This window comes from Oryctolagus cuniculus, chromosome 2, assembly GCF_964237555.1.
Source record: "Oryctolagus cuniculus chromosome 2, mOryCun1.1, whole genome shotgun sequence".
Classification (NCBI taxonomy): Eukaryota; Metazoa; Chordata; class Mammalia; order Lagomorpha; family Leporidae; genus Oryctolagus; species Oryctolagus cuniculus.
This window is the reverse complement of record NC_091433.1, coordinates 198,270,610-198,414,788: the sequence shown is the minus strand read 5'-3', so window position 1 is coordinate 198,414,788 and position 144,179 is coordinate 198,270,610. Positions and strand designations below refer to the sequence as shown.

At 51.8% G+C, this 144,179-nt stretch overlaps 1 long non-coding RNA gene across 3 annotated transcripts; it reads right to left on the bottom strand.

Moving 5' to 3' along the window:
- Window positions 1-41,451: 41,451 nt before the first annotated feature.
- LOC127487512 (uncharacterized) lies at window positions 41,452-130,057 on the bottom strand. Of its 3 annotated transcripts, none has more exons than XR_011386989.1 (3): window positions 128,683-129,579; window positions 121,093-121,236; window positions 41,452-43,595 (listed from the first exon to the last, which is right to left on the bottom strand). It is a non-coding gene; the product is annotated as an uncharacterized lncRNA (long non-coding RNA). The 3 variants fall into 3 exon arrangements; XR_011386990.1 differs by lacking the exon at window positions 41,452-43,595 and adding an exon at window positions 129,721-130,057 and having other exon boundaries at window positions 112,581-121,236; window positions 128,683-128,838; XR_007914376.2 differs by lacking the exon at window positions 41,452-43,595 and adding an exon at window positions 129,760-130,057 and having other exon boundaries at window positions 112,581-121,236; window positions 128,683-128,838.
- Between the last annotated feature and the right edge of the window lie 14,122 nt (window positions 130,058-144,179).

Genomic DNA, 144,179 nt, shown 5'->3' with positions numbered 1-144,179 from the left:
AGAGGCCACCAGGCGGCCCCGCGGACCGGGACAGGCCACGTGTTTCATGACACAAGTGCCACGGCGAGGGTGGGGAAGACGGCACCGAAGCTATAGCAACCCGGGAGCACACACCCCATCTTCCCCCACGCAGGGCTCCGGCGTGTGAAACCGGCTCCATACCCCGCGCTGCCTTCCACCCACCCGGCCACCTTCAGAACAGGATTCCGGGGTTCCCAGGAGGCTGGGATTCAAACCCGGGTCCTCGCCAGGCTCCGCCCTCCACACTTCCATGTCCTGATTCCTTCCGACTGAAGTTGCCATCTGCCGGCCCCATCTCCAGTCCCCGAGGGGATTTGCCTTCGCTCACAACAAGCCCGTCTGACCAACCACCCTTTCAAATAGCAAAAGCAGAGCTGCAGCCGGACGAGAGAACCCCGTTCTGTAAATGGCGCGCACGTCGCCGATGGCGGCTGCTTCTTCCCGGTCTTCCCTCTGAGGCTGTGGTTTGTGAGCTGTGCCGAAGAGCCACAGGTCTGCAGGCAGCAAGGAAAGTATCCGGACGCCCTGGAGTCAGGACGGCACTTGGCTCCGAGCAGGGAGGAGCCCCTGAAGCAGAGCCGCGTGCAGCCCGGCTGCCACGCTGCTCCCCCTCTGCCGCTGATTGCCATCAAGGCGAGAGGCACAGGTTGGCAGAAAACGCTTATCAGAGAGAATGTTCCCCAATCTGATCGTAATTGATGCAATGTGCTGTGTCAAATCACTTCCTGTTTCCTGATTGCGGATAAGAAAAATGTGATTTAATCAGGGCATTTGCAACAGCTCAGAGCCTGCGCCGCCCTGAACAGGTGCAGCTCCCCCCTGCGGCCTCCTGCACAGCCGGGCTGAACGCCACCGCGGGCCAGGGCTGATCTCGGCTCTCACGGCAGCAGAAGAGCCGTCTACCGCTTTGGGAAGAAATTACCAGTGACTAAGGCAAGCCAGCCTCCTCGCCAGAGCCAGCTCAGGAAATCAGCAGTTCCCAGGGGACACTGCAGGTGTCCTGTCACATGGGGACTGCTGAGCCGCAGGTTGAACACAGCACCAGTCCTCCTCCCCGATGGCCCCAGTCGTGTCCCATCCTCCTGACGCACACCCAAAGCCTCCCCGTGGGTAAAAACGTGGTGAAGCAGGCACTCGAACAGCTGCTTTGTCCGCATTTCCCACATGAGCAAAGAGAGACTCCGAAAGAATATGCAACGGGTGAAGCCTCAGGGCTGGCCCAGAAGCCCTCAGCCATCTGTCCCAGCGGTGGGCGCCGCCCGCCCCACGGTGACTTCCGGGCAACGTAAACACTAAGAAAATGGCCCTGCCTGACCCTGAAGGTCTCCGGCACGCTCCGTTGCTCCCAACATGTTCACCGTGTGCTGGCCTCGCCACGCGTGCGCGACACATAGGAGCATCCACAGAGCCCATCTCTGGCTCAGCCCTAGTGTGCTGAGCACTCAAATAGCATGAGTGGATTAATGGCCAACAGGTAGCTGAAGCAAGTGAGGTCGGGGAGAGCTGGACACTATGCCAGGGCGTGAGACAGAGAGGCCAGGTGCCGGGAGACACCCTCGACACCGGTGGGCAGGGCGGCCTTTCGGGTAGAGCCGGACAGTACCCCAGGGCGTGAGACAGAGAGGCCAGGTGCCGGGAGACCACCCTCGGCACCGGTAGGCAGGGCGGCCTTCCTCAGGAGTGACTGCGAGGAAGAGGGGCCGTGGGGATGTCCCGAGGGAGGAGCTCTAAGGCAACATAAGAGCACGTGCCAGCAGCCAGGGGCGGGGGGAGCTAAGCAGAGCTGAGGGAGGTCCATGGATGACTGGGGGTTCCCGGGGAACTGGGAGAGCTGAGGGAGCCCCGTGGATGGTGGGGGGTCTCAGGTCCTGGGGGAGCTGAGGGAGGCCTAGGGATGGCTGGAGGGGGGGGTCTCAGGTCCTGGGGGAGCTGAGGGAGGTCCGGGATGGCTGGAGGGGGGAGTCTCAGGTCCCGGGGGAGCTGAGGGAGGTCCGGGGATGGCTGGGGGGGGTTTCAGGTCCTGGGGGAGCTGAGGGAGGCCCGGGATGGCTGGCAGTCTTGGGTACAGGACCACAGGATAAGAACTACAAGCTTCCACCTAACGGGACTGGAAGAGCACCCAGGGTCAAATCAGGGACTTCGGTCCCGTAGGGTCCTGGGCTGGGAGCTACAAGGGCAGCAGAAGCCACGCCCAGCGCTCAGGTGGACCTGAGTAGAGCTGCACAGAGCAGGGGAAACTCAGGCTGCAGCATTTGTGCAGACGGAAGTGGGTGTCAGAGAGAAGTCCAAGGACACTCCAGGATTCTCGCCCCACGTACTGTGCAGATTCATGGGAGAGGGGCTGAGGGCCTCATGTCCAGTCTACACACGACGGCAGCTGACTCTCTTCCAGTAAAATCTTCCAACAGGGCTAAGTGCACTTCCTTGGGAAGCAAAGAGACGGAGTCGAGGGCTGAATGACCGACAGGCATCTAACACTTAGACAGCAAACATTTCAAACTCACCATGCAACACCTGGACACCATCATCTGTACATGACCCAAGCTCACGGACCAGCCGATCTCAGTATAATTTAGCAATAAAGGTTATGCAGGTTATGCGTTTCTACCAGTCATCAAAATCCTACTTATGACTCTTGTGTGCATATGATAACGTTGAAAGCCAGCCACCGAGATGGAGATACACGGTTCCGCGCAAGAGAAATGACGATCTTCAGCAGACGAGGGACGTCCACGCACAGCCTCTGGCCCCTCCCGGGCTCCCTGCACAGCTGTCTCCCTCCTGGGCCAGTGCGATGTCTAAGAGTCCCTTTTAATCCAGCCCACGTGACGCCACCAGATGTGGCTTCCCGGTGCCTCTTCCCTGACCCCCACTCGTGGCTCATTTCCTGTCGCCGTAAAACCCAGCAGACGGAGAAGCTGCTGGTTCTCTGGTTCCTGCCTCCTCCCTCAGACGTCACCTCCTTCCACAGGCTCCGCAGTGCTGCCCCAGGAGACTGCAACCCGTCCCCTCACACCGCGCATCTGCACGCTCCGCCGCCTCCCCTCTGCTCAAACACCCAGGCCCGGCGGGCCCTCCCTGCTCCTTGCTAAGCTCCTCCTCGTCCTCCACGATGCAGCCTCTGGGAAGCCTTCCAGGACGGAGCCGTCAGAGCTGGGCCCTCCCCTGCCCCACCAAGCTGCTCAGCGTGGTGATCACCCATGCCTTTGGCCCTGCCTCATCTGGAAGCTCCACTTCTCCCAGGCTCTGGCCAAGTGCAGCTGCCATTCAGCAGGGAAACGGGTGAAAGCAAACCCCAGCCGGGGCGTTGCCAGTGTCATACACGGGACTCCCGGGATTTCTAGGACATGGAAGCCGAGAATGTCTAAAACAAGACAGTAGGAGACAGGACGGCTGTGCTCCCATGAGTCATCACAAAACGTCTTCCAAATACAATTTGGCGGAGGGGTAGGTGAGGGCACCCGAACCCCTTTTCCAAAATGTCAACGACTGTGCCGATTTCATGCATTTAAAGAACCATGATGGACTCAGCTGTTCCTTCATCCTGATGCTCAGAACTTTGTCATGTGTGCCGTGCACCTGCCAACCCTTTACTAAGCCCTAAGCATGGAAGTACACAAGAGCCGCCCCCAGTTCCATGGGGCATTAGGTGCCGTGACAAGGGACAGGCACATCCCCAGCAACCAGCAGGAATCCTGACCTCGCGTGGCTTCCTAGCAAAGGCCACCTGTCACCTGGGCTGAGATCCCGCCTAAACCTAACAAGTGTCAACAAACGTAAATGCAGCTAAACCGAAGCTCAAATGCCTGCTTGTTGACGAGACTGGTCTCCTGTGCACCTGCCACGTGTTCGTGCTTGGTGTTCACGCTGTGCTGGGATGGCGACTGGCATTCTGCAGGCGAGAAAACTGAGGCTTCAGACAAGCCGAGTGACTACGCCAAGACCTCACAGGTGTCAGGTGGTGAGCCGGGACAGTCAGCTCTGGAAGACTCCTTGGAGATGAGCACATGCTGATAGCAAAGATGACCCAGTGACCCCAAATGACTGTGTGAAATGTTCAGCTGAGTGGGCTTGCACCAGCTGCCGAAAGGGTAATCGTAAAAATGGGAATAAAACCATGTCCACCAGCACCCCCGTACCACACGAGGAGACAAGCACACGAAATCCCCCTTGACACCAAGAACTTTTGTGTGGATACTGAAACGTATTCATGAAACCCGTGGACACTGAGAATCTCTTTCTAGTAACTCCACTTAATATCAGAGGTATTTTTTTTTTTGACAGGCAGAGTGGACAGTAAGAGAGAGAGACAGAGAGAAAGGTCTTCCTTTTCTGTTGGTTCACCCCCCAGTGGCTGATGCAGCCGGCGCACCGCGCTACCAGCCAGGAGCCAGGAGCCAGGAGCCAGGAGCCAGGAGCCAGGAGCCAGGTGCTGCTCCTAGTCTCCCATGCTGGTGTAGGGCCCATGCACTTGGGCCATCCTCCACTGCACTCCTGGGCCACAGCAGAGAGCTGGACTGGAAGAGGAGCAACCGGGACAGAATCTGGCACCCTAACCTGGACTATAACCCGGGGTGCTGGCACCGCAGGTGGAGGATTTGCCAAGTGAGCCGCGGCGCCAGCCAATATCAGAGGTATTTTAAGCCCTCTCTCCTGCAAACAACACAGAACAGGCAAGCAAACAGAAAACAGGACATTGCACCAGCCTCCGTGTCAGCCCAGCTGTTGGAGAACTCCCAGACTCCAAAGAGGGCGGAGACGGCGCACTTGTCACTCATGCATCCTGACCAGTCTTCACACAGGTGTGACAGCGTGGCCAAGCCATGGGATGTCTCCCTCAGTGTCAGGTGGATGAAAAGGAAAATATTTTCCATTGATCTCCCCCTCGCATTTTAGAGCTCCAATAATGATTAGGGTCTCTCCAGCCAAAGGCAAGCTTCGGAAGACGCTGAAGTGAGGAAGGGTGACCTTTGCGGCATTTCAGCTGACAAAGTGTCCTTGGCAGGCCAGTGGGAGAACCGAGCATCCCGGGGGTCTCTCCCAAAGCCTCTGAACAGGTGCAGGGGGAGCTTTCAAGTCAGGGAAGCCAAGTGCCAAACGCAAAGGCCACCCGCCCTGCAGCCACACAAAGCCAGGCTCGGGGGCTGGGCCGCACCTGCTTCCCCACCCCAAAGAGGGCGTGGGCAGGTGGGAAAGCTTTTGAGGTCGCATCCCTCTGTGTCAGTATTTTAATGCAGAAAATGTCAAGCATCACTCAGACCATCGCCAAGGACCAAGGACTGCCACGAGCCCAGCCAGGTGCCATCGCCAAACCCGCAGAAGTCCCGGTGAGGCTCTCGTCACCTCCATGCTACTCGGAATGACCTCGGGACGCAGTCTGCTCTCGGGGAACATGACTGAACACTTTCATACTGAATACTACTGTGCACAAAATGCTCTACAGATACGGGCTCCTTTGTTTAAATCTATGCTTGTGGCGTCATAATCTCTCTCTCTCTGCAGCTGTTCTGTTTGCATTCATACTTCAGTTACGTGAGGTCTGCACGTGTTGGTGCCAGCGACTAGGCGGCTGGCTGAGCGCTGTGTGTCCTGCACAAACACCTTTTCCTCTCCCTCCTGAGAAACACCCAGGCCACCCTGGGGGTCACAGATGCGACACCAGTCGGTGATAGGCACATTTGAACCCGTATTCCTGTATATAAGGATGTTGGTTTTGATAACCAGGAAGAAGCTATCGTTGAGTGGTTTTGAATTTCATTAGACATAAAATCCATTAAAATGATTAAAAATAGCTCCACCCCTACCAAAAAAGTACATCAAGTTATTTTCTGAGGTTAAACCATTTTTTTGTTGTGAAGATAAGTTTTATTACAGGATAATGTAGAACTATTTTGTATGTACTGTTTAATCCCTGTCATGGAATTTTAACATACACAAGTAGTGTGCTCCTCCATATTCACGAGTATGTTGGTATAAAAGGTTATCTTCCCGTGGATCTCTCCAGTCTATTATATAGTTTAGACTCACTTCATGATGTGATTTGCCTTCCTTCCTTTTCCTATTGCATGAGGCCATTTTTAAGTTTTCTAGAGAAATTTTATAGACATTTGCTACTTGAAGATGAAACTTTCTCAAACTAGAATGCCGGTTTCTTCAGTGAGGACTAACGTGCCCATTTCTCTGTTCTGTGGAAGCTGAGATGGCTAAACCTTCTTCCCTTCAACACGCGCCCACGAGGCCCCATTTGCAGTCACTGCCCCTTGATACGTTCTGCCTTTCTGGCCACATCTTTAGGGGCTTTCACAGGGGAACTCACCTCACCTCCCGTTGGAGGGCCAATGCTGCGTGTGGATGGAGGGAGTCCCTCTGCCTCTGGTTCTTCTTTCGCATGGCTTCCTGTGCTGCTTCTTCCTCTGTAGCAGGTAAATGCCTGAGCTGCACTGCAAACACAATTGGAGGAACGCCAGAATCATATGTACACTTTCATCTTTGTTGCCATGTTTGCTGCACACATCTCTCTCTGGTGTAGATGCACACACAGACACGCATGCCCTCCCTTTGGGTGGAAGATCTGAGCACAGCTGCACGGGTGATGGCCCTTTCATCCTAAAGCCTCATGTGCATCTACTCAGAGCAAGGACATGCTCTCCCATGAGCAAAGCAGCCTTACTGTGCTCAAGAAATTGAACACCGAGACAGACGTACGGCTTAGGACTCGGCTGATATCTGATGTTTCCGATTTCCTCAGGCAGGCCTGAGTGCCAGGTCTCTTCAGCCTGCTTCAACCCGGATGCTTCAACGGCTTTCTTTGTCTGCCTGCGCGCCAGTGCTGGAAGCGTGGCCCCGGTGCTCTGCAGAACACCTCGTCCGCCTTGGCTCACGGTTCACTCCAGGGGAACGACTGCGGCAGGAACACGACACAGGCGAGGCTTTCTTTCCCACACGCACCACTTCCGCAGTTCGTGAAGTCAGTTTGTTCCATCATCATACAGTTTCCATTTGGTTAAACAGATAACCATCTTGGGGCCGGTGCTGTGGTGCAGAGGGTTAAGCCACCACCTGCGACATCAGCATACCACTGGGGCACTGTTCTAGTCCCGGGCTGCTACGGTTCCAGTCTAGCCCCACACTAATGCACCTGGGAAAGCAGCAGAAGGTAGTGCAAGTGCCTGGACCCCCACACCCACGTGGGAGAGCCCAGATGGAGTTCCAGGCTCCCGGCTTCAGGCTGGCCCAGCCTGGCCTTTGCAGCCATTTGGGGAGTGAACCAGTACATAGAAAATCTCTCTGTGTCTCCCTCTCTGTAACTCTGTCTTTCAAATATGTAATTCACCTAACATCAGATTTCCTTCTCTGGATGTGGACCACGGCAATCCCCTGTTCCCCACTGATGATCCCGGTCTGGACTTGTTACCTTGTGGGGGCCCAAACAGGGAGTGCAGGTAACCAGCACACCTCCAGCAGCGAGAACAGGACAGGACAGCAGGTTGTAGGAGCAGCTCCCGCCCCCTGAGTGCCCACCAAGTGTCTCCACTCACACGACCCTCTGTATTATGTACCCTTGTTATCTCCATGTCACGGTGGAGGAGTGGAGCCTGGTCCAGGCAAATCGATGACAAAGTGAAACCTTTATCTGATGCAGTTCCAAGCGCTGTCATCGCCACCGTATCATGCTGCAAGTCACGTGACTTCTCTATCTCCAAGTGCTGGTGTTCAGGTTCTCTGCAGTAACAGAGCAGGTAACAATGACACCAACCCAGACACGGAGGCAAGGGACAGCAGGAGGGGCCCACTGGGACCCCACGGCGAATGCCCCTTGCCTCTCAGAGCTTCACGGAACAGCAGACAAGTCTCCAGCTTTGAAAGCACAGACGATCCTTCAACCAGAGCTGTGGGTGCTCTGGGGAAGGCAGCTGGAGAGCAAGAACACTGCAGAGCGGGGTGCCCGGCAGTCACCTTCACGCCTGAGCCACACAGCTCCCAGCCTGCCAGTTTCCCAGCAGGTGAGCCTGAGAGCTTCACCCAGGGGCCACACACTCCACACTGGAACACGCTCCAGCCTCCACTTGGGAAAGCACAGACCCCTCCTCTCAGACATGTGCAGGAGGGAGAGAGCCGGGACGGGACCACAGGTGCGCAGGAGGGAGAGAGCCAGGAGGGACGCACACGTGCGCAGGACGGAGAGAGCCAGGAGGGACGCATGCGCAGGAGGGAGAGAGCCGGGACGGGACGCACACGTGTGTAGGAGGGAGAGAGCCCCGATGGGACCCAGCCGAGGGCTCCAAGCTGGCCCCTCCCCTGCAGGGAGATGGAGCGGCCACGCGGGGCAGAAGTGCAGTGTCCAGTCGGAGGTCTTGGTACAGCTCGGAGCCCGTACCCCACAGACCTGGAGCTGGGGTCTGGAGTCAGGCAGGAGTACGCAGAACACGTAAGCAACTGCCGTTAATTAAAGACTGCAGTGTGGGCAGAAAGGCAGTGATGGGGATCGTCACGAAGCTAATCCGCGAGTTAGAACCATGAGGTGGGAGGAGATAAGGGGATTTGGGCCATGCGATGAAATCTAACAGAAGGCGACCTCAGCGCGCCAGCGCGGGAATCCCAGACGCAAACACACAACTCAGGCTGAGCCCAGCTGGGCCAAGGAAAGGTTCAGATCATAAGAAGGCCACCACACCACTCAGTCTCATGGGAGATCCATTTAAATCTCTCTCTCTCTCTCTCTCTCTCTCACACACACACACACACACATACACACACACACATTGAGAAATCCTTAAAAGGAAAACCATACTGCCAATACCAACAAGAGAACAGATGATCTACAAATGAAAAACTCAGGCTTGCATCATACATAACACACCTGAATAATCTTGAAACTTTCAAAAAAATTTTACCTAGGAAAGGTTGCATTCAATCTCAAAACTGAACAAAAAGATCTTAACAGGAAAAAAAGACATTATAGAAGTTAAATACTTTACTTGTAAAAAACTGCAAATGATCAACTGAGATTAGGGTTAAAAATTGCAGGATTAGGGGCCAGCACTGTGGCTTAGAGAGTTAAGCTGCTGCCTACAGTGCCAGCATCCCATAAGGGCGCCGGTTCAAGTCCTGGTTGCTCCACTTCCAGTCCAGCTCCCTGCTAAGGAACCTGAGAAAGCAGCAGCAGACGGTCCAAATGCTTGGGCTCTGCACCCTCGTGGGAGACTCGGATGAAGCTCCTGGCTTCAGCCTGGCCCAGCCCTGGCTGTCGCAACCATTTGGGGAATGAACCAGAAGATGGAAAATCTCCCTCTCTGTGTGTGTAATTCTTTCAAATAAACAAATAAGTATTTGAAAAACTGCAGGAGAGTGCCCAAAATGTTAAAAATAAAGGTGGGGGATGGATAAATAAAGCAGCAAGCACAAAAATGAGCCTAATTCAGAGAAGGCAGGAGACGTCATGTGATTACTAATGACTGACACTTGCATACCACAGGAACAGAGTTGGGGATGGCTGCTCACTGGCAGAATTATCAATCAGGATGGAAGGTTAAAAATCTCATCTTAAGGAAGGGGCGAAAAGACACTGTGGATACTGATGCCTCTTAAAATTAGACTCTCTCTCAAAAACAACATACGGAACACAGAGGACCATTACCATTTTATGGAAAGCACAACCCACGGTTGGGCCACGTGCTGTGCAGGCCACCACCGCGCTGCCTAACCCAGGGCTGCTGCTGAAGGAGCGAATGAGGGCGGGGTTGCAAAGACACTAAATCAGGCTCACGGTAAAGGCACGGAGCCAGACCACCACTGCAGGAAACCGCACGCGAGAACTCACAGAACAGCAAAGCCTGTCGTCAGGAGAAACCCACAGCCCTTTGCTGCTGCTGCCTTTCAAACAAAAACGAATAAACATTTTAATAAACTGGAAATAAAAAAACTGCAGGTCAGAGCAACAATCATGTGGTGTTTTCATCCTAGAATGGGTTAGATTACGTCCGCAATAATGAAGTTGGGACCGTGCAGGCGACAGTGATGTGACATTGATGAAATGAAGATGGGTAGAACTTTTCACTGAGGAGCCAAAGTCTTTAAACTGGAAGTTTCACTGGGCAGTAAAGAAACCGAAGTGCACAAACACAAATGCTCTTAGGACAGCTGCCCTGAATAGCTTCCCCGAGACCCCTGTCTTGCAGAGCGGAAGGGGGGCGGCTTTCGGCCTGCTGGGGAGCTGCTCCACTCTCTAATCCTCTCTGATGCACGTCAGTGACCTGCAGTCCTGCTGGCCGATGTTACTGAGCACAAACAGAACAGCCAGATGGAATGCGGCAGCTGTTCACACATTGCTCCGCCTTGCACCAGCCCGAGGAGGCACCCACAGGCGAGACCTGTGAGGGCTTGGCTGGGTCCAGGGCCGACTGCCCGCTCTGTGGAAGAGAGACGCGGACCTCAGGGAAGCCAGTGACGACGTGGCCAGGCTCACCCACAGGTTCTGAATCTCCCCCTCCTATGCAGCGCTGCCCCGGGAAGGGCTCTGCTGCAGGGTCACACAGCAGGAGGTGGGGCAGGTGCTGTGGTGCAGCAGGTAAAGCCGCCGCCCACAGTGCGGCATCCCACAGGGCCGCGGGTTCGTGTCCCAGCTGCTCCACTTCCAATCCAGCTCCCTGCTGATGGCCTGGCAGAGCAGCGGAAAATGGTCCAAGTCTTTGGGCCCCTGCACCCATGTGGGAGATCAGGAAGAAGCTCCTGGCTCCTGGCTTTGGGCTGGCCTAGCCCTGGCTGTTGTCGCCATTTGGGGAGTAAGTCAGTGGATAGAAGATCTCTCTCCCTCTCTCTGTGTCTCTCCCTCTTGTTAACTCCTTCAAATAAATCTTAAAACAAAACAAAGAAAACATAGTGGGAGAGAAACACCGGGAACTCTGGCCTTGGGCTCCCCTCCTGTCCGTGGCGCATGCAGTAGCCTGCGGCTTGTCCTGGGTTGTCTCCACAGATTACCCTCCAGGGGCAGCTGGCACCGGAGCCTGGAGGTGGGGTCTCCCGCTGCTTCCACAGTGAGTGCCGAGCGCCCGGCCCCTCGGTGCCTGGGTCTGCACAGCCACAGCAATGGCCTGTCTGACTCGGTGGAGGAGGGTAAATCCCACCCACGTGCTGGGGGGCAGCAGGCAGAACTCCACGCTATGCTCTGTGCCCGTCCCCCCTCGCCGGGTCTGAGCTGCTATGGAAAGAGGGGCCTTGGAGGACAGAAAGCAAGCGCTGTGCGCAGCTCTGACGGCGCGAGTCTCCATGGCGACCAAGGTCTGCTCCCGGGCCGAGGACACACAGGCTGCTGAACACCAGCAGGGAAGACAAAGCCCTTCACCAGAGGCCTGTGGGCGTTCCGCGGGCTCCAAGGCCAGGCCGAGCGCTGCTCCCGCCTCTCGGAAGGGAAGGGGACGGACGTGGCCCACGGAACACGAACGAGCGTTTCGGGTGAGAAACGTCTGAGCCCTCTCCCGGCAGCCAGCAAGGTCCTGGGAAGATCAAGGCGAGAGGCAGCGCACCAGGAGCTGTCAGCGGCAGCAAGATCAAAGGCCTCCATTCATTCAATATTTATTCAACAAATACACAGAATTGGGGCTCAAACTGAGAGCGGAGTTCAGTAACCTGGGGAGCTGTCTGAACAGGTCACCCAAATCAAACAGGACGCTGAGAAGCAGGTAGAACGCAAGCGTCCACAGCCAGGGAGGAGGGGTGGCCAGGCGGGCGGGGAGCACTTCCTGGTGGAGGCCCGCTCTTCACTTGCTCACTGTGTTGCTCCTAAGGCAGCCAGGGGCGCACCCAGCCCTGAGACCCGGGGAGTCCAGGCTCCCTCCCCGTCCCCGTCCGAGGAGAGCAGGGATGTGAGGACGAGGCCGCCCTGCATTTCACCCAGGGCGGAGGGCAGAAGGCGCGGGCGGTCATCGCTCCCCACCCCTCCTCCTCCTGCAGGTCTCTGGCAGGCACGCCTCCTGTGCCATGTGGACTCCTAGCCCAACCAAGCCCTCACCTGCCGCTCTGCCCATGGCCTGACCTGGCCCAGGGCACAGCAAGCCAAAATTCATCCCCGGCTCCCCACCTACCCCACAGCCCTCTCGCTCCGCCACGTTCATCCCAACCTAGCAGTTCTCCAATACGCGCCTGCCGCTTCCTGTGCCCGAAACCTAAGCCCCATTCCTCATGCTCCCGCCACCTGAGCAGGCCGCCTCCTGTGAGCCGCTTCTGCCTGAGCAGCCCCCAGTTGGGACGGACGCCTCCTGGGAGCCAGTGCGACCCCGCACGTGTGTCTTCCCTGCTGGCTGGGACCTCTGTGCACACTGCACTCCATGACCTGCGTTTCAGATCTGCGGCAGCCCTCACTGAACTGTGCCCTGAGGTGACCGCCATCGGCCTGACGTCCCTTGTCCCCGCGTGAGGATGCTTCAGCTCACCAGGCAGCCTCCCCCAGGCGGCCTTTCTGGACAGCCACTTCGCTCAGCTCCTGGGTGGCCTGGGAGCCTCAGGCAGACCAGAGGACCGAGACGCCCTTAATTTCAGAGCAGGCCAGCGCGTCCACTGCCGAGTGATCTCACCCATCAGCGCGTGTGCGTTGTCTCTGCTCAGCAAACAACGAATGACGGACGCGGTGAGCTCCCAGGCACCTCCAACCGGCAGCGGGAGGGGCCAGAAGTCGGAAGACCGAGGATCAGATGCAGCCGCGCCACCTCCGGCTCGGAGACCAGAGTGACAAATAGCACAGGCCACTTCCCAACTCCTGGTCCCTGCTTTCTCGTCCGAGACTGGGATACAAAGCCACCTTCCCTGGGGTTTTGTGTGACCTTCACCATGAGAGCGCAAACACGAAAAGTGAGCGCGAGCCCAGGGCCCGTCATCCATCCCAGACGTCTGAGGTGCCGGGTGCCAGGCTGCTCTGGGCACCAGGCAGCTACCCTCCTAAAGCCTCCCGGCACCTTGCCAATTTCCTGCTCGTCCGACAGTTGCCGAGGCATTAACGCATGCTTTTACTGCGAGTGCAGTTCCGCCACCAAAGCTTCTTTCCTGTCTGAAGTCACTCACTGACCGAACGTCCCCTGGCACCGACTCTCGGTGGCACACTCCCTGCTCTGAAGGACCCCACTGTCTACGGGGAGAGACGGCACGGAAACAGAGATCGATCGGAATGTGACAACCCCAGACACATCGTGCTAAGTCCTGGGTCGGGGAAGCCCCCTATGGAGACGGCACTTGGACAAAGAAGAGTTTTCCCAGCAGTGAGGGGCAGCCGGCCAGAACAGCGGCGTGAAGTCAGGAGCAGGAGAGAGGGACGCTGGCCAGCGAGGCTGGAGACCTGCCTGAGGACCGGGAACAAGACAGGGAGTGGCAGGGCCGGGCTCGGCCAGGGCTGTGGGCACCTAGGGGCTGGCGCTCGTCCGGCAGGCTCTGGGGCTGCTGGAGGTTCCCAACAAGGGCAAGGGCACCTCTAGTCTGCAGGTGGAAAGCACCTGGGGCGTCTCCGGCGTGGGCAGGAGAGGAGCCGTGTCCAGCAGCAGAGACAGCAGCAGGGAAGGGATCTGTAAAGGCCGATGCTGTCAGACGGACATGGGGGAGCTAAGCTCAGCTGCTCACCCTGCCTTCAGGAAAAATCCCTGGTCCACTGCCCCGCAACACCCTCAGCCCCAAGAGCTCAAACCATCCCTGAGCCAAAATACACACCGAGAATGCCCGGGACCCCCAAGTAGGCAGGAGGGGTGCAGCTTCTGCCGCTGGCTCTTTGGCCATGTAGTGCAGCTGGGACTCGGCCGGGCGGTGATACCTCGGCCATCCCCACCGGCGGTCCCGCCGACGCGGGTCTCTGGCTGTTACAATGTTCAAAGAGAATGCAAGTGCATTTGGGCTTGACAAGAAGGCACCCACCCCTCACCACGACCTCATCAGCCTGCATGGAAGAGGGTGGTAACCCTGGGGAGCTGGAAGCTTCCTCCCGTGGCCTGGAAGGCCCGCTGCCACCCCGGGGGAAACCAGGCCATGGTTCTCAACCTTGTCCCCGTGGAACACCCACGCTCTGAACCTGGACTGCACCAATGCACAGTGGGAGGAGCCGCAGGTCTGGAGTCAGAAGAACCCAGGGCTAGGAGTCTGGCTCCAGCTCTTTCTTTAAGGCGAATTCGTCAACGTCTCGGAGCCTCGGGTTTCTCATACCGGCAGCAACGGTGTGATTGCCGCTCAGGGGCAGAGAAGGGACTGTTCATAAGTCAGGCACCCAGCAGGGCCCTGGCAGCACAGGTGGACTCAAAACAACCCTTAAAACTTACAATGACATCTTTTATACAAGCAATGCAGCAGAACTGAATAAATGGAAAGTTTCTGATTTTATTTCTGGTCCATTTTCTTGACGTTTTTCAGTGCCTGCTACGGGTTCTCCGTGCTGGAAGTTGGTATGAGACAGGTCTGACTCTGCACAAACTTCCAGACACCGGTTGTTTCACACCTGCCATGTCACCACTTCCTGGTGGGGGGTGCCCCTCAACTCCACGGCCTCCACTTGCAGAACCTCAGGGAAAGCCACGAGGTCACACGGTTGACCTTGGGTCTCGGCAACAGGTTTATTCCAGAAGAACGGCGTTAGATGCGCTCATGCGGCTCCTGGAGACACACGGGGAATAGCGATCGCGACCCCAGCACTGGTGTTAGGTTGAAAGCTGGGGGACACCCGCACCCTGGCTCCCCACCCTCACCCAGAAACCTTGCTGTCCCTCCAGACTCAACCCTCCAGCCACCTCCGCACCCCACCACCTGCCCCCGTCACGTCTTCCGTCGACCAAGGAGCCAGTGAGCAGCCACCTGTCCCACGTGTGAGTCCCCGCCAGTGCCCGTGTGTGTCCTGTCCTGAGGATGTAGGCTTGCTCCACGCAACACCACCTGCAGCACATCATTTCTCAATTACTGGCGTGCAGGAAGAAGTGGTGTGGTCCAAATCCGGATGTACCCACTCAGGGAGGCAGGCCCGGGCCTGGGGAGCCGCCTTGCCCAGAGCTGAGAACACACAGCCTTGACTGGCTGGGCCTCTCCAAGGCGACCAGTCTGCCAGGCTCTGATGCTCTTAACAGCCCAGTGCCCCCATGAGGGCCTGGTCAGAGCCGCCGGGAGGCAAACCTCAGCTGAACCTCAGGCCTTTCTCCTAGACGCTCCCAACGTGCCTGTGGAAGACCTGGGAGCCGTGGGGACATGCTGCCAGGCCCCACCAGTCAGCCTTGAAGGTTGTCCAGGCACAACACAAAAATAGTGCTGCATCGAGGTCAGTGAGCCACACCGTGTGACGCCCCAGAAGCCAGAGCACTCCACCGTCATGGACCAGAGAAACGAGACCCCTCCCCCAAAGCCAAATCCTGTTCAAGGGACTTCACTAGGGGAGACACTGCCATGGTGGGGGCTCCAGCCTCACAGACACCCCCATGTGCCCTGGAAGCGCCCCGAACTTCCCAGGTTTCCCCTCGTTGCCCCTGCCCAGGGACTGTGGGAGCCGGCGTGCATCACAGACTCACACCTGGGAACACAGAGCTACGCCTCCTGCCAAGCCCAGCTGAGCCTGCGTCACTGGGAGGGGCTATCAGGACCACATGCGCCTGCGTCCCCTCGCGCCCCTTCCCCCACTGAGTGTCACCCTTGTGTGGCTGTGAACGGGGAGAGGGGACCCCCCCAAGAGAGGACAGATTCCAACTTCTGCCTTGAGTCTGCCTGGCTGACCAAAGACATGAAGGAGGTGTGCAGAATCTGAGTTCTCCGCAGAGCATCCCGTGGGAGTACTGCCTCCCGTGCACTGCCAGGTGAGCTGTGTCCCAGGGGAGCTGTGTCCCAGGTGAGCTCCCTCCCAGGGGGGCTGTGTCCCAGGGGGGCTGTGTCCCAGGGGAGCTGTGTCCCGGGGGAGCTGTGTCCCAGGGGGGCTGTGTCCCAGGGGAGCTGTGTCCCAGGGGGGCTGTGTCCCAGGTGAGCTGTGTCCCAGGTGAGCTGTGTCCCAGGGGGGCTGTGTCCCAGGTGAGCTGAGTCCCAGGGGGGCTGTGTCCCAGGGGAGCTGTGTCCCAGGGGAGCTGTGTCCCGGGGGGCTGTGTCCCGGGGGAGCTGTGTCCCGGGGGAGCTGTGTTCCGGGGGAGCTGTGTCCCAGGGGAGCTGTGTCCCAGGGGGGCTGTGTCCCAGGTGAGCTGTGTCCCAGGTGAGCTGTGTCCCAGGGGGGCTGTGTCCCAGGTGAGCTGAGTCCCAGGGGGGCTGTGTCCCAGGGGAGCTGTGTCCCAGGGGAGCTGTGTCCCGGGGGGCTGTGTCCCAGGGGAGCTGTGTCCCGGGGGAGCTGTGTCCCAGGGGAGCTGTGTCCCGGGGGGCTGTGTCCCAGGGGAGCTGTGTCCCGGGGGAGCTGTGTCCCGGAGGGCTCCCTCCCAGGGGGGCTGTGTCCCAGGTGAGCTGTGTCCCAGGTGAGCTGTGTCCCAGGGGGGCTGTGTCCCAGGGGGGCTGTGTCCCAGGTGAGCTGTGTCCCAGGTGAGCTGTGTCCCGGGGGGCTGTGTCCCAGGGGGGCTCCCTCCCAGGGGGGCTGTGTTCCAGGGGAGCTGTGTCCCGGGGGAGCTGTGTCCGGGGGGGCTGTGTCCCAGGGGGGCTGTGTCCCAGGTGAGCTGTGTCCCAGGGGGGCTGTGTCCCAGGGGGGCTGTGTCCCAGGGGGGCTGTGTCCCAGGTGAGCTGTGTCCCAGGTGAGCTGTGTCCCGGGGGGCTGTGTCCCAGGGGGGCTCCCTCCCAGGGGGGCTGTGTCCTAGGGGAGCTGTGTTCCCCGTGCACTGCCTCCCAGGGGAGCTGTGTTCCCCGTGCACTGCCTCCCAGGTGAGCTTCGTGGCAGATGGGCTCTGTTCTAGGTTTGCTTTCTTCCAGGGTACTGTGTTCCAGGTGACTCTGCTGTCCGGTGTTCCTGCAAAGTCCATCTGCTTGCTTTACTCTTCCGGCTGAGCAGTCTTTATTCTTTCGCCTGTGTCCAGCACATTTTTCTTTCGCTTTGCTTTTTTCTTCCTAAAACTTCGGTGCACGATAGCCAAGGCTTAATTTAGGCGTGGCTTCCTGGTGTGGCTGACTGCAGACTGGAGGGCAGTAATGCACTCAGAATAGTGTGAGCACAAGGATCATTTTCCCCTTCTTCCACCCAAGTAGACCCCAGCCCACGCTCCCTGGGCGGAGGCTGCCTGGAGTGATCACAGGAACCCCGGTCAGTGACCAGTGTCTGAGTGGCGGCTCGTGGGCTCAGAGAGGCAGCTGTTTCTGGCAGCCCTCACAGACGCGTTGGAGCTGCAGACACGCAGACTCCAGCCTCCAGATGAGGCTGTGCAGGGGACTACTCCGGGGCTGTTATTTTGATTACCACACCTCAGCCCCCCGAGAGCCACAGATTTGGTGGCCACGGGTAAAATAACAAGATAGGGAAACCACAGGCCTCCCACATTCAGTGACAGGCTCCTCGGTGCTCTCTGCACAGCTCTTTCCAAACAAGGGCGGGGAAGCCACAGCAGGTGGAGTGACGAGGGCAGGCTGGGGTGACGAGGGCAGGTGGTGTGACCAGGGCAGGTGGAGTGACCAGGGCAGGCTGGGGTGACCAGGGCAGGTGGTGTGACCAGGGCAGGCTGGGGTGACCAGGGCAGGTGGTGTGACCAGGGCAGGCTGGGGTGACCAGGGCAGGTGGTGTGACCAGGGCAGGTGGGGTTACCAGGGCAGGCTGGGGTGACCAGGGCAGGTGGTGTGACCAGGGCAGGTGGGGTTACCAGGGCAGGCGGTGTGACCAGGGCAGGCTGGGGTGACCAGGGCAGGCTGGGGTGACCAGGGCAGGTGGACTGACCAGGGCAGGCTGGGGTGACCAGGGCAGGCGGTGTGACCAGGGCAGGCTGGGGTGACCAGGACAGGTGGAGTGACCAGGGCAGGTCAGGGTGGGGTGACCAGGGCAGGTGGAGTGACCAGGGCAGGCGGTGTGACCAGGGCAGGTGGTATAACCAGAGCAGGTAGTGTGACCCGGGCAGGTGGGGTGACCAGGGCAGGTGGAGCGACCAGGGCAGGTGGTGTGACCAGGGCAGGTGGGACGACCAGGACAGGTACTGTGACCAGGACAGGTCAGAGTGGAGTGACCAGGGCAGGTGGAGTGACCAGGGCAGGCGGTGTGACCAGGACAGGTGGTGTGACCAGGACAGGTCAGGGTGGGGTGACCAGGGCAGGTGGGGTTACCAGGGCAGGCTGGGGTGACCAGGGCAGGCGGTGTGACCAGGGCAGGCGGTGTAACCAAGGCAGGTGGTGTGACCCGGGCAGGGTGGTATGACCAGGGCAGGGTGGAGCGACCAGGTCAGGGTGGGGTGACCAGGGCAGGCTGTGTGACCAGAGCAGGCTGTGTGACCAGGGCAGGTGGGACGACTAGGACAGGTAGTGTGACCAGGGTAGTTGGTGTTGGTGTGACCAGGACAAGTGATCTGATCAGGGCAGGTGGTGTGACCAGGGCAGGGCGAGCTGACCACAGCAGGGAGTGGCCATGGCAGGCATTGGCAGAAACACATCGCACAGCGGACTGCAGTCAGTGAGAACTTGACTCCCGCCCTCCGTCTACGTCACTGCCATCCAGCACTGCTCCAGGATGGGAGACGCTGGGAAACCCAGCACGCTCTCACCTCGCTGTGTTGTGGACATGCGGGCAAGGGACCCAAGGCCTCCTTCCAGAGAGCACTGCCCGGAGTGGTCTGGAGGAGTGGAGAGCCTCGGAGAGGCTTCCCTGTGCCAGGACTCGGAAGGGTGCTGCAGGAAGCCAAGAGTGGGGCAGAAGCAGGTTCCCGGGGCGGGGCCACAGGCAGAGGCACACCTGAAAGGTGGCGGAGGCCAGCCTGCGGGGAGTGGCAGCAGCCAGCCGCTGCCCAGGGCTCGGGCAGGAGCGTGAAATGATGGCGGCGAGTTCACGCACCCTCGTGGCGAGGTGCAGGATGGACTGAAGGCAGCACCCTCAGGGGTCTCTTACAAGACTGGAGGGTGAATGCTGGATCTCAGCCCCCGCAGTGGGGCCAAGGCCGTGCCTGTGCCCCGCTCCGCAGTCCAGGAGGCTGCCCCCGAGCCGTGTCACAGACGGGCACAGCGGGGACCCTCCAGGGCTCACGCCGTGCCCCACGCGTGTCAAAGATGGGGGAAAATATGCACCATCAGTTCTCGGCTGAGGCTTCTCCAGTCTCCTAAAGAACTAAAGAGAAGGGCAAAGTCTACAGGTAAGACACCGCCATCTGATAGGTGCTTAAAAGGAAGTGCAAGTGGGAAGTTCACGGCTCTACTTTTCATACGATGAATTGTTAGACCTGATCTGAGACGTCGTCTGAGGTTAGCCGTGCTGTCTCAGCTGCTTTTGTGCCCTCAGATCCTGGCCTTGCCCGGGACCTGCTAGGTGCAGAGGAACAGATGGAAATACTGCATGTCTAATTATATGCCACCAACAGCTGCCATTCATGGAGCACTGCCCATGTGTCGGGCGGTAATTGATTTCCATTCCTTGTGACAATCGAGCGGAGTGAACGGCACGCGGTTTTGCAGATGGGGAAAACGAGTCTCTGGGAATCAAGTCTTCCAGGACCACAGGGCGACGCAGCGAATGAGCTGAGACCACCACCAAATTCAGGACCGCGTTGCCAAGTTAGGCTGCCTCAGCACACTGGCGCAGGACACGAGTCCACGGCCAAAGTCCCACTGATGCATATATCAGTCTGTTGTGTTCCTGGTTTGTTTTTAGCTGTAACAAAGTAGCTGAGGCAGGCTACTTAATAAAGAAAGGAGGCTTCTATTGGCTCACGATTCCCATGATGCAAGGTGTAGGGGTCTCACCCGCTGAAGGTTTCTGGCTGACGGCGCTAGGGTCAGCATGGGGTGTCAGACAGCGAGAGACAGAGAACCCGTGCCTGCCTCTGTCTGTCTCTCCCTCTTCTTGAAAACCTACCAGGATTTGGGCCCGCGCTGTGGTGCCACGCTGCATCCTGTATTGGAGCGATGATTCAAATCCTGGCTGCTCCACTCCCAATCCATCTGCCTGCTAATGCACCCGGGAAAGCAGCAGCAGATGGCCCAAGTGCTTGCCCACCCGTGTGAGACCGGATGGAGCTCCAGGCTCCTGGCTTTGGCCTGGCCTAGCCCTGCCTCTCATGGCCATCCAGGGAGTGAACCAGCGGGTGGAAAAATCAATCTCTTTCTCTGTCCCCATCACTCTGCCTTTCAAATAAATACATAAATCTTAAAAATAAAAGGCAGCCACCAGGATTCAATCATAAGGCTTCACCCTCGGGACTTCATCAAACCCTACTCACCTCTGAAAGGTCCCCCCTCGCCCCTCACCAGGGGGTCTGCAGCCTAAGTCTGGGGGCCACTCAAGCCGCACACCACAGCTCCAGCCTGAGTGCAAAGCCGAGAAGCGACCAGAGTGCCACAGCCCACATGCCTGCTGTTCTCAAGAGCTCCCCAGCCCCTCACTAAGCAGACTGCCAGGCCCTCCTCCAGCCCCGGCCCACGGAGCCCGGCTGCGTCTGACTCTGTCCGTTCTCTGAGTGTCCTGCGGGGAGCTGCAGGCCAAGGCCAAGGCCAAGGTTGGATGTCCCCAGCTGCACCCAGCAGAACAGGCTCCCCACGGAGCATGCCTCCGGTGAGCCCTCAAGTGAAAGCCTGGGTCTTCCCTGGGCTGCTCCCCACCCAAACTCCCCCATCACACATTTCAATCCCCCTTTTAGGCATAATCATGAAAACAACGGATGGCATTGTCAGGGCATGCAAGTCCCAGCACCCTCACTGGCCTCCCCAGCTTCGAGGCCAGGGCCAGCAGGAACTGCTCAGGGCGGAGGTTTCACCGGCTTTCACAGGAGGGCGGACTACAGACACACCTGCACCCTCGCTCGCCAGGGTTCTGTCTCAGTGAGAAGAAACCACACTCACCGAGGGTCTAGGAGGAACCTTAATGCAAACGCTTTCTTCAGATCGTGTGTGAACGTGTGCATGTGTGTGAAGGTGTGTGCACGAGTGTGGCTGCAGGTGAGAGGGTGAGTCTCATGTGCGTGCATGTCAGAGCCAGTGAGTGTGCACGTGTGTCCGTGTGTGCGCCCCACAGCACCTCAGCAGAGACGGGCCCACCCCTCCCTGACGCCGAGTGCAGTGCGCATGGGAACCCCTTTTTCAAGGCCAGAACTCCGATCCTTCCCCGTGGACTGAGGGTCCCTGCACGTTCCTGGTGCCTGCTCCCCTCTGCAGCCTCAGCCAGGAGCCTTCTGGACATGCCGAGGGCAGCAGGTTGTTATGCAAACGAGACGAAGCCCTGGAGCCAGGGAGGGACACCTGGTCCCCTGGCCGCCAGCTGAGACGGAAAGATGACTGCAATGCCCGTCCCCCTCCGGCGTGTGCAACGAGAAACGAGCCGTCGCTGCACTGAGCACACCGGAGGAGCATGCAGGTCACCTGGAGGCAGGCACGGACGCGGGTCCCACACGAGACACCGCGGCCTTCATCTGTTGATTCCTGGGCCCGTCTCCTGTCACTAGTGGAGCGCTCACTGCTGCCTCCAGGCCCCGGCCTCTGCAGAGATCACCCCGGCCTCCCTGAGAGACAGGCAGCTAACAGGGCAGGTCAGTGTCTCCCCATCCCCAGGGGACCCACACTCCCAGCCAGCCCCTGCGGCTCTCGTGTCCTCACACGTGTGCCCCTGTGCTCTGCATCGTGCAAACCCCAACACAGAATCAACGTCCTCCTCCAGTGCTGGTCCACAGAGAAGAAACATTAGCAAGTGCGCAAACTTCCAAATACAACATTCTAAACCGCATATTTACCTGTATTTCTTTTATTAACAAAAGAATGCATCCTTGCTAATCTTATCATAGCCACATTCCATTTGTGAGATTTTTGGGGTTTTGTTTTTTGTAGTTTTTTTGTTTGGCTTTTTTAGCAGAGACAGAGCTCCTCCACCTGCTAGTTCACTCCCGAATGCCTACAATGGCCCAGGCTGGGCCAACCTGAACCAGGAGCCAGGAATCCCACCAGGTCTCCCTGACGGCAGTGGGAGCCCAAATGCTCAAGTCACCACCTGCTGCCTCTCAGGGTCTGCATTAGCAGGAAGCCGGGATTTGGAGCACAGCTGGGATTTGAACCAAGGTACTCCAGCGTGGGATGTCCCAGGAGGCATCCAGCTGCTATGGCAAATGTCCCCCCACCTTTGATATCTTAAAGAGAACCAGGAGTCACTTTAACATGTTTCTATGCCACCAAATGATTCTGCTTTGCGATCACCTTCAGTGAATTAAATGCACAAGTGCATTGTGGTTTGGTGGCAGTCATTGCTCCATTTTTAGTGTGAGAAAGTTATTAGCTAAGATGATTAAAAACTGTAAATGAGTCCTGTGCTCTGAGACATACAGAAACAGTGAGACTTAACAGAGAGTAGGAAGCAAAGTCTATGCTGGCTTTCGACCATGAAGTCTGGGCGTCAGCCGAGGCCATACAGCTGAACAGTTACTAAGGTTCCCTACTACAAAAACTGTGCCCAAGTGTTACGGGGACACGGCGGGGGGCTGCTTCCCCAGCCCCAGCACAGGGACCAGCTCCTGAGGAAATGATACCAGGGCAGGGCCAGGGGACCAAAGTGCCAGTGAGTGGGAGGAGCTGCCTGGAGAGGCGGTCTCTGCCCAGGTGCAGGCAAGAGGGGCCGCAAGAAGGGGGGCCTGCAGCTCAGCAGGTGTGGACAATGGGGTGCCGGGGCAGCCTGCAGCTCAGGTGTGGATGATGGGCTGTGGGCCTGCAACTCAGGTGTGGACAATGGTGTGTGGGGGGCCTACAGCTCAGGTGTGGACGATGGTGTGTGGGGGCCTGCAGCTCAGGTGTGGACGATGGACTGTGGGCCTGCAACTCAGGTGTGGACAATGGTGTGGGCGGCCTACAGCTCAGGTGTGGATGATGGGCTGTGGGCCTGCAGCTCAGGTGTGGACAATGGTGTGGGGGGCCTACAGCTCAGGTGTGGACGATGGACTGTGGGAGCCTGCAGCTCAGGTGTGGACGATGGACTGTGGGGGGCCTACAGCTCAGGTGTGGATGATGGGCTGTGGGCCTGCAACTCAGGTGTGGACGATGGTGTGTGGGGGCCTACAGCTCAAGTGTGGACGATGGACTGTGGGGCCCTGCAGCTCAGGTGTGGACGATGGTGTGTGGGGGCCTACAGCTCAGGTGTGGACGATGGACTGTGGGAGGCCTGCAGCTCAGGTGTGGATGATGGGCTGTGGGCCTGCAACTCAGGTGTGGACAATAGTGTGTGGGGGCCTACAGCTCAGGTGTGGACGATGGTGTGCGGGAGCCTGCAGCTCAGGTGTGGACGATGGTGTGGGGGGGCCAGCAGCTCAGGTGTGGACGATGGTGTGGGGGGGCCTGCAGCTCAGGTGTGGACAATGGTGTGGGGGGCCTGCAGCTCAGGTGTGGACGATGGTGTGTGGGGCCTGCAGCTCAGGTGTGGACGATGGTGTGTGGGGCCCTGCAGCTCAGGTGTGGATGATGGTGTGGGGGAGCCTACAGCTCAGTTGTGGATGATGGTGTGTGGGGGCCTGCAACTCAGGTGTGGATGATGGTGTGGGGGGGGGGCTTACAGCTCAGGTGTGGACGATGGTGTGTGGGGGCCTACAGCTCAGGTGTGGACGATGGTGTGTGGGGCCCTGCAGCTCAGGTGTGGACGATGGGCTGTAGGGGCCTGCAGCTCAGGTGTGGACGATGGACTGTGGGGCCCTGCAGCTCAGGTGTGGATGATGGTGTGTGGGGCCCTGCAACTCAGGTGTGGACGATGGTGTGGGGGGGCCTGTAGCTCAGGTGTGGACAATGGTGTGTGGGGCCCTGCAGCTCAGGTGTGGACGATGGACTGTTGGGCCCTGCAGCTCAGGTGTGGATGATGGTGTGGGGGGGGCCTGTAGGTCAGGTGTGGACGATGGACTGTGGGGCCCTGCAGCTCAGGTGTGGACGATGGTGTGGGGGGGCCTGTAGCTCAGGTGTGGACGATGGACTGTGGGGCCCTGCAGCTCAGGTGTGGACAATGGTGTGTGGGGGCCTGCAGCTCAGGTGTGGACAATGGTGTGGGGGAGCCTGCAGCTCAGGTGTGGACAATGGTGTGGGGGGGCCTGTAGCTCAGGTGTGGACAATGGGCTGTAGGGGCCTGCAGCTCAGCAGGTGTGGACCACGGGTGTGGAGACTGGGTTCAGGACAACACATCCGCAAGGAAACCAAGCGCCACTGCAGAGTGACCAAGGGCTGAGTTTTGTGCGGCCAATGGAGACTTTAAGGCAACGAGAACTGCATTTCCCTCCCCCATCCAAGGGCTCTGCATCCACTCCCTCACCCATGCAGATGGAAAGTATCAAAGAAAGCTGCGTCTGTGCTGAGTATGTTCAGCATCCCCCAAACAGAACAGTGTGATGATGACTCACACGGAATGTGTCCTGTAGGTCTGTAAGTCACCCAGAGCCGACTCACAGTGTGTAGAGACCTGCACAGGTTACCTGCAAGCTCTAGGAATGCTGGCCCATCTTACACCAGGGACCTGAGCATCCACAGATGTGTGTATCTGAGGGGTGTCACGGAACCACGGATGGCTGGGAACACTTCAGGGGGAAGTAATCAAGCACCGATTCCGGCGGGCTTTCTCGACTGCACCTGCCAGTCACCACGTTTGTCTCACAGGCTACGCGGCGCCATGCAGGCAGCAGCTTGTCTCCACTGGTTTCCACCAGCGAGCAGCAGGCGTCCCACCCACTGGCTGCTTCTCCACCCTGCACGCAGCTGCCATGAATGGGCCATGTGTATCCCTGCCTGCATCGCCTTCACAGCAGTGCAGACCCCGGGCCCTGCAGTTCTCCTTCCTAACCATCCCGCCCTGGACTGATCCCTTGTTTCTTTGATTCGCTCATTTGTTCACTCACAGGCTGCTTCAGACGTTCCCAGGGCTGGATTAGGAGCTGGGAAGTCAAATTTCTAAAGAGATGCGGTTGCTGTCTTCTTGCAGCTTACAGTGTGGCAGATAGGTGAGGACACGAGTAGATCTGCAGTTAGATGGAGTGAAATGAGAGGGGAACCATGTAATCAGAGCAGGGCTAATTAATCTGATGATAAATCATACGCTGAGCAGCGCCTGATAGGGTATTAGTTTGGACAAGTCTAATTCCACCTCCTCCACCACACTGTGGCTTCCTGAGGACAGGGAGTGTGCCCTACACCGTGCACTGTCTCACAGAACTGGGCTCAGTGCTTGGCCGCATACTTGCTAAGTGCATGTATGATGTATAAATCGGAGGTGTACTCACGGTCTGACAAGCAAACACAATGAAATCGTCACTGCCGTGGGTGAATTCACACGTCCGTCGCCTCCGGTGTGTGTGTGGTTGAGCCCCCAAGTGTACCCCCAGAGTGTTTCCGGTCTGCAGTACCTGGCGACCAACCAGGTGCTTGGCCCTCCGACAGCTTCTCCCATCCCCTCTGCCTCCCGCCCCCGGGACCACATTCTACTCTCCCCTCCGAGGGCCTGCATGTCAGCGAGGCCGCAACGTCTCTCTCATTCCACGTGGCAGAACGCTCCCTTCCCGTGTCGCTCATGGCCAGGACGCCCCAGTTTCTCCTGCATTCACCCGTGGGTGGGCATCGGGTCTCCTCCCGTGCGTCGGCTGTTGTGAACTGCGCTGGAGTGGAGAGAATACTTCATTTCTTCGGGGCCTGCACCCAACAAAGGGTTAGTCACGAGGAAATTGCACTCTTCCAATGTTTTGAGGACCCTCCGAGGGCTTTCCGTACTGGCTGCAGGGCGGTTTGCACTCCCGGTGTAAAAGGGTCCACCCTTTCAGGCTGGCGCCGCGGCTCACTAGGCTAATCCTCCGCCTTGTGGCGCCGGCACACCGGGTTCTAGTCCCGGTCGGGGCGCCGGATTCTGTCCCGGTTGCCCCTCTTCCAGGCCAGCTCTCTGCTGTGGCCAGGGAGTGCAGTGGAGGATGGCCCAGGTGCTTGGGCCCTGCACCCCATGGGAGACCAGGAGAAGCACCTGGCTCCTGCCATCAGATCAGCACGGTGCGCCGGCCGCAGCGCGCTGGCCATGGCGGCCATTGGAGGGTGAACCAACGGCAAAGGAAGACCTTTCTCTCTGTCTCTCTCTCTCACTGTCCACTCTGCCTGTCAAAAAAAAAAAAAAAAGTCCACCCTTTCAGGCCCGCGCTCTCGTGGGCACGTGCCCTCTTGCCTCCTTCACGGCGGCCGTGCGGACAGACGTGAGGCGATGCTGTGACCTGCATTTTCCTGATGACGAGTGACGCCTTTTCAGGGAAAATGTCTGTTCAAGCCCTTTCCACGTTTCAAGTCAGCTTATCTGTTGTTTGCTACTGAGTTGTATGAGTTTCTTTTTAAAAAAATATTTATTTATTTATTTGAAAGTCAGAGTTACACAGAGAGAGAAGGAGAGGCAGAGAAAGAGAGGGAGAGAAAGAGGTCTTCCATCTACTGGTTCACTCCGCAACTGGCCACAACAGCTGGAGCTGCACAGATCCAAAGCCAGGAGTCAGGAGCTTCCTCCAGGTCTTCCCACGTGAGTGCAGGGGCCCAAGGACTTGGGCCATCCTCCACTGCTTTCCCAGGTCATAGCAGAGAGCTGGATCGGAAGTGGAGCAGAGGGACTTGAACCGGCACCCGTACGGGATGCTGGCACTGCAGGTGGTGGCTTTACCCACTACACCACAGCGCTGGCCCCATGAGTGTCTTATAACTTCAAAATACACTATAAAGCTACAGCAGGGTAAACAATATGGTTCTGGCATAGAAATAGACGCAAATACCAGTGTGACAGACCCAGGACCCAGAAACAAACTCAAGAATATAGACTCGGGTATTTTGATACTGGCCCACCAGCAACACACAAAGAAGGACAGTCTCTTGGAGAAATGGTATTAGGAAAACTCAGTATCAATCCACGTATGAAAAATGACATTGCACTCTATCTGACACCATACACAAACCAGCAATTCCAGGGTGGGCGTTTGGCCAGCATTCGGGATGCCTGCCTCCCACACTGGAGAGACCGGGTCACGTCCCAGCCCCACTCCTGGTCAAGCGTCCTGCTGACGCCCACTCTGGGAGGCAGCACGTCATGGCTCAAGTATTTGGGTCCCCATCACCCACATGGGAGGTCTGGATGGATGGAGTCTCAGGCTCCTGGCTTTAGTCTGGCACAGCTGAGACTATTATGGGCATTCAGAGAGCAAACCAGCCAATGAAGGATCTCTCTCTGCCTTTCAGATAAAATGAAAATTAAAAAAAAATTAATTTTGACAGATGAAAGACCTAAATGTGAGACTTGAAACTTAAAGCTGCTACAGGGAAACACTCTTTACCGGCCTTGGCAGTAACATTTTCAGATGTCAGAGGCTCAGGCATCAGAAACAAACATTGAAAAGTGGGAGGCTATCCAGCTGAACATCCGTGCACAGCAAAAGACACGATCAGCCCAGTGAACAGGCAGCCCACAGACCGCAGGAAGTGCTCACTCGCCAAAGACAAGGTACCGCAAACCTGTGGGAAACGGAATTAAAACATAAGCTTATTTCGGTGCAAAAAAAAAAAAAAAAAAAAAAAAAAAACACTAAAATCCAAGCATACAAAGCGTTTTCAAAAAGCCTGTGGAAAAATATATTATGCAAAGACCACGCATGGGTTTACAAGTCCCCGTGCCGAATTAAACTTGGCTTTTCAGCTGTTTCCATGAAGTTTCTAAAGCCATCACATACCTAAGAAGGGGCCCAGATTTTACCGATGGCTTGCTGGGAGATTAGAGGATCGTGGGAGATTCAGAGCGGAAATACAGGGGCAGACAGGGACGCACCCCATGCGCCTCAGCCTTGGCCTCAAACGTCGACCTCGGTGAGGGCCACGCTCTGTAGACGGAAGTCTGTGAGGTCAGAGGTCGGAGGGCCAGGGCAGGGGTGCGGCCCAGCCAGAGTGGGCCGCTGACAAGCAACCTCACCCCGAGGGGGCGGCACCTTGGAACTGAACCCTCTCGCAGCTCCCAGGCTCCTCGCACACACCCCTGCATCGATGTTGTCAATTCCCGCCTTCCGGGTCCCTGCACGCAAGTGGAGCCGTGGGCATTCTATTTACGGCTTTTCTTTCCTTGGTTGTCACAACAGGGAAACAGACAGAAGAGCCAGCAACATTTGCCCACTGGTTTTTGTAAGCAGGAATCCTGGTCCAGCAGAACTTCTGGTCATCACCTACATGTACACACACACGCACACGCACACGCACTTGCACACGCGTGTTCTGATCTGGGTCTCAGACTCAGCCTCCAGGAACCGGGCTCACCCCGGCCCAGGCTCAGTCCATACCTAGAGCTCCTTGCTGGCTCTGGTCTCTCCTGCCGAGACGGCCGTGTGTCCCCGCCCCGTCCGTTCACTGATGGGACACCTTCACATTCTGTGTCTGAACAATGCCACAGCAAGGCACGCGCCTGTCCAGGAGCCACCTGGGACAGCCCTGCCTAAGTCCTGCCAGCATCAGCCTGACACAGAGCCAGTCCCATGAACGGGACACGCGGCGTGACTGGCAGCACGTCACTGCCACGCATTCTGTACCCGCAGCTCTTGACAGAGGTTTCACAGATTTCTTTACCTCAGGGTGCTCCCTGACTTACAAAGGACACAGCTTCCTTCCCTTTCACAAACTGGAGTTACTTCAAAGCATATTTTTATCTGTTATTAAGATCAAACAGATTTATCAAGATCATCGTGATAAATAGCTGCACGGCAGCAGTGCTCCTTCACACTCTGGAACCGAGGTTGTATGTCCTGACAACTCTGCTCACCCTTTATAATAATGATGGTATTGGTTATTGGTTTTTTAAGGACAGTCTCTCTTACTGGTCAGTAGCAGAAATCACCACACATGCAATGCTAGCATCCCATATGAACACTGGTTCGAGTCCCGGCTGCTCCACTTCCTATCCAGCTCCCTGCTAATATGCCTGGGAAAGCAGCAGAAGATGGCCCAAGTGCTTGGGCTCCTGCACCCATGTGGGGGACCTGGATGGAGTTCCTGGGTCCCAGGTTCAGCCTGGCCTGGCAGTGGTGGCATTTGGGAGTGAACCAGATGGAAGATCTTTCTCTAACTCTGTCTCTCTGCCCCTGTGTACCTGGCTTTCAGATAAATAGGTAAATGTTACTAGAGGGAGTAACTCCCCTCCCCCAGGAGCAAATCCAGGGTGGACAGTCCAGAGACTGGGGCTGTGGGACTTCAGACCGACAGCTCGTCCTCTCTCGGGTGAGAAGGTGACCAGGCTGGACGGCGCCTGTGAGTCCTCGCAGCCCTTCTGTGCGCCCAAGGCAGCCCACAGCGCTGGTCTCGTGCAGGCCGAGGAGCAAGGCTCCAGACAGTTGTTTTGTGGGGTGTGGGCAGCTCGAGGCTCCGCGTGCCAAGTGTCCCACAGCAGGTGGCAGCGGCGAGACAGAGACACGGAAAGGAACGAGAGGTCCCCTTGCCACCCTCTGGGAATCGTTTATGAAGGAGCCCATTCTGGGGGCATCTTGGAAGGAGGGCTGGGACATCACGGTGCTGGCAGTCACAGCCCCCGTCGGGGAGCGAGGAAAGCGGCAACAAAGGCCCACGTGGAGCTGAGAAGGAAGGCGCTTCCTGGGGAAGCACCAGCGGGCCGGGTTAGGACAACTCCGCTTATCAAGTCAGAAGCAATAAGCCAGGAAGATTCAGGCGAAAGAGATACCATCATTGGGGAGCTTAGGGAGAGTTGAAAATGCTGATTTAGGGGCTGGCGTTGTAGCTTAGCAGGTTAAGCCGCTGGCTGGGATGCCAGCATCCCATATGGGCACCCGTTTGAGCTCCTGCTGCTCTACTTCCGATCCAGCTCCCTGGGAAAGCAGTGGACCAAGTGCTTAGGCGGATGGAAGATTCCCTCACCCACCTCTCGCTTTCAAATACAATAAATACATCTTGAAAAAAACGGCAATTCACCCTGAGAGGCAAAGCACGGATCAACAGAACGTGCTTCTCTGTTTCTAACGGCCAGATGCGCTCCGTTTCTTTCAATAAGCATAGATTTACTGCCAGGCGCCAGGCAGGTGTTAGGGACACAGAGGTGCTCAGAGATGTGGAGTCGTGGGTTCCCGTGAGGGCCTGACTGGGGAGCGCCCGCAAGGCCTGCGGAGGATGGCTCTGCTTCATTCCAAAGGCACCGGGGGCCACCGCAGCTGTCGGAGCAAACGAGTCCCAGGAGCAAAGTCGTTAAGAAAATTAACCTGGCAGCTGTGTGCAGGGTGGGCTGGGAGTGGTGCAGAGACACAGGCAATAACTCAGAGAGGAGCGCATGCACAGGCATGGAGAGGAGGCGGGTGGAGTGCTGCTGTGGGCAGGGTTGTCCCCTGGAGCCTCCCCCGTGCGAGGTGCACTGGGCCCTGGGTGGCCTCTGGGCGGGGCACCCACAGCCCTGCCACCTCCACCTCCTTGCCGCCCCCGGAGGCGGAGTCTTCTCAGGGCGCCACGTTTGCCCTCCCGTTACCCTTCCTCCCAGCACAATGAGCCCTGTCTTCCCTGCTCCAAAGGCGGAGTGAGCGCACGTGAGCCAGCACCAGACTCCAAGCAGGAAAGGGCGCACCGCCAGAAGCAGCGGCGCCATGGCTCTTCCTGCTGGCGCTCGTCTCTTTCCAGACGGGGAGCCTGGGCATCTGCTTCTCAAAACCCTCGGCCCGAATTGGAGACCAGAGAGCAAACAGCCTCGGCAGCACCCCGGGCCTGCCACACTGCCACGGCCAGCGTGCGGCCACACCACACAGGAGACTGCGCCAACACCGAGGGCCGGGATACTCACCCTCTGCCTTCCCTCATCGCTCAGTTCATTAAGGAAAAAAGGAGCCACCCTTCGGGGGAGAGGGGGCGAGGGGAACCTAAAAGCCTCACTTGGGCCCTGCACAGAGCATTGTGCCTTTTCCTGGGTGAAGGAGCAGGTTTGATCTTTTCCCTTCATCTACAGGCAGAGGCTCCTCCCTGGGTGAGCGCTGGCCTCTTCCCAACGTCTGCTTCTGAGTGGTCGGCTCACTACACACTGCGTCCCCAAAAACACTCATGAAAACCCCCAGGCCCGGGAGGCAAGAAGGGGTGAGACCACGGTGACTGCAGGTTCACCCGGGACTGGTGAGCAAGGAGACCAGAAAATCCTACAAAAGCCAGCAAATAAAAGAAGAAAACGAGGTAGTGGCAGCGCATTTCGGTGAGGCTTCTTGTTGGGACTTTCCTTTGCTGGACTGCATGACGCCCGTGAGGCCTTGGCCACTGGCCACCCTGCGCGGCGGCACGGGGAGCATGCGGGTTCCCCGGCTCTCGGGTGCCATCAACTGTGCGATGCGCCGCCTGGTTATTAACAGCTTTTCACAAGAAGAAAGAGAGATGGTGTTAAAAGCACCCATCAATTACACGCTGCATTCAGCTTTCAGAACGCTCAAGGTGAAAAATATGCATGTGAGAATCAAGAAATACGGTCTTTTAATTCAAAGGTCACCATCAATTAATCAACTTAAAGGACATCAGCAAAATGAGTTCACCGGCACGGAGGGCGGTGCAAGCGAGCAGCGCAGGGCCACTGGGACGCGGAGGCGTAAGTGTGCCGGCGAGCCGAACGGGGATTCCAGGGAAGAAAGCTGCCAACACTGCCGGTCGCCCCTTACAGACCCTTCAGCACAGAGCTGACTTAAAAAAAAAAAAAAAAGACCTATTTATTTTACTTGAAAAATCAGAGTTACAGATAAAGAGGGAGATCGATCTTCCATCCACTGGTTCATTCCCCAGGACCTGCAATGGTCAGGGCTGGGCCAGACTAAAGCCAGAGGAGCCTGGATCTTCATCCAGGGCTCCCCTGTGGGGGCCAGGGGCGCAAGCACTTGGGCCATCTTCTGCTGCTTTCTCCAGCCATTAGCAGGGAGCTGGATCAGAAGTGGAGCAGCCGGGACTCAAACCAATGCACGTGCGGGATCCCGGCATCACAGGCTTGGTACACCACTACGCTGGCCCAGCAGAGCTGACTTCTAACACCCACGGTGGTACAACCTGAAAACGTACAGTAGGCACTCCACGAAGGAAAAACAAACAGCAGAGGACTGACAGTCTTACCCAAGCGTCCCAGGCAAGTGAGGCCATCGGGGAGTGGGGTGAGTGCGGGTGTATTTGTTGAGCCGATGACCAGGTCCAGGGCTGGAGTGGCCACCCAGCCTGGGCTTCCGTAGCCCACCTATGCTCTTCCTACCCAGTCAGGAGCTGCGGCATCTCAGCAGCATTGGCGCTCCCGCCCCTCGCGGCCCCCACCTTCCCCAGCCCAGCTCTGCTGCAGGGCCCCTGCTGCGTGGCCTCCAGGGTCATCTGAGACACAAACTGGAGGCATGGACATGGGGGGTTAAAGGTCACTACTGAACATCCCTGAATTCCCATCAGAGCAACCTGCAACCCTCAGACAGAATCTTCATCAACACTGGGAAGCACACAGGGGTGCCGAGCCCTCGCAGGCCCACACCAAGGGTTGTGCACAGGGAGAACGCACAGGGACACCTGCAGGCTGCAGCAGCTCTGGGAGGCCGTGCGGGGCTGGGCGCCCGGCCCGGAGCTCCAAGACTGGGCACCGAGGGGGCTTCTCAGAGCCAGACCCAGTGCTGGGGGTGGGGGGCACACAGGTCAGCGGAACCAGGGTTGACTCCCCATGAAGGAGAGGAAGCAAAGCGGGTGTCCTGGTCCCCCCACCCCCAAAGCAGCGGGTATGCAGGCAGGTCTGAGGTTGAACCTGGAGCCTGATGCTGTGGAGAGGTCACCGCCCACCGCGCACACCAGGTGTGATCCTGCTGTGGGGCCTCCGGGGAGGGAGCCCGTGGCAACCACGGGGCTGTGCAGGCTCTGGGGTGCCTGCAGGTTCACATTCCCCTCCTCCTGCCCTTGTTGGAAGCTTTGCAAACACAAGGTTGTAGAAGTCAATCAGGATTTTTTTTTTTTTGACAGGCAGAGTGGATAGTGAGAGAGAGAGAGACAGAGAGAAAGGTCTTCCTTTTGCCGTTGGTTCACCCTCCAATGGCCGCCACGGCTGGTGTGCTGCGGCCGGTGCACCGTGCTAATCCGAAGGCAGGAGCCAGGTACTTCTCCTGGTCTCCCATGGGGTGCAGGGCCCAAACACTTGGGCCATCCTCCACTGCACTCCCTGGCCACAGCAGAGAGCTGGCCTGGCCGGCGCCGCGGCTCAATAGGCTAATCCTCCACCTTGTGGCGCCGGCACACCGGGTTCTTGTCCCAGTCGGGGCGCCGGATTCCGTCCCTGTTGCCCCTCTTCCAGGTCAATCAGGGTTTTGGCCACATTGTTTGTCTGCTGAGAGCGCTTTGCTAACTCCCCAGTTCCCCAGATACACCTCAGGCAGGGCCACCACTAGTCTGTACTGCGGGGCTGGCTGTTGCCCCTGGGAAACTGTAACCATTTCACAGCACACTTTGCTTTTTAATAAGCAGAAGCAGCACATCCCGAAACAACAGTAAGAAGCACTGTAAACACGCAAACCACTGACAGTGCTTGGGGATCGTCAAGTGCTGGTGCTGTGCCTGTGTCCGACCCCAGTGGCTGAGCTGTGTGCTGTGTTGCGTCAACAGACTGCAGGACTCTTCCGTCCGCTGCAGTCTAGTGACTGAAATGTCACCACACCGGCCACCGCCCATGCTGCTCCCTCCCGCAGGAGCCCTTCCCCCAAACCTGGCTCAGACCGCTCTCTGCCAAAGAACTCCCCGAGCCTGGGTGGCCGCCCAGTCCCTCGTCCTCCTGTGCTCAGACGGCTTGTTCACCACAGGGGCAGCATAGGGCAGGGGCCTTCTCAGCTCGTTCCGGACCCTCTGCACGTGGTAGTGGTCTCCACCCACAGCTGCTCAGCCACCCTTGGCTGCAGTGAGAATCCAAGTGGAACCGTTCCACTCCTGAAAAGCCGACCACTCGGGGAGTGTGAGGCGGCAAAAACCAAAGGCGATGACGACACACATCAAAGGCCTCACCGTACTTATCCCTAAGCCCAGGTAATCCCACTGCTAGGAATGTATCCAGAGGAAACGATCAGAAATGTACAGGGAGATTTGCATACAAGGGTGTGAGGTATAAAGGCCTTCTCACCCTCACTCTACAAAGATCAGTCACACAATAGAGCATTAAGGAGGCTCAATACCTACGTCTCCACAGAGTATTTACTGACACGAGGAAATACACATTTATCAGACTTATCATACAGCAAAAGCATTAGACGGTGAATCAATACATTCACTAGCAACACAATTATTTAAAAATTTACCCTGAACAAATCTAACAAAATATTCAGTTTTATCCTGAGACTGTGAAACTGGAGGTATGTAAGCAAAACTCTTTACGTGAAGCGGTCTTGTGTCTACAGGAAAACTGACTGACTGTACTCACAGCCCCCTCCCTCCCGACCCCCAGTCTGTACGACGGCCGCAGCCACAGCGAGGCCCTTTCTTTCCAGGATAAGCCTCTGTGGATACATCAGCACTACCTGAAGCCTGGATTTTGCTCAGGATCCGTCCTGGTGCTGTCCGATTCCACGGACTTGCACCAAGGCATGCTGACCACATGGCATAGGACGGTTTCACTGCCCTAAACCGACCCCCGCCCCGTGCCCCTCCTCACACAAGCCCCTCACCCATCTCCTGACCCCTCATCACCGCTCTTCGGTGTCCACAGTTTGGCCTCCTCCCCGAGGCTGCTCAGCTGGACTCATGCCATTGCGGTCTTCGCATTCTCCGTTTACTGAGCAACACGCGCGTCACGTCCTCTGTGTCTTCGTGGTTGGCTGGCTCACTTTTTACCACTGAATGATACCACGTTACCTGCGAGTCCACGGTTTGTCGATTCCTCCCCTTCTGCTTTGTCTCCAATTTTCGACAGTTGTGAATAAAGCTGCGGTAAACACCGATGTGCTGGTTCTGATGTGATGCAAGTTTTCAACTCGTTCAGTGAACACCAAGCAGTGAACCTGCCGGGCACACAGAAGGAGCAGGGTTGCTTTTGGAAGAGGCTGCAGGCCTGTGCCACTGTGGATTCCCACCAGCAAACGTGGGGAGTCCTGCAGCTCCTTGCCCTCGCCAGCACGCAGCCTTCAGGGATTCACGTGCTTGACGTTTAGTGGACGTGCACCGTGGCAGCTTCTGGTTTCATGACGACTCCCTGAGGGCACCTGGCACTCAGCATCTGCTCCTAGATAAGTCTGTCATCTCTGATAAAGGGGATATTCAGATCATTCGCTCACTTTTTAAATTATTTTTTATCTAGTTGTGTGCGAGGGAGGGCGGGGTTGGAGAGAAGGGAGGGAGGGAACTCCCATCTACTGGTTCACTCCCCAGATGGCTGCAGGGACCAAAGCCAAGGGCTGGGAACTCATGGGTGTTGGCAGAAATCCAACTTGCACCATCACTGCTGCCTCCTGGGTGTGTTTTAGCAGGAAGCTGGAGTCAGGACCCAGAGCAGGAGCTGAACTCCAGCACTCTGAAGAACGACACAGGCATCCTGATGCTTCACTAAGCCAATGTCCAGCCTCTTGCCCATTTTTTAATTCACCTATTTTGAGTTTCAATAGTTCTACATATATTTCAGATACAAATCCAGAAAGGCACTATAGATACGTTGTATTTTCTGCTAGTCTGGCTTGTAATTGCATTCTCTTAACAGTGTCTTTCATGGAGCAGAAGTTTTAATTTTAATAAAACCAAATTTACTGTTTTTCTGTAATGGATGCTTTCAGAGTTGTATCCAAGACTCATCAGCAACCTAATCTCAAAGCCAGATTAGTTCTTGGCTCTGGCTTCATCCTGGCCCAGCCTTAGCTGTTGTGGGACTTTGGGAAGTGAAGAAGTGACCAGAAGATGAAAGTATATTCCTTTTCTCTCTCCTTCTCTCTCTCTCCCCCTCCGCACCATCAGTATCTGTCTCTCAAATAAAATTTTCAGACTGTATTGGCACACAATGGCCACCCATGAGCCAGGAAGAGCCTTCATCAGCTACCAAAGCTGCCAGTGCCTTGAACTTGAACTCCCTGTCTCCAGAAGCTAGAGAAATACATTTCTGCTGGTTGCAAGGCCCCCAGTCTACAGTAATTTACGACAGCATCCCCGGATGGACTACCATATTCACACAGTAACCTCGCACCCTGCCACCTTGCTGTCAGTGTTCTGTTTTTGTGGATTCTTCGGAATTTCCCATACAGGTATCACAGTCACCTGTCGGCTTTACTTCTTCCTTTCCTAGTGGTATGACTTTTGTTTCTTTTTCTTGTCCACCCCTTAGCTGTGACTTCAAGTGCAACGTCCAACAGGAGAGAAGGGGACGTTCTTCCTTGTTCTTGATCTTGGGCGCAAAGTATCTAACTTCCGGTAAGGATGACGTCAGCTCTACCTTTTTTAAGACGTTCTTTACCAGGCTGAGGACATCCTCCTCCTTGTGGACTGAACTGTGTCCCCTTAAAAACCATGTAGGAGTACTGACCTCCAGCATCTTAGAATACAGTTCTACTTGGAGACAAGCCCTTCAAGGTGGCAATTAAGTTAAAGTGAGGTCATCAACACAATGCCCAATCTAATATACGAAGACACAAACAGGCACAGAGGAACAGCAGGGTGAAGACAGGCAGAAGACAGCATCTCCAGAACAAGGAAAGAGGCCCCAGAAGAAACCAGCACTACCAACACCTCGACCTTGGAATTCTGGTCACTGTGGATTTGAGAAAATAAATGCTATGCTTTAAATCACCCGATCTGTATTACTTTGTCATGGTAGCAATAACAACAGGTCATATATCTCCAATTCTTAGTTTGCTAATGGTCTTTTATTAAGATTTATTTATTTATTTGAAAGGCAGAGTTACAGATAAGCAGAGGCAGAGAGAGAAGTCTTCCACCTGTTGGTTTACTCCCCCAATGACTGCAATGGGTCCTAAGCCAGGAGCCTGGAGCTTCTTCCAGGTCTCCTATGTGGGTGCTGGAGCCCAAGGACTTGGATGATCTCCTGCTGCTTTCCCAGGCACATTAGCAGGGAGCTGGATTGGAAAAGGAGCAGCCCGGGCTCAAACCAACGCCCATATGGGATGCTGGCACTGCAGGTGGCTGCTTTACTCACAACATCACAGTGCCAGCCCCAACTAAGAGTATTTTTTTAAAAAACAACGTAGGGGTGTTATATTTTGTCAAATGATTTTTTGTACTTATTGATATGATCATATGACTTTTTTATCCTGTCGATGTAATAAATTAATTTTTGAATGTTGAATCAGCCTTGCATACTTGAAGTAGATCTCACTTGGTAATGGTATATAATTATTTTCAAACATTGTTGGATTTGGTTTGCTAATATTTTGTTGGAGATTTTTACGTCACTGCTTGTGAGAGATGTTGATCTTCCTTTACTGTCAAGGCTTTGTCTGGCTTGGTCTTACACAGTAGGTCAGGAAGTACTCCCTCTGCTTTAATGCTGTAGATAATAGGCTTAAGTAATCCACTCGATGTTTGGCAGAACTCGCCAGTGAACCCATCTGGGCCTGGGGCTCTATGTTTTGAAAGCTGGATAAGTAATTACTGGTTCCATGTCTTCAACAGATACAGACTATCCGACTAGTTCTCCTCGTGTGGCTTTGGCACACTGTGCCCTTCAGGGAACTGGTCTGTTTCATTCAAGTCACCAAGTGCTCAGAGTAGACCTAGATTTAATGCCCACACTTCAATAATGACCCCACTTGCATTTCTCTTATCACGAAATTATGTCTTCTCTCTTATTCTTAGGCTGACTAGAGCTTCATCAGTTTTATTATCATTTTGCTTAGAAAATATTTATTTTCTTTATTTGAAAGACAGAATGACACAGAGAAAGGGGGGGGAGAGAGAGAGAGAGAGAGAGAGAGATCTTCCATCTGCTGTTCACGCCCCAGTGGCTGTGATGGTTGGGGCTGGGCCAGGCAGAAGCCAGGAGCTCCATCTGGGTCTCTCGCGTGGGCAGCAGGGGCCATCTTCCCCTGCCCTCGCAGGTGCACTAACAGGCAGCTACACTGGAAGTGGAGCAGCCAGGACTGGAATCAATGCTCCAACAGGGGATGCTGGCATTCACAGGCAGTGGATTGAACCCCTAAGCTACAACAGCCCCATTATCTTTGCAAAGAACATTTGGCTTCATTATCTCTACTGTTTTCCTGTTTTCAGTTTCACTGAGTCTCGCTCTAATCTTTATTTCGTTGCTCCTGTTTTCCTTAGTAGTTTTCTTTCTAGTTTAAGGCAGAGGCTCAGGTTATTGATTTTAAGTTTTCTTTTCCTTTTTAATATATACAAATACCTTCAGTGGTATAAATTTACCAGTAGGCAGCACTTTTACTGCCTTCCACACATTCTGACAAATTCTATTTCCACATTCATTTAGTTCAAAATATATTTTTAATTTGTGATTTATTCTACTCATTTCTTATTAAGAAGTGCACTTCTTTTTACATTTTCTTGAGAGACAGAGAGAAAGAGAGAGAGAGAGAGGAGACAGAGAGAGGTCCCATCCACTAGTTCATCCCCCAGATGCCCACAACATCAAGCGCTTGGCCAGGCCAAAGCCTGGCGCCTGTAACTCAGTCCTGGTTTCCCACTTGGTTGGCAGGGATCCAGTTACTTGAGGCATCACTGCTTCTTCCCAGAATCGGCATGAACAGAAGCTGGAAGCAGGAACCAGAGCCAGGAACCAGAGCCACTCAGCCTTCCATGGGATGTGACCACTGTAACCAGGGCCTTAGCCACTGGGCTAATACCCACCCCTAGAAGTATGTTTTCAGATGTACAAACATTTGGGGGTTTTTCACCTATCTCTGTTACTGATTCTGCCTTAATTCCACTGCAGTCTGAATGCCCTTTTGCATGGTTTGCATTCCTTTGTACTTACGAGGCCGTGCACTAGGGGACAGAGTGGGGTCTGGTGACTCCAGCACGTGAGCTTGGGAAGAGTGCGTATTCTGCTGCTGCTGGTGAAATGCTCCATGAGGGCCAGCCAGGTTCAGGGACTGGTGGCGGTGCTCAGGCACCGGCGTCCAGGCTGACCTTCTGCCTGCCAGAGCTTCTGCCTCTGACACAGGGGCTTGCGGCCTGCAGCTGTCCACCGCTAAGTTCCGTGCATTCTCCTCGCGTCGTCTGATGCTTGCTCAGGGGCACACACACCACTAACTGCTCAGTTTTCTCGCATTTTGGCAGGTTACCCCACGTCGTGTCCTTCTTGGTCCCTGACCACGCTCCTGGCGCCGCAGTCTACTTCAGTTGAAATTAGTGCAGCCCCGGCAACTTTCTTTTGATCACTGTTGCCGTGACGTATCTCCCACCACATGATTAACTCTGCCTTCAAAGTGGGCTTCTGGTATTCAGCACAGCTGAGACAGTCTCTGCCCTCTACCTAGTGCATTTACTCATTCATCTTTAAAGTGGTTAATGGTGAAGTCAGATTGATCCCCACCATATGTAGTGGTTTTCTATTTGCTACCCTGTTCCTTTTCTATTTTATGATTCCATTTTTCTCTACTATCAGTTAAATCCAAACTGCCTTGAGTTGGGGGGATACACGTACAGCCAATCTACTCCCACTTTTTATTTATTTATTTATTTGAAAATCAGAGTTACACAAACAGAGAAGGAGAGGCAGAGGCAAAGAGAGAGAGAGAGAGAGAGGTCTTCCACGCGCTGGTTCACTCCCCCAGATGACTGCGTGGCAGGAGCTGCGCTGATCCAAAGCCAAGAGCCAGGAGCTTCTTCCAGATCTCCCATGTGGGTGCAGGGGCCCCAGGACTCTGGCCGTCTTCTAATGCTTTCCCAGGCCATAGCAGAGAGCTGGATCAGAAGAGGAGCAGCCAGGTCTCACACCAGTGCCCATATGGGATGGTGGCACTGCAGGTGCTGGCTTTACCCGCTATGCCACAGCGCTGGCCCCTAAACCTACTTTCAGATAACACACCATCACTGCATGGGCCACGAAGTGTCTTGCAGCAGAGTAAGCCCGATTCCCCACACTCACCTTACCTTACTGCCCTGCTGTTTGCACATCCTGTTCCCTAAGCTACGATCACCGGATACATCGTTCCATTATCACCTTGAACCAACTGTTATCTTTTAGATGCATTAATAATTTTAAAACTAAAAGGTTCTATTTTATCTCCATTTACTCCCACTCTAAGACTCTCCTTGGGCTTACAGCTTTCCTCTACCACAGAACGTCTTTCAACATTTCTTACAAAGCTCCCTCAGTCCCACTCTTCTGAGGGACCTCGCTCCTCCCTCACGTTTGAAGGACGGCGTCACTGGACACAGACCCGAGCCTCTGCCCTCTCCGGGTGCTGTGAACGTGTCGCTCACCCGCCTCTGACTCGCACGGTCTCTGTCCTTGCTGACCACAGACGTCCTAGGCTCGTGCTCTGATGTCTGCTACTAATTCTTTAAAACGCTCACCTATCATCCCTCCAAATATTTCTTCAGTCTGTCCTCTCTTTCTTCTCCTGCTGGCATTCCCATCACGCGTATGTCACATCTTTCCTGACTGTCCCATGGTTTTCAGGTTTATGTTTTGGATGTTGGTGGTTGCTCCTTTTCCCTTTGCGTTTCAGTTTGACAGGGTTCTGTAGATTTTTCGCCTCTCTGCTCATATTTCCCAACACGTTATCTCATTCATTAAAACTATTAGCATATCGTGTATTGTATATTAGCATATTACATATAATATTAGTATATTATATTTATATATATATATATTTGTTTAAATTTCTAGCCTGCAAGGCTGGCATTGTGTCAAAGGGGATAAAACTGCTACCTGCAGCACCAGCTTCCCACATGGACACTGGTTCAAGACCCAGCTCCTCCACTTCTAATCCAGCTCCCTGCTAATGCATCTGGGAAAAGAGCAGCAGACGGCCCGAGTATTCGGCCCCTGCACCCACGTGGGAGATCCGGAGGAAGCTCCTGGCTTTTGGCTTCTGCCTGGCCGTTCTGGAAGTGAACAGTGGATTGAGGATGTCTCTGTGTGTGTGTGTGTGTGTGTGTGTCTTCCTCTGTGTAACTCTGACTTTAAGATAAATACATAAATCTTTTAAAAAAAATCTAGCCTGCTAATTGCAGAATCTCTAATGTATCTGAGTCTGGCTCACGTGGTGGATTTGCCTCTTTGCACTGCGACCTTTGCAGTCAGCACGCCTGGTCTTTTCTTCTGAGAAGTGGACCTGATGGAGGCAGCCAGGGCTCTGGTGCGAGGTTTACCTGTGCAGGGGCTGGTGCAAAGTTTACGTGTCCAGGGGCTGGTGGGTTTACCTGTCCAGGGGCGGGTGGGTGTACCTGTCCAGGGCGGGTGGGAGGTTTACCTGTGCAGGGGCTGGTGCGAAGTTTACCTGTCCAAGGGCTGGTGCGAAGTTTACCTGTCCAAGGGCTGGTGGGTTTACCTGTCTGGGGCGGGTGGGGTACCTGTCCAGGGGCGGGTGGGTTTACCTGTCTGGGGCGGGTGGGATAACTGTCTGGGGCGGTGGGTTTCCCTGTCCCAGGGAGCGGTGGTTTCACAGGCTGGGTTTTCCCCAAGTCGCTGCTGTGGTCTCTCCTGCTCCAGTGGGTTTTCAGAGACGCCTGGAACAGGACGTGAGGCCTGCAGCTCTGCCGCTGTGACTGCCTTGGTTTCGCAGGAGCCTGGCTGCTGTGTGAGGCTTGGGAGGGAAGGAAGCTCTCAGGCTCAGCACCTCCCGCCCGGGCTGCGGCCTCACCAATGCTTCTCAGCCCTCTCATCCGTTTTTACTTCCCACCGTTGAGACAGGAATGCAGCAGGCTGGGGTGGTCCTCAGCCCACAGTTCTGGAAGCACCCCCCCCCAGGCTAACACGCCTCCTCAGACCACGCACACTTCCCTCTGGGAGCCCCCCCAGGTTACCACGCCCTCTCAGACCACGCACACTTCCCTCAGAGGCTCTTCTCTAGGCTGCAGGGGACCACAGGCGCCGCCGTGGCAGGTGTGCCCAGCCGGTGGGCTCCAACACCGCCCCGCGGCAGGTTCCGCAGGGCTTCCCGTGACAGGGACGAGCAGTCCTGGGCTTCCACAAGGAACCGGACAGCTGGCGCAGCACAAACGCTGTCAGCAACCTGACATGTCTGTGGCACTCACGGTCTCACCAATGGGGTTGCAGCTGCATCCTGAGCATGGGGGCAGGTACGGCGCCAAGGGGATGTGACCCTACTGCTCCCGCCTGCCGCAGCCGCCAGCCCACAGGAACACACCTGCCCCTTCAACTACGTGCTCAGCTTGCCGTCCACTTAACCGTGTGGATCGTTCTGCCGGCCTTCCATTCCTCCGGTGCTGTAAACCGGCCAAGGTCTGAACAAGTGTTGTCTCCTAAGTTGCTATGAAGTTATGTAATAATAAATGTGATACTCATTCTTTCTCATTTCATTTACTTGAAAGGCAGAGTAACAGAGAGAGAGAAACAGAGAGAGAGACAGACATAGACAGACAGACACAGAGAGATCTTCTATCTGCCGGTTCCCTCCCCAAATGCCTGCAACAGCCAGAGACAGGAGTCTGGAACTCCATTTGAGTCCACAGGGTGCGGGCAGGGACCAAGTACCTGGGCCGTCATTTGCTGTGTCTGAGGAGGCACCAGCAGGAAGCCTGATGGGAATCAGAGCAGCAGGGACCTGAACCAGCACTCGGATTATGGGATGCAGGCATCACCATCACGGGCAGTGGCTCAACCAGCCGCACCAGACCCCGCGTGACGCTCCGCTCTTCATAAAGCGGTTCTGTGGTGTCATGTGACATGAGCCTCACAGCACTGAGCAGGACAGCCCTTAGTTTTGCAGACTGCAAGGCCTGACGGGGAGGATCCTACACTGGTCGGCAACAACTGGCCTGGATTCAGGGCTCCTGGACGCAGGCCCCCGCTGCACAAACCGTCTGGGGAGGAGCTGTGCACGGAGTAAGTTTGTTCACTTTGGGCTCTGCCAGGGCATTTCGCACGACAACAGCAGGTGGGCTCAGCCCGATGCTCGTCCTCCCCAGCACAGCACAGCGTGGGAGAGACAGCGGGGAACTGGGCAGTGTTTCTTCCTCCGTGATTCAGTTTTGGGGTCAAGAAGCACAGAAGTCACGCAGTGCCACCAAATAGCAGATGGCATTGTAGAAACAATCTCCAAGAGTTTCTGTTTTACACTTGGGCAAAACATCTTGGCAACGACAAGCATCAGTCCCGGCTGCAGAAAAGCTACTCACGCCTCGGTATATCAACACCACCCCTTTGTTGGTAAATTATTATTTTTATTACAGAAAACAGAGTCATCAAAAGGCACCTGCGCCTCACCACTTGTTCTGAGTTTGTATACCCAGGCCAGGCCAGGCCAGCCAGGGCCGACATCACCGGGCAGAGCAGCACAAGCCCTGGGCCACGATTCGTGAGAGTCAGATGTAAAAGCGAAGTCCGTGGTGAGACAAAGTCTTCTCTAGCCTTTCTGAGACATGCGACACCTTCTTGCTCTCTGAAATGACAAATGTGCAGGAGGAGGGTATGCCAATGACCCCAACTTGATGCCCACGTGGTGCATAGTGGTGTTGAAGCATCACATCGTGTCCAGTAACTTTTTATCTGTCAAGTATTTTAAGCCAAATTTTAGGCTGACGAAGGTTTTTTCTATGCCATGTGAATCTGTCCATCTTAGCACAGATGGCGTCAGAAAACACAACCCTGAGTGTCTTGGTCTCTACGGAAAGCTGTGCAGTGTCCCTGAGTTAGGCAGCCCGGGTCTTGACACCCCTGGGCTATCCTGGGATAACCCAAGACCTTCCGGAATCTCACGCTTCTGGGGGCGCACCCTTCTCATCCCAGTACTGCCCCATCCTCACACCCCAACGTGCAGCACACGGACAGGGGGTGCTGACCTGTTGCTGCACCCTAGTCCTGCCCTGCACCCCACGAGACCAGCCAAGCCCACCTCTCACTGAGTGACCCTGACTTGGGGTCGCATCATGGAAAGTGTTGTTGGGGGGGCAGCTCCTTGGGGAGGGAACCCCTGACTCGAGATGATCCCCTCCCAGTCCCCACAGAGCTCTCGCTGGGGACTTTGAAGCCCGCGCTCCTGGGCAGAGCCGCCTCCGGCGAGTGTGCAGGAGGTCGAGGCAAAGCTCCACTGCGGCTGCCCTGCTTCCCAGGGCTCCACACGCTCGGGCAATCACACCCACAGCAAAGAAACCAACAGAGTGTGGCCAGGGGGCCCCGTGACTCCCCTCCTCCCGCAGGTCCCTACTGCTCTGTACCAGGTTCCCCGTCTCCAGCACAGGAGCCCAGGCTCGCACCCGGACAGCTGCGTCACGCAGGCCCAAGTTCTGGAGTCAGGACCTTCAGTCTTTGTGTCACCTGGGTCCCGGAATCCCCCCACTTCCCACAGTACTCAGGAAACGTGGAACCAACAGGTGCACGGACGACAGCAAGGGTGGGTGCTACACACAGCACCAGGGAGGAAATGCGCGGCAGGGGTCTTACTGTTCTCACGGCAAGGCCTGGATGAATCTTACAACCAGGGAGTGTGGGGGCTGTGCTGGCCATGGACAGATCTGTCCTGCCATTGTCCCTGCTGGCAGAGACCACCAACCTTTGTCCTTTGTCCCAGGCCCTGAGGAGGAAGCTGGAGGATCTGTCTTCCGGCACACTCACCCTTCAACTGTTCCCAAGTCACCACCCCCAGGGCAGGCAGGGACGGCTCCGTGCGAACCACCTCAGAAGGAGCTGAATTAAATGCTGAAGCGGAGGGGACAGAGGCTTCACCAGGAGCTTCCATGTGCACACAGGTGAGGATCCCGTGTGTGCGCGCGTACATGTGCGTACACACAGGCATGCGTGTGCATGCACTGAACTAACTCCCACGGCAGCTCTACACGTCAGCACTGGCGCATGCTCCACCGCGGAGGAACACGGGACCTGCCACGGGAGCACCCGCCTTGCCCTGCGTTGTCTGCGTGTCCCTTGCCACACAGATCGCAGGGCTGGCTTGCTTGCTCAGGCCCTTCCTCTACACAAGGGTTAAAACTTTATGACTTCATTGTTGTGATGATAAATGTATTGATATTACAGGTTTAAATGTTTCACTCATCCTAAAAGGTCATTTTTAAACTTGACTTTGGAAATAAGCGTGTTAAAGAAAGTAAATCATCAGTTAAAAAAGACAGACAGACACCTGATCTAACAGAGCCAGAAAGTGGACCACTATCCATGTTTTAAACAAACTACGTCTCATCACACCAGCCTCACATGCGGCGTCCCTTCTGGGGATGAGACATCAGGCTGCAGCGTCCGTCGGGCCTTGAGCAGGGGGAGCTAGGGCCTCCGAGGGGCACTCAGCAAGTACCAAGGAGTGGGCGGCGGCTCTGTGACTCCTGGTTTCCCTCCTTGGCCTGGACTCTGGGTCTAGGAGGTGGTCAGCAGACAGGCACTGTGTGAGCAGGGTCAGGCGTGGGCTCAGCAGGGCGGTCTCTGTGTGAGCAGGGTCAGGCGTGGGCTCAGCAGGGCGGTCTCTGTGTGAGCAGGGTCAGGCATGGGCTCAGCAGAGGAGTCACTGTGTGACCAGGGTCAGGCGTGGGCTCAGCAGGGCGGTCACTGTGAGAGCAGGGTCAGGCGTGGGCTCAGCAGGGCGGTCACTGTGAGAGCAGGGTCAGGCGTGTGCTCAGCAGGGCGGCCACTGTGTGAGCAGGGTCAGGCGTGGGCTCATCAGAGCAGTCACTGTGTGAGCAGTCAGACTAACTTCTGGGACCTGGAGGCTCCAGGCCTCTGCCTTGTCTTTGGCCTGGTGATCTTAGCTAATGCTACCTGCTTCCCTCCCTCCCTCTCTCCCTCCCTCCCTCTCTCCCTCCCTTCTTTCCTTCATCTGAAAGGTAGAGTTACCAAGAAGCAGAAGCAGAGAGAGAGAGAAAGTTCTTCCATCTGCTGGTTCACTCCCCGATTGGTCGCTACAGCTGGAGTTTCACTGATCCAAAGCCAAGAGCCAGGAGCTTCTTCCAGGTCTTCCATGGGAGTGTAGGGGCACAAGGACTCTGGCCAGCTTCCACTGCTTTCTCGGGCCATAGCAGAGAGCTGGATTGGAAGTGGAGCAGCCAGGACTCGAACCAGTGCCCACGTGGGATGCCGGCACTGCAGGCGGTAGCTTTACCCGCTACAGCACAGCGCCAGCCCCTTCTCTTTCTGATTCTCTCCTTTTTCCCAGAAGTTTAAGTTGATGCTGGATTCAGGGCTCTACACAGATCGCTGAAATGAGCCATGCTGTCCCTACCCCGCGCAGTCCAAGGTAGAAGGACCCAGGAATTCCCTTCCCATCGAAGGAACAGACGCTGAGGCACCCACACCACACCAAGGCCCCACGAACCACCAGCCCCCTTGGAAGTTATTTTATAGAAACATAAAACAAGACAAGTGACAGCCAAGGTTCTTGGGCAGGACCGGGCATCCTGAGGCCTTGACCACCCACAAGCGTGCAGGAGGGTGGGCCAGCCAGGGCCAGCACTGTCAGTCCTTATGAAGGCCAGGGCCTGGGCAGAGCCAAGGGCCACTGGCATCCTACATCTCTGCTTGACGTCGTTTCTTTCTCACCCACAGTCACATGACAAAGCCATCTTCTCCCGGGTGACTGGCACCTCACACTGTGACCCCCACAATTCCAGTCACAGCCCTCCCAACCTGTCCCACGGGGGATGGGATCCCAGAGTCTGTCCTGAATGCCCCCCACCTCACTGGGTTCTCACCAGGTCATGGCCGCCCACCACGGCCTCTTGACCTTTCTCGTTGCTGCAGGAGTCAGCCTCCCCCTCCCCTGACTTCTGGGCTAGAACTCACGGCCTTTTTCCTTTGTCCATCTACACACCCCAACCCCTAACCGACCCTGAGCACCTGCGGGAACTGGCATGGTGCAGTGTTCCTGACAGAACTGAGGAAGGCTGCCCCAAAGCTAACGAGACCATCCCCGGTGGAGCAGCAGGAAATGTGACCAATGGAGCAGGGGATCTGACCAAGGAGCTGGAAACAGGAGGGGCTGAAATCTAAGGACGTCTTGCGGTTGGAGACCAGGCACCCATCCTCCAAGCAGCCTCTGCTCTCGTGTCCCAGGAAGGCCATGGCTCTTGCAGGCCCCTGTCCAACCCTGGGAAGAGGCCGACGGCCCCGATGTGTTCTGCTTGGATTCCACCCCCACCCCCAGTCCTACTGTGCAGAATGGCCTCTGAGGACAGGGCAGAGTGAGGACGGAGGCTCCTCAGCCATCACCATGCAAGGGGGAAGGCCCCACCCCACAGGCTGCCAGCCACCCTTCTGTAGTCCCTGCTGTCTGCCTGCCCTGCTCCCAGGCCCTGCTGGCCAGGCCGCCCAGACCCCACACCGGGAGCTTCCCATACTCCACCTGTCCCCTACTCTGCTCTTCTGGGCATGGAGGCTACAGGTCAGACTCTGCTGCCCCTGCCACAAGTCTGTCCCCTACAGTATCCCACACACAGATCTGTCCCCTACAGCATCCCACACAGAGGTCTGTCCCTAAGTATCCCCCACACCCAGGTCTGTCACCTACAGCATCCCACACACAGATCTGTCCCCTACAGCATCCCACACACAGGTCTGTCCCTTACAACATCCCACACACAGGTCTCTCCCCTACAGTACCCCACACAGGTCTGTCCCTACAGTATCCCACACACAGGTTTGTCCCCTACAGCATCCCACACACAGATCTGTCCCCTACAGCATCCCACACACAGGTTTGTCCCCTAAAGTACCACACACACAGGTCTGTCCCCTACAGTACCCCACACACAGGTCTGTCCCTTACAGCATCCCACACACAGGTCTCTCCCCTAGAGTACCCCACACACAGGTCTGTCCCCTACACCATCCCACACACAGGTCTGTCCCCTAAAGCATGCCACGCACAGGTCTGTCCACTACAGCATCCCACACACAGATCTGTCCGCTACAGTACTCAACACACAATAATGTCCCGTACAGCATCCCACACACCCAGGTCTGTCCCTATAGTACCCATCAAACAGATCTGTCCCCTACAGCATCCCACAGACAGATCTGTCCCCTACAGCATCCCACAGTCAGGTCTGTCCCCTACAGCATCCCACGCACAGGTCTGTCCCTCCAGTATCCCACACACAGGTCTGTCCCTATAGTACCCCAAACACAGGTCTGTCACCTACGGCATCCTAAACACAGGTCTGTGCCCTAGAGCATCCCACACACAGGTCTGTCCCTAAAGTACTCCACACATAAGTCTGTCCACTACAGCATCCCACACACCCAGGTCTGTCCACTACAGTATCCCATGCACAGGTCTGTCCCTATAGTACCCACACACAGGTCTGTCCCTACAGTACCCATCACAGAGGTCTGTCCCCTACAGCATCCCACAAACAGGTCTGTCCCTCCAGTATCCTACACACAGGTCTGTCCCCTACAGTACCCCACACACAGGTCTGTCCAATACAGTACCCCACACACAGAAATGTCCCCTACAGCATCCCACACACAGGTCTGTCCCCTGCAGCATCCCACACACAGGTCTGTCCCTAAAGTACCCCACACACAAGTCTGTCCACTACAGCATCTCACACACAGGTCTGTCCCCTGCAGCATCCCACAAACAGGTCTCTCCCCTACAGCATCCACGCACAGGTTTGTACCCTGCAGTACCCCATACACAGGTCTGTCCACTACAGTACCCCACACACAGAAATGTCCCCTACAGCATCCCACACACAGGTCTGTCCCCTGCAGCATCCCACACACAGGTCTGTCCCTACAGTATCCCAAACACAGGTCTGTCCCTATAGCATCTGACACACAGGTCTGTCCCCTACAGCATCCCACACACAGGTCTGTCCATATAGTACCCCACACAGGTCTGTCCCCTAAGTATCCCACACACAGGTCTGTCCCCTACAGCATCCCCCACACAGGTCTGTCCCCTAAAGCATCCCACACACAGGTCTGTCCCCTACAGCATCCCACACACAGGTCTGTCCATATAGTACCCCACACAGGTCTGTCCCCTAAGTATCCCACACACAGGTCTGTCCCCTACACCATCCCACACACAGGTCTGTCCTGTACAGCATCCCCCACACAGTTCTGTCCCCTAAAGAATCCCACACACAGGTCTGTCCATACAGTACCCCCCCACACAGGTTTGTGCCCTAAGCATCCCACACACAGGTCTGTCACCTAAAGTACCCACACACAAGTCTGTCCACTGCAGCATCCCACACACAGGTCTGTCCACTACAGTATCCCACACACAGGTCTGTCCCTACAGTACCCCACACACAGGTCTGTCCCCTACAGCATCCTAAACACAGTTCTGTCCCCTAGAGCATCCCACACAGAGGTCTGTCACTAAAGTACCCCACACACAAGTCTGTCCACTACAGCATCCCACACACCCAGGTCTGTCCACTACAGTATCCCATGCACAGGTCTGTCCCTATAGTACCCCACACAGGTCTATCCCTACAGTACCCATCACAGAGGTCTGTCCCCTGCAATATCCCACACACAGGTCTGTCCCCCACAGCATCCCACACACAGGTATGTCCCTACAGTTTCCCACATACTGGTCTGTCCCCTACAGCATTCCCACATAGGTCTGTCCCCTACAGCATCCCCCATACACAGGTCTGTCCCTACAGTATCCCACACACAGGTCTATCCCTACAGCCTCCCACACACAGGTCTGTCCCTACAGTCCCCCACACACAGGTATGCCCCCTACAGTATCCCACACACAGGTCTGTCCCTGCAGTATCCCCCACACAGGTGTGTCCCCTACAGCATCCCACACACAGGTCTGTCCCTACAGTACCCCACACGCAGGTCTGTCCCCTAGAGTACCCCACACACAGGTCTGTCCCCTAAAGCATCCCAACACAGGTCTGTCCCCTACAGCATCCCAACACAGGTCTGTCCCTACAGTACCACACACAGGTCTGTCCCCTAGAGCATCCCACACAGAGGTCTGTCCCCTACAGTACCCCACACACAAGTCTGTCCACTATAGCATCCCACACACAGATCTGTCCACTACAGCATCCCACACACAGGTCTGTCCCTACAGTACCCAACACACAGGTCTGTCCCCTACACATCCCACAAACAGGTCTGTCCCCTAAAGCATCCCAACACAGGTCTGTCCCTACAGTACCACACACAGGTCTGTCCCCTAGAGCATCCCACACACAGGTCTGTCCCTACAGTACCCCACACACACGTCTGTCCACTACAGCATCCCACACACAGATCTGACCGCTACAGTACCCCACACACAGAAATGTCCCCTACAGCATCCCACACACAGGTCTGTCCTTATAGTACCCATCTAACAGATCTGTCCCTACAGCATCCCACACACAGGTCCTCCCCTATAGCATCGCACGCACAGGTCTGTCCCCTACAGCATCCCACACACAGGTCTGTCCCTACAGCATCTCACAAGCAGTTCTCTCCCCTACAGCATCCCACACACAGGTCCTCCCCTGTGGGGAGCAATCCGGACTAGACTAAGTTACTCGAATTAGGACTTATTCTATGCATCTGCTCTCCCACAATATGGTGCTGGGAGAGAAGTAAACAGCTTCCGCACAGCTGCCTCCAGTTCAGCTAATAAACTGTAGGACTTGCTCCTGATTGGAGGAGAGCAGCGTACTCGGCATATGGGCAGCTGAGTTGGGATTGGCGGAGGAGGACTATAAAGGAGGAGAGAGACGGCATGCACCAGGAACATCTATGGGGAACATCTAGCTGAAGGAACACCCGTGCAGCCCCTGAGAAAGCCGGCCGGCGGTGTGCCGCTCCCCTGCGGAAGTGGGGAATGCGGCCAGGGGGAACTGCCCTTCCACGGAGGTGGAAGGGATAGTAGCCAACCCGGGAAGAACCAGCAGCAAACCCGGGGAGGGCCGAGCAGACGAAAGAACAGCGCAGGGTTCAGTGTTGCTCCTCCACGAAGAGGGGGAGCGACACTCCCCTATAGCATCCCACGCACAGGTCTGTCCCCTACAGCATCCCACACACAGAACTGTCCTCTACAGCATTCCACACACAGGTCTGTCCCCCACAGCATCACACACACAGGTCTGTCCCCTACAGCATCCTACATACAGGTCTGTCCCTACAGCATCTCACACACAGGTCTGTCCCCTACAGCATCCCACGCACAGGTCTGTCCCCTAGAGTACACCACACACTGGTCTGTCGTCTACAGCATCCCACAATCAGCTCTCTCCCCTACAGCATCTCACACACAGGTCTGTCCCCTGCAGTATGCCACACACAGGTCTCTCCCCTACAGCATCCCACGCACAGGTTTGTACCCTACAGTACCCCACACACACGTCTGTCCACTACAGCATCCCACACACAGATCTGACCGCTACAGTACCCCACACACAGAAATGTCCCCTACAGCATCCTACACACAGGTCTGTCCCTACAGCATCTCACACACAGGTCTGTCCCCTGCAGCATCCCACAAACAGGTCTGTCCCCTACAGCATCCTACATACAGGTCTGTCCCTACAGCATCTCACACACAGGTCTGTCCCCTACAGCATCCCACGCACAGGTCTGTCCCCTAGAGTACACCACACACAGGTCTGTCCCCTACAGCATCCCACAATCAGCTCTCTCCCCTACAGCATCTCACACACAGGTCTGTCCCCTGCAGTATGCCACACACAGGTCTCTCCCCTACAGCATCCCACGTACAGGTTTGTACCCTACAGTACCCCACACACACGTCTGTGCTCTACAGCATCCCACACACAGATCTGACCGCTACAGTACCCCACACACAGAAATGTCCCCTACAGCATCCCACACACAGGTCCTCCCCTATAGCATCCCACGCACAGGTCTGTCCCCTACAGCATCCTACACACAGGTCTGTCCCTACAGCATCTCACAAGCAGTTCTCTCCCCTACAGCATCCCACACACAGAACTGTCCTCTACAGCATTCCACAGACAGGTCTGTCCCCCACAGCATCACACACACAGGTCTGTCCCCTACAGCATCCTACACACAGGTCTGTCCCTACAGCATCTCACACACAGGTCTGTCCCCTGCAGCATCCCACAAACAGGTCTGTCCCCTACAGCATCCTACATACAGGTCTGTCCCTACAGCATCTCACACACAGGTCTGTCCCCTAGAGTACCCCACACACAGGTCTGTCGTCTACAGCATCCCACAATCAGCTCTCTCCCCTACAGCATTTCACACACAGGTCTGTCCCCTGCAGCATCCCACACACAGGTCTCTCCCCTACAGCATCCCACGCACAGGTTTGTACCCTACAGTACCCCCCACACACGTCTGTGCTCTACAGCATCCCACACACAGGTCTGTCCCTACAGTACCCCACACACAGGTCTGTCCCCTACAGCATCCCACAGTCAGGTCTGTGCCCTAGAGCATCCCACGCACTGGTCTGTCCCTACAGTATCCCACACACAGGTCTGTCCCCTACAGCATCCCACAGTCAGGTCTGTCCCTACAGTATCCCACACACAGGTCTGTCCCCTACAGCATCCCACACACAGGTCTGTCCCCTACAGCATCCCACAGTCAGGTCTGTCCCTACAGCATCCCACACACAGATCTGTCCCCTACAGCATCCCACAGACAGGTCTGTCCCCTACAGCATCCCATGCACAAATCTGTCCCCTACAGCATCCCACACACAGGTCTGTCCCCTACAGTACCCCACACACAGGTCTGTCCCCTACAGTATCCCACATACAGGTTTGTCCCCTACAGCATCCCACACACAGATCTGTCCCCTACAGCATCCCACACACAGGTCTGTCCCCTACAACATCCCACACACAGGTCTATCTCCTACAGTATCCCACACACAGGTTTGTCCCCTACAGCATCCCACACACAGATCTGTCCCCTAGAGCATCCCACAGACAGGTCTGTCCCCTACAGCATCCCACACACAGATCTGTCCCCTAAAGCATCCCACATACAGGTCTGTCCCCTACAGCATCCTAAACACAGGTCTGTCCCCTATAGTATCCCACACTCAGGTCTGTCCCCTACTGTACCCCACACAGAGTTCTGTCCCCTACAGTATCCCCCACACCCAGGTCTGTCCCCTCGGCATCCCACACACAGGTCTGTCCCTTACAATATCCCACACCCTGGTCTGTCCCCTACAGCATCCCACACACAGTTCTGTCCCCTAAAGAATCCCACACACAGGTCTGTCCCCAACACCATCCCACAAACAGGTCTGTCCCCTACAGCTTCCGCCACACAGGTCTGTCCCTACAGTACCCCCCAACACAGGTTTGTCACCTACAGCATCCCACACACAGGTCTCTCCCCTACAGTACCCCACACACAAGTCTGTCCACTACAGCATCCCACACACAGGTCTGTCCCATACGTCACCCCACACACAGGTATGTCCCCTACAGTACCCCCTACAGAGTTCTGTCCCCTACAGCATCCCCCACACAGGTCTGTCCCCTACAGCATCCCCCACATAGATCTGTTCCTTACAGTATCATAAACACAGGTCTGTTCCCTACAGCATCGCCACACAGGTCTGTTCCCTACAGCATCCCCACACAGGTCTGTCCCCTACAGCATCCTAAACACAGGTCTATTCCCTACAGCATCCCCCACACAGGTCTGTCCCATACAGCATCCCCCACACAGATCTGTTCCTTACAGTATCATAAACACAGGTCTGTTCCCTACAGCATCCCACACACAGGTCTGTCCCCTACAGTATCCCCCATACACAGTTCCACCCCCTACAGTACCCTACATACAGGTCTGTCCCTACAATACCCAACACACAGGTCTGTCCCCTACAGCATCCCACACACAGGTCTGTCCCCTACAGCATCCCCCACACAAAGGTCTGTCTCTTCCAGCATCCCACACACAGGTCTGTCCCCTACAGTATCCCACACACAGGTCTGTCCCCTACAGTACCCCACACACAGATCTGTCCCTACAGTATCCCCCACACCCAGGTCTGTCCCTTACAGCATCCCACACACAGGTCTGTCCCTACAGTACCCCACACACAGGTCTGTCCCCTACTGTATCCCCCCCACACAGGTCCACCCCCTACAGTACTCCACACACAGGTCTGTCCCTACAATACCCAACACACAGGTCTGTCCCCTACAGCATCCCACACACAGGTCTCTCCACTACAGCATCCCACACAGGCGGGCACCTCCCCTTCCTTCCTGCAGCAGGAAGCTGCCCTCTGCATTCTTCGCTCCGACTCTGAGGACTGTGAACCCAGCCTCCCACCCTAGAGATGAGCCAGGGCCAGCCGTGACTGTACTGGTGACATCGTTTTTGCTGCTGTCTTAACTGCACATTTTCCTGGATGTCACTAAAGAACAGACCAGGCACAGAGAAGCGCATGTGTGCCCAGCGCCTTGTGGCGGGCTCTGTGGAAGACTGGAGGTGAAGCCAGACACATACATCTCAGCCAAGTTCTTTCTCAGTGCTCAGCTCCACACAGCCGGCCCACAGCCGAGTCCGCAGGGGTCTCCCGGAACTGGGCCTGTCCCTGCCTCTCACACCCCCGCCTGTGGGCTCCTCCTTCCCCTCTGGGGTGTGTTTCTTGCAATAGTGTCTCCATGCTGATAGCATCCTCTTCCCTCCTGACCCCCACAAAAAGAAATAGAATAAAAATGCAGCATGTCCTTAAGTGTCCTTGTCTCAAAGCCGAGACGCTTTGCTTCCTTTGGGTTGTGGAGTGCTCTGAGCCACTGCACCCCAGCTTAGCTGAGAACCTCCCACAGACTACAACTTGCTGTTGGGCCTTGGAAGCCATCTGCCTCATGGGCAGAACCAGCCTCCTGGGGTGCCCAGTGTAGGCCCCACACAGACTGCAGCATCCTGGCTCTCACGTCACAGATTCTGAGTGACGGCCTCTTTGCCCTAAAATCAACCACACAGGGTCTGGGCTCAGCTCTTGGTGATCCCACCCTGCCTCCCTGGGATAAGTCTGGGGCCACTGGCTCCCCAACCTGTTCCATTGTCCTCAGGGGCCTGTGCTCAGGTGACATGCACCCCCAGGTGTGCAGCTTTGGGCCAGGTGGCACCATGCCTGCTGCTGTCCTCATGCCCAACCAGGGCCCTGCACTGAGATTTGATCCCAGGTCACCTGTGCGTTCGGAGGTGGGGCAGTGGGCAGTGGAAAGGGAAACAGCTGGCTGCACCTTTCTGGGTCTGGAACCAGGATGCAGGAGTCGCTGAGGGTGGCCCTGGGCACCTGTCAGGGTTTGCCAGTATCCTGTGTCGGGGCAGTGTCCTCACTGGCTCTGCCCATGCCTGGGCGACTCTCTTCCTCCTCAGCCTCCTAGGTTTGGCTTACATCATCTTTTCTGATTGGCTGCACAAGTCATGAAATAGGAATTACTTAATTTCAGGATTCTGCCTGCAAGTTAAACGTGCTTATACCTGCATTTAAAACAAGCATTGCACAATACAGAGAAAGACAAACATTTGCGCAAATAATTCAAGATTTTAATTTTTCTTCATTTAGAACTGTACTGTGTATCTAAAGCAGCCAGGCAGGTCAAGAGCGAGACGGTAGAGAAAGGCAAAGGCTGGCATTTCACTCCCTGTAAGGATGCTTTGTCCCACGGTTTAGACAAAGCATGCCACAGTTTCATTCTGCGCTGGGCCCTGCAGGTCACGTAGCTCGCCCTCCTGGCAAGCACTCCACGACTCCCGTGAATCACTTCAACCAGACCGTCCACCCCGTGCTGCACAGTCTGGGACTGCCTCCGAGGACCCAGCGCCAGCAGGAGCCTCCCGCCTTGAGCACAGCCTGGGGGTCGCGCTTTCCCCGTCCCGGGGCCCCCAGCGCCATCAGGTCAGAGCACAGCAACCCAGGGCAAGCTCAGCATCCTAATGGCGCCAGCAGCTCTGACGGATGGGCTCTGCCCCGCCTGATTAGATGGGCTCAGACACTCTCAGCATCAAATGAACTGACCCCTGACAGCCGACAGGTTGATTGATTATCCTGCTGGGGCTGCTGACAACGAACACCAGGCACTCGGCTCTGTCTGGTCATTTTTCAAGCTCTCTGCACACGAGTGGCACCTAGATCCTCCAACACAGGCACGGACAGCCCTGCTGGAATACTAAGAGGCTCCTATCAAGGCGTGTGTGAGAGGCCGAAGGAAGGGTGTAATCGAGGGTGACCGGGAGAGTCTGCTGCGCCTGCACACAGATGCGTGCACGCCACATTATGGAAAAGCCAGCAAACCTCAGCGGAGAGCTCCGAGCGGGGCGGAGGTGCCCAAAGCCTGCAGGCTGGAGGACCCCTGGGCAAGGTCACCCTGCCCTTCCATCCCTGGCTGGCCCTGGCTGTGCCGCTGCAAACAGCCCCGACACTGAACAATTTCCACCGTGGTTCAGTGTTCCGGCCAGTTCCACCTCAGGGACTTCACAGTGGCAGTCCGCTTACCCGCACGTTGTAACCCAGATCTGACGTTGATGCACAGTGCACAGCACGCGGATCTGTGAGCTGCCTGATAGAAACCAGTGGCACAGCGGGACCGCGGAGGACCCGTGTCAGTGCTCACAACCAAGGCTGCGGCACTCCCTGACGTGCTGCTACTTCACTTTCCCCACTCACTGAACCAGGGCCCCAAGGGTTTCTCTTTCTTAGCTCTACATTCACCCACGCCAAGCCCAGTAAAACCACACTTCATTCATTCAGGGTAGTCCTAATGGAGGGCTGCGGGCCCAGACCCCGACCTCTTGGAAGGTGGTTCATCAGCCAAGCCCCCGCGCCCACTTGAAGCTCCAGTTCCCAACAACGAAATGAGCCACGACAAGATCTCCTGCCCTGGCACACCAGCAGTTGGGAGGACCCCAGATGACCGAAGTCCAGCAGACAGCTGCGGTGCTACGCGGGTGTGGATTCCCCGAGGCCGGCCACCGCCCCAGGCCTCCCAGCTCCACGTGCCTTTCCCTCTGACCACCTGCAGTCAGCGGCTATGGGAGCAGCCTCAACCCCCAAGCCATGGACGTCACCACGAAACAAAGGCGAAGCCGGACACGCGCCCACCTGGAGGAAGACCAGGGCTGAGGCTGTGGCGCCCTGGCTGCCTTGCAAGTTTCTGACCTGACGCGGGCAACTGTGAGCTTGCACTCAGCCCGCGGCTTGCAAGCCTGCTTCTGACCTGACGCAGACAACTGTGAGCTTGCACTCAGCCCCGCGGCTTGCAAGCCTGCTTCTGACCTGACGCAGGCAACTGTGAGCTTGCACTCAGCCCCGCGGCTTGCAAGCCTGCTTCTGACCTGACGCAGACAACTGTGAGCTTGCACTCAGCCCCACGGCTTGCAAGCCTGCTTCTGACCTGACGCAGACAACTATGAGCTTGCACTCAGCCCGCGGCTTGCAAGCCTGCTTCTGACCTGACGCGGGCAACTGTGAGCTTGCACTCAGCCCCACGGCTTACAAGCCTGCTTCTGACCTGACGCGGGCAACTGTGAGCTTGCACTCAGCCCCGCGGCTTACAAGCCTGCTTCTGACCTGACGCGGGCAACTGTGAGCTTGCACTCAGCCCGCGGCTTACAAGCCTGCTTCTGACCTGACGCGGGCAACTGTGAGCTTGCACTCAGCCCGCGGCTTGCAAGGAGCAGCGGACAAAAGGCTGCTCTGAGACAGAAACTTGCAGGAAGCTGACGGGAAAGCAGGCACCAGGCCATCCTGCAGAGCTCATTAAGCTTCACGTCTACACAGGCACTTGAAATAAGCACCAGTGTTCCTAGTGGGCAAAGGAATCATAACGACAGCAGCAGGGCTGCAGGAAGGACTGCCTAGATCCCGACACGATTTAAAGGGGTATCCAGGAACAGGATTCTCCACCTCCGTGACAGAGCCCAGAAGACGCTCCCCGGGGAACCTGATGCAGTAAAGAGGAAAAAGCCAAGAGACTGACAAGCGGGGTTGCTGTCCGCTCACCACCCCTGAGCGAGGCCTGCAGCCAGCCGCGCCGACCGCAAGCCCGTCCTCCTTCATCACGAGCAGATGGCTAGCAGCGCCAGACATCTGAGAAATGCACACTGCAGGGAAGCCCGTGACCAGAGCCGCCCACAGGAACACGGGCAACGCTCAGGACACAGGGGCTGTGCCACAGGAACACGGGCAATGCTCAGGACGCAGGGGCTGTGCAGGGAGCACAGGCAACGCTCAGGACGCAGGGGCTGTGCAGGGAGCAGAGGCAACGCTCAGGACGCAGGGGCTATGCAGGGAGCACAGGCAACACTCAGGACGCAGGGGCTGTGCCACAGGAACACAGGCAACGCTCAGGACACAGGGGCTGTGCAGGGAGCAGAGGCAACGCTCAGGACGCAGGGGCTATGCAGGGAGCACAGGCAACACTCAGGACGCAGGGGCTGTGCCACAGGAACACAGGCAACGCTCAGGACACAGGGGCTGTGCAGGGAGCAGAGGCAACGCTCAGGACGCAGGGGCTATGCAGGGAGCACAGGCAACACTCAGGACGCAGGGGCTGTGCCACAGGAACACAGGCAACGCTCAGGACGCAGGGGCTGTGCAGGGAACACGGGCAACGCTCAGGACGCAGGGGCTGTGCAGGGAGCACAGGCAACGCTCAGGACGCAGGGGCTGTGCAGGGAGCAGAGGCAACGCTCAGGACGCAGGGGCTATGCAGGGAGCACAGGCAACACTCAGGACGCAGGGGCTGTGCCACAGGAACACGGGCAACGCTCAGGACGCAGGGGCTGTGCCACAGGAACACGGGCAACGCTCAGGACGCAGGGGCTGTGCAGGGAGCAGAGGCCTCAGGAAGGAGACGCAGCGGCAATGCCACGGATGAAGACCATGCCCGTGAGAGGCCTCAGAGGACAACAGGAGCCACCACACTCAAGAACGCACAGGCTGACCCTGGCTTCTGCTTGAAACGAGAAAGCCGGACACAGTCTGCTCACCCCTACCACAACTCACCCTACAAAACAGCACCTCCCCTCGCCTCCCACGGAGGCTCAAGGCAGAGTGAAGCAAGCAGTCCAGGTCTTAGGGACACCAGAACTCCTCCTTAGCGGGGGGGTGGACTCAGGCATTTCCATCCGAGCCCCTGAGTACCCAGCTGAGAATCTGAACAATCCCCTCAGGGCAAGCGTGAGGGTCAGGCCCCTCGAGAGCCACAAGACAGGGAGGCGTCACTCAGGCTCAGGCTCCTTTCCCCACCGCGCTGGGCACAGGGGGCGGGGGGGGACCACGTGGGCATGCAGTGCCCCGGCCATGTCCTCACAGCCCAGGGGGCAGTGGGGGGACCACGTGGGCATGCAGTGCCCCCGGCCCATGTCCTTCAGCCCAGGGGGCGGGGGGGGACCACGTGGGCATGCAGTGCCCCCGGCCCATGTCCTCACAGCAGAGGGGGCGGGGGGGGACCACGTGGGCATGCAGTGCCCCGGCCCATGTCCTCACAGCAGAGGGGGCAGTGGGGGGACCACGTGGGCATGCAGTGCCCCCGGTCATGTCCTCACAGCACAGGGGGCAGTGGGGGGACCACGTGGGCATGCAGTGCCCCCGGCCATGTCCTCACAGCACAGGGGGCAGTGGGGGGATCACGTGAGCATGCAGTGCCCCGGCCATGTCCTCACAGCACAGGGGGCAGTGGGGGGATCACGTGGGCATGCAGTGCCCCCGGCCCATGTCCTCACAGCACAGGGGGCAGTGGGGGGACCACGTGGGCATGCAGTGCCCCCGGCCCATGTCCTTCAGCCCAGGGGGCGGGGGGGGACCACGTGGGCATGCAGTGCCCCCGGCCATGTCCTCACAACCCAGGGGGCAGTGGGGGGACCACGTGGGCATGCAGTGCCCCCGGCCATGTCCTCACAGCAGAGGGCACAGCAGGGATTCCCCACGGCTGAGAAGGAGCAGATTGGTCACGGCCCCCCTGCTCTGGGGGTGCCTTGAAGACCTCCCACCTGGGACGCAAGGACACAGTGACCACCAGAGACAAAGCCAGGCCAGAATGGGAGACAGCACCACTCCCCACCCCAGCACTGGGCCGGAGCAACCAGGACAGGCACAGGTGGTTCACCGCTCAGGAGGAACAGGTTAGAGGAGGACCCTCTCTGAGATGCCCGGGCAAAGGGGAGCACAGCACTGACAAAAGCCCTCCAGGAAATCAGCCCCAATCTAAACAAAGGGCCCTGGGAGTGCCGACACCGACCACAAAATCCACACTCAGTGCCTCCACCAGCTGGCTCAGCTCCCGGCCCGAAAGGCAGAGCACGGGAAGCGGCGTGTTCACTTCCAGGTGTAAATTCTACTTTTTGAGACTGCTCTTTCATCCAAGCTGCCCCCAAATTGTGAGTTACACAAAGAAACAAGACACACACGTACAGTTAAGAGACAAAGTATGCAATAAAACCAGACAGATATGCCCTGATGTTGGGACTGTCCTGTAGGGATTTAAAATCTGTGATTAATGTGCTAAAGGCTCTAATGTAAAAAGCAGACAACATGATGAACTGATGGGAAATTTTGGTAGAGAGATGGAAACTGTAAGAAAGAACCCACTCAAAATGCCAGAGCTTGTCGGGGGAGCAGGAAGAGAACAAAGAGTGCTTCTACTGGGACCATCAGGAGGCCTCAGGAAGCTCAGCTGATTTGGAGATCAACAGCCACCAGCTGAACTGAAACACAAAGACAAAACAATGCAGACAGAAGCAATGGCAAGACCCAAGAGCAACGGGACAATACAAACGGAATTCACACAGGCACAACTGAGATCCCAGATTTAAAAGAAAATGAGGCAGGAAGTACGTTAAAAAGAAGTATTTTCATAAATAATGGCCAAGATTTTCCTAAATTAATGAAAGACACCAAAGCCACAAAAACAACTCCCTCAAAGAAACCCCAACAGGATAAATAACAAAGCAAAACAGGCATTCGCACAGCGCATCACAGTCAAACTACTAGAAACCAAAGGCAGCGAAAACTCTGGAGGAGAGCCTGGTTGGGAAAAAGACCCATCACATACACAAAAAGCAGAGAATTACAAGAGACGTCTGCTCAAGAACTGTGAGAACGTGGACAACAGATTATCGTGTTTAAACTGTTCAGGATACAAAGAAAAACCATCTTCCTAGAGTCCTATACCAAGCGAAAAAAACCTCCCAAAAAGACTTTCTGAGACAAATAAAAGTGGAGAGACTCAATTGCCACAAGAGTTAATCTATAAGAAATATAAAAAGGAGTTCTTTAGACTCACTTGGATCTAAACAAACAAAAAAAGGAATACCTCTGAAAGTGGCGTAAGTGAAGGTAAATTTCTAAAGATTTTTTAAACATGATTGTTCTAAAGAAAATTGAAGTATAAATGCACCAATGGACTACAGGTTTAGCACAGTAAAAACAGGATGTAATAACAAGGTGGAAGAAGCAGTGAGACGCACACTGCTGTACCCTACAGAGTGGCAGCATACCACCGAGGACAGGCCACGATCAGTCAAAGCCACGTACTGAAAACTCCAGGGCCAGCATCAAGAAACTCTGTACAGGCACAAATAGGACGCCAGGAGAGGGATCCCACTTTCAGCCGGATTGGGTGGTTGGGTGGGTGGGAGCTATATTTGCCCTCCTGCCTGACATCATCACCAATGGACAGAATACAGAGAAGGGCAGTTTACAAACACGGGACACCTGACGGCTGCCGCGTGGACAGCAGCGCGACCCCCGGCCGTGGTCCCTGCTCCTCACCTCTGTTGAAGTCCTCACTGAGACACAGCTGCCCAGTGCAGCCAGCGAGCGTCATGGCTCACAGAGGACGCAGAAGCTGCCTCGTCCACAGGCAGGCTGAGCGGAAACACAGCCCCTGGCTCCTCCCCACACCCCTTCCTCCGCAGAAGCACAGGGTCGCCTGGGGGACTGCCAGCCACATGCTGGTGGTGGGGGAGCCCCGAGGCTGGATGGCGCAGTGTCCGGCAGCCCCTTGGGGGCCTTTCCTTCGCTGGTAACACCGGCACTGCCTGCTGTGTAGTAACAGGTCCTCAGCAGCTGTTGATGAACGAGTGAACTCCATTCCACTGGACTTCTTGTCTTCGTCCATCCAACACTTACGCAGCAGCCAGTATGGCTCAGGCCTCAGGGACCTGGTGATGGGTGCAGCAGATACAGTGACATGAGTGAGTTTCTGCTAACACCCAGCAAGAGGGAGGGAAGTCTCCTGCCCTGGAGTTAGAAAATTTATTTATTTGAAAGAGCTACAGAGAAGGAGAGAGAGATCTTCCATCTGCTGGTTCACTCTCCAGATGGCCACTGCAGCTAGGGGTTGGGCCAGGATGAAGCCAGGAGCCTCTTCCGGGTCCCCCATGTGGGTTGCAGGGGCCCAAACACTTGGACCATCCTCTGCTGCTTTTTCTAGGCCTTGGCAGGGAGGTGGATTGGAAGTGGAGCAACTGGGACACAAACTGGCACCCATAAGGGATGTTGGCTCTGCCGGTGGCGGCTTTATCCACCAGACTACAATCAGGTCCCTTCAGGTACTCTTTATGGTGTATAGCTTGGGGTGCCCAGAACTTTCCCAGCAAGTCATCCTCAAACTCTTAGCCTTCTAAGGGTCTTCAGATGATCTGTGTTTTGACCAATTATTAAAATTACGTCATACCTGAAACTTTATAAATAGAGAGCTAAAGATACTGGTCAGGTTGAAATTGGACTTTCTCGCACTACACATCTCCCATCCCAGTTGCCCTCATAAACAAAATGGGTGCGCACAGGGTGGCATGATGAGTTAAAGGTGACACCCAAGCCCCTGGGATGGGAGAGGGGGTCCGGGAGGTGCCCTGGAGGAAGTGAGGTTTTCTCCAGAGGGTGCCCAGGGAGGGAGGCAGGGAGTGGAGACAGAGGACTGCCTGGAGGATCAGAGTGACAGAGAACACAGCTTCTGACCTCACAGCGCTGCCCAGGGGCGCCCAGAGCGGAGGGGACGCTGATGGGGTGGGTGGAGCCCAGGTCAGGAGGAGCAGGACATGGCTCTGGGTGGTGCTTGGCCACTGGCAGGCTAAGGGCTCAGGGCCACCATGGGGCAGGTGCTTCAGCGCAGGTGCCCCTCCCAGAGCTGCGATAAGAGGCAGTCCAGACTGAGGGCCTGGCCGTGATGGTGGAAAACACGGGTGGTGGGCTCGAGAGGTGTTGGGAGAATGATGTGCTCACCAATCACTCTGCTTCTGAAGTTCTCCTGGTTGTATCTGAGGCACTCTCTATCACCTGCTCTCCTTCTAAGCCTAAATTAGTATTTCCTGAAACCAAACCGCAGAACAGGCCCTGTCCATCAAGCACAGGAAACAGGGGAAAGTGGCTCCCCGTGCCCTCTGCGTGGCTCACGGCAGCCGGGCCCTGCGTTGCCCACGAATAAGAACTGAGGAATCAAAGGCTCAGGCCCGGCCTTGTGGGTGCCTCAGCGCTGCATTCAAATTGTCCTCTGGAGCCAGTCCTGTGTGACTGACCAGACCAGACCAGGCCAGACGGGAAACACCCCCGGAGGCCTGCGCTGACTCCAGCCCTGTGTGGAAGCAAAGGAAGCTGAAGAGCGAGAAGCATGCAAGGAAAACGCTGTCCACCCACCTGGCAAAGGCAAAGCCCTGGAGAACAAGGGCTCCAGGGTGGGAATTCCAGCCCCCTGCTCCTGCCACGGCTCCAGCCGAACAAGGCAGCACACGGCACCTGGTCATTTTTAAGAATCAATTCAGAGCTGGGGCGGGCCGCTGCTTGGGATCTGCATCCACACCGAACCACTCTGAGGCCAGGCCGCTCCCCTTCCCTCCAGCTCCCTGTTACTGCAACCTGGGAGGCGGCCAACGCCCCCTCAAGTGCTCTACCCCGGCTCCTGGCCCCAGCCTGGTCCACCCCAGGAGTTGCAGGCATTTAGAAGTGAAGCCGCAGATGGAAGATTCCCTCTCCCTCCCTCCCTCCCTCCTACCCCCGCCCCGCCAAGCAGACAAAAATAAAAGTTTATTTAAAAAAGTAAAAATCAATCCAGGGCCATGGCAAACACACAGCAACTGGGAGACACAGACGCTCCATGGACGGAGTCACTCTCTCGGTGCTCCGTACTGACCGGGCAGCTCCTCTCCACGTCCTCAGGTGCATGGTGGCGGTGCAAACAACTGTGTTGTCTAGGAGGAGGAGGGGCATGACGACCAGGGCTGTGTCCCTGTCACCAACGTAGCCGACACGTTGGTGAAACAGCAAAGAGGACACAGTCCAGGCAAAACGGCATCACCAAACCTCACCAACTCAGGTTGGACTGATCCCCCAAACAGGTCAGTCAGCCGAGCTGTGTGGAACACCTGACACTGTGAGAACACCGCGTCCCCCTGACCCTGGGTCACCTGACAATGTGAGAACACCGCGTCCCTGTGACCCTGGGTCACCTGACACTGTGAGAACACCATGTCCCCGTGACCCTGGGTCACCTGACACTGTGAGAACACCGCGTCCCCCTGACCCTGGGTCACGTGACACTGTGAGAACACCACGTCCCCGTGACCCTGGGTCACTTGACACTGTGAGAACACCGCGTCCCCGTGACCCTGGACCACCTGACACTGTGAGAACACCGCATCCCCGTGACCCTGGGTCACCTGACACTGTGAGAACACCATGTCCCCGTGACCCTGGGTCACCTGACACTGTGAGAACACCGTGTCCCCGTGACCCTGGGTCACCTGACACTGTGAGAACACCGCGTCCCCATGACCCTGGGTCACGTGACACTGTGAGAACACCACGTCCCCGTGACCCTGGGTCACCTGACACTGTGAGAACACCATGTTCCCGTGACCCTGGGTCACCTGACACAGTGAGAACACCGCGTCCCTGTGACCCTGGGTCACCTGACACTGTGAGAACACCACGTCCCCCTGACCCTGGGTCACCTGAAACTGTGAGAACACCGCGTCCCCGTGACCCTGGGTCACCTGACACTGTGAGAACACCGCGTCCCCGTGACCCTGGGTCACCTGACACTGTGAGAACACCACGTCCCCTGACCTTGCATCACTTGACACTGTGAGAACACCGTGTCCCCATGACCCTGGGTCACCTGACACTGTGAGAATACCGCATCCCCATGACCCTGGATCACCTGACACTGTGAGAACACCACCTGACACTATGAGAACACCACGTCCCCCTGACCCTGGGTCACCTGACACTGTGAGAACACCGCGTCCCCGTGACCCTGGGTCACCTGACACTGTGAGAACACCGTGTCCCCCTGACCCTGGGTCACCTGACACTGTGAGAACACCACGTCCCTGTGACCCTGGGTCACCTGACAATGTGAGAACACCGCGTCCCCGTGACCCTGGGTCACCTGACACTGTGAGAATACCACATCCCCGTGACCCTGGGTCACCTGACACTGTGAGAATACCGCATCCCCGTGACCCTGGATCACCTGACACTGTGAGAACACCACCTGACACTACGAGAACACCACGTCCCCCTGACCCTGGGTCACCTGACACTGTGAGAACACCGCGTCCCCGTGACCCTGGGTCACCTGACACAGTGAGAACACCGCGTCCCCGTGACCCTGGGTCACCTGAAACTGTGAGAACACTGTGTCCCCATGACCCTGGGTCACCTGACACTGTGAGAACACCACGTCCCCCTGACCCTGGGTCACCTGACACTGTGAGAACACCGCATCCCCGTGACCCTGGGTCACCTGACACTGTGAGAACACCATGTTCCTGTGACCCTGGGTCACCTGACACTGTGAGAACACCGCGTCCCCCTGACCCTAGGTCACCTGACATTGTGAGAACACCGCGTCCCCCTGACCCTAGGTCACCTGACATTGTGAGAACACCGCGTCCCCGTGACCCTGGACCACCTGACACTGTGAGAACACCACATCCCCCTGACCCTAGGTCACCTGACATTGTGAGAACACCGCGTCCCCGTGACCCTGGGTCACCTGACACTGTGAGAACACTGTGTCCCCATGACCCTGGATCACCTGACACTGTGAGAACACCACGTCCCCCTGACCCTGGGTCACCTGACACTGTGAGAACACCGCATCCCCGTGACCCTGGGTCACTTGACACTGTGAGAACACCATGTTCCTGTGACCCTGGGTCACCTGACACTGTGAGAACACCAGGTCCACGTGACCCTGGACCACCTGACACTGTGAGAACACCATGCCCCTGACCTTGCATCACTTGACACTGTGAGAACACCGTGTCCCCATGACCCTGGATCACCTGACACTGTGAGAACACCGCATCCCCGTGACCCTGGGTCACCTGACACTGTGAGACACTGCGTCCCCTGACCCTGGACCACCTGACTAGGATACCATACCCATCACAATGCTGACAACGGGCACCTTGGAAATCAGAGGGAATAGAGAGATTCTTCCTCCCACCTGCCTCTCAGCAGCAATGCAGAGCATCGGGCTCCTAGCAGTTAGCAGATGTGGTGTCTTCTGAGTTTCCTATTGCCTTGCACGAGGATCCCCCAGCACCTCACGTACCTCTGCTATCTCAGAGGAGAGGTCAAGTGTGATTTTTGCAGCTCCCCGCAAGGCACTGAGTCCGGGGCTGGTGCACTTGGAACACTTTTCCCAGATAAATCCAGTGAACCAAGTACCTGCCACAGTCAGGCAGCAGGTACACGGCCAGGCCTGGGGACACAGCCTTGGTGAGGCCACTGGATGCACAAGGCAGTGCTTCAACCTGCATCACACTCCTCCCAACCACGCACCCTTTTCTGAACACATAGCAGAGGCAAGGGGAGCCCCGGTGGCCAAGGAAGGTGGCTGTTTCAGATCTAAGTCTGCCAGATTCCCAGAGGCAGCCTCGCTCTCCCATACGAAAGATGGGTTTCCTCGGTCCATCGGCTCCACACCACTGATGCCTGACCACCCCTGCATGTCTGCACGTGAACCAGACACCCTCCAAAGGGGCCAGGGAAAGAGCACACCCAGACAGGAGTGGAGAGGGACAGCAGGCAATGCTCGCTGATGAGGGAGGAGCTAACCTGGGGCTGCAGGACCCTCCCACATCATCCCATTTTCCCCTAAGACCACGGTGACTGAAAGGAAGGGGATCTGGGAGAGAGCCCTGTGGTCCAGGCTCTGCCAGAGAGAAAGGCCTTACCACCACTGGGGGCAGCAGGCAGCAGGCAGGGAGGACAGGACAGGCCTGCCCTCTTCTCCCAGGAGACAGGGTCCACTCTGTCCCCACCCCCACAGGCCCACGTGCATGCGCACACTGAGGGCCCAGGGCAGGGGCGGCATGCCAGCACTGTAGTGGACACCAAGGTCACATCTCCCAGCCCCGGACTCGGCCGCTCCCATCCCTGCTTCCCTCCAGGCCTCTGTGTGGCGTGCTCGTGCTGAGCTAAACAAAGCCTCCCACGCCAGCTTCACCCTGCTGCTCGAACTGCATGAAAAGGGGGGGTTCAGGCGTCTCACAAGCATGGCCTCCGAGGGTCCCGTGCCCCAGGAAAGCTGCCGACCCTGCTCTGCTCCACTCGTCCCTGGCTGCCTGTCCTGTCCCCACCTCCAGCTCCCCTCGTCGGCAGCCTCCCTGGCTCCACAGCGGTTCGAGCAGAATGACTCCATCTTTCCTGCACGGTGCTGCTGGGTGAAATGTCCTTTCCCTTTGTTTCCCCACGTGGACGTCTGCTTGGGTGAGCCTGCATGGCGTGGGCACACGGCAAACCCCACTCACCTACGTGGGCTTCTGGGACCTTGCACTGGTCCATGTCGCATCAGTGCAGGGTCTCCATGGACGGAGACCCTTCCATCAGCACTCCCAGTGTCCTGGGAATTGCTGCCTTCTCTCCCCTCCAGGCCACACTGACCCCCTGGCTGGGCTGCACGCATGGAGATGCAGATGGGTCCCTGGCACAGGAGAGGCTCCCCGGCATAAATTCCCACCTCACCCCTGTACTTCTCACCCAGCCCGTCCCCTGCCCCCACGATGGGGATGAGCACAAGCAGGGAGAGGACTCGGCTGTGCTGACCCTGGCAGACCTGACCGATGCCCACAATGTGCAGGCCCTGACGGTGACGTGTGTCCATCGTCCTGGCAACGCTCGGTCCACATTCCGGGAAACCAAGACTGGGAAAGCGACTGATTTCCCTCACAGAATCCTGCAGAACAGCCCCGTCTACGGGCTCCCACACTTTGTGTGTGTTAGCCAAATTCTCCTTGCTGGAGCCAAACTTGGTCCCCATGACGCCGCGAGGTACCAGGGAGATTCCACAAGGCATGCTTGTGCCTCCGAGTGAGTCCACATGCTGGGGCTGGGGGGCACAGGTGAAGCTACACTTTATCCACTGTTGTACCGAGCGAGTCTTCTAACTGACCTCCCCTGTTTCCTCCCAGCAGCACTTGAAGGGTATTTGGCATCGCTTCTCTGGTGAATGGAAATCCGCACAGAGGAGCCTGTCTTGACTGCCCAAGTGGTCTCACTGCCAGCTGAGATCCAGCAGCTGGCGTCTGAAGAACCCTCTCGCAGAACAGCATTGAAAGTCGGTTCATTGTTTAAAGCGTTGGAATTAGATGGGTGACGGCAGCCAGCATGTACAGGATTCAAGTCCTAAAGACGAGGAAAGCTGACAGGCGATCTGGCCTTGCCGACAGCCCTTGCCTTTAGCATCAGCCCCGGTGGGAACACTGTGGCCGACTGCTGAGGCGGGGACCCAGGCAGCAGCTCTGAAAGACCAAAGACCCCGAAAGCAAGGCCAATGCAGAGAACTGAATCCATGCTCGCATGTAACTTCCTCTCGACACATCTGAACAGCTCTTAAACTGAACGTTTACGTAGCAATTAGCCAGGAGAGAAAACAGCAAGGATCTAATAAGATGTTAAACAGTTGTGCATCAGTTTCAGAAATTTCACGGACTGGGGAGACAAGAATTAGAGCGCACGTCACTCGGAGGTGGAGACAGATCTGATGAATGTCTCAGTTCTCAACAGAAACACACAGACTCCATGCTCTTGGAATGAAATGCGTAAGCTATGCATACATAAAACACATGAGGCACCCTCAGGATATTTCACATGCACCTTCTTGAAAATCCAGAAAGATGGAAGATGGAAGAGAACAACACAGGGGAAGCAGTATTTGAAGAAATACTGGCCACGTATTTTCCAAAACAAATGAGACATGCATTCACCGATTCGAGGAGGAACAGGGACTCTCTGCAAGATTATTAGAAAACAAATGAAAGCACAGCCACGACACTGCTACTGGTGTGTTACCAAATTACCACAAACCCAGGGGTTTAAGACAGCACACGCTGTCACCTGCTCCCAGCTCTGTAGGGCAGAGCCCAGGCGGGGCTCAGCGAGGTCCCATGCCCAGTCCTCCCCACACTGCCGACCCTGCCCACCACAGCTGTCTCTTCTGAAGCTCGGAGTCCTCTCCCAAGCCTGGCTGGTTCCTGAAGGGACCCAGTCCCTCGTGGCGGTATGACTAACGTCTGGGGACACGCTCAGCTACTAATGGCCACCAGCACTGACAAACAGCTCCCGTGTGGCTGTGCGTGTCCCTCCTCCAAGGCCGGCAGGGAAGAGGCCGCCCGTAAGGACATCAGTGGACTGGGGCAGACTCCTCACTGATCTGCTCCTGGATTTACTCAACGTCAGCTAACACAGGGCCTGGCTATACCTACAGAACCCCAGGAGTTACCCCACCCCAGGCGTACGTCCCACCCACCAGGGTGAGGGCCATGGGGAGCTCTCTTAAAATCCCGCCAACACAGTGAATACTCACATCAGAGTCAGACTGCTGGAAAGCGAAGAAAATGAAAAAGCTCTCAAGAGCAGTCAGGAGAAGAAACAAACCTTTCCTTCAAAAAAGCAACGAGACTGACAGCTGTCTTTACAGCAAAAACAATGAAGGACAGCAGACAGCTGAACGCGTTTCAGTGGGGAAAGAAAATACTTCCAAACTAGGACTGAACACACAGCAAAGAGAGCATCAGAGTGAAAGAAGACGATTTTAGACGAGTAAGAACTGAGAATGCATCGTAAGTCGAACGCTAAAATTGAAAAAAAATCCAGTTTTTTCAACAGAAAGGAAATAATTACAGAAAGCAGCTCAGAAACATGAGAAGGAATTTGAGACTCCAGAAAGGGGAACTGCATGGTTAACGCTGAGGGAAATACTGCTAATTAGGTGAAAAATTCTTATAGGATTTAAATTGTATGAAGAATTGAAATATCCAGCCAGTGTGCAAAATCAGGAGTCAAGGTATAGTAATATCCCTGTGTTATCCAGAAATAGGAATCGTAACTTACACTCAAATGCCACCTAGGCCGGTGCCGCAGCTCACTAGGCTAATCCTCCACCTGCAGCGCCGGCACACCGGGTTCTAGTCTGGTCGGGGCGCCGGATTCTGTCCCAGTTGCCCCTCTTCCAGTCCAGCCCTCTGCTGTGGCCAGGGAGTGCAGTGGAGGATGGCCCAAGTGCTTGGGCCCTGCACCCACATGGGAGACCGGGAGAAGCACCTGGCTCCTGGCTTTGGATCAGCGCGGTGCACCAGCCGCAGTGTGCTGGCCGCAGCAGCCATTGGGGGGTGAACCAATGGCAAAGGAAGACCTTTCTCTCTGTCTCTCTCTCTCTCTCACTGTCCACTCTGCCTGTCAAAAAAAAAATGCCATCTGTACAGCAACCACTAAAAGTATAGTAAAAATCTATGTACCAAATGTTAAAAGGTTACCTGTAAAACTGGAAGTAGATCCAACTGACGGAAAACAAAGCTGGAAAAGAGAAAAGCAAGCAAAGCAAAGCAGATGCAAACAGGAAAATGTAACAAAGTACCACTTAAATACAGGGATGTAAGTCATTCCAATACATGACAACCTGAACAATACACACAAGACAAAGGCTTTTCAACCTGTATTTGGAAATATAAGTGTGTATATTTAGCTTACTACAAATATGCCTTAAATATAATACAGATAACTTGAAATCAAAGAATTGAAAAAAGATTTAAGTTGAAAACACGAACTAAAAATGAAATGATATAATTTATCTAAATTTTATAGGAAAAAGTATTTTTAGAGATAAAGAAGGACCCTTCAAAATAAAACCACAATTTAACAGGGAGTTTAGATCCTAAGTTTGTATGCACCGAATAACACAAATGTAAAACATATAAGGCATCTTTTGATGGAGAAGTCTTTAACCAAAGATTTTTTAGCAACTCCTTCAATAAAAATTAAAATGGAAAAATTAAAAAAATCAATATAAATGTATGAAAATGTAATTACCAAAATGATCTGACTTTTTAAATTCAAATGGAATATTCACAAAATCATTTATATTACGGATCAGAAAGCAAGTCTAAGTACATCATAAGTGATTTGATATGTTCTCTAGCCACAGTGGGAGCAAGCAAAAAAATTAATAATGAAAGCTTAACTGAAAAATTTCCAGATTTTTGAAATAAAGCAATATGCTTATTAATAAGTCATGAGAAAATAAGAAACTACAAAGGAAAAAATAATGTCATTTTACCTGACTGGTAAAGAAAATACAACATGCCGAAACTTTTGATGGGGGCTGACGGTCCACAGGGGAAAATGCAAAAAGTGTAAATATCGTGGGGAGGGAACCACTGCACTGGAACCCACACCCAGGAGCTGTTTGAGAAAACTGCAAATCACACCACAAGAATGCAGAAAAGAAGAGATGGTGAGAGACATAAGTAAAAATGTAACGGAATCAGAAAAGCCAAATGCTGATTCCTTAATCAGGCAAAGAAACTGATAAAGCTCTAGCAATAGCGACAATGGGGGAAGCAAGTACACAGACTGCCAACACCAGGCATCGCAAGCGGAGAAGCCGTCACTGCTGGGACAGATGGCTGCTTCTTACCTAGAACACCAAGAGCACGAGCAACAAGACAACTGAACAGTCAGACTCACTACAATTCTAAACGCTTGTGTGTCACAACACACTATCAAGAAAAGGTAAAAGTGATGCAGAGAATGTAAGAACACATTCACGATTCATTTATCTGACAAAAATCTGGAATTCAGAATAACGAGCTCATGTTAATCAACAAAATAAATACAACCCAAGTGAAAACAAGGCGCAGGATCTGTACAGGCGTTTGTCCAGAGGATACACAAATGGCCAGTGAAGATGCTTGATTTCCTTAGTCAGTAAAAAATGTAAATTAAAACCGCAAGACACACTACTTCCTATGCGCTAGGTCGACTGTAACCAAAGACACAGAAAATAATGATTGTTAGAGGGAATGCACAGATACCAGAAAATGCTAGCAGGAAAGTGTAGTGTATAGACACTTTGGATAGCAGTTTGGCAGGTCCTCAAAAAGTTAAACATAGAATCGCCATATGTCTCAGTAATTCCATTCCTGAGTCTGTACCCAAGGGAAATGAAAACACAGCCATATAAAAATTTGCACAGAAATGCTCACGGGGCCACAGTGCAAATCTTTCATCATCTGATAAACAGATGAACAAATTAAATTGTGGCAGACCTAGAATACAGGGGGAACCTACACAGGTCAGTGTTTTAAGAGGCAGTAAAGGGCCGGCGCCGCGGCTCAATAGGCTAATCCTCCGCCTAGCGGCGCCGGCACACCGGGTTCTAGTCCCGGTCGGGGCGCCGGATTCTGTCCCGGTTGCCCCTCTTCCAGGCCAGCCCTCCGCTGTGGCCAGGGAGTGCAGTGGAGGATGGCCCAGGTGCTTGGGCCCTGCACCCCATGGGAGACCAGGAAAAGCACCTGGCTCCTGGCTCCTGCCATCGGATCAGCGCGGTGCGCCGGCCGCAGCGCGCCGGCCGCGGCGGCCATTGGAGGGTGAACCAACGGCAAAGGAAGACCTTTCTCTCTGTCTCTCTCTCTCACTGTCCACTCTGCCTGTCAAAAAAAAAAAAAAAAAAAAAAAAAAGAGGCAGTAAAGCAGGACACAGGCTTGAGCAGGCTATTTACAAAACGTTCCGTGAGCGTATGAAAAGCTGCCTGCATTCATAGGCCCTTCCCGATACGCAAATGTGGATTACGGTTCTTCACGTCTACACCCCACCCCCAAGAACAGCTACGGTGAACACAAATGATAATGCCAAGTGTTGGCAGGCTTGCAGAGCAGCTACAATTGCTAGCCATTTCTGCTGGAGAGGGAGCTGACACCACCCTGTGGGGAGACTCTCTGGCAGGGACTTCACAAGTAATCGCTTGGTGCATCACTTCCTGTCCTGGATACACATCCAACACAGACAAGCACCTCGTGCACTCTTAAGATAACAGGCACCAGATTTTCACGGCAGCACGAACCCCACTGCACAAGACCAAGGAAGAAAGTCCATCAACGGTAGATGTACGGCAGCAGATCCAATTATTGAAATATTCACAGCAATGATATTGACTAAGAGCCAACTCTTAGAGACGTGGGTTTGAACAAGACAGACATAGAACAATGTCTACTGCACAACTTCATTCAAATAATCATTTTTTTTTTATTTTGACAGGTAGAATTATAGACAGTGAGAGAGAGACAGAGAGAAAAGTCCTCCTTCTGCTGGTTCACTCCCCAAATGGCCGCCACGGCTGGCGCTGCGCTGATCCGAAGCCAGGAGCCAGGTGCTTCTTCCTGGTCTCCCAGGTGGGTGCAGGGCCCAAGCACTTGGGCCATCCTCCACTGCTCTCCCGGGCCACAGCAGAGAGCTGGCCTGGAAGAGGGGCAACCGGGACTAGAACCCGGCGCCCATATGGGATGCCGGCGCCACAGGTGGAAGATTAGCCAAGTGAGCCACAGCACCAGCCTGCCTCAAACAATCATTTTAAAACAAACAAAACTGATCTGGAATGACAGAAATCAGAACAGTGGGCAAGTCCAGTGAGCAAGCCTGGATGGGGGTGCTGGGGACGTTTGCATCGGGGTCTGGGTGTGGCACACGGCCGCAGCCAGATCCCAAGAAAGTTCCCTGGCTGCTATATGTAAAGCTTGGGCACCACTAAATTTCACCAGGTAAACACCCGGGAGCCAGGAACCTTTCACTGGGGGAAAACCAATCCCAGCTCCAGGCTTCCGGAACGACTGCTCCAGTCTGTGTGGCCGTGACCGACAGGCGTGTATTTCTCTTGTTCTGGAATCCAAGATGCACGCACCAGCAGATTCTGTGTTTGAGGAAGGCCTGTCTCCTGGTTCACGGGGGTGCCCTCTCCCTGCCTCCTCACCCGCTGCAGGGGGTGAGGCAGCTGTCAGGGGTCTCTTTTTAAAAAACTTTATTTATTTTAAAGAGTTATTTTATGTATTTGAAAGACAGAGTTACAGAGAGAGGTAGAGCCAGAGAGCGAAAAAGGTCTTTCATCCACTGGTTCACACCCCAAATGACCATAATGGCCAGAGCTGTGCTGCTCCGAAGCCAGAAGCCAGGAGCCAGAAGCTTCTTCCGGGTCTTCCGGGCAGGTGCAGGGACCCAAGGACTTGGGGCATCTTCTACTGCTTCCCAGGCCACAGTAGAGAGCTGGATCAGAAGGGGAACAGCTGGGACTCGAACCGGCCGGTGCCCATACGGGATGCCAGCACTACAGGTGGACAGGTGGAGGCTTTAACCCACTGCACCACAGCACCGGCCCCAAGGGGTCCCTTTTATAGGTTGCTAATCCCTGTCCTGAGGGCTCCACCTCCCGCCTCATCACCTCCCAGAGCCCTGCAGTGAAGGTGAGAATTTCACCCCTGCCATCTCCCAAATGAGGCGAGTTAGGGTACATGAACTACTTACTTATTTAATACTTAATCTGTACATCTGTGCCTTTTAAAATCACCTCCCACAAAAGATTTTTAACATTATTTAAAAGTTGAAAAAGAAAATTCTCACCCTAGAACTATAAAGCCCAAAGTGATTTGTTCATGGACACCAACCTAGAACATCTTTGGGAACCTCATGGAGGAAGGAAAGTGTGGAAAACCTGGGAAGCCAAGTGCTCCCAGGCACCCCTGTCCCAGGGCCGAGCTGGGGGTCTCAGGAAGCTTCTCTGGAGACGTGGCCGCGCCCCCCTGAGCACAGCACCTCAGTCCCTCTGCCTGCTGAGTGCGGCTGGCTACACTCGGCATTCAAGACGAGGGACACTGCCCAGAAAGGACCGCCTGGAAGACCTTCCCCCGCCAAAGGGCCCTCATTCCCAGGGTCTCCTGGAGCAGTTCCGCCCCCCCCCTTTCCCGGAGCAGGGAGGCTTGGACAGAGGCCTCCCCGGGACCCCACCGCCAGAGCCGCGTGCCAAGGCCCGCCCAGGATGGCGTCAAGGAGTGCTGCGTGCAGAGGCCTGCTGCTCACCGAGCACCGGACGCAGAGGCCTTCTGGGGACCATGCCACCAAGAGCCAGACACAGAGGCCTGCTGGTCACCGAGCACCGGATGCAGAGGCCTGCACGGACGCACTGGGCGTGCCGACCGCGCCATTGGCAACCTTGCATGTTTCGGAGGCTTGGAGGCCATAGGAAGTGCTGTTGGCCCTCCCGCTCAGGGCAGGCCATGGCTGCTGTACTCCATGGAGCAGAAAATCACCCAAGAGCAGTCATTTGAACTGCGCACAGGTAAGCAGACAGAACAAAGCGGTGAGGAGAGCTCTCTGACCTGGGTGTGGACCACAAGTCACCAGGTGTTCACCAGGGAAAACTGTGGGGAATGCACACCATTATGAGCACCCCCATCCCACCCCAGGGATGCAGCCTAAGAGCTACAGTCAGCGTAGGTCAGGTTCCTACTCTGCTGAACACAATGACCTCACAGAGAAGTGCATACTGAGTATCTCAGATAACATCTTAATTTAGCAGTGGGCACCTGCCCTGCCACCCACACATAACATGTCCACAGATCTCCCTCTGACTCCAGATCTGTAGCTCAAGCTCACTCCCACCATACCCATTCAGAGTGTCAGATACAGGCTCAGAGTGGAGGCTCTGAAACTTGCGGTTATAACAGCACATCAGCTTACTCTGGCAAAATTTGGCACCATGTGTGGATGTGCACAGTGGTGCTCAATGCAGAAGGATACCTAGTCCTGAACCTCTGACTGAATCCACCGTGCCAGGAACAGGAAGCAGAGGGTCTGGATCCAAAGGACTGCTGGAGAGTCTCAATGGTTCTAAGCTTTGACCAGCAGTTGATTGGCAATGAACTTAGGATGAGTCTCATTAAAAAAAAGTTGAAGACCCAATAACGTGTTAGAATTATAGAAAAAGGGAATGAAAGGCTGTGAGATCCGGATTCATCTGGTCACCACCTTACAAGGCTTCCCTCTTTGCTTTGTGTCTGATGCACCAGTTTTGGTTAACTTTACAACTTTAAGTTGGACATACTGTAAGGGGATTTAGTGTTAATTCAAAGAATAGATGGCAGCTGACCACACATAGAACACTAGCACCACAGTTGATGAGACAGGGTGGAGGGGCTGCACACCAGCTGGGGGGAGACATTTCAGTGCAGCCTAACAGGTAGACTTTGGTGGACACCGAGTGCCCTCCCTTGTTCTTCACTCTCCAATGTGCAATTCTCTCTTCCCACATCGAGTATATCCATGCCCAGTGAGTGGATATTCGCTACACAACTGTCATGTAGTAATTCCATGAACTGGAAGCAGGCATTATCACGCATAATATCTAGCACTCCACCACACACACACACACACACACACACACGGATGGAGGAGATACACCTTCCCAACCCGCTCCTTACTCAGGAGTCAGATGCTCCTTCCTGGCATTTCGATCCTAGAGAAAAAGGCTGTTACACACAAAAGTCTGGTTCAAGCACAAACCCCCAGAAGTGCCTGGCGCCCAGTGTTCTATGTGCATGGGTCCCTGGTCATGCCTATTAGTTTCCTCCTCTCATAAATGCTACAAAGTTGATTTTTGTTTCCTACAAGCAAGAAACTTTGCCCAAGGGACATTTGAAGAACCTTCTGGAAAGATTCTAGAAGTCAGACCATGCACTTGCATGCTGTGTCCCTCTCTGAGTCTGTCTCCTGGCTGTGATGTGAGGAGCTAGGAATTGGACTCACTAGGCCTTCATCATCTCTAAAACCATGTGAGCCCAGGACTCCTTGCCCAGAGAGCGTCTAAGAGGTTCAGGGATGATTCAGGAGAGAAACCCAGAGCCACGATTGTTAGGGAAGGACTGCGTGTGCTCCCCATCTCTCCCGCATCAGCACAAACACAGTCCACGCCACTCGAGTCTGCACCTGCTGGAGCCTTGAGACGCTCCTGGTCACTGAAGAACACACCAGGGCTCGGAACTGTGCCTGGAAAGGGGGACTGTGTGATGCCCTGACAGACTACGTTGTTGAAAAGGCAACAACACCAAAAACTGTAACAGTCCCTTATGTGTGTATGCTGGTTTGAGTTTCCAAAATCATTTCACAGCCACTGTCTCATTCGATTCTCACAATAGCCCTGTGATCACTGTCCCCACTTCACACCTGAGAAGCCAGGACTGGGGGTCGCCTGCTGGGAACTAACAGGTCCTGCACGGGCCCCCCAGCCTCCTCTGAGCTGCACTGCAGTCCCTCTCAGCCCACCTGGATGACAACAGGAGCAAAAACCACGGTTTCTTTCTGGTTTAATACATTCTATGTTATCCATTTTAAAGAGATTATTTTGTAGAAATGGCATGTAAATCCACAAAATAAACAAAGCCACCCCCCTTTGGACTCTAGACAAATAACCTGAAAGTAATTCTGACAAGACTGTGTTTTCAGAGCCGAAAAGCTCTGAGGCAAAATCATTAAAAAGGGAAATTGCTCACAGCCCCTGTCACTCTCTCCCCACTGCCACCCCCCATTCATGAATGCGAATCTGTGACTTTTCTTCCAGGGTCAAAGTTAAATGAATTCATCAGAGGAACCCGTAATTAGCATGAGTGGCTAATTCTGAGGGCTTCATTGCACATTCTCCACGACATTTCAAAGCACTAAGGGTGGCCATGATGTGGCGGTGTGCGTGCACGCTGAGCCAGCTGGAAGACGCTCTCCCCATTTCACACGTTCCACCTGAGCAGAGCCAGACACCCGGCTCCCAGGGCGGGCGGTCTGTGTGGTGACTCCTGCAGCAGGAGCATGGCCAGGTGGGAGCAAATGCATGCTCCTCTCTTAAAGGACATCCGGTGTGAATATCCCAGGATGGAGAAATTAAGCTTGCATTGTTTGTATGACAATGACACAGATATTCTAAATAACAAGTCCGTTACTTCCAAAGCTAAACAAACAAAACCCACCCTATTTGTATCCATCTATTAAGAAATGCAGACTTTGTACAAAGAAAGACACACCTAGATCTTCATCATGCCATGCGTGCGATAACAATGTATGTTATGCCATGAATATATATTTCTTTACTTTGTAATTTGTGCACAGTAACAAAACTTATTTTTTCAAAGATTGAGTTACATAATAAATACAAACTAGACCTGAATGCAGTGTTACATTTTTAAACTTTATATTTTAATACATTTGAAAGACAAAGAGAGGCAGAAATCTTCCATCTGCTGATTCATTTCCCAAAGGCCCACAAAAGGCTGGGCCAGGCCAAATCCAGGAACCTGGAGCTCCCTCTGTGCTTCCCACACAGGTAGCGAGGACCCAAGCACTATCAGCTGCCGCCTCCCAGGGCGTGCATTAGAGAAAGGAGGGTCAGGCGTGGAGGCAAGACTCAACTCCAGGCACTCTGGCATGGGATGCAGGCCGTCCAAGTGGGGTCCTAACCTCTGCCAAACGGCCTCCCCACAGTTTTACAGTGTTTGCATGATAAGTCCAGAATATTCTCTGAAGAAATTCTCTATGCCACCAGTCTGGAATCAACAGTTGAACTGCTGTCCAAAGGTGGACCACGCTCCCCTGTACCTAATACGTGAGATTCTGCAAAGAACTGTTTCATGCGTGTCCTCACACATCCATCTCACAGTGCCCGTCATCACGAATCCCCTTTCCCGGGGAAGTCTACACTGCTCTGAGGAGAATCCTGTGATGAGGATTCTGAAACGTCTTGGTCAGATTCTTACGTCAGAAAGAGCGGCAGGATGCAGAGTGGATGGGAAGACGCAGGACTGGAAGCAGGGTTAAGTGGCGGCATCCGCAGGCCATGCAATCCATCACCAGGCCTGTAAAGGAAGTCCTCCTGGTGGGCTTAAAGAGGAGCAGCTGCACCAAGCTTGTACTTGCATTCCGGAAGTCACATTCTGAGTGAAGGCAAGGACAGTCTGGGGAACCCATGGGCAGTGGTACGGTCCTCCCAGAAACACGGGGGACGGGCTGCTCGGCACGGAGGACGAACGACAAGTTCAGTCCAGGACAGCACTGCGTTTCAAATGCTCAGGACCAGGCTGCGAACTAAAACCCCTCAGTCTAATGCCGTCCACCGCTTCATCTTGCACCAGAGGACTCTGGAAGTCAGAGGGGTGGAGTCTCCTGCCCAGGCCAAGACAACGATTTTGAAGTTCCGCCCAGAACAACACTCGGGCAGCCGGAGTTCTCTAGGACAGAGATCTCCAACCGCAGCCCCTGAGCTGTGCCCGACACACAGACCTTCCTTAAAGCCACACAGTATTGTTCAAAAGGATACAGCATTTTTTTAAAATAGGTTATTTTACAAAAGGAGAAAATGTCTGTGTGTCGTGTAAAACTGGGAGCCCCTGCCTCGCTGTGCATTTCTCTCCTTGACAGCTGCCAGCCAGAGCTAAGGAGCTGGTGGGCTTTCCAGGGGCAACTGCTGCCCACCCACGCCGCTGGCCTTGGCCTGGTGAACGAATCCATGCCACCCGGCAGGTTTGGAACCTCCTTGAGATAAAGACAGGACTCAGCTACTACAGTGTCTTTTAGAAACATGGCAAAGGCCCAGATGTGGCTCCGGTGGTCAGACGCCCTCAGTTTTGGCAAAGTCTGTAAGCCGAGTTCCACAGTTGTGTTAATTCCCAGTAATAGGTGGCAGTGGGGCCAACACAGAGCTGCCATGGACCACCGACGCCTGGCCAAGTGAGTAATGGGCGCCCCGTTTCAACTTCGCCTTGAGGAGGTGGCTCTGTGGGGCCCCACCCCAGCTGCGTAGAGCTGGGGGCAGTTAGACTGACCACGGGGGCTGCGGGGCAGAATGCAGCAACGTCACAAAGAGAAGATACTTTTAAAAATTTTACGAATTTTCATTCTATCTGAAAGGCAGACAGATTTTCCCTCTGCTGGCTCACTTCCCAGGTGTCCCAACAGCCAGGGACAAACAAGGTCAAAGCGGGGACCCTCGAACCCAGTCTGGGTCTCCCCCGTGGGTGGCAGGGGCCCAGTACTTCAGCCATCAGCAGGGCCCTCCAGGCTGTGCATTAACAGGAAGCTGGAGGTGGAGCCAGAGCTGGGAACTGGACCCGGGTACTCCACTGTGGGCACCGCTGTCTTAGCCGACAGGCCGAACGACTACTTGCCTTTTTAACTTCTGAGTTTTCTTGTTTTGGTTTGACATCTGTTGTTCAGCAGGAACCCCTCCAGCCACGCCATGCCCCAATTTAATTCCCTAAGATCAGTGTGTCAGTGTGTGTGAGCCACAGGCTACAAAGCAGCACAGGTCTTTGTAGTTCTAGGACCTGAAACCAGCCTACATGGACGAAACATGTCCCCTTTATTCCTCAGTAAACTCAGAAGATGAGGGGCCATGTGTGCCCATGCCAGAGTGTTCCAGCTGCTTCCATAACTTGGCTCCCTTCTTCCTAACACTGGGTAGTTTTAATGCCTTGTGAAGCTAATATATAAAAACACTCTTCCCCATTAAACACCTGATTTGCTCCAAACCATTACTTATATTTGAAATCTGGGATCTAAAATAGTACCCTTTATTATCAACCCCTTAAATATTTATCCCACAAAATACGTTAACTTAAAATGATGTATTATAATTCATATAAAAGTTTTATTATTTATAGTATTGTGCAGAATGTCCACATCCACTTCTTCTATTTTGCCTACTGTCAAAGATTGAGAGAGATTCTAAACTTGATTTATTGTTTGTTAATTTGGCATGGTATTTCTAACATTTTTCTTTTGCTACCTTCATAATATATGCTTTATTGCATGAGTGCTTATAATTGCTATATATTCATTGTGGTTCATAAATTTTATTTGCGTGAAATAACGTACTTGGCCTGGCTTACAGCTTTTGCCTCAGTCTGCTCCGGCACTGGGATTATTTCCTGCTTGGCCATCATTTTCTCTGCTTGCATTTGCCTGGTGCTCAGACCTCCGCCCCCGTCCCTGTGCTGTCAGTGTTTTCTTGTCGTCCTGTGTACACACAAGATGATCACTTTGGGGTCTATGCACCACCAGTTTTCAACAACAGAGTGATTCTGGAGGAACTGTAAAACTGAACTGAATCCATTTGTTCAGAGAATGGGGAAAGTGAGGGAAAATGTGCTATAATGAAAATCAGGGGGCCAGTGCTGTGAAGCAGTAGGTTAACCCTCCACCTGCGGTGCTGGCATCCCATATAGGCACCAGTTCTAGTCCCAGCTGCTCCTCTTCCAATGCAGCTCTCTGCTATAGCCTGGGGAAGCAGTAGAAGATGGTCCAAGTGCTGGGGCCCCTGCACCCATGTGGGAGACCTGAAGGAAGCTCCTGGCTCCTGGCTTTGGATCAGTGCAGCTGCAGCCATTGCAGCCATCTGAGGAGTGAACCAGCGGATGCAGCGGATGGAAGACTTCTCTCTCTGTCTCCTCTCCTTATCACTGTCTGTAACTCTAGCTCTCAAATAAATAAATAAATAAATATTTTAAAAAAAGAAAACTGGGATAGAGCCACTCTAGATGGTACCGGGGCCACCCGTGTGGTGTCTACTCCCATGCAGGGCGATGGACACCAAGTGTCTCTGGACAGGGCTGCAAGGTGTTCTCCAGAAGAGAGCAGCATCCAAATCAGGGACTGAGGCAGGCAGCACCCAACCTAGGAGCACCTCGAACAAGAGGAGGGCACAGTTCCCTCTCTCCTGACGGCTTCAGCTGGGTTCCCCTCTTGCCTGGGCCCTGGGACTTACATCATCAACTCCCCTGGTTCTCAGACGCAGGCTGAAATTCACACCAACACCTCTCCTGGGCCTCCAGCTTCAGAGAGCAGATGGTGGGTGTTCTGCCTCCATACCGCCCCACGAGTCAATTCCTCAGCATCTGTCCCCTCTACAAATCTACACACACACCTGTGTATATGTCCTCATACAAGTCCACACACGTACATATGCACAGACATATATGTATATCCTTATATATATATATATATATCTTCATAGAAGTTCAGACACACACACACACATCGTGTGCACCTATCCTCATATAAATCCACACTCACATACACACACACACCTGTGTATATGTCCTCATACAAGTCCACACACGTACACATGCACAGACATATATGTATATCCTTATATATATATATATCCTCATAGAAGTTCAGACACACACACACACCGTGTGTACCTATCCTCATATAAATCCACACTCACATACACACACACCTGTATATATGTCCTCATACAAGTCCACACACGTACACATGCACAGACATATATGTATATCCTTAAATATATATCCTCATAGAAGTTCAGACACACACACACCATGTGCACCTATCTTCATATAAATCCACACTCACACACACACACACACACCTGTGTATATGTCCTCATACAAGTCCACACACGTACATATGCACAGACATATATGTATATCCTTAAATATATAGTCTCATAGAAGTTCAGACACACACACACACACACCGTGTGCACCTATCTTCATATAAATCCACACTCACATACACACACACACACCTGTGTATATGTCCTCATACAAGTCCACACACATACATATGCACATATATGTATATCCTTAAATATATAGTCTCATAGAAGTTCACACACACACACACCGTGTGCACCTATCTTCATAAAAATCCACACTCACATACACACACACACCTATGTATAGATCCTCATACAAGTCCACACACATGGATATATATCTATATATATATCCTTATATACGTAAGTCCACACACATATGTATATATACATATATATACTGATATGTCAACACACACATATATACATATCCTTATATATCCTTATACGAGTCCACACACAAATGTGTATATATCCTCATATAAATCTACATGTAAGTATATGTATGTATCCTTATATATACATAAGTACACACACATGCATATATCCCTATATAAACCTATACTCATGGTCACACATGTATATGTTCTTATATAGAGCAACACACATGTATACATGTACAAATGTTTATATCATCATACATTTAAGTCCACACACATGTACTTACAGACACATGTGTATGTATCCTAAGTCCACACGTGTACACATTTGTATATTCTTATATAAACCCATCAAATGCACAGTTTATTTATGATATAGACCAACACACACATGCACACACATGTATGTATGTATATCCTTATATGAGTCCACATACACACATGCATGTGTATATATCTTTATGTATAAACTCAGATAATCCACACATGTACGTATGTGCACATGCATGTATACATATCATTATATAAACAATACTTCTACACATACACGTGGATCTGTCTCCTTATGTAGACCAATACATGCACACATGTGTATATATCTTTATATAAGTCCATACACACATACGCATGTATATGTCTTTATATAAACACACATGCATGTTTGTATATTACTCATATAACCTGATGCACACATGTTCACATGTACACACATGCATGTTTATATCCTTAAATAAAGCAACATGCATGTACACATTATATATCCTTATATTAAGCCATAAATACACGTATATATCCTTATATAATCAATGCACATACATATGTTTGTGTTTATATATAAGCCAACACACACACACATGCTTACCTACACATTTGTATATATACCCTAAGGACTCCTCCTCTAGAAACCCTGAGCCCAAGTGACACAGACGTGTCACATGGCCACTCGATGGCTACGTGAGGTCTGCAGGGCACAGGAGGTGCTCACTGTAACCAGCGGCACCTTCTCAGGGCTCTCCTCCATGTCTGGACAGCGCTCTCCCCTGAGAAGGCAGCAGTCTCCCCTCGCTCCACGGTGCTCCACCCTGTGAAGCCAAGGTCCTGGGGTGGGGACCTCAGCCCTTGTGCAGGTAGCCGTCCTCTGAGCAGCTGGCACAAGACTTTCCCCCGTGGGGTGCACTTGGTCGCTCCGTCAAAGACCCGTGGGTGCATTTCCAGGCTCTCTGTCCTGGCCCACCCCTGGGTATCTGTCTCCATGTCAGCACCACTCTGTTCTGATTATGGCAGCCTGGTAGCAGACTGGGAAATCGGGTAAGTATGATGCCTCTGGCTTGATTCTTTTTGCTCAAGACTGATTTGGCAAGTAGCAGCCTTTTGTGGTTCTAAATAAATTATAGGATTGTTTTCTATTTCTGTGAAAAATTATAGTGTAATAAAAACCAGCATAGCCCGCATGCCTGGCACATGGTAAGGGTTCTGCCGAGTTTGTCCCTCTTCCCCCATCACTGTCAGCCACAAGCAAAACCGAAGCGGCATGTGACTTCTGACGCATGCAGTTTCACGGAGCCATGGGAGAAAGGGCAGAGAGAGCAGGAGGTGCACGGAAGGGACCTGGGCCAGAGCCCCAGAACCACTGGCTCTTTTAGACACTGACAACTACAAGAGAAGACCACGGGCCACTCGGTGCTGGGAGATTTTCACTTCCCCAGCTGTTGTCTGGTTCAGTAAATCTCTTCTAGGTGACGCCTGCTGCGCTGCTCTCGTCTAGAGAAGAGTTTACTTAGAAGACTCTAAGACTAGTCAACTCTGCTATCTCAGGAACCAGAGGAGGCTCTGGAATGCCACTGTCCCAAAACAGGCGGAACACTGCAGTAGGGAGGGGCTCTGAGCCCAGCCAACCAGAGCTCTCCTTCCGAGGCTGGCTGCACAGAGCTTCACAGTGCTGAATCAGGGGCCACAGTAAATAAATGACCTGCCTGCCACCTCCCAAGTCCTGCCGGGAACTCGGCCTCGGGACACCACTCTGGACTGGAAGTGGGCTGGTGGGGCTCTGGCTTCCCTGAGAATGGGCGTATCAGCTCAACTCCCTTTGGCCTCTACACCCCGGCTCATCTGTCCTGGAATGCAGACAAGATGGCTGGAGTTTACAGCCTCTCTGAGACCATGAGGTGACAACTGGGAGGCTAGAGGATGCACAAAGACAGGCGAACCCTGGGTCCAGAAGGGCGCCGCAGGACAGCTGCACCGGCCAGGTGTCGCTGTGGACTTGCTGCTGCGGGACTGCCAGCAGGGTCTCCAGGCCACTGCCCCAGGGGCACTCACAGCTGACTCCTGGCACAAGAGCTTTGCTTCAAAGTTCTTATAAAGTTAGAAGTAATCTGCCTAACTCTTAATAAGTTCTTAAGAAGCACTTTATTCCAAAATAATTTAGTAATTTTGTGAAAATTAACAAGCAAAATTCCATTTGTGACTTTTGATGACTTCCAGTAAAAATAGCCATTTCATTTCTAGTCAATTATGGAGAAAGTTAACATTTGCTTATGTAATTTTTCCTCCAAATAATTATAAAGGCTCCAAAAATCTGAGCAAATAAATGTGCCATAGGCAACTTGCACCCCAAGAAATAATGACAAGTAGAATGGAAGAGAGGGTGATCTTACTAAGTTAACGAAGGAAGTTGTAGAGGACTCAAGAAATGATTTCAGAGGAAAAGCAAACACATACAGAATAGAGACATACTCACGGATCAAACACAGTCAAGCCTACTGGCCCACAGCACAGCTTACTTACCCCAAAACTCAGTCAAAAGAAGTAAACTCCTTTCAGCAAAAAACCAGCTGCCCTGAAAAGGACGATGGAACCACCATGTGGACGTGCACAGCTCAGGACCCAAGCAGCTGACGGCTCAGCACCAGCTCTGAAGAGTGACGTAGGAGCAGACTGCAGGAGCCCAGGCCACTGGTGATAAAGCTGTGGGAAGAGCCTGGCGGGTTCTGGCTTGGAGCCAAGTGGGGGACAGTGTACCTGCCAACCTAGAGAAAAAAAGAAAAAGGGGGCACATTTCTCGCTCCCTGGCCACCCAGCACCAGCATCCCGTAACTAGCTGAGAGAGGGCGGGCACCATTTTGGACATACCTAACAGCTATACCAGCTCATGTCCATGCACCCAGCAACCAGCTGGGAGGAGATATGTGAATCCAGCTGGGAGAACTGACGGGGGCTGGGCACTCATGACTGGGGGAGCCTTGTTGTGTATAGGACAGACTGTGAAAATGCTGTGGCTGTGTGAGAGAACTGACAGGGGGCTGGGCACTCATGGCCGTGGGAACCTTGTGTGTAGGAGAGACTGTGAAAACTCTGTGCTACATGGGAAGGCTCAGAGTGTGGCTGGTCTCTGAGCAGTCGCTGTGGGCAGCTCCACACACTCAGGGCTCTCTGATTCCCTGGTGAGGGTCACAGCTGCAGGATCTGTGCTCACACTGAGGACTGCATGGATTCTTTGTGTGGTTCTTGTGGCACCGTGGATGAATACTGCACCCACTGGGGCTAGTGCCAGGGCATCTGCATCCTTGCAGGAGAGGAGGTGAACATGAGAATATGCCAACAAAGCTGATCAAACCCCACTTCTGATAAAGAAAAAACGAGAGATTTACCATGCCCAACTGGAGTGTCACCTTGGACACTCCCCTCACCCTAGAACATTGAACAAAGCTCCTGGGCCACACCCAGCACACACCTCTAGGTATTCACTGGAAAGCAAACACTTCACTAAGCCACAGAGGTACAGTCCAAAGTCACAGGGAAAAAAAAAAAAAAGTATCTCCACAAATGCCTAAAAATAAATGCAGAAACTCAGGAAACAAGAATAAGGAAGACAACATGATGTGCCCAAAGTTCAATACTAGAATGTGAAGATGAAGAGATGAAGAAATTCTGGAAATGGAATTCAAATAATTGATTGTAGGATTACTTAGAAGTAAGCAGATGCAAATCCATGAATTAAAGAAATCCATATATGACATGAATGAAAATTTTTCCCATGAAACTGAGATTTTAAAGAGAAATCAAAATAAAATATTGGAAATGAAGAATTCAATAAATCAAATTTAAAAATGTGGTAAAAACCCTTAACAACAGACTTGGTGAGGCAGAAGAAAGAATATACAAGTTAGAAGGCAAATCCCTGGAAATTATACAGTCAGACCAAAAAGAAAAAAGAAGAAGAAAAATTGGAAAACTAAAACACTAGTATTGGGGATTTATGGGATACTATCAAACAATCCAACACACAGGTCTTAGGAGATCCTGAAGGCATGGAAAGAGAAAATGGATTATAAGATCTTTTTAGTGAAATAATTACAGAAAACCTCCCCAATTAGAAGAAATAAAGGGAGTCCAAGTACAGGAAGCACACAGAACCCCTACTCGACATGCAGAAAAGATCTTTACCATGACACACTGCAGTCAAACTCTCCACAGTAAAACAAAGAAAAGATCCCAATATGTGCATGAGAGAAACACCAGATTATTTTCAAAGGATCTCCAATTAGACTCGGCAGATTTCTCACTAGAAACCCTACAGGCCAGGAGAGAATGGTGAGATATATTCCACGTCTTAAGAGAAAAAAACTGTCAAACCAGAATACTGTACCCTGAAAAGCTCTCATTTATGAATGAAGGTGAAATAAAGACCATCCATAACAAACAGAAATTGAAAGAATTTGTCACCACTCGTCCAACCTCACAAAAGATGCTTAAGAATGTGTTTTACACAGAAACACAGTCATCACATGAAAGAAGGTGAAGGCAGAAAATCTCCCAGTAAAAGTACAAAGGAAATCCAAAGTAAACAACAGGAATATTTATGGAAAATTGTCAGGGCAAAGTTATTATTTATCAATAGTCACCTGGAATGTAAATGACCTCAACTCTTCAGTTAGAAGACACAGACTGGCTGAATGAATTAAAAAACAAGACCTATCTGTTTGCTGCCTACAAGAAACACATCTCACCAACATAGATACATGCAGACTGAAAGTAAAAGGTTGGAAAAAGATATTCCATGCTAACAGAAACCAAAAAAGAGCTGGTGTAGCCATCCTAGTATCAGACAAAACAGACTTAACACAAAAACTGTTAAAAGACAAAGACAGGCACTATGTAATGATTAAGGGATCAATTCAATGGGGATATATGACTATAACAAATATATATGCACCTAATCACAGAGCATCTGGCAATTTAAAAGCAATGTTAATACATCTAAAGGGAAACATGGACTCCCATCCAACAGGAATGGGGAACTCTCCACTTTCAGCAATGAAAAGATCAACCAGACAGAAAATCAGCAAAGAAACAACAGAGCTAATCAACACTATAGACCAAATGGACCTAACAGATATCTACAGAACTTTTCGTCCTACAGATGTACAATACACATTCTTTTCACCAGTGCATAGAACTTTCTCTAGGATTGACCACATGCTAGGCCATAAAGCAAGTCTCAGCAAATTCAAAAAAAATAAAAATCATACCCTGCATATCTTCTCTGACCACAATGGAATGAAGCTGGAAATCAACAGCTCAGGAATCTCTAGAGCATATGCAAACACATGGAGACTGAACAACATGCTCCTCAATGAACAGTGGGTCATAGAAGAAATCAAAAATTTCTGGAAACAAATGAAGACAACAATACAACATATCAAAATTTACAGGATACAGCAAAAACAGTGTTAAGAGGGACGTTTCTGGCAATTGGTGCCTACATCAAGAAATCAGAAAGGCACTAAATAAACGAGCTATCAATGCATCTCAAAGACCTAGAAAAACAATAGTAAACTAAACCCAAAATTTGTAGGAAAAAAGAAATAATTAAAATTAGAGAAGAAATAAACAAAATTAAAAAAAAACACAAAATATCAGCAAAACAAAGAGCTGGGAGCTGGTTTTTAAAAAAATAATAAAATTGACACTCCATTGGTCCAACTAACCAAAAAAAGAGGATAAATACCCAAATCAATAAAATAGGAGAAGAAAAAGGAAATATAACATATCACATAAATAAAATGAATTATCAGAAATTACTCAAAGAGCTGTATGCCAACAAAGCAGGAAACCTAGAAGAAATGTATAGGTTCCTGGACATATACAACCTACCTAAATTGAGCCATGAAGGCATAAAAAATCTAAACAGACCAATAACCAAGATGGAAATTAAATCAGTAATAAAGACCCTCCCAACAAAGAAAACCCAGGACTGGGCAGCTTCATTGCTGAATTCTCAGACATTTAAAGAAGAACTAATTCCAATTCTTCTCAAGCTATTCAAAACAACTGAAAGGGAGGAATCCTCCCAAACTCCTTCTATGAAGCCTACAACATTTTAATTCTTAAGCCAGAAAGATACAACAGAAAAAGAGAACTACAGACCAATATCCCTGATGAATATAGATGCAGGAACTCACAGATGAGTTCCAGCTTCAGCTGCAGTCCAAAGGCAGAACACTCATACCCCAGCTAGAAGATAAGTATCTTCCTTACTTAGCCTGATGTTCTATTTGGCCTTCTGGTGGACTGAGTGAGGCCCACTGCACTGGGAGGGCCATCTGAACCATCCATCGGTTCTAGGCAGAAACACCCAGAATAATGTTCAACCAGAAATCGGGGCACCCTTTGGCGGAAGTGAATTCACACAGAAATGTAACCATCAAAGCTTTGAAAGCAGCATCCATCATTTTAGCAAATCATGAAAGAGGGTATTTTGAGGCTACCCCTCACAAGAGGATGCCGGGGAAGCAACAGGAGTCTCCCGGTCCTCTGGAAATTCTGAGTGTCCCACTGACTGTTAGAGCCGGAACCCCGCTCAGCATGGTCCTTGTCTATGTCCTCGTTGCCGGTGTCAGCTGCAACTCTGCTTTTTGACAGTGGAGGCCATGAATGCCTTTATCTTTAGTAGAGCATCAGTTTCCATTTTGAGACTGGATTTACCGACAATAATCCTTGAAGGCTTTATCTCAGCATCACAAGCTCATCCCACAGGAAATAAGAATTGGCCTGACCTGAGGGGAAATAAGAATATGTACCAATCTCAGACTCTTGTAATCCCCAACAGGACAACTGGGCCAGTTTCTCCTGCCTCCAGCCTCTCTCAGCTGTGCACAGGGACAAGCTGTCTAAGGAGCAGACTGGTTCCGGTGACCCCTCCATGGAAGGCCTGCAGAGTTCCCCAGAACAGTGCCCATGATCCCTTCAGGGGAGACCTGCAGCAGTTCGGAGACAGAGCTCTGAAGCAGCTGCCCTCCAGGCCCTGGCACATCTGACCCACTCTTCTGCAACCTCCTTCCCACTACATCCTGTCTCCAGTCCACTCTCCTGTGAACAATGCATGGCTGCCACCCAAGTCTACTGCCTCAGTTCTGACAGCCGTCCCTGTGCTGAGCCTGGAAGCCCCTGACCCTGTGTCTTCTCTATCTACCTGACTCTCAGGAACCAGAGACCAGCTCCTTGTTCCTTCCCTGCATGGTCAGCCACGATTCCTAAACCTGCATCAGTCATTAGGTCTCCTTCCCTGTCAAATCCATGCCTCCTCCAGCTCAAAGCCTTCTGCTTTGTCTTTGGAGCTTCTGATTGTACCATAGCTCTTGATACAGACTCAGTAATCAAAGAATTCCCATCTGCTTAAATACATTTTCAAGGGGAAGATTTTTGTCTGGTGCATCCTCATCTATAAGGAGATATCTAAACATCTTGCTTGCATCCTTATCACTGTCATGTTGGTCACGTGACTTTAGAATCATACCTACCAGTTAGTTTCTAAGGTAAATATAAATCTGTGCTCCTGTCGATACATCTCATGAGTATGCAGGGAAAAATCAATTGCATTTAGCATAATAGCCGTTAAAGTACTCAAAACCCCTTAAAGCAATAGCTACAAAACCAGAGGATAATGCACATTTTCCTATCCTAACAAATGTGGTAAATCCCTTGACTTGGGTGTGTGGGGAAGGCTGGGCTGAGCCACACAGGCATCTCCCTGCCCACTTCCACCCCACAGGATTCGGCATGGGGCCCGGCGACGCCCGCGCTCATGCTCTTGCCACTCCCGCGTGCTGGGACAGAGCTGGGCTCTAATTGCAGCCGCATCAATCAAAAGGATTGCAGATTGCAGCACAATCTTCCCCGGCTGGAGTTAATTAGAACACTGACATTTCCCAGACTGGCAGCTAAATGATTGCTTAGGAAGATGTGCACGCAGGTCCAATGGATAAATACAGGCTGTCAGAGGCTCCTCCAGCAAACACGCCTGGCCCTCACCGGTCCGTGACCGCCGAGCAGTACCAGGAAGTGACTCATAACCTCCACACAGGCAACCCCAGGGGCCCGGATGTCCTGCACACGTCCTACATCCTCTCTACACTATCGTCAGCTGTGACACATGGAGCAAAGCTGTTTGGACACTTATGCTTCTGAAACCCAGTGGAAATGCGTGATAATTTTCATTAATACGAACACTTAATCATATACTGAAGGGCAGGCATTGTGGCACAGCAGGTGAGACACGGCTAGGGAGGCCATATTCCATACTGGAGAGTCTGGGTTCCAGTCCCAGCTCCACTTGCATTTCGGCTTCCTGTTCACGTAAACCCTGGGAGGCAGAAGACAAAGGCTCAAGTCCCTGGCCCCTGCCACGCACACGGCAGACCCAGATGGAGCTCCAAGCTCCCGTCTCTGGCCTGGCCCAGCCCTGGCTGTTACCAGCATCTGGGGAGTGGACCATCAGGATGGAAGTTTTCTCTATCTGTCTCTGTTTCTCTGTCATCCTGCCTTTCAAATAAATAAAAATAAGGAATAAAACCTTTAAAATCATAAATTTAGATATAAAACAAGATAGCAAACTGATCATCGTTCCTTTTTGTCAGCACCTCCGCACTGGAAGACACTGAACTCTTTGGCATCCCCTGTTAATTAAGCCGTGAGGGCGGGAAACGACGTTCAGAGGAGCACGGGAAGGAAGCTCAGACACCAGAGCAGGGTGATCACGCTGGAATTGGGGGGGGGGGGGGCAGGACTGCAGGCTTCTGATTCTTCAACCTCTAACTTGAGAAAAGCACTTGCAAGGAAATTTCATAACAAATGAGAACCAGTTAATGAAAGAAAGAAGGGCTTTAAGATATAGAAGAAAAAACAACTAAAACCCATTTAAGTTTACAATGTCACTAGAAGCGTGCAGATAACCAAATGTGTGTTGCTAAAGAATCCTCTTTCCAAGTGCAAGTCGGATCCTTAGGTCACGTGAGCAATAACCACCACAAAACTTGGATCACTGTCACTGTGTTTGATCCTGGGCAGGCCACAGCTGCTCATGCACAGCCACTGACCATGCACCACCACACCCCAGGTGTCCTCAGGACTTGGCCACTGTCCGTGGATCACTGTCACTGTGTTTGATCCTGGGCAGGCCACAGCTGCTCATGCACAGCCACTGACCATGCACCACCACACCCCAGGTGTCCTCAGGACTTGGCCACTGTCCCAACACCAGGCCCTTCCTCTACAAGGCCCACTGGCCTCACCAGTGGTGTATAAGCAACAGTCCAGCCTACAGGTACATGTGTGGAGCTGCCGACAGATGACCCAAGGACAGGTCTGAAGACAAGCAAGACTTGCTCAGGATGGGATGGGGGTAAGAAGAGCATTACATGCAGAGAAGCTGCACCTCTGCAGGAAGACATCTGGGCCAGGCAGCAAACCCCTCCTGGAGAACTGCAGAGGTTACAACGTGGAAGAGGCAGTCTGAGCCACAGAGGGAAAAAGATGAGGCTGCAGACGTGGGTAGAGGCTGGGCCATGGCAGCTTGCTAAGGAGACAGACAACAAAGAGGGAGACACGGAAGCGCTGTAATGTGGGAGCCTGCAGGACAGGGCTCTCCATTCCAGGGAGGGTGCAGAACAGAGGGAGTGTAACCATCTCCAGCTCGCCAGGTTGCTTTGTTTCCATGGGCCTCATAAATAGCATCCATGGAGATGTAATTAACATACCCACACAACTCAGCCCCTGAAAGTGTAGAATCTCATAACCAGAGAGAAAGAACTGAAAACTGCTCCTGTAAGTTCTGGTCAAGGCCAGGATGCCCCTTCTCGTCACTGCTGTTTAGTCCAATATTAGAAACACCAACCTGCACAGAAGGAGGAGTAAAGGGAACAAAGAGGTATCCAAATGAGAAAGGAAGAAGTGAAAGTGTTCCTGTCTAGAGATGACATAATCATGATTCTATACGTAGAAAACCATAAAGACTCAATTAAAAATACTGCTAAGAATTAGTAAATGAACTTAGTAAAGTTGCAGTACCCCAAATCAACATTCAAAAATCAGTTTTATTTCTTGACACCGAAAACAAAAACAGACGTATAGACTGATGAAACAGAATAGAAACTCCAGAAATCAACACATGCAGCTACGACCCTCTTATCTTTGACAAAGGAGCTGAAATCCATCCCTGGAGCGCGGACAGTCTCTTCAACAACTGGTGCTGGGAAAGCTGGATCTCCACGTGCTGAACATGAAACTAGACCCCTACCTTACACCTCACACAAAATTCACTCAAAATGGATCTAAGACCCAAATCTACAACCCGATACCAAATTACTAGAGAACATTGGTGAAACTCTGCAAAACATTGGCACAGGCAAAGACTTCTTGGAAAAGACCCCAGAAGCACAGGCAATCAAAGCCAAAATTGACAAATGGGATTACATCAAGCTGAGAAGCTTCTGCACTGTAAAAGAAGCACTCAGCAAAGTGAAAAGACAACAGACAGAATGGGAGAAAATATTTGCAAGCTACACAACTGACAAAGGGTTAACATCCAGAATCTTATTATAAAGCGCTCAAGAAATTCAACAGCAAAACAAACAATACAGTTTAGAAAAGGGCAAAGGATTTAAACAGGCATTTTTCAAGAGAGGAATTTCAAATGGCCAACAGACACTTGAAAAATGCTCAGGATCACTAGACATCAGGGAAATGCAAATCAAAACCACAATGAGGTTTCACTTCACTCCAGTCAGAACAGCTCTCATACAGAAATCAACAAACAACAAATGCTGGCAAGGATAGAGGGGGAAGGTACCCGAATCCACCATTGGTTGGAATGTAAACTATTGCAGCCACTGTGGAAGACAGCATCGAGATACCTCAGAAATCTGAATATAGACCTCATCTGATCCAGTCACCCCACTCCTGGGAATTTACCCAAACCAAAACAAATCAGCATACAAAAGATTTATCTGTAACCCCATATTCATTGCAGCACAATTCACAATAGCTGATAAGGAATCAGCCCAGATGTCCATCAACTGATGACTGGATAAAGAAATTATGGTATATACACACTATGGAATACTACTCAGCTGTAAAATAAAGTTAAATCCTGTCTATTACAATAAAATGGATGCAACTGGAAACCATTATACTTAGTGAAATAAGCCAGTCTCAAAAAGACAGATATCACATGTTTTCCCTGATATGAGGTAATTAATAGAGTACTTAATATGTAATGTATTGTAGTGAAATGGACATTTTGAGATTCGATGATTGTTTATAACCCTTGTCTTCTGTTCAGGAACAGTGTTTTTTTTTCTTTAAACTATTTGTTGAACTTTTTTACTTATTGTAGGGAGTTAACTTTACAATCATTAAGTAAACTGAAAATAGATCTTTGTAAAATTAAGAGTGGGAATGGAAGAGGGAGGAGGAAGAAGGGTTGGAGTGCTGGTGGGAGGGAGAGTAGAGTGGGAAGTACACTATGTTCCTAATCTGTATGTATGAAATACATGAAACTTGTATAACTTCAATGAAATTTTTAAAAAGAACACATCAAAATTTGAATTTAACACTGAAAACAAAAAAATTTAAATACAAAAAAATCAAGAACACAATCTCATTTCTGACAGCATCAAAAAGACTAAAATATCTAGGAATAAGTTTAAACAAATAAGTGAAAAATCCAATATTTGAAAACTGTAAAACATTGTTGAAATGAACTGAACACAACACAAATAAACGTAAGAAAGGTGTACATTTGTGGATGGAAACAGTTAATATTAAAACATCCATTCTACCCAAAAGGATATACAGATTCAATAGAACCTCTCTCTATCAGAATCTCAACAGCATTTCTTTTCAAAAAAATAATAAATAAAACCAGACATTTGCATGGAACCACAAAAGACCCTATGGAAGCAAACCAATCTGAGAACAGGGGCTGGTGTTGTGGCCCAGCAGGATAAACCACTGCCTATGATACCAGCATCCCAGGTGGGTGCTGACTTTAGTCCCAGCTGCTCCACTTCCAATCCAGCTCCCCACTAATGGCCTGGGAAAGCAGCAGAAGATGGTCCAAGTCTTTGGACCCCTGCACCCACATGGAAGACTCAGATCGATGTTCCAGGCTACCGACTTCAGCCTGGCCCAGCCCCAATCATTGGGGCATTTGAGGAGTGATTAGCAGATGGAAGATCTTTCTCTCTGTGTCTCTCCCTCTGTCTCTGTTCTCTCTCAAACAAGTAAACTTTTTTTAAAAAATCTGAGAATAAAAAATAAAGGTAGAGGCATCACCATTTACAGATTCCAAATTACAAAACAATACTAACAAACAGTGTAGCTCTGGCAAACACAGACACAGACCAGAAAATGGAACAAGAAACAGCCCAGAAATAAACCGTATCTACATAATCATCTAACCTTCTTTTTTTTATTTATTTATTTGACAGGAAGAATTACAGACAGTGAGAGAGAGACAGGGAGAAAGGTCTTCCTTCCGTTGGTTCACTCCCTAAATGGCTGCTACAGCCGGAGCTGCGCTGATCCGAAGCCAGGAGCCAGGTGCTTCTTCCTGGTCTCCCACGTGGGTGTCACTGGTGACAACATGGATGAAACTAGACGATAATTTGAAGTGAATTAAGACACCCAGAAAAGGAAAAGTCTACATGCTCTCTTTTACATTCACAGTCTTTAAAAACTCAACTAAAGGGGGATGGAGGGCTGGGGGAAGTAGAGGTAAGGACCAGCAGGTACCAAGTTGTAATCACAAGGATGAATAAGTCTGAAGGTCTAACGTACAACAAGAGGACCACAGTTAACAGCAGTATGTGTGTACTGGAAATTTGCTAAGATCGTATATTTTAAGTTCAACTGCTACACACTCAAAGGTGCAATATGATGTGCTGTGTGAGATGACAGACATGTTAGTGTGCTTGACTGCGGGAATCACTCTACTATTCACATGCATACCAAACCATCAAGTGTATGCCTTAAATATATGCAATAAAAATAAAAAGATTCACAAATGGACTGAGGCAGGCAGTACCTGTTCTAAAATTAGATAGTGATGATGGCCATACAACCTTGTGGATATATAAAAAATTAGTCCATTTGTGCTGTTGTAATGATATAATTGGGACTGGCCAACCTACAAAGAATGGAGCTTTACTTCTTAAGTTCTGGAGTGGGGAAGCCCAAGGTCAAAGGGCCCAGTCTTGCTGCATCACCACATGGTCGAAGACAGAAGGGCAAGAGATTGTGAGAGAAGCCAGTGAGCGAGAGGGGAATGAACCCACTTTGGTGACGAGCCCACTCTCAGAACAACTCATACGCATCCTTCTAACGCTTGCTATCGTCGATCTTTTTATGGTACTAAGTGTGAAGTGCAATCTCACTGTAGTTCTGATTTGCACTTTTTCTGATTACTAATGATGTTAATGCATCTTTCATATACGTTTGTTGGCCATTTGTATATCTTCTTTGGAGAACTATTCAAACATCTCCCCTATTTTGTTGAGTTTATTCTTGCTATTGTTGTTAAATAGTAAGAGTTATTTATATATTCTGGGTGCAAGTCCTTATCATACATATGATATTCAAATAGACTCCCACTCTGTGGTAGCCTTTATGCTCTCTTAGTGAAATTACTTTCAGCACAATAATTTTGTTTAATTTTTGTGGAGTCAACGTGATCTTTTTGTGCTTGTGCTTTCAGCATAACAGCTAAGATATTGCCCAATCCAGATCATGGAGATTTACTTGGAAGTTTTAAGTTTCATAGTTTAAGCTTTCATGTCAGGTCTATGACTCATTTTAGTTCCTTCATATGGTGTAAGGTAGGGTTCAGTCTCATTCTTTTCCGTATAGATATCCAATTGTCCAGCGTGCTCTTTTAAAGAACATTTTCCTATTTCCACTAAACTATCTTGGAATCTTGCTGAAGATCAATTGATGATAGAGGGCTTATTCATCTAAATTCTATGCCATTTATCTGTACATCTATCCTCATGCTATTGTTTAGATTAGTATAGCTTTATAGAAAGTTGGGAAGAGTGAGGTTCTCCAACTTTGTTCATCTTTTTCCAGATTGTTTAGCTATTCTGGCTACTTTTATTTCCATATGAATTTTAATCTCTGCTTGCTAGTTTTTTACAAAAACTGTATTGAATCAGTTTATCAGTTTTCAGAGGATTGCCACTTAGAGCAAATTTTCCATATTCTTGGACTGGAACTACACTAAACACTTTCTGTTTATTCAGACTTTCAGCAGTATTTTACAGTTTCCATTGTAAAGTCTTGCACTTCCTTTATTAAATATTATATTATTTATGATGCTATGGAATTGTGTTCTTAATTCTAATTTCAGAAAGTTCATTGCTATCATATATAAAACAACTGATTTTGTACGTTGATCTTGTATCCTGCGATCCTGTTATGTTTTCGTCAGTTCTAATAGCTTTGCAGTAGATTCCTTACTCTGTATGCAAGATCACATCATCTGTGAAGAGAGATACCTTTGTTTCTTCCTTTCCAATGTGAATGCCGCTTATTGCTTTCTCTTGATTAATTTCCCTGGCTAGAAGCTCCTGCACAAAATTAAACAGATGTGGTTTGAGCACCCATCCTTGCCTTATTCCTTATCTCAGCTGTAAAGAGTCCGCTTTTTCACTACTAAGAATGATGTGGCCGGTGCCGTGGCTCACTAGGCTAATCCTCTGTCTGTGGCGCCGGCACCTGGGTTCTTGTCCCGGTTGGGGCACTGGGTTCTAGTCCCGGTTGAGACACTGGGTTCTAGTCTTGGTTGCTCCTCCTCCGGTCCAGCTCTCTGCTATGGCCCGGGAAGGCAGTGGAGGATGGCCCAAGTGCTTGGGTCCCTGCACCCGCATGGGAGACCAGGAGGAAGCACCCGGCTCTTGGCTTTGGATCAGCACAGCGCCGGCCATGGCGGCCGTTAGGAGAGTGAACCAATGGAAGGAAGACCTTTCAGTATGTATCTCTCTCACTGTCTAACTCTGCCTGTCAAAAAAAATTAAAAAAAAAAGAATGATATGAGCTGTGGGTTTTCACAAAAGCCCTCTGTTCCCTTCTGTTTCTAGCTAATGCAACTCTTCTGCCATAAGAGACATTGAGTTTTGTCAGGTGCTCTCCTATGTCCTGCACGATGGTCTTATCATTTGCTTTCCTTCCACTACTGGGCTGAGATTGTGGCGCAACAGTTGAATCCACTGTTTGCAGTGCCAGCATCCCAGACTGAGTGCCTGTTCCAGCCTCCTTGACTCCACTCCTGATCCAGCTTTCTGCCAATGCACCTAGGAAAGCAGAAGATTGCTCAAATCCTTGGCACTCTGATCACATAAGAGACCAGGATGAAGTCCCTGGCATCTGGCCCATACCCAACTTTGTGCCCATCTGGGGAGTGAACCAGTACCCTTTCTCTCCTCTCTCTGATGTTCTGCCTTTCAAATAAATAGATGTTTTTAAAAAGTTTGGTATATTACTGGGGTGGTAATTTGGCACAATGGTTCTAGTCCCGGTCAGGGCTCTGGATTCTGTCCCGGTCACTCCTCTTCCTGTTCAGCTCTCTGCTGTGGCCCGGGAGTGCAGTGGAGGATGTCCCAAGTCCTTGGGCCCTGCACCCGCATGGGAGACCAAGAGAAGCACCTGGCGCCTGGCTTTGGATCAGCACGGTGTGCCAGCCGCAGCAGCCACTGGGGGGTGAACCAACGGAAAAAGGAAGACCTTTCTCCATGTGTCTCTCTCTCTCACTGTCCACTTTGTCTGTGGCCCAGGTGGGTGCAGGGCCCAAGCACTTGGGCCATCCTCCACTGCTCTCCCGGGCCACAGCAGAGAGCTGGCCTGGAAAAGGGGCAACCGGGACAGAATCCGGCGCCCCGACCGGGACTAGAACCTGGTGTGCCAGCACCGCAAGGCAGAGAATTAGCCTAGTGAGCCGCGGCGCCGGCCTGGTTCTGCTTTCAATAAAGCTTCCTGCTTATGCGCACTCTGGGAGGAGTGGCTGATGGCTGAAGTACTTGGGTCCCTGCCACCCTGGTGGGAGACCTCAATGAAGTTCCAGGCTCCTGGCTTCAGCCTGGTCCAGCCCTGACTGTTGTAGCCATGTGGGGAATAAACCAGGAGATGGAAGATTTTTCTTTCCTTCAAATGAACAAAAACAAATACATTTAAATTGTTTTAAAAATAGGGTGAATTCTTTTGATTTACTTTTGGATATTACATCTTGAGTAAAAAACTGTAAAACTGGGTCATAGTGCAATCCTCGTTAAGATGTGCCTGGGTTCAACTTTCTAGTATTATCAGGAGTTTCACATCCACACTTACAAAAGATACTAAACTGTGCTTTCCTGGTATGGCTGCTCTCTGGTGCTGGTATAATGGTAATTCTGGCCTCTTGGAGTGAGTCAGGGACTTTTCCTTTCCCTTTCACTTTTTGGAAGAGTTCTTGAAAGGACGATAACTCCTTGAACATATTGTCAAATTCACCAAAGAAGGTATTGGGGCCTAGACTTCTCATTGTGCTAAGTTTTCAAGTTCTCAATTTTGTCTTTTAATTTGTTGTAAGCCTATTTAGATTTTCTTTTTTCATTCAGTTTTGGTAAGTTGTATCTTTCTAGGAATTTAATCCAGGTTATCTGATTAGTGGAATGTAATTGTTCACACCTTTTCACTTACAATACTGCACTTGTCAGTAAGGTCAGCATTATTTGCCCTTGCTTCATTCCTAATTTAAGTAATTTACATATTTTCTTCTCTTATTTATCTTGGTGAATCTAGCCAAAGCACCATCAGCTTTGCTGATCTTTTGGCTTCCTCCACCTTCTCTCCTACTTTCCCACCTTATTACTGTTCTTCTGCTCCTTCCTCTGGTTTAGTTGGATCTTTCTTCTTTTTACTTTCCTGTTGTGCAATGTCAGGTTATTGATATCATAGTTTTTCCCTCTTTTTGTAGTAGGTAATAACAGATGTAAATTCTCCCCCAAGCACTGCATTTGCCACATCACAAGCATTTTGGACGCTTTCTTTCCATTTTGTTTATTGCAAGGTATAATCTTATTTGCTTTATGATTTCATTCTCAGACCCATCAGTTGTTTACATGTTAATTTCCACATAAATATGAATTTCCATGATTTCCTTTGTCACTGCTAATTTTATTCCATTTCAGAAAATATATTTGTATTATTTTAATTTTTCAAATGTATCAGGCTTATTTTATGGCACAGCACAAAGTCTATCCCAACAATTTTTCCACATGCAGTTGACAATGACGTAGATTCTCTGGTCACTGGGTGAGCTGTTCTTTAGATATGCTAGATACAATTAGCTTACAGTTTGGTTCAAGTCTTCCATATTATCACTTATCTTCTACCCAGTTATTCTTTCCATTATTAACAATGGTGCATTGAAGTCTCCAGGCATTATTGTTGAATTGTTTTACTTCTTTTAAATCTATGATTTTACATAAAGTATTTTAGGGTTCTTTTGATACATATATATGTGAATGAATAAATAATATATACACAGATATGTCATATTTGTATGTATATACAAAATATATCTCATGTAAATACACACATATATATGTATATGAATATATATACATAGGTAAACATATATATAAATAATATCTTCCTGAAGGAATGACACTTCTAGCACTAGACAATGTCCCCTTTCACAGATGGTACCTTCTTTTGTTTAAGTTTATTTTGTCTGTTATTAGCACACTCAGGTTACAAATATATGGCTGTTACTTGTATGGTACACCTTTTTTCTTTTTATAAGATTTACTTGTTTATTTATTTGAAAGGCACAGTTACAGATCAAGAGAAGGAGAGATCTTCCATCCACTAGTTCACTTCCTACATGGCTGCAATGAAGCCAGGAGGCTGGAACTCCAGTCCAGTCTCCCACATGGGTGGCAGGGGCCCAAACCCTTGGGCTGTCATCCACTGCTTTCCCATGCACATTAGCAGGGAGCTGGATTCAAAGCAGAGCAGCCAGGACTCAACTCTCATTCCGACATGGGTTACCGGCAACACAGTGATGTCTTAAAGTGCTGCACCATAATGCTTGCCCTGATACATCTTCTTCCACCATGCACTAGCCTTCTATCTCTTTAAAAAGACTTATTTATCCATTTGAAAGGCAGAGTTAACAGAGAGAGAGAGAGAGGAAGGTACAGAGAAAGAGAATCTTCTGTGTATTGGTTCATTCCCCAAATGGTGGCAACAGTTGGGGCAGACTGAAGCCAGACGCTTAGAAATCCAATGTGTAAGGCCGGGGTCCAAGGACTTGGGTCATCGGCTGCTTTCCCAGGCACATTAGCAGGGAGCTGAATCAGAAGTGTAGCTGGGACTTGAACTGCTGCCCATATGGGATGCCAGTGTCACAGATGGTGGCTTAACCCACTCACAACAATGCCAGCCCCTTGTAAGGAAAGGGGGAACAGAACAGAGAGGAGACAGGATACAAACTCACAGCCAAAATGAATTTATTCAAAGGAAAATAAATAAATTCACAGAGGTAGTAAACTGCCGGCGTGCACAGAGTGAACACATGGCAGAGGGCACAGTCCTCCTGAGGACTGGGTCTTCCATGTCTTAGGGTGAGCTAAGGGTCTTGCGGCGGGGGCAGTAGGCAGAGTTGAGTTTCTTCTTACAGGTTTCCCAGGTTTGGGGAGACTTTCAGACTTGGAAAATAATGCAGGGGGTGGGGTGGGGAAGAATGCAGGATGTGGCACTGAGCTGCTCTCTTGAAAGAATACAGGGGTAAAGGAGTAGTCGGGGAATCTGCTTTCCTTTCGGCAAGGAACTGAAATGGCTAAGGTGTATGTGCTTGTTCCGTCATCATTATTCGTATTTCTAGACACAGAATGTGAGCAGGCTTTTGGCCTAGCAGTCAGCATGCCAGTGAGACACCCACATCCCATGTTAAAGTGCCTGGGTTTGGTTCCCAGTTCCACCCCGACTCTGGGTCCCCACCAGTGCGCACCCTGGGAGGTAGCAGGTGGTGGATCAGGTGCTTGGGTCCCTGCCATCAAGTAGAAGACCTGGATGGGTTCCTGGCTCTGGCTTCAGCCCCTAATCTGGGGTCACTGAGGGCATTTGGGGAGTCAACCAGCTGATGGGAGTGCTCTCTCTCTCATTCCCTCTCTCTCTCTCCCCCTCTCCCTCTTCTTCTCTCCCTCCCTCCTTCCCTTTCTCCCTTTCTGTTCTTCTCTCAAATAAAAGGTTTAAAAATGATAAAATGTCTTCTGCAGACAGAATATATTTAGTTTTTTTAAATCCAATCCAATGGTCTGTGCCTCCTTTTTGCATCTGCTTGATCAACGCTGATGTCAGCAGGACAGGATTTACAGCTGTGGTTTCTCTTGTTTTTCTGTCTCCTTTTCTTTGCTGTTGTTGTTGTTGCTCCTCTATTCCTCGCTTAAGGCCTTTTTTGCATTAAGTGATACTTTCTAGTTTCGCCTTTGAACCCCCTTGATGGTTTTCAACTGCTTACTCTGAGCTAATAGTGTTCCAGAATTTATAACATACATCTCAATGGGATGCACTTCACGTCCAGAGACTTGCTTATGTCACTTCTTCATCCTGGGACTCAGCTCCCCAACCACTTCCCATGCTCTACTCTCAGGTGGAGCCTGCAGCTCTTCATCCTCCGGCTCTCCCTGCACAGACAGCCCTGCACCCCTGCACTGGAGCTGGGCCAGGGGTCCAGTCCTCCACAGTGACGCCTCACTCCACAAGTGGGCAGTGGGAGCTGGCTGTCCCTGGATGTCCTGGCTTACTGCTCTGCCTGATGGGTGAGTGGAGGGCAGGGCCGCTGGGACCAGCGTTCTCAGCCTGCTGTTTGGGAGGGGAGCTCCTGCCCTACCAGGAAGAATCAGGTCTTCTCTGCTGTGCCCACAGAAAAAAAGTGTCTGCAGCAAGGGCTGGGGGTGTGAGAAATGGCAGGCTGCTCCCCCCACAGCCAAATGGCCACGATCCAGTAGGGAGAGACGGCCCATTCTCACTGCATGCCTGGGACACACGTGAGCAGGTGTGGCTCACGTGCCGCCCATCCCCTGCTCCAGAGGAGGTTTAGTGAGCTTTCTGAGCGACTGCTTCCCCACTTGCTGATGGCACCCAGAACAGTTTCCAAGACTGAGGCTGCTTGTCCGTGATTTTCACCAGCTAAGTACACTGGATGCTGGGAGCAGGCCTGCCCAGCTTCCTACTCTGGGGCGTGGACTCTAAACAAGACCTTCAGTGAGGGGCCTGTAAATGCCCACTAGCATCTGAATGACAGCCCAGGCAGGAAATGGAACACAACAAGGGCCTTGGGCTCGCTTGGTTCGGCATCTGTAGGCAGTGCAGTGAGAGAAAGGCACAGGTGGTCTCCAGCTCTGATGCTCCCCTACCCCAGCATCCTGCCAGTAAGCAGCACCCCTGTGTCACAGGAGGGAATGGACCACACAGAGAGGGACCGTGCCCAGGCAGGATGGGGGCAATGGGTCAGCAGCAGAGGCACGGACTAGGAGCCGAGTCTGGAGCTGGCTCCTGACGCCATCCGGGGAGACGGGGATCAGATAAGGAGGTGAGGGAACGAGAAGTCTGATGTCCCACTCTCATTCCAGGCCTGCTAGTGCGATCACCAGGCAGCACAAACTGCCAGCTGCACAGAGCATGGCGCCCTGGGGGTCAACTGTATGCGGCTATTTCCTGGCATCCCAGGGGCCATGGAGCGAGAAGACACGTGGGGTCTTTCTCATCAAACCGCTCCCTAAGAAATAACTGCATCCTGTCCTGTTCTCACCCAAACTGCCCCATCCCCCTCCACCTTCCCCTGGTACCCTCTGCTTCCTCCATCTCCAGCTCTGCTCATCCCGGTCACCTCCTGCTCACACCCTCCTCAGAGCGCTGACTCAGCACGCTTCTCTCCTAACAACCTGAGTGTCCCCTTCCTGCCCAGAAAAAGGCTGGCCACCACCCTCCACATGCACACCTCCATCTATGCCTCCAGTTTCAACCCTCCTTGTAGGACAGTGGGAAGAACCAAAGGCACTTGGTTACTGTCCAGTCTGCCCCTACCCCCACCACAGCTGTGGCTGCCAAGTCATCGCATCCCCCGAGTGGCACTGGAGATGGCTCACTTATCGTAAAGCTGAGCCGGGAGCCCTCTCGTGGGGTTTGTGCAGGTTAAGGACACTTCAGGGGCCGGCGCTGTGGCGTAGCGGGTAAAGCCGCCGCCTGTAATGCAGGCATCCCATATGGGCACTGGTTTAAGACTTGGCTACTCCACTTCAAATCCAGCTCTCTGTTGTGGCCTGGGAAAGCAGTAGAAGATGGCCCAGGTCCTGGGGCCCTGCACCCATGTGGGAGACCCGGAAGAAGCTCCTGGCTTCAGATCGGCACAACTCCAGCCGTTGCAGCCAACTGGGGAGTGAACCATCGGATGGAAGACCTCTCTCTCTCTCTCTCTCTGTAACTCTTTCAAATAAATAAATAAATCTTTAAAAAAAAAAAAAAGAAGAAGAAGAAGAAGAAGAAGAAGAAGGACACTGCAGAGAGGACCCAGTGTGGGGCCCAGGGTGTGACCCAAGCCGACACACAGCAGCTCGACAGGGCCTGACGCTGAGGGCACGCTGGCCTCACACCTGCGATCCCATTCCCTTACCTACGAACGTCCCCAAACCAGCTTTTCCTAGAAACAAGCGCAACTCCACTGCCTGCCCCCATCCCCCTCCTTTCCCTCCCTTTTAGATCAGAGTTACTTACAGGACAGATGCGCCTCACACTACATCGGCCTCCATTTCTACTTATTGATTAACAGAAACCTGGGCAGCGGGGAGGGTGCAAGAAAAATGAGGCAGGGGGGGTGGGTGGGTGGGCAGCGCAGAGCGGGGCAGGACGCCCACTCCTGTGGGACTCCAGAGGCCCTGCACCTCCACCAGCTGCACCCATGAAAGGGTTCCTGATGAGAAGCCTGTAGGAAACGGGTGCCAGTCACCTACTGAACTGCCACCCCCTCCGTGGCCAAGCCTCCCATGCTTTTCTACAGATAGATCAAACTGACCTCAGAAGTTCTTAAATGGGGCCAGCGCTGTTGCATAGCAGGTTAAAGCCCTGGCCTGAAGCACAGGCATCCCATAGGGGTGCCGGTTCTAGTCCCGGCTGCTCCTCTTCCAATCCAGCTCTCTGCTATGGCCTGGGAAAGCAGTAGACGATGGCCCAAGTCCTTGGGACCCTGCACCCATGTGGGAGACCGGAAGAAGCTCCTGGGTCCTGGCTCCTGGCTCCTGGCTTCGGATCAGCACACCTCTGGCCATTGCAGCCATCTGGGGGAATGAACCAGCAGATGGGAGACCTCTCTCTCTTTCTCTACCTCTCTCTGTAACTCTGTTTCAAATAAAATAAATCTTTTTAAAAAAAAAAAGTTCTGAAATAAAGAAAATCCAGCAGGTGGCTTGGCTATTGGACTCCTGGAAGTCTTCTCTGCTCGGTTGTGGGAACAGCACAGGAGACGTGCAGGACAGTGCCCACACGCACTTCACCACGGAACCCTCTGTTGGGGGACGTCTCTGGGTGATGATCTTTGGGACACTTGGAAACACTGGTCCCTGCCTGATTAACAATTTCAGAGCACGCCTACTCGTGGCACAGCCCACTTTTGGAGGCTCGGGATGTCAGCACTGAAACCACTCCTGACACTCTACATTTTGCCAGCACCTGGCTTAAACTCAGAGTCCAAGTACTTAATAAAAAGGCCGCATGAAGTGAACCTGGCTGCACCACTGGGGCATAGCCAGGCTCTCTGAGTTTGTTTCTTCCCAGCAAGGTGAGAGCACTCTGGCCTTGTCATCCCAGCAGGTCATTAGCCACCAAGGTCCTGCAGACCTGAGGAAATTGTCCCTTGCAGGTGCCAGGGACCATGGCCGCATGTCGACGTTAGAGGAGGTGCCCTGGCCGCCAGAGGAGACCTGAACTTTTACACACATGGCCAGCAGCCAAGGTACCTTCAAGAGCTGCAGCATGGGGTGCAAGAACTCACCTAACAGCCACCCGATAACTGGACCCTCCTTAGAGGATAACTTAGAACACATTCCCATTACCAGATCCATTGCTATTGCTTGGAAGGCAAGGTGGCTCCATGTGCTCTTGGATGACCTTCATTCCACCTGCAGGTTTCTCAGCCATAACAGACGCATTCTAACACACCCTTCCATTCTCTCCTGTGTGACTCCAAAAGCATCCGCCACACCAAGCCACCTGTGAGCAAATGAAAGAGAGCAAGGCACCCTTCACCCACAGTATGCACGAGAACCTGGAAGTACCCTAGGGACACACCTCACCTATCAGCCACGTGTCCACCCTGTTCCTCCCATCTCACCCGCAGCTCCACCACTGCAATCTGCCTTGGTGTGATCTACTCCTCTAGGAACCCAACTTCTACATCCAGTTACCCACACACTTCCTCCGCGCATCTCACCCCTGCACTCACTGAGCACCGTGAGGAGCCACCTCCCAGCAGCAGCCGCAGAATCACAGGAAGAACGGTCCGGCTCCATGCCCTACCTGGGCCCACTGGACAATCTGCAGTTCTCACTGCTGATCTGATTTTCCATGCGGGATGAACTGGTCTCCCCTTCCTCGCATCTGTGGGCCACGGCCAGTACAAGCGTATCTGACTGAGATGAGGACTTACTTTTCTGTCGGAAATAAAAGCTGAAGTGTCCCAGCCTCACACGCGATAGTGCCCTGTCCTCAATTTCCCACAGGCTCTTTCAGCTGACATCTAATCACTCAACAACCTTTCCGCAAGAAGAAATCTTGTGGTCCTCTGTAAAATTTAAAGGGCTGAGAACATAAATTTCTATCTTCTCCCTCCTACGACCTCACCTTGCAAAAGTTAAAGGAATAAAGAGGCATAAATCCTCAGAGTCCAATGGGGAAGGGGGGATATTAGTGGACAAGCAATTTCAACTGCTGTTTGACAGGCAAGGAGTATGAAAAAGGATGGCTTGGCAGAGGAGAGAAGCCAGGAGATGGACGCGCCTGATGGGGGGACGCCAGCAAGAACAAGCCCAGCCCTCCCTACAGATGCCCCCAAGGAGATCCACGCACCAAACCTGGGCTATGACCAGATCAGGGGCTTGGCTGGAAATGCACACACCACTACCTTATCCTAGACTCGCAATTTGATCCCAACTGCTGGCTAGGAGCCAGGTCCTCCCTTCCTGGAGAATGTGGCTGGGGGATGCATGGTACACAGTGGTGGACAGTGCAGCTGAACGCTGTGTAGTTGGCAGCCTGTGGGAGGAGGAGCTGGACCCCAACGCTCCACCTTAGCCCCAGGTGGACAACCACACAGCTTCCATCTGCAGAAACTAAATCAGCTCAGGGGGAAACCATCTCCAGCTAATGATACTGGGGAGACTCCAGATGACATCATCAGGCTACAAATACTCTGCCAAGAATAATGAGACCACCTGCACACCCTCAGAAGTATATGAGCAAGCATATAGGTAGGCAATGCAGGTAGGTGTGGTGGAATGAGGTGAAAAGGTCATATCAAGATGGCTGCTGAGGTGAAAAGGTCATGCCAAGATGGCCACTGAGGTGAAAAGGTCATGCCAAGATGGCCACTGACAACAGAAACTGCCTAGCAACAGGCCGTGACTGGACGGCTTCGGAAACCACATGACAACAGAAGAAACCACGTGACAACAGAGCCTGACTGACTGCAGGCCGTGACTGGATGGTTTCAGAAACTGCCTGGCAACAAGAGCCTGATTGGCAACAGGCTGTGATTGGATAACTTTGGATACTGCCTGGCAACAGGCTGTGATTGGTTGAGGCACAGACCGCCCCTTGACTGGATTGGCTAGTCTCAGCTATATAAGCTGTTGTACCAACTGAAATAAACGAGTCTACAGGCTGCTCACCTCTGGCCCGCTTTCACCTGACTCCTGGGGTCTGTGTGGTGACTCCACGCCTCTTGCCCCCACCACGCTCCTCTCAGGAACAAATCCTCTCAGAAACAAATCAACCTCAACAGGTAGGTAGTTAGGTAGCTAGACAAGTTGGTAGATAGGGGGTAGGTAGGTGGCTAGCTAACTAGCTGAATGAATAGGTGGGTGGGTGGATGGAATATTACTCAGGATTCTCCAGAGAAACAGGACCAATAGCCAAAAATGATATATTCAAATGTCCATGGGAAATGTACATTATGAAAAAACCATAAATGAATTTCAAAAAAACTTTGCACTAAAATAAATTTATTTTAATTCAATTTTCAAAAGAAAAATTCAAGATTTATTTATTTATTGGGAAGGCAAGGCAGAGCCAAGATGGCGGAATAGTGAGGGCATGCACCGATAGTTAGGGAAAAGATAGTTTAATAAAAGTGGAGTTACTGTAGCCTCAGGAAAAGGCTCAGGAAAAAATTGCAGAGGAAACTCTTCCAGATCTAGTGGATGTGACACGGAGGACCTACGGGGAGAGCAAGGTCGCCCACCGTGTGGAAGCCCAGCCGCAGAGTCTGCGCACCAGCGCTGGAAGGGGAGGTGAGACAAAAACCTCGGTAACCCGAGACATTGGCGGGGAAAGGCAGAAAGAGCCTAGAGAGAACGAGGCCTGAAGCCCCACTGGGGAAAGTTCACCAGGCTGACTGGAGGAGAGAAAAAAACGGATAAATAAGGGGAACCAGCACGGACACTAGCCTCTCTCTCCACTCACCTTACAAAGCCGAGCAAGACAAAGAGCAGGCGCCATTGTACGTATGTAAAGCGGCGCCCGCCATTAGCCAAGCAGAAAAACCTGACTCTGGTGGGGAAAAATAACAGGAGGTTAGGACCTAGTGAAAGTGTGGAGCTAACGAACTGAGACTGTGAAAATCTGAGGGGGGGGGCGGCTAGAGAACTCACCGAGTACACAAACTCGGTAACTTTGGAAACCTGGTGAGAGACTGCAGAGAGATTTGAGACCACACTGAGGGCTGCATAAACTCTCTGTGTGGTCCCAGGGGTAGAGCAGATGAATACCCACAGGGGCCAGATTTCATACATCAACCACCCTCAATTCCACTCAGCTGTGCAGAATTACTTCCCAACTGAGTCAAAAAAAAAAAAAGAGAGAAAGGGAGAGCGAGCAAGTGAGAGAACAATCTGGGTGAGTCACCTTTGGCACACCCTTAAACCTGAAGAACCAAACAGAGCTCTCTGGCCACACCCATCACAGCCTCTAAGGATCCATCAAAGGCAGACAGTCCACTTAATCTAGAGTCATAGTATAATGAGAAAAAGCACCACAGTGAAGAAACCAAAGAATATCTCCACAATGTCAAACAAATGCAGAAACTGAGGTAACAAGAACAAGGAAGACACTATGATGTCCCCAAATGAAAAAGACACTCCAATTCAAGATTATGAAGATGATGAGATAGAAGAAATGCAAGAAACATATCACAAAAAATTGATAAGAACATTAAGAAGTTCTCAAAAACAAATTCTTGAACTACAGAAATCCTTAATGGACACGATAGAAAATCTCTCATGTGAAAATGAAATATTAAGGAGGAATCAAAATGAAATGAAACAACCAGTAGAACATGAAACTGTGATAGTGATGAGAAATCATAATGAAATGAAGAATTCAATAGATCAAATGACAAACACATTAGAGAGCCTTAAAAACAGAATGGGTGAAGCAGAAGAGAGAATATTGGACTTAGAAGACAGAGAACAGGAAAGGATACAGTCAGACCAAAGAAGAGGAAATTAGAAATCTAAAAAATATTGTCGGGAATCTACAGGATACTATTAAAAAACCCAACATTCAGGTTCTAGGAGTTCCTGAAGGCATGGAGAGGGAGAAAGGATTACAAGGCCTTTTTAGTGAGATACTAGCAGAAAATTTCCCAGGTTTGGAGAAGGACAGAGACAACCTAGTACAAGAAGCTCATAGAACCCCTAATAAACATGACCAAAAGAGATCCTTACCACAACACGTTGTAATTAAACTCACCACAGTGAAACATAAAGAAAAGATCCTAAAATGTGTAAGAGAGAAACGTCAGATTACTCTCAGAGGATCTCCAATTAGACTCACAGCTGACTTCTCATTGAAAACCCTACAAGCTAGGAGGGAATGGCGAGATATAGCCCAGGTACTAAGAGAAAAACTGCCAGCCCAGAATATTATATCCTGCAAAGCTCTCATTTGTTAATGGAGGTGAAATAAAGACCTTTCATAGCAAACAGAAATTGAAACAATTTGTCACCACTCGTCCAGCCCTGCAAAAGATGCTTAAAGATGTGTTACACACAGAAACACAGAAACACGGTCATCAATATGAAAGAAGGTAAAGGAAGGAAACCTCACAGTAAAAGATCACAGGGAATTCAAAGCATATATTAGAAAATAACTTTGGCAAATGGCAGGGCAAAGTTACCGCTTATCAAAACTCACATTGAACGTTAATGGCCTGAACTGTCCAGTTAAAAGACACCAATTGGCTGATTGGCTTAAGGAACAAAACCTATCTATTTGCTGCTTACAAGAAACACATCTTTCCAACAAAGATCCATACAGACTGAAAGTGAAAGGCTGGAAAAAGATATACCATGCCAACAGAAATGAAAAAAGAGCGGGCATAGCCATCTTAATATCAGACAACATAAACTTTAACACAAAAACTGCTAAGAGAGACAAAGAGGGGCACTATATAATGATTCAAGAATCAATTCAACAGGAAGATATAATGATTATCAATGTATATGCACCTAACTACAGGGCACCAGTTTATTTAAAAGATTTGTTAAGGGACTTAAAGGGAGACTTAGACTCCAATACAATAGTACTGGGGGACTTCAATACTCCACTCTCAGAAATAGACAGATCAACAGGACGAAAAATCAACAAGGAGACAGTAGATTTAAACGACACTATAGCCCAAATGGATCTAACAGATATATACAGAACTTTCAATCCTACAGCTAAAGATTTTACATTCTTCTCAGCAGTACATGGAACCTTCTCTAGGACTGGCCACATACTAGGCCATAAAGCAAGTCTCAGCAAATTCAAAAGAATTAGAATCATATGATGCAGCTTCTCAGACCATAAAGGAATGAAGTTGGAAATTAGCAACTCAGGAATCCCTAGAGCATATGCAAACACATGGAGATTGAACAACATGCTCCTGAATGAACAATGGGTCATAGAAGAAATTAAAAGAGAAATCAAAAATTTTCTGGAGGTAAATGAGGATAACAGCACAACATACCAAAATTTATGGGATACAGCAAAAGCAGTGTTAAGAGGAAAGTTTATATCAACAGGTGCGTACATCAAGAAATTGGAAAGGCACCAAATAGATGAGTTTTCAATGCATCTCAAGGATCTAGAAAATCTGCAGCAAACCAGACACAAATCTAGTAGGACTTCTCCTACTATTTCTCTTCAGAAATAATTAAAATCAGAGAAGAAATCAACAGGATTGAATCCAAAAAAATTATAAAAAATCAGCCAAACGAGGAGCTGGTTTTTTGAAAAAATAAACAAAATTGACACCCCATTGGCCCAACTAACTAAAAAAAGAAGAGAAAAGACCCAAATCAATAAAATCAGAGATGAAAAAGGAAACGTAACAACAGATACCACAGAAATAAAAAAAATCATCAGAAATTACTACAAGGACTTGTATGCCAGCAAACAGGGAAACCTATCAGAAATGGATAGATTCCTGGACACATGCAACCTACCTAAATTGAACCAGGAAGACATCGAAAACCTAAACAGACCCATAACTGAGACAGAAATTGAAACAGTAATAAAGGCCCTCCCAACAAAGAAAAGCCCAGGACCAGATGGATTCACTGCTGAATTCTACCAGACATTTAAAGAAGAACTGACTCCAATTCTTCTCAAACTATTCAGAACAATCGAGGAAGAGGGAATCCTCCCAAATTCTTTCTATGAAGCCAGCATCACCTTAATTCCTAAGCAGGAAAAAGATGCAGCACTGAAAGAGAATTACAGACCAATATCCCTGATGAACATAGATGCAAAAATCCTCAATGAAATTCTCGCCAATAGAATGCAACAACACATCAGAAAGATCATCCACCCAGACCAAGTGGGATTTATCCCTGGTATGCAGGCATGGTTCAATGTGCACAAAACAATCAATGTGATACACCACATTAACAGACTGCAAAAGAAAAACCATATGATTATCTCAATAGATGCAGAGAAAGCATTTGATAAAATACAATACCCTTTCATGATGAAAACTCTAAGCAAACTGGGTATGGAAGGAACATTCCTCAATACAATCAACGCAATTTATGAAAAACCCACGGCCAACATCCTATTGAATGGGGAAAAGTTGGAAGCATTTCCACTGAGATCTGGTACCAGACAGGGATGCCCACTCTCACCACTGCTATTCAATATAGTTCTTGAAGTTTTAGCCAGAGCTATTAGGCAAGAAAAAGAAATTAAAGGGATACAAATTGGGAAGGAAGAACTCAAACTATCCCTCTTTGCAGATGATATGATTCTTTATTTAGGGGATCCAAAGAACTCTACTAGGAGACTATTGGAACTCTTAGAAGAGTTTGGCAAAGTAGCAGGATATAAAATCAATGCACAAAAATCAACAGCCTTTGTATACACAGGCAATGCCATGGCTGAGAAAGAACTTCTAAGATCAATCCCATTCACAATAGCTACAAAAACAATCAAATACCTTGGAATAAACTTAACCAAGGATTAAAGATTTCTATGATGAAAATTACAAAACCTTAAAGAAAGAAATAGAAGAGGATACCAAAAAATGGAAAAATCCTCCATGCTCACGGATTGGAAGAATCAATATCATCAAAATGTCCATTCTCCCAAAAGCAATTTATGCATTCAATGCAATACCAATCAAACTACCAAAGACCTTCTTCTCAGATCTAGAAAAAATGATTCTGAGATTCATATGGAGGCACAGGAGACCTTGAACAGCTAAAGCAATCTTGTACAACAAAAACAAAGCCGGAGGCATCACAATCCAGATTTCAGGCCATACCACAGGGCAGTTGTAATCAAAACAGCATGGTAATGGAACAGAAACAGATGGATAGACCAATGGAACAGAATAGAAACACCAGAAATCAATCCAAACATCTACAGCCAACTTATATTTGATCAAGGATCTAAAACCAATCCCTGGAGTAAGGACAGTCTATTCAATAAATGGTGCTGGGAAAACTGGTTTTCCACGTGCAGAATCATGAAGCAAGACCCCTACCTTACACCTTACACAAAAATTCACTCAACATGGTTTAAAGACTTAAATCTATGACCGGACACCATAAAATTATTAGAGAGCATTGGAGAAACCCTGCAAGATATAGGTAATGGCAAAGACTTCCTAGAAAAGACCCCAGAAGCACAGGCAGTCAAAGCCAAAATTAACATTTGGGATTGCATCAAATTGAGAAGTTTCTGTACTTCAAAAGAAACAGTCAGCAAAGTGAAGAGGCAACCTACAGAATGGGAAAAAATATCTGCAAACTATGAAACAGATAAAGTGTTGATAACCAGAATCTACAAGGAAATCAAAAAACTCCACAACATCAAAACAAACAACCCACTTAAGAGATGGGCCAAGGACCTCAATAGACATTTTTCAAAAGAGGAAATCCAAAGGGCCAACAGACACATGAAAAAATGTTCAAGATCACTAGCAATCAGGGAAATGCAAATCAAAACCACAATGAGGTTTCACCTCACCCCGGTTAGAATGGCTCACATTCAGAAATCTACCAACAATAGATGCTGGCAAGGATGTGGGGAAAAAGGGACACTAACCCACTGTTGGTGTGAATGTAAACTGGTAAAGCCACTATGGAAGTCAGTCTGGAGATTCCTCAGAAACCTGAATATAATCTTACCATTCAACCCAGCCATCCCACTCCTTGGAATTTACCCAAAGGAAATTAAAATGGCAAACAAAAAAGCTGCCTGCACCTTAATGTTTATTGCAGCTCAATTCACAATAGCTAAGACCTGGAACCAACCCAAATGCCCATCAATAGTGGACTGGATAAAGAAATTATGGGACATGTATTCTATAGAATACTATACATCAGTCAAAAACAATGAAACCCAGTCATTTGCAACAAGATGGAGGAATCTGGAAAACATTATGCTGAGTGAATTAAGCCAGTCCCAAAGGGACAAATATCATATGTTCTCCCTGATTGGCAACAACTAACTGAGCACCAAAAGGGAACCCTGTTGAAGTGAAATGAACACTATGAGAAACAGTGACTTGATCAGCTCTTGTCCTGACTGTTGAAGTACAATGTAATACTTTATCCATTTTAGTATTTTTTTGTTCTAGTACTATTGGTTGAACTCTGTAATTAACACACAATTATTCTTAGGTGTTGAAATTTTAACTGAAAAGTGATCCCTGTTAAATATAAGAGTGGGAATAAGAGAGGGAGGAGATGTACAATTTAGGACATGCTCAATCGGACTTGCCCCAAATGGTGGAGTTAGAAATGTGCCAGGGGATTCCAATACAATCCCATCAAGGTGGCATGTACCAATGCCATCTCACTATTCCAAGTGATCAACTTCAGTTCACAATTGATCACATTGATAGGTCTAAAAGTCAAAGGGATCACACAAACAAGACTAGTGTCTGCTAGTACTAACTGATAGAATCAAAAAGGGAGAGAACGATCCAACGTGGGAAGCGGGATACACAGCAGACTCATAGAATGGCAGATGTCCTAACTAGCACTCTGGCCTCAGAATCAGCCCTAAAGGCATTCGGATCTGGCTGAAGAGCCCATGAGAGTATTTTAGGCAATGGAAAGCCAAGACACTCTGGAAAAAAAAAAAGAAGACCTAAATGAAAGATCTCTGCTAGTGAGATCCCAGTGGAAAGAACGGGGCCATCAAAGAAGGAGGTACCTTTCTCTGAAGGGAGGAGAGAACTTCCACTTTGACTATGATCCTGTTGGAATAAGATCAAAGTCGGCAAACTCAAAAGGCTTCCATAGCCTTGGCAACTCATGACTAGAGCCTAGGGAGATTACTGATGCCATAAACAAGAGTGTCAAATTGTTAAGTCAACAACAGGAGTCACTGTGTACTTACTTCTCATGTGGGATCTGTCCTTAATGTGTTGTCCAATGTGAAGTAATGCTATAACTAGTACTCAAACAGTATTTTTACACTTTGTGTTTCTGTGTGGGTGCAAACTGATGAAATCTTTACTTAATATATACTGAATCGATCTTCTGTATATAAAGATAATTGAAAATCAATGACTTCCCTGGCCCCGCTCTGTTGCTCTGTTGGGACCGGGGAACCTCACCCGGGAGCGGAACCCCAATAAAAGCCTATGAATTAAAAAAAAAAAAAAGAAAAGAAAATGAATCTTGATGTGAATGGAATGGGAGTGGGAGGGAAATTATGGGGGGGGGGGGGAGCCAATGTAAACCATAAACTGTACCTTGGAAATTTATATTTACTAAATTAAAAAAAAAGGAAAGGCAGAGAGACAGAGAGAGGAGTCTTCCATCTGCTGGTTCACACCCCAAATTTCCACAACAGCCAGGGCTGGGCCAGAATGAAGCCAGGTGCCAGGAACTCCATCCAGGCCTCTCACATGGGTGTCAAGGGTCCAAGTACTTGGTTCACCATCTGCTGACTCCCAAGCACATTAGTAGGGAGCTGGATCACAAGTAGGGCTCAATTCCAGGCACTCCAATATGGAATAAAGGCATTCCAAGCAGCAGCTTAACCTGCTGTGCCACAACACCCAGCCTCAAACTCTGTGAAGTGCATACGCACATAACATGAGACTGATCATAAGAAACGGGCACATGTGATGGTACAGGCTGGGAAGTCCCGTGATCTGCCAGGGACAAGCAGGGGAACCAGGAAGGGCAGTGCTGCGGTCCAGGGCTGGGGACCTAGGGACCAACAGTGGATTCCAACCAGGTCTGAAAGTGATGACCAATGGTGCAGATGTTGACCAAGTCCAAAGGTGAGGACTAAGGTGACAATGGTGCACATGTTGGCCAAGTCTGAAGGTGAGGACCAGGAGGACCAAGGGCAGGAGCAGGCTGATGTCCCAACTCAAGCAGTCAGGCAAGGAGCCAGGGAGATATACATTCCTGCACTGTTTCCTGTATTGGTCCCTAGAGATTGGGGTGATGCCCACCCACACAAGGGAGGGTCATCTGCCATACTCATCTATCCACCCTAAGGCTAATGTCCCCACAGACACACCCAGAAGTCATATCTGACCGGAATAAGCATCCTCTGACCCAGTCACAGTGATACATAGATAAATATGGATGGACACACAGACAGGAATCAGAAAAGAGATGCAGAGGTACAGCACAGAAACGTAAGAAAAGACTCCGACAGGAGAGAAAAATCCAAAGCATGGGAAGGTGACAGTGTAGAGAACAGAAGGAAATTTCAGATGTGTGTTAATGTCTTCAGCGTTAGGGTCAAATACTCCATCTATATTGTATGTAAGTCAGGAACACTGGAGAATAGGGGAAAATATCACAATTAAAAATATAATTAACATCAATATACAACTTTAATAAATAGTTGGAAGATAAATTTAAAGAAATCACTCAAAAAATAATAAAAAAGGATGGAATTATATGAGAATATTAGGGATGAAACTGACTAATCCAAGAGGTCCAGCCTCTGAAAAGCATAAAAAGGAAGGTTTCCAAAAATGAGACCAAGAACACAAGTGAAAGTTATTAGGGAAACATCAATTCAAGAAAATTTCTCATATTTAAAATATGAAGCATGAGGTAGAATGGCTACTGCAGTGCCCAGCACAGGGCTGGAAAAGCATACAAGACTGGACATCTTAATGATACCGCAGAGGATTCAAGGTAAAGGAAATGATGTTGAAAGAATTTCAGAGAATGTGCGGGAGCGAAAGCAGCATCCCTATCATATCCAAAGCAGGAGAATCAGAATGAGCTGGGATTTCTCAATGACTCTGAGTTACAAATCCAGACTGATCACACTCCCTGACAGCCAATGCTGAACTAAAAGTCCTAAAGGAGCTCTCTGTCCAGCCAAGCTCCCAACCTAGTGTGCGACTGATCAAAGATATTTTGAGATGTAGGACAATGCAAAAGCATTACCTTCCATTTCCTTCTCTTTGGAAGTCATTGGAGGGTGTGATCCAGCAAAATAAAAAAATAAATGGAGAAAGAGCTGCAGGAAATAGATTCAACCCAGAAGAGCAGAGGAAGTCTTGTATTCCCAACAGATGGTGCCGAGGACAGAGGGCTCCAGATGCCTAGAGCTCGTCATGGCTCATCCAGACGCGAGGATACTTGTTGAGAAAATGAAAAGCAGGAGGAGGTGATGCAGCCAATAAGGAAATATGGAAACCTATAACAGGAACAACATAAGCCTGGTCTACTACTTGGTTCTACCAAAATCAATGTGCACACAGTTAGAAAACGCATTAAATAGGATGATAACACAAGGAGGAACAATGACCGCATTAATCCAAGACAAGATGAAAGCAGGGTATACCTACAATACACTTCGTGAATCTGCAAGGAAGAATTCACACAGTTAGCAATACACACTGATCACTAGCTTAACTGAAATAATGTGACAGTAATCCTGGAAGAAAGAGAGCTAGGAAGAGGTAGAAAAGGAGAGTTGAATCCTCACACATGAGAGAAAAGTAAAAAACCAATGTGCAAAGTCAGTGAGCTATTCACAGCAACACTGCATTCCACCCAGTAACACAGGAAAACTCCCTGAAGGGCTGCACACTGTCTCTTCCCAGGAGCAGATCTGGGTGAAAGGGAGGTGCGATCACACCAGTAAGGTCTCGTCTGGGTATGTGATGTCCAAGTATGTCTCAGACTGAGCATCACAAATCTAAAATCCAAACTGCTCCAAGATCCAAAATGAAAAGTCTACATCATGAAACTTTGTCTAATGCGCAATATTTTTAAAGCGCAGTAAAATCACCTTTGGGTTATGTATGTAAGGTACACATGAAACACAAGTGAATTGCACATTCAGCCCCCTCCCCAAGGTAGCTCGTGGTGCATATGCAGATATGCTGGGACTTCCACAAGTATCCAGAGAATGATTTATGTGTCAAAAAAGAAACTTGAAATCTACACATATAAGGAGTCTTCAAAAAGTTCATAAAAATGCACATTATGAAATAACTATACATGCATTTCAAAAGCTTTTGTACCAAAATAAACTTATCTTTTAATTTCACTTTTTAGAAATCTGAAATCTGAAATATTTCTGGTCCCAAGCATCTTGATAAGGAGTCCTCAATCTGTGTCTTATTTCTCAAGCTGTGTGCATGCATTATTTTTGCTAAACATGAAACTTAAAAAGAGAGATGCTGGAGAGTCTGGGGATGCCTTTCCTAACTCTACCATTTGTGAAAGAACCAGTCGGATCCAGACATGTGGCTACCTTGCTAGTGTTTACTCCTTTCCAGTGGACGAAACGCTCACCTGTCTATTTATGCTGTTTAGTTTTCACAGTACGGGGAGGAAGGTACTATTTTCTTAGTTACAGACAAGGCAAGCAATTTGAAGATGCATGGATAACTTGTCCAGAGTCATACAGCAGACCTGGAGTTTCATCTGTGCCTCCACTTTAATCTGCTCTCCTGAGATTGAAACATCGCAGTCCATTCCATCAGAGCCAAAAGTATTGGGCTACAAACATTTTGCAATGCCAAGAAACAGGTGCTAAGAATATTTCTCAAAGTTTAATGGTCCAGACCCATCGTATTTCATGTCACCAGACCCTAATCTATTCCCCAGAAGTCAGATTCTTCAGAATCTGTTCTCTGAAACTTTCGTCTCAAGTCCCAGCAAATGGGAAGATAGATGTTTCTCCACTGCCCACTTACTTGTGTGTGAGCTCCTACTGTGATCGCCACCTCCTGCCATAGCACCCCACCCTGTTTCCCTCATTCAGGCTGCATCTGCATCTCCAACGTGCAGATTGCTTAACACTGGTGAGTGCACATCCTGATCCATGTCTGTTTCCTCTCCCACACTGCCAAACCAATGCCTTCCTTCCAATGCCAAGTGGCAATAAACCCACACCCGCCACGGGGATGCTATACCCTAGAATTTCTCAGTCTCCTAGAAAGTATTATTCATGATTTGTTTAATACAGGAAATGACAGAAGCTAGTGACCAGCAGGGATTGGGGTCTTTGGCTGGGCACACGGTCTCATAAAAGCCACAGCAACCAGTTAGTGGCAGCCAGGGTCTTTAACCATTTTCAAGGCTCTGGTACACTTGAGTGCATTCCTTGGGAAGGGACTCGAGTCCCAGCAGTTCCATGGAACCATGTATCTCATTCTGCACACCCAGAACAGCATGCAGACAATCAGGGTGGGCCAGAACCACCACCCTCAGTCATCTCCTCCCAAAACATGAAAAATCTGCCAAGGACCCACTCTCACAAACTGGCTACCCAGGCATCAGCCACATAGCAGGCCACACAGCTCAGGGAGAATGGCGTGGCAGGGAATGTGGGCCATCCGCCATGGTCAGGCTGCCCAGCAAATAAGCCGGAGCAATAAGGCAATTCGCTTCACTTGTATCAGTCACAGCTGAAGAATGGGAGTGGCTGCACTGTCAGGGCGCTCTGAGCAGGTCTGCCCTTTCAGAAACACAAAGACCCAGGAGGGAGCATCCACTTTGAGGATGCTAGATATGGGTATGAGCTACAAGTCCCACCACACATCTACATGAAGTCTTCACAGTGCAAAACTCTCCACGGCAGGGAAGTCACTGACTGCACTTAGAATTAAAATGCAGTTCTCTAAAATGATCACCTATAAACATTTCCCACTCTTCCCAACTCTAACATATTTATCAAAGAAATAAAATTCCAATAAGCCAAAATTTTACTTTTATTAAGCCCAAATATCAAACAGGCTATGCATACGACATTACTGCTCAATACAAGAAAATTCAAAATATTTTACTAAGAAATCATTTTCTGCCAGCACAGTAAATTTTTTATCCAAAAATTTTCCCAAGACATTCATATAAAATAGAAAAGGCATTATTAAGCATGGAAACCAACCTGTAAAAAATGGGCAAGATGCATGAACAGGCAGCTCGGGAAAGACAAAATGCAAAGGATCGATAGGATCAAAGGAAATGACACAGGACTTCCCCCAGAGGCCAGAAAGAAGAGATAGGTATGTTTGCCTTCAGGCAAAACCAAACTTTTAAAAACCTGAGCAATTCCAGTGCTGGCGAGGATGCAAGCAAATGAACAAAATCAGATTTTCTGACCAGAGGATGATGTTGGAAATCTGTGTGGCAACACTCAGGAAAACTGTGCATACCTTTGCTCTGGCCATTGGCCTGGGGAGATGTAAGCTTCAAAGAAAGCCCCAGGAAGAGGACCCATCAACTTAAAAAAGTTCATGGAAAATACTATTTTTTTTAAAAAGTACATATTTCTAAGCTTTTTGTACCAAAATAAACGTACCTTTTTCCATTCCATTTTCCACAAATGTTTGGCAGTGATCTCCAACATGAATGGAGAGAACCAAACCTGAACCAGGCAGCAGCAGGCAGCAACAAGAACTTCACCCCCAGGCAGAGGACGGCCCATATCCCAGGAAGGATGTGGCTGTGGGATGAATATGAGAGAAGGTCAGACAGCAGAGAGAGTTCAGGGTCACCAGGAAGGAATGTCCACTTGCTGTTAGGAACAGAACTGTGAACCTCCAAACTGTTATGCTGAAGAGCTGACCCCTTGGCTCAGTGGTGATTTCATCAGGAAACAGGGTCATTGCAGTTAAGATGAGGTCCTACTGGAGTAGTGAGGGCCCCTAATCCAGTGTGACTGTTGACCTTACATGGAGCGGAAGTTCGATCACATGCGGAATGCCGTGTGAACACTGGAGTCCAGATGTCACGGGCCACAGAACTGCCAGGAGCCGGAGAAGCAGCCTGGGCACAACCTCCCTGAGCCTTGCAGGAAGTGTGGCTCTGCTCAAGCCAAATCTCAGACAATGGGCTGCAGGGCCACAAGAGGAGAAATTGCCAGTGTTGAAGCCATTGGCTGGTGGTGCTCTTAGGGCAGGTCTAGTAAACTAAGACCCAAAAAAACCATTACTCATGTGTATATGACCTCAAATTATAGAGAAAATGTTAGCATACAATGTGCTAATAACACCCAAATTTTATAAGAAAAAAACATATAGCCACGTGCCACAGGATGAAGTTTGCTCCTGAAGAGACTGTATATATTATGGCAGCCCGGTGAGGTTATGGCACCCAGTATGTCATGGTTGCCTTTGGTCGCGCATCTCTGACACGTCTAGGTAAGTACAAATGGTGATGGTGTGTCAGTGACATCACCTTGAAGCTCCCAGCTCAGGCCCCAGGCTGGCACAGGATGGCCCAGGAGCTGCTCTGCAGAACCTCAGGGTCCAAAGCACCCCATGAGCTCAGGTGCCCCATCTCATGCTTCCCCTGCTCACATCTGGAGACCAAGTCCCCCCTTCTCATCCTTCTTTCCACAGAGTATCAATCCAGCCCTGAGACCCACTCAGAGACCACCAGTTTTCCAGGAACACAAGACCCTCCTTTCACTCAGCTTTGGCAACAAAGCTTAGCAGCGTTCAGTAGGCCACCTGCACACCTGCCCGAGTCCCAGCTGGGTGTTCACCTGGGAACTCGGGCTGTGAAGCCATGGACCACCAAAGTCCCTGAGTCAGGCACTCAGACTTCTTTTTGTGTTAGTTTCTTGTTTCTTGGTTTATCTGACTTTATTAATCAAGCTGGTCAAAACAGTCCAAATAAGGCAGAAATATCAAGCGTGGACAAAAATGGAGAAGCCAGCATCGTGCAAAAACACCACCATCTTTATGAACACAACTTCAAGAAACCTCAGAACCACTTGGAGCCCTGGGAAGCACACGCCCTTCCACATTCCTGGGCCAAAAGCTCAGGGTTGGTGGGGACACCCCACAGTCAGCATCCCACTCCTGCACTCCTGCAGCTGAGCTGCTTGCCTCAATTTTACCTTCCTTTTTCTAATTTAATTTGTACTTGAAGAAAAGCAGTTCATAAATGATAAATAAATACCCCAACATTCTGTTGAAAATTAACAGAGCCTTGCGAATGGCAGGCAGCACTGTGGCATCATGCATAAAGCTGCCGCCTGTGATGCCAGCATCCTAGATGGGCACCATTTTGTGTCCTGGCTGCTCCACTTCCAAACCAGCTCCCAGCTGATGGCCTGAGAAAGGCAGCAGAAGCCAGCCCAAGTGTCTGGACGCCTGCCTCCCATGTGGGAGACCTGGAAGAAACTCCTGGCTCCTGACTACAGCCTGGCCCAGCCCAGGGCTGTTAGGGCCATCTGGAGAGCGAACCAGAGGATGGAAGGTATTTTCTCTTTCTCTTTTCTCGTTTTTGTCTCTCTCTCTCTCACTACTCTCTCTCACCCCGACTTCTGCCTTTTCTCCTCTCTCTCTCTCCATCTAACTTAAATAAATAAATAAATCTTTAAAAAAAAACTTGTCAAACTTCATGCAATAGAAATAGATGACACCAAAATTAGAACTCAAATTCTGACTCCGCCTGCTGGGACTCCAACACTTACCTATTTAGCAATCAGTGTTGTAATCCCTGCTGTACCAGGCCCTGCACAGCAACAACAAAGATGGAATCTCGGCCCACAAGGGTACTAAGCAGCATGTTATCTGCATGTTGCACAAACTTCTCCAAATGGAGGCCAATGGGCACAAGTCGCAAATACACAATGCTGGAATCACTTGGTGTATTCCCATGCATTTACTAAAACATGTCCAAAATTAAACATTAAATTCCAGAAAATTCCCAAATTGACCTGACATATCCTAATGTAAAGGAAAGAGGAAAAAAACCATCAGAGACCAGTGATCAGCCCAAGAATGCAGCCTGTGTGCAGGCAGACATCCACAACGCTTGCAGTAGAAAGGGAGCCTGGAAACTTGGTGGACAGCCTCCAGCAGCCTCCCAAGCTGACTCCACACCCAAACTCAGAACCCACATGTCTCTCCTCATACACAGGACTGGTAAGACAGCGATCTCCTCTAGGATGGTAGGTGGGAGTGAAATGTCCTATTCACTTAAGAGTGTGTCACATTTGCAGGGTTCGTGGTAGTGGTGATGGTGCAGAAGGGGCCGATGCTCCAGTCGTGGCTGTGGGCTGTCCCGAGCCTACATCCCACCTGGCATCTGCAGGTACTCAGAACCCCAGGTGTCGACACGCACTGCACTGTACTTCAGCCGAGTCCCATGGGAATCAGAGGTGTAGGACTGTCCAAAGAGAAGGGAAATGATACTGCATTTAGGCACCAACCAGGACTCCCAGTCTGCCCCTTTGACTTGATCTGGTGTCAGGCACAGGGAGCCACGGAGAAAAGCCACGAGAAGGGCCTCCCAGCCCTGTGTTCTGAGGGCATCAGGGAGGGCTGGCTGGGCAGAGCCCCTCGCCTCCAATCATGGGTCACCAGCACTGGCAGCACCCTTCCCTGGAACCTAAAGCTGTCTGTCTGCAATAGACATTCCCAGTGCAGCACACGATGTTGCTAAATAAATACAAAGCAGGGATGGTGTTAGACCGTATCCTCCACGTGTGCAGTAAAAGCCATCTGCACAGCTCAGCTCTGCTGGCAAAGGCTCTTCAGTGTTGCAGAGACGCCACGTGGAGAGGCCCTGGGGAAGGAACTCACAAAGAGGAAAGTGGTTTTCTGTCCCCGCGTTGAGACTAGAGAAGACAACAAAGTGGCTACTACCCTCGGACACATCCAGGAAGCACAGAGCATGCTCGGTCCCACTGGCAACCAGATCCCATCCTCTAAGAGAAGGGACTAACACTACAGCACCCCAGGACATGCCGACCCTCAGAAAGCACTGCCCCTGACCCACACAATGGCCCCACAGCCCTCACCTCACATCTGTGCTGACTCCAGGTGAGAAAGGCTGACATCAAAGAGGTTTCTCTTAGGACTTACATCAGGTGCTGGGAGACAAGGGTTCAAGTTCACCTGGGAAGTTCATGGTGTAGTGAAGGGAAATAGAGAAGCAGGGCACTGGGCTAATCCCGCAGGACCATCTGGCTCATACGTCAGCTCTGACAGCACGCACACCACCTCCCCAGCACTGTGTTCCACAGGTGTGGCTGCCGGCTCAGGGTGGGAGAAGCCCCCGGACTGAGGCCCAGCAGCTAGTACAGGTGTGAAGGGAGAGAGCTGACAGCATCTCCCCGGAGACCACAAGGGAACCTGAGTTACCATGCAGGTAGACAGCAGAAGTGGGGTTACAGTCACCCAGCACGGTGGCCTTCCTCAGGTGGCTCTCCTGTGTGTGTGTGGGGGGGTGCACATGCACGCCATAGCACACCATATAAATATGGCAGAAAGGGAGGGAGCAAGCAAGTGAGCACGCGCACTCTCATCCACTGGTTCACCCCCGGACGCATGCAACAGCCAAGTCAACGCCTGCCCAGCACTCCACCCAGGTCTCCTACATCGGTGGCAGGGATCCACTGACTTGGGCCACCACTGCTGCCTCACAGAGTGTACATCAGCAGGAAGCTGGAATCACGGGAAGGGACTCAAACCCAGGCACTCTGGTGTTGAACACGGGCATCCCAAGTGGAATCTTAACTTTGCACATATGCCCCCCCACCCCGCATCTCCCCTCTAAGCCCACTACTCTCTCCACGGGAGGTACAGGGTTGTGCTGACAACATTTTAAGGACAGCTGCTCTCCCCTTGGCAGGCAACCACAACATCACGCCTCTGGACACCTGGACTCTTGTCAGCAGCTCAAACCTCTCTCTTCACATCTCCCTGCTTCTCCTGAGCGCCCTCAGCAGGCTTCTCAGAGCAGCCCAGCTCACAGGTGAACCTGGACCCAGGGACTGACCCTCTGATTGAGGCAGCCTGATGGATTTGGCCAGCATCTTTCCTCAAATGCCCCTTGGTGCTGTGGGAAAAAATCGAACAGCAAACGCCAGGACACACATGGCCTCTGAACCCCCAGCCAGGGCAGAGAGCATACGGCCCCTGAATAAGGAGGAGCTGGTGCACCTGGGTCTACAGGTGGTGCACGCAGGCCAAGAGCACCCAAAGTGGAGGGGATAGGATGGTGAGACCCCAGCCCCAGCCAGGCCCCATTCTCTCCAGGGTAAAAGATGTCTCTCGGAGCTCCTGGGAGGATTATGTGGCTGGTGTCAGCATGGAGAGGCTCTTCCTGCTGACCTCAGGGAGTGCAGAACACATACTGACAAAGTATTTAATAGTGAGTAGTAATCAAATAAGGGCCTGGATATGTGAGCAATCTTCAAAACCCTCATGGAAAATTTTTGTGTATTATGACAAAACTATGCACGTATTTCCAGACTTTTTGCATAAACATCTTTTTTTCTTCGCACTTTTCTATGAACTTCTGAAGCACCCTCATGCAGTCTGTTAGAGACAAATCAGAACAGTGAATCCACAAGATGTCTTCCTGCTTCTGGGCAGTGCACGGCTTTTTTGTTGCCGAGCTGCAAATACCACACGTTTAGCAGCTGAAAACCAACAACTGGCTCCTCTTAGTCCCCAGGGATCAGAACTGCTGGCTTAGCTGGTCTCCTGCTCCATGGCTCACAGAGCTAAATCCTGGTGTCCACTTGCTGGGACCACACCTACAGCCTGGGGCAAGTTCCCCTCAAATCCCTCTGGGTGCCAAAGGAACTCACTTCCTGGTGGCTGCATGAGGCCCCCTCTCAGCTCCTCGCGGCAGTCCTGGGTCCTGATTCACCACCTTGTGCACCTGAGGGACTGTGATCAACTCGCAGGACAGTGACTGCTGTCGCTGATGTCACAGACAGGCCATCACTCAGGAAGCGGCGCCCCACCATGCTTAGAGCCAAGGCCACATTAAAAGGGGGAGAGCCGCCTAGCTGGATTTTAAATTTTGCTCAGGAAATGTCTTCCTAGTTGGCAACTTACTGTCCCAGAACTACACTTTTCTCACCTATCTCAGAAGAACAAAGACTTCTCGGTTAGCTGGAGTTTGGAGCGCCAAGCTTCTGTCTGAAAGCAAAGCCTCTGCACCTGAAAGCCACCTGCACAAACCCATTACCGCTTCCTTGGCTGGGAGGCTGGGAGGCGGCACGCTCTGTCAGGAGAGGGCTCTTCCTCCTTCAGGGACATGCTACCTGGCTACAGGGTGGGAAGGAAGAACCAGAACTCGGGAGCCGTGCGACTTTCAGTCCAACTGAGCTTTCCTGACTACTGACTTTTGTGAACTTGGGAAATAACCTATAAAGTAACTGAAGGATGAGAAGTGTCGATCAGAGGGGAACCGAGGACACTGAGCCCTCACCTGCCGATGGAAACGCGCGCGTGTCTGCTGGCGTCTCCGCTGGGGAGCCGGAGGACCGGACGACCCCTCCCCACTCCTCCAACCCCACGCTCTGGGAAAGGACGAGCAGGAGGGAGGAAAAACCCTCAAGACAAGAAAAAGCTAATTATATCTGCAGAGCAGACTGGCAGGAATTATATCTGGTGTACAGACTGTTGAAGCATCTTGTTGGTATGGTCAGCCTCTTCCTAATTCGGCATTTTCCACCCAGAAACCACCCTTCCCTCGTCTGAGGCGAAGCGGAGCCTCCCTCCCGGCCTTGGAACCTGTCGGGGGGGTGGGGGGGGTCAGCTGCCTCCCGTTTCTCCTCAGCAGGGCGAGGTCTTCTCTCCACACTGACCCGGTCCTGCTTCCCTGCCCAGACACCAGCTTTGCTCACAATTCCTTATGTTCCTGCATCAAATTAAATTAACCGGCTGGATCCTGACAGGCCGCAAATCAATAGTAGCCGAAATCCTTAAAATATTCATGTGCTGGCTTCTCCCGGGACGTGCCTCCACGAGGAAGCAGCAGCTCGCCCGCCCGCCCGCCAGGCAGGGCGCAGGGGAGGTGCTGGCGGCTCTGGACTCCTCTCATTCCACACTGCTTCCTCTGTGCGTGCTCTCAGCAGACAATGCAGAGACAGGGAGTCCTGGGGCAGTGAGGACAAGACGGGCCTGGGAGTCCACCCTGGGTTTCCTGGGTGTGAGCAGAAAGACGGCTTCTCAGACAACGCATGGCACAGCTCCGACAGGGCTCCTGAGAGCCCATCCGTGGGCTGCAGCAGCCCTGGCCTAGACTGGCAAAGTTCTGCCCACCACACTCTGCTAGGGGCTCCACACCTGCCCTGTCCCTGGGGGACAGATGTTGAGTAACCACCGGTGGGACCTGGAACTCGTGCGCCTGCGGGAGCCACGCTGGGCCACGCACACCTCTGTCTCTCTGCCTGCTTTTATCTTCCACGGGCTTTGCGGTTGTAGCCTCGTTTGTGTTTCCAAAATTGCTTCGTGTGCATTCTCTGTTTTTAAATGAATGTTTTCATTTTAATTTTAGGAGGAACTCTGAAGCCATCTCCACTGACCCTGTTTGCCATTTTTCATTTCAGCTTGCTGTGTTCCCTCTCACACTTTATGAGGAATTAATCAATTATTTACTTCCTACTTCCCTTAATTGAATAGCTGATTAATTTAATTAATCATTTTTTTTTTTAGTCTACGTATTTAGAGCTCTGCACTTCCCTTAGGCACCCTACAGTGTGGTGCACTTATGGCTGTTCAGTATGGAATATCTCTTTCTCACCCACTGGGATCTTTAAGCCACAGAATTATTCCCACAACAAAAATTGTTTGTATGTAATAGGTACAAATCTAAATTAATAAAATGTGAATATGTACAACTACATACACCTATATTCATAACACATATAGACCATGCTTGATGGGAAAAAATGGCTAACCAAAAGCATAATGAAGAATGTGCAATAAGACCATATATGTCACCGCTCTGAAATGACCACTTGCCCTTGTTGACAACCACCTTCATGTATGGCCTTCACATGTCCTTGTGTACACACACACACACACGTCTAAGAACAGATGCCTACACAGGATATCTTTTCATAGGTGTGACTTTGCTTTCCTAGGTGTGACTTTGCTTTCCAAATGAATGAGAGTGAAAAAGCAGTTTTCACCTTTTCTCTATATTTTGTTGTACTGCTGTCAGCCATGGTGGCATTAGTCCGTAACTCTTTGGGTTTCTGAGAATTTCCTTATGGCCCAATACATCTGTCATGTTTTTAAAATCTTCTATTTGTTCTTGAGCATATGCAGTCTCTGTTGTTGCTTTCCTGTGTGCACAGCAAGATTGATTGTATTACTGAAATAATCTATAGCCTAACTTTTTGTCAAACTCATCTATCAGTTTCTGGAAGAGACTTGGTAATAATTTTCACTATGATTACTGATTTTTCAATTTCTACTTATAATTCTGTTGAAGTTTTTCATATATTTTGCAAGAACACAAAGTTAGGTACATACAAGTTTGTCACCACCCTAAGTCATTGATAGATATTTCTTTTGTCCATTTTATCCACAGTATTTTCTTTAAAATATATACATCCCACATAAAAATAGCTACATTAATTATGTTTCTGTTAACATTTTCCTCGCACAATTTTTACCTTGCTTTATTTCCAACCTTTAAATGTAATTATTTTACGTATTTTTTATAAATACAGCAGAATCTTTTCAATATCAAGTCTCTGTCTTATAATAAGTGAATTTTAGCTAGTTATTGTGATTGAACTATTTCTAGCACATTATTCTATATAACCCATTCACTATTTAAAATTTCCTAATTTTATTTCTCCTTTTCTACCTCCCGTCAGATAAACTGTCTTTGGAAACCTTAATTTTTTCCGTCTCTTTGCTTAGCAGCTGTTGACTGTTGCATTCTGCACGCTGGACGCTCCTTTTACTTTTTCCTAACTCGCACACATCGTGTATCTGTAACTACACATGGACTTCTGCACAGACCTCCAAGTAAGAGCCTATGACCGGCTTTTCCTCTGCAAACTTCGCCCCCAGACCCCACGGGGTCACTGCTGCAGTTTCTAACCCCCCCCCCCGCCCCCGCACTCTAAGATCAGGACACGCGGTGACCGTGCGCGCGCTCACGGCCTCAGCCCTCGGGAACCGCGTGGGCGCGCGGGCCGCCCGGGCGTTCTCACCCCTCGGGGACCTCTGCGGTGCCGGGACGCGGTCCTCACCAGCTCCTGCGGCTTTGTGCCCCGCGCGTGTGCCCCGGGCTGCCCACGCCGCGGCCCAGCTCCGACCCTGGGCTGAGTCCTCCTGGCCCTCGCCTCAGGAGGCAGCGGCGGGCCCGGGGAGAGCCCCGCGCACACACCCGCACTGGTGCCGGCAAACTCGCGTTTCCCACGCGCGGACCCGTGGAGCGGCCCCTGCGGCGTTTTCTGCGTCCAGCAAAGACCCTCCGAACCGCTCCCGCCGGCCCCACGCGGGTCCGGCCCTGGCCGGCGTGGCCGCCGCTCTCGAAGGCCCCGCCCACGCACGTCGCCCGTGGCGCCCCGCCCCCTCCGCGTGCCGAGCGCAGAGCTTCCGCATCCGGGTCTCTCCAGTGACTTCCTGGCGGGAAGCACGCTGAGCTTCCGCATCCGGGTCTCTCTAGTGACTTCCTGGCGGGAAGCGCGCTGCGGGGACTGGGCGCCGACGCCGCGTCCGTCCCACGCCTTCGGCTGGACCACGAGGCGCTTCTGTTCGCGAGGGCACCGACACGGGAGTCGGCAGGGCGGAGGGCTCAGCCCGCCGCGGGATGCAGCGAAGCGGCGCTCTGTGGGCCCCAGCATGCTCTGCGCTCGGCCTGACTGCTGCATCTGGGGTGGGGCCGGGACCCCTGGGTGGGGACAGTGCTGTCCCCAGGCCGTCTGTGGATGCTTCCATGGGTGACAGTGGACGTGACGGTGACAGCACCAAGAACGCGTGCGCGCGGTGCCACAGCATGGCCGTTCTCACCCGCCAGCGGCGTTCTCCGCGTGTGGAAGTGTGGCGGTGACGCGCGCGGCCTGCCTGTGGGCGGCCCAGCCCCTACCGCCGCCCTGGACTAATTACCGGTGCTGCCGCTGCCCCTCAACGGTGTCCGATTCACCTTGGCTTGCAGAACTCTCAGTCCTGAAGGGGAGGCAGCAGGCAGGACCACCATCCCATCAGAGGTGCAAAGCAAGAGCCTCCCCTCCCCCACCCCAACACGCGCGCGCACACACACGCACGCGCGAGAATGCAGCGGGCACACTGAGGAGGCCGCCGGCCAGGAAGGCTGATGGCCAGGAAGGAGGCCACTGAGGGCTTCCGCAGCAGGCAGCGCCCGCTAAGAGGCAGGCGGAGAGCTTGGCTCGGACTGAGGACCAGGAGCCGCGTGGAGCAGCCGACGGGAGGCGTAGGGCAGTCTCGGCTTGAGGCTGGGCTTGAAGGAGCCTCCAGCCTTCTGTGTGCCCTCCCGGCCTCCCGAGGGAAGTCCCGGTGCCCTGTGCTCTGCAGGTTAGTCTGGGCCAGCTGAGAACCCAGTGCCTGGAGGAGAACGGGGCAGTGTGCCGGGAGGTGCCCCGGGCCCCGCTGGTAAGGTGGGCGGGCAGGAGGGTGAAGGGAGTGGCTCCACAGACACAAGGGAGCCAGGCCCGGGAGTGTCTCCTGGTTAGGGTGTCCCGTCCATCATATCACTGACAACTCCAGAAACCTGCACACCATGGCACCACATAAGCCTGAGTGTCGTCCAGTGTGAGCGTAATACACAAATCCGAGCCAGTGGCTGGCCTGGAGACTCAGAACCAGAGATGCCCGGGTCGAGAGACCTGGCTCAGGAAGGTCCTGCGGTCCCCGGGGCTCTGGAGATCCAGAGGTCAGAGGCTGCTTCCGGGGGCTCGGACGCCGCAGCCTTGGGCGTGTTGGACTTTCAGGTGTGTGTGTGATTTCAGGAGCCTTTGTTCTTTTCGGGGAAGGATGAATCAACCACCCTGCATCCCAATTTTGCAAGAGCTCTGACACTTCGATTTTCCTCGCATTCAGCCTAGACTCCAAGTGTTGTCTAGCATTTAATATGTGTGTGATTACCACGAATTGCAATTAACTTTGTTGTGAAAACTTCCAACACCCCTTGGGATAATTGGCATGGTGGGGTTTAGGAATCTCTTCTCGGGTCCTCCATGAATGCTCCAGGAAGGTGTGCCAGGCATGACAAAGCAGGGACTCATCCCACACCAGGTCTGCGCACAGCTCCAAGGCAGCGTGCACGCCCTGCACACGGCACGCAAATGATCCTGCATGCTGGGCTCGGAGCTGAAGGCGGCGAGAGAGGCCCAGAAGCCCCTGACAGCGCCTTGGAGATGGGGGAGGCAGGAGGTACAGGATCAAGGTGAGAAACCTAAGGCAGGCGATGAAAGGGAGGCAGGATTACTTTAGCCTAGGGCAGAAGGCAGAAACCACTGATTTCTCACGGAAAGATGGAGCCTCGCTTATCCCCAAACTGAGCAATCTCACCCAGCACACACACACAGAGGTGGTTGCCGTCTCATTTTAATGCACAGAGAAGCAGCTGCAGTCCGGTTTTAATGCACGTGCACACACACACACACACACAGAAGCAGCTGCAGTCCGGTTTTAATGCGTGTGCATACACACACACACAGAAGCAGCTGCAGTCCAGTTTTAATGCGCGTGCACACACACACACAGAAGCAGTTGCAGTCTGGTTTTAACACACACACAGAAACAGCTGCAGTCTAGTTTTAATGCACATGCACACACACACACACACAGAAGCAGCTGCAGTCCAGTGTCAATACATAAGTATCAAGCACCTTCTTCTTCATGCCAGACGCCGTGTTGGGTACTGGGACAGCATCCTGGGAATTCAGAGTTGAATGTGTGGCATCCAGGTCCTGCTGTGCGCGTGGTGACCCACGCCAGGCGGGGGCTGGGGCTCAGAGAGGAAGGGGCGTGAGTCCCTGGCTTGGATGCCTCAGGGAGACTAGGAGCTGCTGAAGCTGCATTTTAAACCTCACCCCATCACAAACACACACACCAGACCCAAGTGACTGTAGCATACTTCTCCACACATTCAAGACAGAATACATAAGCCACTGAAATACAAGTGATTTCAGACAACCAGATAATGAAAAAGAGAGAGAAATGTAAGAAAGGAAAAATATAAACCAATCTCATGTGAGAATGCAAAAATCCTAAATAAAAGTTACCAAGCTAAATGCAGAAGTATATTAAAAGATATCAAATAAGATTTAGGATTAAATGCTGTTGCAATTTATTGCATTAATATACATTAAAATATAAAAACATGTAATCACTTTAACAAATGCAGGAAAAAATGATAAATTCAAACCCCATTAGGATTTTTTTTAATTTAGTAATTTAAAAAGTGGGATGAACGGTAGGCATCTGACCTAGTAGTTAAGATGCCACTGAAGATTCTCACAGGCTACCTAAGGACCTGGATTTGCATCCTGGCTCAGCTGCAGATTTTGGCTCCCTGCCTTCTGGGAGGTCCAAGTGGTCGGGTCCCTCCGAGGGCTCCAGCCGCCTGGCACCCAACATCCTGGGCAGTCCTTCACGAGATCCTGGATCAGACGGAGGAGGAAGGTTGCAAGGAGCATCCTTCCTAGACAGTTGCACACCACAAATGTGGACTGCATGTAACACAAAAGTATTGCAACATTACTAAATTGTAATTATATTGGGTTTAGGTAAAAGAATGGTTTTGTTCTTATCTAATACAATCTAAGGTGGTGTGATGTCAGGAAGTCCACATATATATTGAGATATAAGGATGATAGATGGTTTGAAGATGACATACAGATAGATAGATAATAGATAGTTATTTAGGTAGATAGGCAAACAGACAGACAGAGGAAGCAAATGTGAAAAGATCCTGGCAGATGCCAGATCTAAGAGAAGGGCACATTAGTATTCACTGTGTCATTCTAGGGTTTAAAATTTCCAAAATGTAGTAAATGAAGAGACAGTATTTGAACAGCAAAGTGAAGTACAAATCTAGTAAGAAATTTAATAAAAATAACAAAGGTGTTATGAAGAAAAATAGATATTAAGACATTAAAGAAGATATAGATGCAAATATATGTATATGTACCTGTGGGGAGCAACTCGGACTAGACTAAGTTACTGGAATTAAGACTTATTCTATGCATCTGCTCTCCCACAATATGGTGCTGGGAGAGGAGAAAACAGCTTCTACGCAGCTGCCTCTTGCCAACTTGAGTGATGACCTCCAGGAGCTGATCCTGCTCCTGATTGGAGGAGAGCAGTGTACTCGGCGTGTGGGCAGCCAAGTTGGGATTGGCGGAAGAGGACTATAAAGGAGGAGAGAGACAACATGCACCAGGAACATCTATCTGAAGGAACACCTGTGCAGCCCCCGAGAGAGCCGGCCGGCGGTGTGCTGCTCCCCTGCGGAAGTGGGGAAAGTGACTAGGGGGAACTGCCCTTCCACGGAGGTGGAAGGGTCAGTAGCCAACCCGGGAAGAACCAGCAGCAAACCCGGGGAGGGCTGAGCAGACAAAAGAACAGCGCAGGGTCCTGTGTCATTCCTCCACGAGAGGGGGAGTGACATAATGGTGCTATGACTCGGATAGGAAACCTAGGAGGGAAGAAGTGGGAAGAAGTGGGAAAATACTGGAGAGACTAGCAAACAGCCTAGGGAAAAGCCTGGCGGAAAAGGTGCCGGAAGAAGCTATTGAAAGACTAGGCATAGACTCGGATACAGACTGTGGGAAAGAAGTTAGGATTGGACGTTAGGGTTGAAAGTGAAAGTGAAACCTAGAAGAAACTTAGACTTGGATACGGACTGTGGGGAGAAGCCAGGAGAAATGAGAGGGGAATATTGTTGTTGGAAGAAAAGTTAGGAAACATACCGGGTAGAGAAAAATGTTAGGGAGGATGAAGCCACGGGGGCAGGCCGAGGCGGAAACGTAAGCTATGTTGGAATTCTTCAAGTCAGCCCGGGGAGCAAAAGGCGAAAATCTGGAACCAGAGGCAGAGACGTGGGCCGCCAGGTTGGAATCCATCAGATTGGCCCAGGGAGCAAAAGACGGGAAGCCAGGCCGAGGGGCGCAGACGTGAGCTGGGTTGAATTCGCCACGTTAGCCCGGGGAACTTGGACTGAATACCCGTGGCGGAAACGTGAGCTGGGCTGTGTGACTCGCGGAAGCCGCCGCGTGCAGAGAGGGCGCGCGGGGCACAAGTAGATAGGGAACCCGGGGCTAGCGCGAGGCCGTGGTGCGGACGCAAAGGGCGCGGAGACCACAGAGCGTGCGGAGCCGAGAAGCAGCCTCGGGGCGGGTGCCGGGAAGCCGCGGGGATAAGAGAAACAGAAGTTTAGAAGTAAAATGAGAGAAATAGGAATGTTGGCAGATAGAAGAAATAGGAGAAATAGGAATGCCCAGAGATAGAGAAATAGAGAAAAATAAGGCCTCCCCACACCACAGCAATGAGAGAGCTTGGATTCAGTCTGCCTGATTAGTAAGACGATAAGCACCTGTGGGCGGCTGCAGGTCACCGAAGACAGGCACGTTATCAACACCAATAAGTCTCCCCACAAGACGGCAATGAGAGGGCTTGGATTCAGTTTGCCTGATTGATAGGGCTTGTAAGCACCTGCAGGCAGTTCTAGCAGAGCAGAGCATGCGCTGCAGGGCACCGAACTCAGGCACGCATCAGCGCCTAAAAACCTCCTCACAACATGGCGAAGAGAGGACCCGGATTCGGTTTGCCTGATTGGTAGGGCTTGTAAGCACCTGTGGGCAACTCTAGCAAGCAGAGCAGAGTGTGTGCCACGGGGCACCGAAGACAGGCGCGTATCAACGCCAAAAATAAAAAGAAAGGGGGATCTGTGGGGAGCAACTCGGACTAGACTAAGTTACTGGAATTAAGACTTATTCTATGCATCTGCTCTCCCACAATATGGCGCTGGGAGAGGAGGAAACAGCTTCTACCCAGCTGCCTCTTGCCAACTTGAGTGATGACCTCCAGGAGCTGATCCTGCTCCTGATTGGAGGAGAGCAGTGTACTCGGCGTGTGGGCAACCGAGTTGGGATTGGCGGAAGAGGACTATAAAGGAGGAGAGAGACAACATGCACCAGGAACATCTATCTGAAGGAACACCTGTGCAGCCCCCGAGAGAGCCGGCCAGCGGTGTGCCGCTCCCCCGCGGAAGTGGGGAAAGTGGCTAGGGGGAACTGCCCTTCCACGGAGGTGGAAGGGTCGGTAGCCAACCCGGGAAGAACTAGCAGCAAACCCGGGGAGGGCCTAGCAGACGAAAGAACAGTGCAGGGTCCTGTGTCATTCCTCCACGAAGAGGGGGAGCGACATGTACCTATATATGTTTAAGACAGAATCATGTAGGTTATAATCGTTCTAAATTAATGTAGGAATTTGTTGCAAGTCCTACTAAAACACTGTAGAATCCTCCACAGAATTTGGTAAATAAATCCTAAAATTTATGTAGGGGATCAAAGTGCAACAATTGCCAAGAAAATTTTGAACACAAAAAGAAGTGAAAGCAGGACTGTAGCTGAGTAAGAGATGAGAACTCATCCTAGCAGATGGCAAAATCCATTGCAAAGCTATGGCTACGGGTGTAGACCAGCAGATCATGGCACAGACAGGAAAGCGCCGATGTGTGGTGTGTATATGGAAGAGCTTGGTGAACACCAAGATGGCAGTGGACGTCAAGGAAATGCTGACGGCTGTGTCCTAAGTGCAGCTGAGGCAACTGCTTATGCATTTAGAAAGAAAAGATGAATCTAGATAGCTGTGCTATGCCCTTTATAAAAATTATTCACGGCAAGTGTTGTGGCACAGTGGGTTAAGCCGCTGCTTGAGATGCGTGCATCCCACATTGGAATGCTTGAGTCCTGGCTTCTCTGCTTCCAATCCAGGTTCCTATTAATGTTCCTGGAAGACAGCAGATGGCCGCCCAAGTCCATGGGTCCCTGCCTCCCATATGGAAGACCCAGATGGAGGTCTAGGCTCCCAGCTTCAGCCTGGCCCAGCGCTGGTTGTTGGGGATATTTAGGGGAGTGAACCAGTGGTTAGAAGATCTTTTTCTTTGTCTCTCCCCCTCTCTCTGTCTTTCAAATAAATAAATAAATCTTAAAAAAAAATAAAATAATTATTTAAATGGGACTTTTAAGTAAAAAGAAATACTTTTCTCTCTTTAATATAAAACAAAAAGAGGGAAATATTGGGCATTGCCTAAAATAGTCCCTAACAACATGGCACCTGGCGGATATTGGGGGTGTGTCTGTGACCTCTGTGGTTAAACTGCACGAGATTGGACCACCTGCAGGGATAGGTCCGATTTAGTTCCGGACACGTGGACAATGCATGATCCCTATACCTCTTTTAAGGTGCCCCTGTGCGTGGTCCACCCATACCTGCATGACCTTTTCACTGATTGGCTCCCCTACTGCGCATGTCCTTCGTAAGCTTTATAAGCCTGTACACTTCCTCAATAAAGTAGTTCCTGCTTCGACAGAGCTCATGGGTGCTTGCTGTGGTGTGCTTGACCCGTCGACCTCACCTCTCCCGTTCACCTTGTCGGGGAGTGCTTGTACTGTCCCCTGCTGGCCCCTGGCTTAAGACCCCAACAGATCCCCTTTTTGAAGAAACTATACGAAAATTTCATGAAAGCCTTGGGAAGAAGAATATTTCTTATAAAGAAACATAAAACACACAAACCATGAGGAAAAACAACTGATAAGTTTAACTACATTAAAACTAAGACGTTCTGTTCATCAAAAATACCAGAAAGAGAATGACAATGCAACCCATGATACAGAAGATATTTGTCACAAATACCTGTGTAAGGACCATCAGTATCTAAAGAATTTCTAGTAATCAAGATCAGTGGAAACAGCACAATAGGAAATGGAGCAGAGCACACATGCCCTTCACAGAGATGCAGAGGTGGTCAGAAAATAGAGTTCAACTCCTCCTGTGTTTAATTACTAAACTACAAATAACACGCTGAAGTCTGGCAAAGCCCGGCGCTGACTAACGCCAGTCAGCTTCTGCTGCAGCCACGAGCAGACCCCCGGCTGCATGTCTTCTGGGAGCACTGCAGGCTGTTGGTGCGGGATGTTAGCACATGACCGCTGCACTCCGTCCCGCAGGTAAAGACGCACGGGTCACGGCCAGGGGAAGACACAGGCGTGTCTTCTGGGAGCGCTGCAGGCTGTTGGTGCAGGAGGTTAGCACATGACCACTGCACTCTGTCCCGAGGTACAGACCCACGGCTCACGGCCAGGGGGAAGCACATGATCCTCTAAGAATATGAAGCAGGTGCACCGTCATTCCACTCACACTCCATCGGCCAAGCAGGACACCAGGCAGGGAAGTACGTCACTAGCAGGAACGGGGGCGGGGGCCCTCCAATGGGGCTTCAGAAAGTTCACAGAAGACGCACGTCCCCTCTAATTCCACTTCCCCTCGAGGAATTGGAGACAAGAAAGCACGCAACAATCACTCCTGCCACGCTGCGGGGGAACTGCCCGTCTTCACCCGTCTCAGAAGCAACATTCAGCGTTCCTTGTTCACGTTCTATTTGACTTTCCCACTGAACACCATGCCACTGCCTAGCACATTACCCTGAAGAAACCTGGGTCATGAGAACCGGGGACAAGTGCAGGAATGTTCAGTGTAGCATTTTTGCAACAGCAAAATGATAAATGCATATGAACAGCAGAATGGATAAAGAGGGCCCAGCGTGTCTGCACAGTGGGACAGTGTCCAAGTGACACTGATGCTCAAAACGATGAAGTGCAGCCAGCCAGTGTCCGGCACGAACCTCCCCAGCAAAGCTCCCAGGGGAGACAGGTGAGTCAGCAAGCTCCATGTTCAGTGTCGCACCCACAGGTCAAAGCTGAACGACAATCACCCTGCAATGAAAAGGGAGACGAGGGAGACGCTGCCTCCCAGACCACCCAGCGGAATGGCCACCTCTGCTCCTGAAGGCAGGCACATGGGGCATGCGGGCCCTCAAGGGCGGGTACAGCACACGCACTTCCTTACGCATCTGTGCACGCTTCCTAACAGTGCACACTTCCTTCCTAACAGGACACATACTTCCTTCCTAACAGCACACACGCACACTTTCTAACAGCACACACACCTCCTTCCTAACAGCACACACACACACCTCCTTCCTAACAGCACACACACACACCTCCTTCCTAACAGCACACACACACACCTCCTTCCTAACAGCACACACACACACCTCCTTCCTAACAGGACACACACCTCCTTCCTAACAGCACACACGCACACTTTCTAACAGCACACACACCTCCTTCCTAACAGCACACACACACACCTCCTTCCTAACAGCACACACACCTCCTTCCTAACAGCACACACACACACCTCCTTCCTAACAGCACACACACCTCCTTCCTAACAGCACACACACACACCTCCTTCCTAACAGCACACACACCTCCTTCCTAACAGCACACACACACACCTCCTTCCTAACAGCACACACACACACTTCCTTCCTAACAGCACACACACACACTTCCTAACAGCACACACACCTCCTTCCTAACAGCACACACACACACCTCCTTCCTAACAGCACACACACCTCCTTCCTAACAGCACACACACCTCCTTAACATCTGTGCACACTTCCTAACAGCACACACACTTCCTTCCTAACAGGACACATACTTCCTTCCTAACAGCACACACACACACCTCCTTCCTAACAGCACACACACACTTCCTTCCTAACAGCACACACACCTCCTTCCTAACAGCACACACACACACCTCCTTCCTAACAGCACACACACTTCCTTCCTAACAGCACACACACACCTCCTTCCTAACAGCACACACACACACTTCCTTCCTAACAGCACACACACACACTTCCTTCCTAACAGCACACACACCTCCTTAACATCTGTGCACACTTCCTAACAGCACACACACCTCCTTCCTACCAGCACACACACACACCTCCTTCCTACCAGCACACACACACACCTCCTTCCTAACAGCACACACACACACCTCCTTCCTAACAGCACACACACCTCCTTCCTAACAGCACACACACACACCTCCTTCCTAACAGCACACACACACACTTCCTTCCTAACAGCACACACACACACTTCCTTCCTAACAGCACACACACACACCTCCTTCCTAACAGCACACACACACACACACTTCCTAACAGCACACACACACTTCCTTCCTAACAGCACACACACACACTTCCTTCCTAACAGCACACACACTTCCTTCCTAACAGCACACACACACACTTCCTTCCTAACAGCACACACACACACCTCCTTCCTAACAGCACACACACACACCTCCTTCCTAACAGCACACACACACACTTCCTTCCTAACAGCACACACACACACTTCCTTCCTAACAGCACACACACACTTCCTAACAGCACACACACCTCCTTCCTAACAGCACACACACACACTTACTTCCTAACAGCACACACACCTCCTTCCTAACAGCACACACACACACCTCCTTCCTAACAGCACACACACACACTTCCTTCCTAACAGCACACACACCTCCTTCCTAACAGCACACACACACACCTCCTTCCTAACAGCACACACACTTCCTTCCTAACAGCACACACACACTTCCTAACAGCACACACACCTCCTTCCTAACAGCACACACACACACCTCCTTCCTAACAGCACACACACCTCCTTCCTAACAGCACACACACACACCTCCTTCCTAACAGCACACACACTTCCTTCCTAACAGCACACACACACCTCCTTCCTAACAGCACACACACACACCTCCTTCCTAACAGCACACACACACACCTCCTTCCTAACAGCACACACACCTCCTTCCTAACAGCACACACACTTCCTTACACATCTGTGCACGCTTCCTAACAGCTCTTCGGGCAGGAGTCTCAGCAGCCTCCTGCTGGGCAGAGACCACCTCCCCAGGGCTTCCTGTGCGGGGCTGGCTGCAATGGCCTGCCAAGGCGTGGCAGTGCCCATGAGAGAAGTCACAGTGGGTGCAGCCCACAGCACGCCCTGCCTGAGCAGGTGCTGTGCATGCAGGCACAGCGTTAGACATTTCTCACATGTAGGAGCCTCACATCACCCAGTGTCACCGTTGCCTCCCCTGCCTTACAAGTGAAGAAGGGATGGGCAAAGCCATCTCCTGCCTGGCCTGTGGGCCAGCCCTCATCCGTCCTGAGCTGCCTTGTTCCTCCAGTCAGGTGTCCCAGTGGGCAAGAGCCAAGGAACCAAGAAAACAAGAAGAGAAAGGGGCAGTAGGCCTTTGGCCTAGAGGCTAAGACACAGGTTTAGGCGCCCACATCCCACATGGGAGTGCCTGAGTGTGAGTCCTCACTCCAGCTTCCTGCCAGCACAGACCCTGGGAGATAGCATCCATGTGCAGACATGAGGACGCCTTCCCGGCTTCTGGCTTTGGCCAGTCGCAACCGGTGGAGGCATTTAAGAGTAAACCAGTAAATGGGAGCTCTGCCTGTCTTCTCTGCTTCTCAAGTAATTAAAAGAATATTTTAGGGGCTGGCACCATGGAGTAGTAGCCTAAGCCTCTGCCTGTGGAGCCAACATCCCAGTGCGTGCTGGTTTGTGTCCCGGTTGCTCCTCTTCAGATCCAGCTCCCTGCTAATGTGCTAAGGGAAGCCATGGAAAATGGCCCAAATGCTTGGGCCCCTGCACCCGTGTAGGAGACTCAGAAGAAGCTCCTAGCTCTTGGTTTCACATTGACTGGGCTCCAGCCATTGAGGCCGTTTGGGGAGTGAACCAGCAGATGGAAGACCTCTTTTTCTGTTTCTCCCTCTCTCTATAACTCTGTCTCTCAAATAAATGAGTAGGTCTTTAAAAAGATGTTTTAAATTTTTGCCAGGCATCTGCCAAAATGAGAGAAGTCTCCAAAGCTGAATCTGTCTGCACTTCCACGGGGTTCTTCCTGTGCCCACTGATCCTACCCCGTGTACCTGCCTTGGCCTGCCCTGCCACTGGCCTCTCCACCGTGACCTCAACCAGGGAGTCAGAGTGAATCCAGGAGCAGGTGCAAGCAGCATCACTGGGTGCTGACTGACATAAAAATGTCATTGTTTAAGCGACATCAAGTGTTGTACACTAGACGGAGGGAATGGAACCCAAGGAGCCCGCAAAACATCCTCCCTGGAGACAGAAGCAAGGGCATGCTGGGAGAGCACGGCGGCAGGCACGAGGCCCCACACAGCTCGGGAACCCACGCCTCCTTCTGGAAGCAGGTGCCGCCTTCGAGATTCAGGACGTGGGAACCTGGCCAGGAGGAACGCGGAAGAGAGAACGAGGTGGGGGCGGGGGGCGAATTTGCGGTCAAGTGGTCAACAGGGATCCTGGAATTTCTGACCACAGAGACCCTGGGGACCACACCGCCTCACTTGTCTCCGGACCTCCGCTGCCAGCCATCTGCTGCCCGTCCGTGTCAATCAATATTTACTCAGGGAATTCATTTTCTCACCGGGGTTTTGTCGATAGTGCCGAATGCTCTTTTCAGCTATAACACATACATAAACTAATTGAATGTATTTATTTTCCTTAATTTAACATAGTTATCTATATGCTTTTCCTGGCCATCTACTTAACATATGCAATTTGGAAAGACACTTACTTGCATTTAGAATACAAGAATTTATTAGGATATAATTGCCCATGGATTCATTACACCGTTGAACGTTTTCTCTCTGTTGTAGACTGTGCTCTGAATAATTTCCAAGGCTTTATTACAAAGGAAGAAAAAAATACACCAGAATAACATATTTGAAAGGAACATTTCAAAAGCAAAATAAAGCCATGAAAATTAAAGAGGACACATTATGACGACTCGCAAGGAGACCGTGGCCTCCCCAAGGTGTGCTGGTCACGTTCCCCCACCAGCCGCTGGGTGGGCGGCTGCTCAGAAAGGCTCGCCTCACACATTATCCCAACTACCTACATCTAAGCACTAAGCGCCTTTCTTTCCTGGCCTTTGACTGAAAATTAAAGCCCCAAGGCAGTCGCTGGGAAGACTAAAATACAACAAAATTTACATAAACAAACTCAGCGCGCCCCAGCCCTGGTGCGCAGCTGCTCAGGCCCCACCGTGGATGGTTTGATAAGCTCCGTGGCCGCCAGCAGACAGGCAGGCGAGAGCTGCAGGAAAACACACAAACAGCACACAAACACCTGCACCATCGGAGGGGCGACCGCAACAAAAGGCTTTGGATTTCCAGACGCACCATTTCAAATAGAGACAAAACAACACACCCCAAGCCCTGCTGCCGGCTCAGAATTCAGTCTCTTCCAGGGCCAATTCTGAGTGTGCCGACTCACACACCTGCCCAGACCCTTCTCATCCTGCCTGTGCTGTGGCTTTTCTATCAGGGGAGGCCCTGGTTCAGGTGTCACTGTCACCTGTTCTCAGCACTTCCCGAAAAGATGAGCTGGAGGCCTGACCCCGGTGCCTGTGAATGGGATAGTTTGCAGTTGCAATCCGCTACGTTGAGACGAATCCCAGTGGAGCTGGGAGGGCCCTGGTCCAGTGTGGTCAATGCTTTCACAAAGACAGGGGAACGTACGGCTGGGGGTACGGCCGGGGTCAGTAGGTGCACTTGGAAGCCAAGGCAGGCCCAGAGTGTCCACAAATCACAGGGAACGGGTCTGGGGGTGAAACACAGTCCCGTCACGCCCCGCAGAGGAACCTGCCCTGCCCATTGCCCACCTCTCCACTGTGGACTTCTGGCCTCTAGCTCTGTCGTTCAAGCCGCCCAGTCTGCAGACATTACTACAGCAGCCCTGGGAAGCTAAGTCAGCCACAGACTCCTAGGGCTTGAGCACCGGCTGGGATTCGAATGTGCTTTCCCCTCTAGGGGTTCACGTGTCTGAGGTTTGGTCTGCAATGTGGTGATATGAGAGGTGGTGGGCCCTTTAAGAGGTGGGGCTAGTAGAAGGACAGGCACTGGCCCCACCCTACGCCAGGAGGTCTTCACCAGGGCACAGCTGATGCAGCGCCAGGCCCTGGAGCTCCAGAACCATGAGCCCAATAAGCCTCTCTTCCTCACAGCACCGTGCAGCCCCAGCCTCCTCGTGTTCGCGCACTGCTGCAGTGGGCCGTCCTCGGAGGCAGGAGGAGGGAACAGGAGGGCAGGGACCGGAGCACCGCCCAGAGGAGGCACTGGGCTAGGGAGTCACGGCCTTGGATTCTTGCTCGCAAGGACGTGGGAGAGAGATTTCCACGTGCGATGGAGGGTACCCCACAGAGAGGCAGGGCCTCGGATTTTACCGGGGGCAAAAAGCTACAGGAGGGAAGGGAGCCCCAAGATGCAAAGTGGCATCTCTCTGAGCTCAGCAGCCCCACAGGCAGCACGGCGGTGACCACGCAGCAAGGCCAGCACCTTGTGAGGTGGGGCTTTGCGGGCACGCCCGATCTGGTCTCAGCATGAGGACCCGACACGGGGCAGTGCCCACATGTGGCAGTGGCCGTGCAGGCCAGGTGACCCCAGTGAGCCCAGCCGAGCAGACGCCACGGGTTCCCTAGTAATGGCCATGCTGACAGCAATGAG